The sequence below is a fragment of the Balaenoptera ricei genome, chromosome 2 (assembly GCF_028023285.1).
Source record: "Balaenoptera ricei isolate mBalRic1 chromosome 2, mBalRic1.hap2, whole genome shotgun sequence".
Classification (NCBI taxonomy): Eukaryota; Metazoa; Chordata; class Mammalia; order Artiodactyla; family Balaenopteridae; genus Balaenoptera; species Balaenoptera ricei.
In genome coordinates, this window is record NC_082640.1 from 38458980 (window position 1) to 38565236 (window position 106257).

Consider the following 106257-nt stretch of genomic DNA (forward strand, 5'->3'; position numbering starts at 1 on the left):
ACTCCGCGGCGCCGCGCAGCCCGCGCCTCCGCCCCCGAGCACCCAGGTGGGCGGAGTTGCGGATGAGGGGCGGGATGTTTTGGTGGGCGGGGGTCCCGGTGACGGCATCCGCGCGCGCCGCGCTGGGGCTCAGAGCCTGACTGCGCCGCGGGGGGCACTACGCTCACAGCCGAGCAGGTGGGTGTGGGCCGGGGAGGGGTGGAGGTCGAGGACCGGGGTGGGAGGGAGGAGGCGCGCGCTCGCCCCCTCCCTGAGCAGGCCTGGACCGGGCGGCATGGTGTCGGCACGCTTGGGGAGCAATGACCGAGCCCGGGGACCTCCCCCATCCTTGCTTTCCAGCCTCCTGGAGGTCCGTGTCTGGGCGGGTGGGAGTCTCCCCTTTCCTAAGTCGGGGGCCTGAGGCCGGCCTTCCGGGCCTGGCCAGGAGGAGCGAGCGCCCACGCTGCGAGAGTTGGGTTCGCATTTGTAATCACTTCTCCGAACTTTCCGTGAGCTCCTATCCCGTGCCTGGCGCCTCCGACTCCGGTTCCCCTACCCCCGGCGCCCGACCGCCCCGGTGTTGTCCGGGCGCCTTTGGTGCGCGGAGCACTGTGCCCCGAGCCGGGGTGCGGAGAAGCCGGGACCGCACGGGGCTGGAAAGGCTTTGGGTGAGGGGTGCGCGAAGGCGCCCACAGTATCGCATGGCAGTTACTGCTGTGGCCCCAGGGCCGGGCACCCAGCAGGGGCTGATGATTGAATGAACAAACGAACCGTTACAGCTGCTGAGAGACGTTAAGTAGTGAAAAATAAAGTGCTGTGACCTGGGGGTCGGGGTAGGGAGTGGTGAGGACTGCGATAAGAGAAGGGAGGAAGGAGATGGGAAGGTTCCTTGGATGAAGATTATTCATCACTATTGGGCAGCTACTAAGCGTCGTACCTTGTGCTGGGTGCTGGAGATGCAGCACGAAGGGGACAGGAGGGTGCCTGCCTCCCAGCTCCCAGATTGGGACGTGGGGGGGAACGACGGGTAATCTGACTTTTGCAAGGGAAGGGAGTGGTTAGTGGCTGATGGGAGAACCACAGGGCATTGTGTGTGTGTGTGTGTGTGTAGTGGTGGGGGCACAGAGCAGAGGCCCATCCCTGGCTCCCTGAGGGTGGGACCAGCCTAAGCCTGGAGGGATGAGGAGTCTTGGGCAACACTGAGTGTGCTGCAGGCGGAGAAAGGTGAGGAAAGGTGGGGTATAGGGGGTAAGTAGTCAAGGTAGGCAGGGCCCAATAAAAGTTATTTTTCCTGTTAAGGTTTTGAATCTCAAGAGCATTGGGGAGTCTCTTTTGGGGGGAGTTTAAGCAGGAGAGTGATGTGAGCACATTTGCATTTCTGAAAAATGCCCCGGTTGCTGCATAGGGAGGTGCAGGGAGGCCGAGGCCAGTGAGGAGGCTGGTAAATGTCATTCCGTCGAGATGTCGGTGGGCAGGATCAGGGTTTTGGTAATAGGATGGAAAGAAGCAGGTGTACTTGATATTTAGAAGATGGGATTGGCAGTATTTGATGGTGCGGGCTTGGTCTCAAAGGATCTGCTTTTTTTTTTTTTTAACATCTTTTTTGGAGTATAATTGCTTTACAATGGTGTGTTAGTTTCTGCTGTATAGCAAAGTGAATCAGCTATATGTGTACATATATCCCCACATCTCCTCCCTCTTGCGTCTCCCTCCTACCCTCCCTATCCCACCCCTCTAGGTGGTCACAAAGCACTGAGCTGATCTCCCTGTGCTATGCGGCTGCTTCCCACTAGCTATTTTACATTTGGTAGTGTATATATGTCCATGCCACTCTCTCACTTCGTCCCAGCTTCCCCTTCCCCCTCCCTGTGTCCTCAAGTCCATTCTCTACGTCTGCATCCTTATTCCTGTCCTGTGCTGACTCTTTTTAAGAAGGTGGAGCAGGGAATGTGAGGTTACAAAGGCAGAGACTATGGAAAACCCAGTGGGTGTTAGGGAAAAGAGATCCCTGGTGTGGTGCTGCTTGTGTGTGTGTCTGTGTGTCTTCCTTCTAGGAGATAGGGTCCCAGGGGAAGAATGCAGCTGGAACACAGAAACCCTTGGATGTCAGGTGGAGGAGTTAGGGCCTTATTTTGCCAGTGATGGGAGCCATGAAATGTTACTGTGTAGGATTTTATCGTGGCCCTTGCAGCATCTGGGCATTAGGTTGGGGCACGGAGGATGTTCTGAGTTTTGACCACCCTCCCTTTTAATCCCTGCAAGGTCAGGAGCTGCAGGATCTGGCTCCAGGTCACCTGCAAGGTGAGTCCAGGTGCTGATGGCAGGGGCCTCTTCCTCTCTTCGCAGGGCAGGGAACAGCCTTCCCTCAACATGGGGCTGGAGGCCCAGAGGCTGCCAGGGGCTGAGGAGGCCCCAGTGAGGGTGGCCCTTCGAGTCCGCCCATTGCTGCCCAAGGAGCTGCTGCACGGGCACCAGAGCTGCCTGAGGGTGGAGCCGGGGCACGGCCGAGTCACTTTGGGCCGGGACCGCCACTTTGGCTTCCACGTAGTGCTGGACGAGGACGCCGGGCAGGAGGCTGTGTACCAGGCCTGCGTGCAACCCCTCCTCGAGGCTTTTTTTGAGGGCTTCAATGCCACTGTCTTTGCCTATGGTCAGACAGGCTCCGGGAAGACGTACACCATGGGGGAGGCCAGTGTGGGTGAGTGACCCTGCTTGAGGCCCCCTGCCCTTGTTGAGGGTCCTCAGTGTCTCCTGAATTTCTGCCCCTGCCCTCTTGCTGCCATTCCCTGTTGAAGATGAGGATGCTGGTGGAGGGGGGAGGGGCAGGTTTCCTAAACAGATCTGCAGCCCAGAGTGGGACCAGCTGTGTCAGTGGGCTGGGTCGGGCAGGCAGGAAGAGTCCTCGGAGGTGAGTGACCTTCTCAATTCCACAGAGATGGGACCATGCTGTCTGGCTCTGGGGACCTCACGGGGAGGAAGGGCACGGGAGGTTGGCTTGTCTCTGGAGGTTGTTAGGATGGCTGCTGGGGGTCAGGAATCCATGTTCTAGTCAGAGTGGTTGGAAGGGGAACTGTCCTGGAAGAGATATGCTTTGGCTGCTGCGTAGCAGGGAAGCAGGCTGGTTCCATGAGGCTCTGGAGCAGAGTTTTGGGAGAGATGCTTTGGGCCAGCTGAAGGAACTGCCCCCTTTTAAGGAGCATGAACTGCTTTATCCTAGGTTTTAAAAGTGTACATGTTTGTTGTGGAAAATTAGGAAAATACAGAAAACACATACACAAAATAAAACTTACTTGATAATTGCCTTTCAGAAATCACACACCCTGTTAGCATTTCAGTCTTTCTGGGTGAAAATTAGTATACGTTAAAAAATGGTATTATAGTGTACCCATTCTTTTGTATCCTGTTTTATTTTCTTAACAATATATCATGAACATTTCTTTGTATCATTAAATATTCTTCAATCAAAAATTTTCATGGCTGCCTGGCATGCCATTGTGAGTATAAGGTAACTTATTTAACCAGCTCCCCTGTTTGGATGTTAGGATGGACACTTAGGATGTTTACATTTTTATTGAGTTATGAGGAAGAATGTGTTCTGAATATCCTCTTATTACTTCCTTGGGATAAATTTAGGAAGTCCTTTAGATAACTGAGCATAGACTATGGTAATGAGTCTCCAGGAGTAATCAAGCAAAGGGTATCTGACCGCCTGGCAGGGCTGTAGTGGAGGGGATGCTTACATCATGAAAGGGATTGGTTGAACCTTGAGAGGTTGCTGCCAACTCTGAAATTCTGCCTGACCACCCTGGGGCATGGCCTGGCTCAGGCTGCCCAGCCCATCCTGGCCTCTGCTGCTGCCTTCTCCACACTGGAGCCCCATCCTCCAGCTGCTGCTAGGGGCCTCTGGGCCTTCTGGGCGCCATGTCCAGCTGAAAGCATGGTGGCAGGAGGCCCTGCGGTGTCTCCTCAGCCTCGCTTCACGAGGACGAGCAGGGCATCATCCCACGGGCCATGGCTGAGGCCTTTAAGCTGATTGATGAGAATGACCTGCTTGACTGTCTGGTGCACGTGTCCTACCTGGAAGTGTACAAGGAGGAGTTCCGAGACCTGCTGGAGGTGGGCACCGCCAGCCGTGACATCCAGCTTCGGGAAGATGATCGTGGGAATGTTGGTGAGGAACTCCTGGGTCCTCCACTGGCTGGGAGCGGGATACCTGGCTTGGGGAGGCTTTACCTGCTTAGTGTGGCTTACCTGTCTGGTGGGGGTACCTCCTAACTGGGAAACCAAGCTCTGGAAAGTTTTGCTTTCGCTTCCCGTCTCTACTGAGTTCAGTATACTTTGGTGTGCCCAGAGGGAGAGGCATTGAGGTGAGCGTGGGGAAGCTGGAGCCCCCTCAAGCCCCAGCCAGTATGGGCAGGACCCCCTGGGCGTGGGGAAGGGACCCCTGAGTCAGGAAGAGCTGTAGAGGACCAGCCGTGCTCCGCCTGCTCTCCTGGCTGTCAGTCTCAGGCTGCCCCTGCCCTGGGCTCATGGCCTTCTGTGCCCGCAGTGCTGTGTGGAGTGAAGGAGGTGGACGTGGAGGGCCTGGATGAGGTGCTGAGCCTCCTGGAGATGGGCAATGCGGCGCGGCACACGGGGGCCACACACCTCAACCGCCTTTCCAGCCGCTCACACACTGTGTTCACCGTGACCCTGGAGCAGCGGGGGCGTGCCCCCAGCCGCCTCCCCCGACCTGCCGCGGGCCAGCTGCTCATCTCCAAGTTCCACTTCGTGGACTTGGCCGGCTCAGAGAGGGTGCTCAAGACAGGCAGCACAGGCGAGCGGCTCAAGGAGAGCATCCAGATCAACAGCAGCCTCTTGGCGCTGGGCAACGTCATCAGCGCCCTGGGTGACCCCCAGCGCCGCGGCAGCCACATCCCCTACCGGGACTCCAAGATCACCCGGTGAGCCGCCGATGGCCGCAGGCCCACGGAGAAGGGTTCACAAGAACCGGGCTAGTCTGTTCTAGCTCCTGTCTGGCCTCTGGGGTTGGGGGGAGGCGACTAGGAGATGGGTCCCCCTCAGGCTTCGGGGGCGTGCCGTCCACGCGGTTCGAGGTATCCGGCCCATGGGGAACCACGCCGAGGATCGGACCCGGTTTGGGGTCTGGACCTCTGGCCCTGGCACGTTGGGGCCCCTAACGCGTCTCGCCTGGCGCCCTCAGGATCCTCAAAGACTCCCTGGGCGGGAATGCCAAGACAGTGATGATCGCCTGCGTCAGCCCTTCCTCCTCGGACTTCGACGAGACTCTCAACACCCTCAACTACGCCAGCCGCGCCCAGAACATCTGCAACCGCGCCACTGTCAACTGGCGGCCCGAGGCCGAGCGGGCGCCCGAGGAGGCAGCCGCTGGCCCGCGGGGGCCGCCTAGACACCGCTCGGAGACGCGCATCATCCACCGGGGCCGGCGCGCCCCGGGCCCCACCGCCGCGGCCGCCGCCCGCCTGGGCGCCGAGTGCGCTCGCTACCGGGCCCGCACCGACGCCGCTTACAGCCTCCTGCGCGAGCTACAGGCCGAGCCCGGGCTGCCCGGCGCCGCCGCCCGCAAGGTGCGCGACTGGCTGTGCGCCGTCGAGGGCGAGCGCAGCGCCCTGAGCTCCGCCTCCGGGCCCGACAGCGGCATCGAGAGTGCCTCCGCCGAGGAGCAGGCCATGCAGGGACCCGGTGGAGGAAAGGTGGCCAAGGGTCAGGTGTGGCCTGGGGGTGGGGAGGGGATGGGGAAGGAAGAAAGTCTTCATACAGCTAGCTGTGTCCCTGCCCCTTGCTCATTAGCAGAGCACATTTGGGATTCAGAGGCGCTTCTGCTGGTGATCTTGATGACTTTCCAATCCTCAGGGTCTCTATCTGTAAAATAGGGATAGCATTAGTATCTACCTCCTGGTGATGTAAGGACTGAAGGTGTCACAAGTGCAGGAGAAGGCTAGTTGTTCCTAATAATAGTGATGTTATTGTTAATGAAAATATGATTAATAATTACAAGAGCTGGCCCAATGGCTTGTGGAGGGGACTGCAGGCCAGGTGGGGTCTCGAGCCCCTGTTGCAGGCAGGGCTTGGAGCAGAGTAGCAAGCCCGGCTAGGGGAACCTCTGGCAGGGCAGGGAGAGGGCTGAGGTGTCTCAGGGACAGGCAGGCTTGTCTTGACAGCTCCTGCCCCTGAAGCTTCTCTCCCGGCCCCATAGGAAGATGAGGGGGCACTGCAGCTGCTGGCCCTGCAGAGCCAGGTGGCCCGGCTGGAGGAGGAGAACCGAGACTTTCTGGCTGCTCTGGAGGACGCCATGGAGCAGTACAAACTGCAGGTGGGGCACCCCCTTCCGCAGTGGTGGGGGTGGGGCACTTCTGCTGGGAGGTGAAACTGAGCTGAGCCTGTCAGGATGAGAGGAAGTTAGCCAGGGGAGGGTTCTGGCAGGATGGGTAGAGATACGGGGTGCGCAGTATGAGCAAAAGTGTGGAGGTGAGGAACACATTGGCGCGGGTGGGTGTGCAGGATGGTCATGAGGACGGATAGGAAGTGGGACTGGAGGGGTAGCAGGATGAGACTCCAGAGCTGGGCTTTTCCTTTTGTCCCAGGGTAACTGGGTCAGCATTGCTCCTGGCGCCCTCTGGTGGCAGTGAATGGCATGGATATGGAGGGAGTGATAGGATGTGGCTGGGTGGGTGAGTTTGAACCCGAACTAATGCAGTGTGTGTGCGCGGGAGGGACACCAAGAGGGGGTCAGAGGTATTTGGCCCTCCTCCATTTTAGCACGGAGAGGGCAGGGTGGCCTCAGACGTGCTCTTCAGTTTCCTGCACTTCTGCCTCTCAGCATCCCTGCACCCCACCTTTCGCACATCCGCGTTGCCCCATCAGCACCTGGACCGTGTCTTGCAGAGCGACCGTCTTCGTGAGCAGCAGGAGGAGATGGCAGAGCTGCGGCTGCGGCTGGAGCTGGTGCGGCCTGGCTGGGGGGCCCCAGGGCTCTTGCAGGGCTTGCCTCCTGAGTCCTTTATGCCCCGGCCTCACACGGCCCCCCTGGGGGGTGCCCACACCCGTGTGCTGGGCATGGTGCCCCCTGCCTGCCTTCCTGGAGATGAAGTTGGCCCTGAGAATTGGGGAGAGGTGAGGAGGTGGCGAGGCTGGGTGTCTGCTGGGCCTGTTGACCTGGGCAGGCTCTGGCAGGGGAAGGTGATGCTGGGGAATGTGTCCCTCACCCCATGCTTTCATGGGACCAGCTATGAGATGCCCCTTTCTGGTGTTGCTAGAGGAATGGCCAAAATTTGGGTAGGGCTTCTCAGAAGGATCTGGTGCTGTTGAGCATCCCTGGAGTACCTGGAGATTGCTCAGAGTGAGGAGGTTATAGAGGGGGTTCTGGCTTCTAGTATGGAATGGAAAGCTCACATACCTCCAGGGATGGGGAGCTCATCACCTCCGAGGCCACACCCTCTCCGTCTTTGGATGCGTTTCTTTGCAAGTTCACTTTTCCGTGAGCTCTAATCTGCTCCTCAAGCCTGGTCTCTTGTTTCTAGTTCTGTCACTTGGGGCCTTTTGGACAAAGGCTGCTCCTGCATCTGCCTGAGAGCTCTGGGTCATCTCAGCTCTAAAGGCCTGAGGGACTGAGGAGAGGGAGGACATGGGTTTGGCAGAAGCCTGTTATGCAGCCCCCCTACTCTAGCAGGGTGTTGTTGGTGAGATAAAACTTGGTGCAGTTGACCTGTATGCAAGATAGAAAGGGCCAGTTGTCCCCCGAGGAGTGCCAGGTTTGCTATGGGAGCTGGAGCAGGGGTGGAGAGGGGGAAGAGAAGAGGGGGAGAAGAGGGGGAGAAGAAGAAGGAGCGAGGGAAGCGGGAGGAAGCTCCTGCTCCGACTTGAGACTGGAAAGGCTTCCCAGAGGTGTCATTTGAGCTAGATCCTGAAGGTAAGGTAGGGCTGGAAGAGGTAGAGATGTGAGGAGCATGCAAGGTGGGGTGTAGGTAGGAGCAAAGACTTGGTGGTGGGAGATGGCTGATGGAGAATGCCCTAGAAGCTTCCTATCCTGAAACCTGGCATTACCCTAGCAGGTGACAAATGGCGGGGAGGCTGGAGCCAAGTTGCTGGCAGAGGGAGAGAGGCTGGGAAGTGGCTCTTCAGCTGCATCAGAGGAAGAGGAGGAGGGGGGAGAGGAGGAGCCACCCCGACGGATCCTGCACCCACGCAGGTGAGTGGGACCCACGGCCCACCTGACAAGGACCGGCTCAGGGCCCCAGCTGGGCAGGAGGAGGATCCCACTGGGGTCTCAGGGTGCCCTCACCTGCGTCGCCCTGGCCGGCCCTTGGGGGAGAGCAGGCAGGGACTGTGGGCTCTGAATCAAGAGTTCTCGCTGGGGTGAGTGTGCTGAGGGGATGGGCCCAGACCTCCTGGTTCTCAGCCTCCAAGGTGGCCCTCGGTTCCCCCACCTGCCCTGCACCCTCTAAGCTCAGCTGCTGGCCTCAGAATTCTGCCAGACTGACATCCTGGGGTCACAGTGACCCTGGTGGCCTCTCTTCCCCTCCTGGGCCCAGGAGGTAGCTGGGCTGGGGCTGGGGAGGGGTACAGGCTCCCACTTCTGCCCTCCAGGAATAGGATCAGTAAGGGGAGCCAGAGGATGGGGGCCCACCCAGGGAGTCCACTCAACAGGAAGGGCCCAGAGCTTCGCCTGGAGGAGCTGGGTGCAACCATCCCGGGGCCCAGAGGTGAGCTGGGTAGGGCACAGAGAGGGTCCTGACCCCTTTTCCCCTTCATGGTCCTGGACTGGCCACCCCAGACAGTCCACACACAACCCCTGGCTGCCCCTGGCCAGGGCATGCCCCTCCCCTCCCCTCCCCTCCCCTCCCCCACTGTTAGCTGGGACAGCGGCCCTGACAGTCAGCCTATTACAGTGGTTGGTGGGAGCCAGGCCCTGGTTCGGCCCTGCCAGGCCCCCACTGCCATGGCCTCTGAATGGCGGCTGGCCCAAGCCCAGCAGAAGATCCGTGAGCTGGCCATCAACATCCGCATGAAGGAGGAGCTCATAGGCGAGCTGGTCCGCACAGGTGAGGGGTGGGGCTTTTGGGCTGGCCTCCCACCTGAGGGTGGTTAGGAGCGGGGTCCAGGTGGCATAGGTTTGGTAAACCAGCTCAGTTTCTTCCAGATATGTGACCTTGAGCAAGTAGGATAACGCCTCTGTGCTTCAGTTTTCTCCTCTCTGAAATGGAGATAGTAACTGAACCTGCTTTATAGGTTGTTGAAATGAGCTAATTCAAGTGAAGTGCTTAGGCTGGCTTTCAGGAAGCATTAGTTCTTATTATTGGGTTGGCCAAAAAGTTCGTTCGGGTTTTCAAACGAACTTTTTGGCCAAGCCAATATTATTAATCAATTGCTGTGTGTCAGGCACCGCACTGGGCACAGAATCTCCCGGTCCTGGGGAGCAAACAGCATCCCCACATCATCTACGTCTACTACTGGTGATACCGGTGAACGAGCAGGGGATGATTTTCGGTAGTGACTAGTTGAGCTTTTTAATTTTAATAGTTATAAATTTATTTATTCCAAAATGCACTGGGAACAATTTCAAACAGACATATGAGAGTCCCTATCACCAGATTTAGCATGTCCAAGCTTTGCTCGCATTTGTTTCATCTCTCCCTTTTTTCTTTGCTGAAATGTTTTGAAGCAAATCCAGGACAGCATGTCATTTCATCCCTACACCTTTCAGTATGCCTCTTTTTCAGCATTTCAACCAAAATGCCATGAGCACATCTAACAGAACTAATGCCCTCTCAGTGCCCAGAGCAGGAGCAGCTGCTCAGCAGTGTCTGTGTGCAGCTCCGGGCTTGTCCACACATTATATTTGCACGTTAGTTCTCTGAAATCTCCCTTCTCTCACCTTTTTACAGTCATCCTACAGAATGTTCCAAACCCCAAATGTTCTGGGTTTGTCTATTAACTTCCTGTGGTGTCATTTAGCTTGTCCCTCTGTCCTCCATATTTCCTACAAATGGAAGTTAGTTCTAGAGGCTTAGTTGAATGCAGGCTCAAGTTACATATTTACTTTAGCATGTGTTAGTTAAAAGTAAAACAAGTAAACCCATATTTTCCCTGGGTCACTGCTATGGATAAGGCTATTATTAAAAATGTGTCAATTTAAAGAAAAATATTAAGTAAATCACGGTTCTAGGGGTACAGAGTCGTGGCAAAATCCATGTAGGTGTCCAGGGCTGACAGAGGTCTGGAAAAGCTCCCAGGGGAACGAACTACGATGCTCTTCAGGCAGAGGGGCTGTGCTGACACGACCCTCGCCTTTTCTTCCAGGGAAGGCGGCCCAGGCCCTGAACCGCCAGCACAGCCAGCGCATCCGGGAGCTGGAGCAGGAGGCAGAGCGGGTGCGGGCTGAGCTGAGTGAAGGCCAGAGGCAGCTGCGGGAGCTTGAGGGCAAGGAGTCCCAGGACGCCAGCGAGCGTTCGCAGCTCCAGGAGTTCCGCAAGAGGGTTGCTGCCGCTCAGAGCCAAGTGCAGGTACTGACCTGTCCGGACCCTGGGGGTGGTGGTTGCAGCCTCCCAGGCTGGGGTCCTGGGATCAAGACATGTGAGCCCTGGAGCCCAAGCTCACTGCGGAACCTGTGGGTGGTCAGGCCCTCGTGCCCCAGCCCCGGCTGGTGGCACTAATGCCCTCCTGGTCTCTCAGGGTGAGGCTGGCATTAGATAGAAGCTGGCAGTGCTGGGAGTCGGCTCAGCTTTAAACACAGCAGAGGCAGGGAGGTGGGGCCTACCCGAAGACCATCTAAGAGACCAGTGAGGGTGAGGGGTGGGCATCGGGAGAAACCAACCCTCCCTCCTGCAGCTCCCCCCACCTCCCTCCATCTGTCTACTCTTCCAGTTCTCCATTCACCCATCTCTCCTAACCATCATCCCTCTGTCCGTCCACCCATCAGTCCATGTGTCTATCTAACCCATCCATCCGATTGTCCTTTTATCAGTTGGTATGACTAACTGTCCATTTATGTGTCTATTCATTTGTCTTTCTATTCCCCTTGATCGACCCTTGCATTATCTGTCCATCCTGTTTTTTACCTTTATATGATCCGATCATCTGTCTGTCCACCCACCCTGCCATCCATTCTTCTTTGCAGCTGTCCATCCATTATTCATTCCATCGCTTCTCGGCCTTTTGGCTAAGATCAAGTGTATTCATTCCTTCTTTTCTCAGTTCACCTGTCCAAGAGACCGTACAGTAGAGTGATTAAGAGCACAGGTTCTGGAGCCTTGACTGCTTGGGTTTGAATCCCAGCTCTGCCATTTACTAGCTGTGTGTCTTTGGTCAAGTTTCCTAACCTCTCTGTGCCTCAGTTTCCTAATCTGTTAAGTAGGAAACATTTAAAACCTTTTCATCAGATTGTTAGGATCATTTAGTATACTGAGAGCACTTGATGTAGCGCTTGGTACATAATAAGCGTCGTAGTATTTTGACATTCTTATAATTTTGATATTTTTATAGTCCGTCATCCATCTGCCTGTTTTTCCTTCTGTCTGTCCCTCTATGCGTCGTTCTTCTGTCCTGCCTGCCCTTGTTGAGTGCCCGGCACCATGCCAGGCTCTTGGCAGCCCCCACGCGTGGCCCAGCAGAGGCTGTGTTGGTCCCAGGTGCTGAAGGAGAAGAAGCAGGCGACAGAGCGGCTGGTGTCGCTGTCGGCCCAGAGCGAGAAGCGGCTGCAGGAGCTGGAGAGGAATGTGCAGCTCATGCGGCAGCAGCAGGGGCAGCTGCAAAGGCGGCTTCGTGAGGAGACAGAGCAGAAGCGGCGCCTGGAGACAGAGATGAACAAGCGGCAGCACCGTGTCAAGGTCGGGCGCTTGGGCGGTGGGGTGCCTGTGTCCCAGCCAGGAGGCCAGGCGGGGCACACAGCCAGGGGAGCACTTACAGCCACATGACCTTATAAAGCAGCTCACTTGGCTTCCCTGAGTTTTTATTTTTACTTGAAAATGAGGAGAGTTATAGGAAACTCAGGGCTAGGGTGAGAATTCAGTGGGATGAATTATATAAGGGGACTGGTGTCTTGCAAGTGTTTGCTCCTGTTTGCGGGTCCCCAGCGAGACTTGGGGGTGGCGAGGCTGGGGGTTGCTGCGCAGGGCTGTCTTGGGAGCAGGGTAGGCGCTCCTTTGGGCTTGGGAGATCACAGGCTCTGGGAGGATGTGGGTACCACTCACGGCCCTGCCCACTGAGCTTCTCACCCTGCACATCCCCAGGAGCTGGAGCTGAAGCACGAGCAGCAGCAAAAGATCCTGAAGATCAAGACAGAAGAGATTGCGGCATTTCAGAGGAAGCGGCGCAGCGGCAGCAACGGCTCTGTTGTCAGCCTGGAGCAGCAGCAGGTGGGGCCTGGGCTGAACCTGCACCCCCAGGGGCACCCACAGCCTGGCTGGGCAGCCTGGCCAGTTGCTAGAGTCCCTGGGGGGGTCAGCTGGTGGGTACACCATTCTCCCCACCTGACCCGGGTGGCCGCCCGCACCACCCATGCAGCCAGAGGTGAGAGCTGAGTTCCCTCCCCGCCTCCTCCACTGTCCCTCAGAAGATTGAGGAGCAGAAGAAGTGGCTGGACCAGGAGATGGAGAAGGTCCTACAGCAGCGGCGGGCGCTGGAGGAGCTGGGCGAGGAGCTCCACAAGCGGGAGGCCATCCTGGCCAAGAAGGAGGCTCTGATGCAGGAGAAGACGGGGCTGGAGAGCAAGCGCCTGCGGTCCAGCCAGGTGAGGTCCTGCCAGGTGAGGCCCTACCCGATGAGGCCCTGCCAGGTGAGGTCCAGCAAGGAGAGAGCCTGCCAGCTGAGTTTCTGCCGGGTGAGGTCCTGCCAGGTGAGATTCCATCAGGTGAGGTCCTTCCAAGTGAGATCTCTCCAGTTGATAACACTGCCAGGTGAGTTCTAGACAGGTGCGGTTCTTCTAGGTGATGTCCTTGCCAGGTAAGTTCCAGCCAGGTCAGGCTGTATCCTATGGATCTCTCAAGAATCCTAGGGCTTTAGGGTGTCTGTGATGCAGGTGCTGCTGTGTGGGTAGAAGAACCTCTCCAAGTATCTATCCCACAATTCATTTTACCTCATTAACCATCTGCTCTGGGACTGTGCAGGCAGAACAGGGAACCACAGGTATGGAGAGGTGGTATGGCCAGAGAGGAAGAGCCTTCACTGGCATTGGAGGCAGACGAACCTGGCCCCACCCAGCTCTGCCAGGCTTCATTGCCTCCTCTTGAGCAGGAAGCTTCTGAGCCATACCTTCCTCCTCTGTCAAATGTAATCACAGTGTGGCCATGAGGATCAGAGAAGGGGTATGTCACACGCAAAGCCCAGAGCCTGTTCCAGGAGCGGGTGCTCAGGCTAGATTCCCACAGGGTTCCAGACCCACTTCTGCCCTCATGGAGTCCAAGAGAGTTCAGCTGGATTATCTGGAACTTCCCTCGGCCACTAGAGCCCTTACTTCCTCCCACATCAGGTTCCCAGAAGGGCCTTTGGGATTTGGCCACTGATTCCCCATAATTCCCGTGGCAAGCTGGAGTCACGTCATCGCAGTGACAGGCCACCACCATCCCGCTCTGTTTCTGCCCGGGTCGTCCCCTCCTTGTCAGGACTGCCCTTTCCTCAGCTTGTCTGTATCCTCCTTCCAGGCCATCTCTGGGGGCCCCTCTTCAGAGGCTCGGGTCCCGTAGGCCCCCACTCCCCGGCTTATGCAGAGCTGAGAGTCAGGCCTCCCGCTGAGCAGCACTCCTCCTCAGCATCCCATGGTGGGGCTGGGCCATCCCTGTCGCCCTGGGGAGGATGGGGCCTGCTTCTTCCCTAATCGCTAGCTGTGCCGCCCCCAGGCCCTCAACGAGGACATTGTGCGTGTGTCCAGCCGGCTGGAGCACCTGGAGAAGGAGCTCTCCGAGAAGAGCGGGCAGCTGCGGCAGGGCAGCGCCCAGAGCCAGCAGCAGATCCGCGGGGAGATCGACGCCCTGCGCCAGGAGAAGGACGCGCTACTGAAGCAGCGGCTGGAGATTGACGGCAAGCTGAGGCAGGGCAGCCTGCTATCGCCTGAGGTGCGCCCCGCGGGCTGGCCCTGGCCGCCTGCTCCACGCTGGGTGTGGGCCTTGCTGCTTTTGGACACGCACACGTTCCTCCCGGGTGTTAGCCCACCAAGAGCGCACAGAACTGGCCCTCCTCCCCCCCACTCCAGCCCCCGTGTCTGAGACACATGGCTGGGCCTGGCTGCCCTCGGTCCTGCCCAGCTGGACTCTGGACTCGTTCCGTGCCCTGCGGCACATTGACCTCGTGTATGTATCATGTGCTCACACCTCTCAGCTCCCTAACGTGGGATGAGAGTTGGGACCATGTCAGCACACCTCATAGCCACACAGGTTTGCCCTCCGGACAGCAGAGAAAGCCCATGTTAAAGAGCAGCGGACCCCAGCAGATCCTGGGTGCCTCTGTGGTCCCAGAACGCCTTCCCTTCAGTGCAGGGTCTCCCGAGTGCAGGTCACGCCAGAGGCCACGTGCTCCAGAGGGCAGCCTCTTGGCGAGCCCCAGCCTCCCGCACCCACCCCAGGCTGAGGCTGAGATGGAAGCGTCCCTGTTCCTGCCGTAGGAACAGGGGCCCCTCTCTCCATGTGCTGACTCTACGCTAGGATGAGGGGACACGTAGGGGCTGAGTCATGGCTGCGTGTGACTGTTGCAAGCCTGCCCAGGACCTGTTCAGGGAGCGGGCGTTCCATGGAGCAGGAAGCCAGTACTCCACCTCCACACATCCCGTGTCCCCGCAGGAGGAGCGGACACTGTTCCAGCTGGACGAGGCCATCGAGGCCCTGGACGCTGCCATCGAGTACAAGAACGAGGCCATCACGTGTCGCCAGCGGGTGCTGCGGGCCTCAGCCTCCTTGCTGTCCCAGTGCGAGATGAACCTCATGGCTAAGCTCAGCTACCTCTCGTCCTCGGAGACCAGAGCCCTACTCTGCAAGTACTTTGACAAGGTGGGTCACCGGCCCACGAACCCCTGACTCCTCCTTCCGGAACTCGGTGGGAGAAGGTTGATGGCTTTGGTGGCTAGTTGGCCAAATACCTGCTGCCCCTGGTTGAGGATTCCCTGGGTGAAGGGAGCCGGCACTGGGGCTGAGCCTGGCTGGGCCTTGGGACAGGTGGTGACGCTCCGAGAGGAGCAGCACCAGCAGCAGATTGCCTTCTCGGAGCTGGAGATGCAGCTGGAGGAGCAGCAGAGGCTGGTCTATTGGCTGGAGGTGGCTCTAGAGCGGCAGCGCCTGGAGATGGACCGCCAGCTGACCCTGCAGCAGAAGGAGCACGAGCAGAGCATCCAGCTCCTCCTCCAGCAGAGTCGAGGTGAGGCCCAGGCCTGCCCCAAAGGCCCTGGTGACTGCTGCCTGCCCATGGCCCCTTGCCACCTCTTTCTGCCTTTTCCCTCCAGACCACCTTGGTGAAGGGTTAGCGGACAGCAAGAGGCAGTATGAGACCAGAATTCAAGCTCTGGAGAAGGAGCTGGGCCGCCACATGTGGATCAACCAGGAACTGAAACAGAAGCTCAGTAGTTTGAATGCTGCCAGCCAGAGCAGGGGTAATTGTTATGTGCTGTCACCAGGCTGGCCAATGCTTTGCCCTGACGTCAGGTTTTCTTTGTTTTGGGGAAAGCTTAGAAACCACTCTAACTTCAGCTCTTGGGTCATTTCACATGTTGCTTATTGCACTGGGGCATTGGAAAGCTAGGACTTCAGGAAGGTGCTTCTACTCCATTTCTGACAAGGGTGTTGTTATTCCCAGTGACAGGTGGGGAGAAGAGGACCCTGTGCCCGGAGAACAGACAAGCCCCTGGAAGTGAAGACGAGCCCCACCCAGCACCTGAGCCTCTGTGGCAGCCCCCCGTCACTGAGGGTGTGCCCCGTGCCCGTGAGGAGATGCGGGACTTGGTCCATGCCCCATTACCGTTGACATGGAAACGCTCGAGCCTGTGCAGCGAGGAGCAGGGCTCCCCTGAGGAGCTACGGCAGCGGGAGGCCGCTGAACCCTTGGTGGGGCGGATGCTACCTGTGGGTGAGATGGGTCTGCCCTGGAACCTTGGGCCCTTGCCCAAGCCCCGGCGGGAACTGCGAAGGACCAGCCCAGGGATGATTGATGTCAGAAAAAACCCCCTGTAGGCTCTTGGGGCAGAGCCGGTCTTGGAGGGAGATTTGGAGCCCGCTGAAAGTTGTGATGTCGACGCTCCCTTCTGTGAAGGAGTCCTTACCTCAAACTCTGAATCAGGTCCTGATCTTTTTAATTGGAGTCAACACATTTGGGCCACAGCCCAGAACTGTTTAAATAAGATGCAGATTCCTACCATTCATTTCCTTTAAGCTGCGATACCCAATTGCCACCTTTTGGCTTTTAAAAAAATTTTTATTTCATATTAGAGTATAGGTGATTTACAGTGTTGTGTTAGTTTCAGGTGTCCAGCAAAGTGATTCAGTTATATGTATACATATATCCATTCTTTTTCAGATTCTTTCCCCATATAGGTTATTACAGATTATTGAGTAGAGTTCCCTGTGCTATATAGTAGGTCCTTGTTGATTATCTATGTTATATATAGTAGTGTGTATATGTTAATCCCAAACTCCTAATTTATCCCTCCCCTTACCTTTTCCCTTTGGTAACTGTAAATTTGTTTTCAAAGTCTGTGAGTCTATTTCTGTTTTGTAAATAAGTTCATTTGTATCATTTTTTTAGATTCCACATATAAGTGATATCATATGATATTTGTCTGTCTGACTTACTTCACTTAGTATGATAATCTCTAGGCCCATCCATGTTGCTGCAAGTGGCATTATTTCATTCTTTTTTATGGCTGAGTAATATTCCATTGTATATATGTACCATGTCTTTATCCATTCCTCTATCGATGGACATTTAGGTTGCTTCCATGTCTTGGCTATTGTAAATAGTGCTGCAGTGAACATTGTGGTGCATGTATCTTTTCAAATTATGGTTTTCTCCAGATATATGCCTAGGAGTGGGATTGCTGGATCATATGGTAGCTCTATTTTTATTTTTTTAAGGAACCTCCATTCTGTTCTCCATAATGGTTGTATCAATTTATATTCCCACCAGCAGTGTAGGAGGGTTCCCTTTTCTCCACACCCTCTCCAGCATTTATTTTTTGTAGACTTTTTGATGATGGCCATTCTGACTGGTGTGAGGTGATACCTCATTGTATGTTTGATTTTTATTTCTCTGAACATCTTTTCATGTGCGTTTTGGCCATCTGTATATCTTCTTTGAAGAAATGTCTATTTAGCTGTTCTGCCCATTTTTTGATTGGGTTGTTTGTTTTTTTATATAGAGCTGCATGAACTGTTTGTATATTTTGGAGATTAATCCCTTGGTGGTCACTTTGCAGATATTTTATCCCATTCTGTGGGCTGTCTTTTCATTTTGTTTATGGTTTCCTTTGCCGTGCAAAAGCTTTTAAGTTTAATTAGGTCCCATTTGTTTATTTTTGTTTTTATTTTCATTACTCTGGGAGGTGGATCCAAAAAGATATTGCTGTGATTTATGTCAAAGAGTGTTCTGCCTATGTTTTCCTCTAAGAGTTTTATAGTATCCAGTATTACATTTAGGTCTTTAATCCATTTTGAGTTTATTTTTGTGTATGGTGTTAGAGAATGTTCTAGTTTCATTCTTTTATTAATGCGTGTATCTGTCCAGTTTTCCCAGCACCAGTTATTGAAGAGACTGTCTTTTCTCCATTGTATGTCCTTTCCTCCTTTGTTGTAGATTAATTGACCATAGGTGCGTGGGTTTATTTTGGGGCTTTCTATCCTGTTCCATTGATCTATGTGTCTGTTTTTGTGCCCAGACCATACTGGTTTTTTTTTTTTTAATATTTATTTATTTATTTATGGCTGTGTTGGGTGTTCATTTCTGTGCGAGGGCTTTCTCTAGTTGTGGCAAGTGGGGACCACTCTTCATCGCAGTGCGCGGGCCTCTCACTATCGCGGCCTCTCTTGTTGCGGAGCACAGGCTCCAGACGCGCAGGCTCAGTAATTGTTGCTCACGGGCCCAGCTGCTCCGCGGCATGTGGGATCTTCCCAGACCAGGGCTCGAACCTGTGTCCCCTGCATTGGCAAGCAGATTCTCAACCACTGCGCCACCAGGGAAGCCCCCCGGACCATACTGTTTTGATTACTGTAGCTTTGTAGTATAGTCTGAAGTCAAAGTGCCTGATTCCTCCAGCTGTTTTTCTTTCTCAGGATTGCTGTGGCTATTTGGGGTCTTTTGTGTTTCCATACAAATTAAAACAATTTTTTGTTCTAGTTCTGTGAAAAATGCCATAGGTAATTTGATAGGGATTGCATGAATCTGTAGATTGCCTTGGGTAGTATAGTCATTTTGACAGTGCTGATTCTTCCAATCCAAGAACATGGTATATCTTTCCAACTGTTTGTGTCATCTTCAGTTTCTTTCATCAGCATCTTGTAGTTTTCAGAGTACAGATCTTTTGCCTCCTTAGGTAGGTTTATTCCTAGGTATTTTATTCTTTTTGTTGCAATGGTGAATGGGATTGTTTCCTTAATTTCTCTTTCTGATCTTTCATTGTTAGTATATAGGAATGCAAGAGATTTCTGTGCATTAATTTTGTATCCTGCAACCTTACTGAATTCATTGATGAGCTCTAGTAGTTTTCTGGCAGTATCTTTAGGATTTTCTACGTATAGTATCATGTCATCTGCAAACAGTGACAGTTTTACTTCTTTTCCAATTTCGGTTCCTTTTATTTCTTTTTCTTCTCTAATTGCTTTGGCTAGGACTTCCAAAACTATGTTGAATAAAAGTGGCAAGAGTGGACATCCTTGTCTTGTTCCTGATCTTAAAGGAAATGCTTTCAGCTTTTCACCGTTGAGAATGATGTTAGCTGTGTGTCTGTCATATGTCATATTTTAATTCTTTATTATGTTGGGATAAGTTCCCTCTAGGCCCACTTTTTGGAGAGTTCTTATCATAAATGGGTGTTGAATTTTGTCAAAAGCTTTTTCTGCATCTACTGAGATGACCATATGGGTTTTATTCTTTAGTTTGTTCATGTGGTGTATCACACTGAGTGATTTACAGATATGGAAAAGTCCTTGCATCCCTGGGATAAATCCTACTTGATTATGGTGTATGATCCTTTTAATGTATTGTTGGATTCTTTTGGTAGTATTTTGTTGAGGATTTTTGCATCTATGTTCTTCAGTGATATTGGCCTGTAATTTTCTTTTTTTGTGGTATCTTTGTCTGGTTTTGGTATCAGGGTGATGGTGGCCACATAGAATGAGTTTGGGAGTGTTCCTTCCTCTGCAATTTTTTGGAATAGTTTCAGAAGGATAGGTGTTAACTCTTCTCTAAATGTTTGATAGAATTTACCTGTGAAGCCATCTGGTCCTGGACTTTTGTTTGTTGGAAGTTTTAAAATCACAGTTTCAATTTCAGTACTTGTGACTGGTCTGTTTATATTTTCTGTTTATTCCTGGTTCAGTCTTAGAAGGTTGTACCTTTCTAAGAAGTTGACCATTTCTTCTAGAGTGTCCATTTAATTGGCATATAGTTGCTTGTAGTAGTCTCTTATGATCCTTTGTATTTCAGTGGTGTCAGTTGTAACTTCTTTTTTGTTTTTAATTTTATTGATTTGAACCCTCTCCCTTTTTTTTTCTTGATGAGTCTGGCTAAAGTTTTATCAATTTTGCCTATCTTTTCAAAGAATGAGCTTTTAGTTTTATTGATCTTTTCTATTGTTTTCTTTGTTTCTATTTCATTTATTTCTGCTCTGATTGTTATGATTTCTTTCCTTTTACTAACTTTGGGTTTTACTTGTTCTTCTTTCTCTAGTTGCTTTAGGTGTAAGGTTGGTGTTTGAGAATTTTTTGTTTCCTGAGGTAAGATAGCATTGCTATAAACTTCCCTCTTAGAACTGCTTTTGCTGTGTTCCATAGGTTTTGGATCATCGTGTTTTTGTTGTCATTTGTCTCTAAGTATTTTTTGATTTCCTCTTTGATTTCTTCAGTGATCCATTGGTCGTTTAGTAACATATTGTTTAGCTCTATATGTTTGTGCTTTTTTACAGTTTTTTTTCCCCTGTAATTGATTTCTAATCTCATAGTGTTGTGGTTGGAGAAGATGCTTGATACAATTTCAATTTTCTTAAATTTATGGAGGCTTGCTTTGTGGCCCAGCATATGATCTGTCCTGGAGAATGTTCCATGCGTACTTGAGAAGAATGTGTATTCTGCTGCTTTCAGATGGAATGTTCTGTAAATATCAATTAAGCCCATCTGGTCTAATGTGTCATTTAAGGCCTGTTTCCTTATTAATTTTCTGTCTGGGTGATATGTCCATTGATGTAAATGGCGTGTTAAAGTCCCCCACTATTATTGTGTTACTGTCAATTCCTCCTTTTATGGCTGTTAGCATTTGCCTTATATGTTGAGGTGCTCCTATTTTGTAGGCATATATATTTATAATTGTTATATCTTCTTGGATTGATCCCTTGATCATTATGTAGTGTCCTTCTTTGTCTCTTGTAACAGTCTTTATTTTAAAGTCTATTTTGTCTGATATGAGTATTGCTACTCCAGCTTTCTTTTCATCTCCATTTGTATGGAATACCTTTTTCCATCCCCTCATTTTCAGTCTTTATCTGTCCCTAGATCTGAAGTGGGTCTCCGGTAGACAGCATATATATGGGTCTTGTTTTTGTATCCATTCAGCCAGTCTATGCCTTTTGGTTGGCTCATTTAATCCATTTACATTTAAGGAAATTATCAATATGTATGTTCTTATTGCCATCATGTTGTTTTGGATTTGTTTTTGTAGGTCTTTTTTCTTCCCTTCCTCTTTTGTTCTCTTCTCTTGTGATTTGATGACTATCTCTAGTGTTGTGTTTGGATTGCTTTTTCTTTTTGTCTGTGTATCTATTGTAGATTTTTGGTTTGTGGTTACTGTGAGGTTTTGATATAGCGGTCTATATATATACAAGATTGTTTTTAGTTGCTGGTCTCTTAATTTCAAATGCTTTTCCAATATCCTGCGTTTATATTCTCCTCACAATGATGGTTTTGATATCATATTTGTGTGTGGATGATTTTCTACCTTTTCAGTATGTTTGTCTTTACCGGTGAGCTTTCCCATTTGTAATTTTCTTGTTTCTAGTCGTGGCCTTCTTTTCTGCCTCAATAAGTTCTTTTAGCATTTGTTGTAAAGCTGGTTTGGTGGTGCTGAATTCTGTTAGCTTTTGCTTGTCTGTAAAGCTTTTGATTTCTCCATCAAATCTGAACGAGAGCCTTGCTGGGTAGAGTTAGAGTATTCTTGGTTGTAGGTTTTTCCCTTTCATCACTTTAAATAAATTATGCCACTCCCTTGTGGCCTGCAGAGTTTCTGCTGAAAAATCAGCTGAAACTCCCTTGCATGTTATTTGTTGCTTTTCTCTTGTTGCTTTTAATATGTTCCTGCTTGGGTTTATCCTGTATGGGACTCTCTGTGCTTCCTGGACTTGAGTGTTCCCTTTCCCATGTTAGGGAAGTTTTTGGCTATTATCTCTGCAAATATTTTCTCAGACCCCTTTTCTCTTCTCCTTCTGGGACCACTATAATGCAAATGTTGGTGCATTTAATGTTGTCCCAGGTCTCTGAGACTGTCCTCATTTCATTCTTCTTTATTTTCTTTCACAGCAATGATTTCCACTAATCTGTCTTCCAGCTCACTTATTCATTCTTCTGTCTTTTATTCTGTTATTGATTCCTTCTAGTGTATTTTTCGTTTCAGTTATTGTTCATCTGTTTTTTAAAGTTTCTAGCTCTTTACTAAACATTTCTTGTATCCTTTCAGTATTGTGCCTCCATTCTTTTTCTGAGATCTTGTTATCTTTACTATCATTACTCGGAATTCTTTTTCAGGGTGATTGCCTATCTCCACTTCACTTAGCTGTTCTTCTGGGGTTTCATCTTGTTCCTTTGGAACATATTTCTGTGCCATCTCATTTTGTCTAACTTTCTGTCTGTGGTCTCCGTTTCTCAGGCTGCAGGATTTTAATACTTGGTTCTGTTACCTACCTGCTGGTGGGTGAGGTTGGTCTAAGAGGCTTGTGCAGGCTTCCTGGTGGGAGGGACTGGTGCCTGCCCACTGGTGAGTGGAGCTGGGTCTTGTCCCTCAGGTGGGCAGAGCCATGTTGAAGGGTGTTTATAGGCTATTGGCTCTGGATGACTATAGGCAGCCTGTTTGCTGATGAGTGGGGCTGTGTTCCCACCCTATTGGTTGTTTGGCCTGAGGCATCCCAGCACTGGAGCCTGCAGGCTGTTGGGCAGGGCCAGGTCTTGGTAGCCAAATGGCAACCTCTGGGAGAGCTCACGCCAATGAGTGTTGCCTGGGGCATCCACCACCAGTGTCGTTGTCCCCACAATGGGCCACAGCTGACCCCCACCTCCCCAGGAGATCCTCTGAGACCCACAGGTAGGTCTGGTCCAAGCTGTAATGGAGTTACTGCTTTGTCCTGGGCCCCAGTGCTTGTGAAACTTTTTGTGTGCTAAGAATGGAGTCCCTGTTTCCCCCAGTCCTGTGGAGCTCCTGTACTCAAGCCTAGCTGGCCATCAAAGCCAAATGCTCTGGGGGCGCCTCCTCCCAATGCCAGACCCCCAGGCTGGGGAGCCTGACGTGGGGCTCAGAACTCTCACTCGTGGGAGAACCTCCACAGGTATGGGATTTGATTATATCACTAATGTGCCCCTCCTACTGTCTTGTTGTGGCTTCTTCTTGGTCTTTGGGTGTAGAATATCTTGTTTGGTAGGTTCAAGTCTTTTTGTTGATGGCTGTTCAGCAGTCAGTTGTGATTTTGGTGTTTTCGTGAGAGGAGGTGAGCTCAAGTCCTTCTACTCTGCCATCTTGTCTCTCTCCTTCTGCCACCTTTTGGCTTGAGTTTCAGAAGGATGATTCTGGTCTCATGCTGATGTGTGTGTGCTGTTGGTTCTGAAGTTCAGCCAAGGCTTGTCACAGAGCATTCAATGGCAACAGAGTTGTGGTTTAAATGGTCTTATGTATATGGTTGGGGGGGGTACTGAAAAGCTTAGTAGTATCAGGATTTTCGAAAACCATTTAAAAATAAATGACAATAATCTCTGGAGGGAGAAATGGGAGTTTTCACTTAAGAGTTTGATTTACAAGATCATAGTAAGACTCAGGTTTGGGAACACAACAACAGGCTTGAAAGTTTTTCAGAGACCATGAGACCGTTTTGAATCAGCTCTGTTAGCCAAGCTCCTGGCCAAGACTTGACAGCAGACTGGTCCACGGGGTGCTCTGGACAGATCCACGACTCAGGTGAGTCTCCCTGTGAATGGTGGGAACCGTGCCAGGGACTAGCCGACTCTCGGGGCAGACCTTGAGATGTGGCTGCTCCAGAAACCACTAGAGCTGGACCATGGTCACATTTAACCTCAGGCTGGAATGAATGAATGTTATACAGAAATGCACTGAACGCCAAGTAGCTAGAGATGATTTTATTGTTACACAGGGAATGCAAAACATTTATTCTGCCCCCATGCCACAGTCGTCTTCTGTTTGGTGTATGCTGCTTCCATCTCCAGGCACTGCCTCTGTCTTGGGGTCCTGGCCTATAGCAGCTCTGTGAGGGACCAATGTAGGGGTCCTTCTCCCATTTCGTAAGTGAAGCAGAGTGGTCTGAACTTGCCATGGTCACGGTTGGGGTGGCGTGGAATGGGAATCCTGATCTTAACAGTTCCTTGTCTGGTTGCTGACTCCCAGGCTGCCTCTGAGTTACACCACCAGCTATACCACCTTACTAAGGCAGGGCAGGCATCGTGGGTTAGGGCTGGGCTTGGAGGTGGACAGACTCCACACAGGGGATCTGAAAAGTTGAAGGCATTCACGTGGGAATCTGAAAGCTGATCATGGTAACGGAGGCTTGGGACCAGGCCCCACTTTCTTTATGCCCATGGGGACCTGGCTGACCTCACCTTCATGTTTTAAATTACTTCCTCAGTTCCATTAAGCCTTGGTTATTCCTGTTTCTGTGCAGCAAACTGAGGGTTACACATGATGAACAGACCAGTAGGGCCCTGGCTCAAATGAACCGAGTTTCTGGGTACATTACTAAGAATTCTTTTATGGTACATGTCTGGAATTCCTTGTACGTCCAGAGAAAACTGCTGTCAGATCACTTCTGTTAAGAAGTGTGGTAGCTCTGGGCAAGCTCAGTAGTGTTTGTAGTTATAAGTCCCCCAACCAGTTCCATTCTAACTAGCTAATCAGCTTCTTCCGTGTGTAAGTTCTGCTGATGGGACGTCTCCTGGAGAATGCTCGGCTGAAAGGAGAGTCTTCTGCCTTGGGGGAAAATACCTCCATATCCTCATCTAGAAAAAGGCAGAAAGACTTAGCATACAGGAAGTAACTGAGAAAAAAACAAAAGAAAATGGGCTTCAACTGCAGAGGGTTACATGTTAAGATGGACTTAAAACCAGCATTGCTTGTAGGTTCTCCCATCCCAGACACACTACCTGTACTTTTTCAAGGCCCTCCGCCCTTACTGTCAGCACAGAGCTGACAACAACAAGTAATTGTGAAAATGCAGAATACCTGTGGCGCTTCAGTTAGATACTTTGCAGTTCTTTTTGTCTCAGATCTGTGGCAGTTTTGCTGTTTTGCATGATTTCTATCATGGTCTTGAGGGAAGAGAGCCACTGAAGAGCCCCACCTCCTGCACCCCGCTTCAGTTCTAGCAGAAGGAGGAAACCTCTCTAACCAGTGCAGCTAACAGGGTGAATCCCGTTCTTTCCAGGTGGGGTCGAGGGGAATCCTAGGGTCTGAAGGCTGATTATAATAGCCAGTCCGTTCTCAGACTGAATGTATGGAAACACAGGGGTATAACCCCCGAGGGGAAATGGCTGGCTCTGCACACACCACCTACCACTCATGCTGCTTTCCCCTCAGATCCCAGCGACCACAGACGAGCAGGAAGTGATTGTGTGCCGGCTTCTGTCACTGTCTTCAAGAAGCTGAAGTAATTTGGTAGGATTTTGAGGGTTTTTTTGGTTCAAATACACATAAGTTCTAAAGTGGTATTTCTCTGGGAAGGGCACATGACACTGCGGGGATAAAACCATCCCAAACTGTGGCAGTCCCTACGACTCCTCCAAGACGCAAGTGCCTGAAAACCCCGAGCTAGCTTGGGATAGAGCTAACCAAAGGATAGAAGTTTGATCCTGGTAACATCTCTAGGACCTTCAACAAATTACCTCTGGTGTCTTTACACTGAGAGGAGGGCGCCTTCCCGTGGAACAGCAGCGGAGAGTGGGTCAGCGCCTGCAGACCGCTGGCAGAGAGGCAGCTCCGCACGGCACAGCCGGGAGGCGGGGTGGCACCTGCAGCAACGGCACGGTCAGCACAGCCCGCAGCCCTCACAAGGAAGCCCCAGCCTTCCCGAGGGGCGTCTCTGCAGTGCCTCCTGGCCAACATGCCCGACAGAGCTGCGCGGCGGCCAACTCACCAGAAACAAACACCTCGTCGCCTGCCGTGGAGGGGAGCTGTCGCACACCCAGGCCTGGAGACCTGTCGTCACTCTTACCGACTTGGGAGTCTCCTCTCTGCTTGTCACAGACTCTTTTGGTTTGACACTCAGCCTCCTCCTTGGCAGAAAGGAGTCTCTTCCGAGATCCCAACCCAAACTGTCCCCAGGAGAAGGCTCCCTCAGCCTTAGGCTCACTGTCCCTGGGGGGTGACTGGTCTGGCAGCTGACACACCCCCTCGAGCTCAAAATCCCCCAAGACGGGGGTCTTGGTGATGCTGAGTTCAAGGCCTTGCTCCTTCCCCTCCGGCTCCAGCAGCGACACTCCCCCAGGAAGGTCTGTACCGACCTCGCTCCTCCCAGCAGAGGCGCTGAGGCTGCAGTCCACTGCCCTCTTCCGGCGGGGCCAGTCTTTAATTGTGTCAGGAGTTGTCTTCCCACTGTGCTTGGGGGATGGTGTCCAAGGAACCCCGACTTCTGTCTGAAATGGAGAGGGGGTACTAGAGGGGCAGCGGGTGGGGGTACAGGACTGGCAGATATAGGTCTGTCCCCCGCTCTTGCCAGGGGTGCCGTGCGAGGGGCGAAGGCAGGGGGGCGACAGGTAGGTGGCTTCGGGTTTGCCTGAGGACTTGTTGGCCCTGGGCACGCTGAGACCAGGGAGGCAGCTCTCCTCTCCCAGAGAGCTCTCCTCCCTTCGCAGGGGCTCAGCTTCTGACAGACAGCTGGGGTCTATCTTTTTAATTCGAAGCTTGGGAAGGCCAGAAGCTTGCATCTCCAGCTCAACCTCATAGGTCTGTGGGCTGGCAGAGGCTCTGGAGGGCCAGGCTGACGCCTGCAGATTCTCTAGTTGTGCGGCAGCCTGGCACTGCTTCCTGTCTGCAGTGCAGTGCAGGTCGTAGCAGGGTGTCAGGGGAGAGCTGGGCCCAGAGGAAGGAGAAGAGGGAGGGATCCCGGGGTTACACAGAGACGGCTTCTCATAAGTACCCATCCTTGACCCCTCACCTTCTTCCACCGGTGAAACGTTGCTTTTTAAGTTATCGCTGCTATGGTGCTCGGCAGCTCCATCCAGGAGAGTGAGATACTCCAAGTCTCTTGCAATAAGCAAAGGAGAGGATGTATGCCAGTGACTCCCAAAGCTAGTCCCAGGGTAACTATGTGTTTCAGGAGGAGACGGAGGAGAGAGGGTCGCTTCCTTCTGGTTCTTTCTAGCATCTGTGATGGCAGCTGGGTTGTCAGTTATGGCAACCCTCAGAACAGCAGAGCTGTTAGGCTGGCCCTCCGGGAAGTTTCTTTCTGTTTTAGAGGTCTTTTTATGCCTTTTCCCAATTTTAGAAGGCGGTGGAGGGGGTAGGAGGTCAGATCTAGCTATCTGTGAGGCTTTGTGGGGAGTCGAGGGAGCAGGACAGGAGGGAGATGTGGCTACACTGGGTGATTTCTGGGCCTCTTGCCAATCCAGTTCTCCAGAGGGAAGAGATTCTATAGAAAAACTCCCAAGCGGAGTCTCCTCGGAAATACCACGTGAAGGAGAGGTAACAGGTTTCTTTGGAGAAGTCAGAGCTGTGTTCCCTGGTTTCTCTGGGGTTCCGACAGCATCATTCCACGGCTGTGCCAGCTTCTCTGCCTGAGACGCTCCGGAGCCACGGGGGAGCTGGCGTTTCTGACTTGGAGGTGTGCCCACAAAGGCAGCTCGTCTTCGGACCCCCGAGGCTGCTGCCCTCAGAGGCATTCGAGGAGAGTATCTGATGGGAGTCAGACACTCACTCCTGGTCTGGGCAGTTGACGAAACCAGGGCTGCCGGACAGGAGGTGCTTTCTGGACTGGAATTCACCAAATGTGGCCAAGTAGAATTCTGCAAAAATCTAGGTGGCTGACCACCTTGTCTCTGGGGAGTTCTCGGTACTTCTTCAAGAGGAGAGTGACCTTCTGCCAGGGAGTGTCCTTTCTGAGGAGTGGCTTTTGGTCGAGATGGTGAATGCCAGCCATGTGAGGAGTCTTTTAAGAACTCCTTAAAAATGACCGGTTTGGCAGGGGTCATTTCTGCAGGGGATTTTTGCAGCCTTTCAGGAGTGCGCAACGGAGTTCGTGGTGTATGAGGGAACTTTCTTGGTGTAGCTTTAGAAGAGATTGGAGATTTCCAGTAACTCTTCTCAGGAGTCTGTAAAGAAAAATGCTTATTTCAGTGCTTGAACATCATATTCTCTGAAGAGTGTTTTAATAATGTCTAAGATGATTAAAAAGTCAAATTTGGAAGATTTATAGTCAGCCAAAGGAATGATCTTAAGTTGGATTTCGTATAGTGACACGTTTCCACTTCCAAAACATGACCCAGATTTCACGTGTCCACTTTTTCTAGCACCAAGCACTGTATCCAATCTTAGTTTCTTCTCCTAAGACAAATAGTTTTAATAATTTGCATACTACAGCTAAAACATGCTTTGCCTCTATCTATGTCACTCCACTACTCACAGCTATCTTCTTCTTCAATGAGACAACTATTTCTGATCTTTGCCTAAAGTAACCTTTCAGAGCCACATCACCTGCTGTTGACCTGCATTCAACATGTGCTTTTAAGTACCTGCTATGTGCCAGGCAATGTGTGTGCGGGAGGAGGCCAGGGGGATGAGGTGGAACATGGAATATATGGATATATAACATCAAAGATAACATCTCAGAAAGGAAACTCTCCAGCAAAAGACTTCCCTTCCTTCTTGCAAAAATGCAGTTAAATACTCCAACAGGTAAGGAGGTCTGACACCTATTGTTTAATCTTACCTGATCATCTCAAGGGAGTCCTGGTCTAGTTGGCATTTCATGTGGGATACAGACAGATATATAGTATGGCCAATGCAATGACAGGGGCACGCATGGGACAATATGGGAGCACCAGGAGGGTTGGCTATCTAATCCAGCAAAGGGGAGAAAGAGGGAATAGGAATAGCGAGTCAGGTCTTAAAAGAATGGGTGTCAGCAGGTGAAGACAAAAGGTGGGAAAGTGGGGGAGAGGGAACTTCAGGCATAGAAAACAGTATAAGCAAAGGCACAAAAGCGAAAAACAGCAGTTGTGTGCATCCTGAGGCTGCTGGGAAGGTGGAGTGTGAAGCAGAGATGGCTGAGCAAGGGATCAGATCATGGAGGTCCTCGCCTGTCCAGGGAGGAGAATGAACATGGTCCTATAGATCTGTGGTTTTCAAACCCTTCCCCACAGTTCCCTCCGTATCCTCCTCCATTCTCTAAGCAGTTTTTGGGTTTCCAAACAAAGATTATTATCTTTGAACACAGGGTTCCATTTTAGGAAAACTTAGAAAACCCTGCTTTAACAGATGAAGAGTCTGTAGAGCTTCAAGCAAAGTGATGTGGTCAGAGGAGCGTCCAATGGGGTCACAAAGGTCCCTTTGACCTCTGGGGACAGGATGAATTTGAGAGAGAAGAGGCTACTGAAGTGTTCCAGGCAGAACTGAACTAGGGCAGGAACTGCAGGGATGGAGAAGAGGGAATGGGTAAGAGATAGTTTGTCAATAAAATGGGCAGGACTAATTGAGTAGCCAGGCCTGAGGAGAGGGGGAAGTCCAGGATGACTCCCAGGTTTCTAACATGGGTGACTGCATCGAGTGGGCAATCTAACAGAAACAGATGAATGCTACTGCACATTTCAGAAGGATATATACGTAGTGTCCAATATAAATGGAAGATGAAGCCAAGAGAGTAGGGCGAGATCTTTCTATCTCCTCCCTGCCACCTTGGCCTCAGTCCAACTGCTAACCTAAGTCCCCATACACCCAATAATCGTTCACTCAAGTCAACCCCAACCACCTCAAATCTCTGTTATTATCTTCTCTTCCCTACTGGACTCAGTGGCTTTCCTTGTCCATGACTACATGCTCCCCAAACTATACTATCTGAAACATCATCGTAATTTTATACCTGATAAGCTATAGGTATTTCAGAACCCAGTGTGTTTCCTGAAGGCCTTTTAATTCGAGCTGAACCCTTCTCGGAGGGACTGATCATCTCAGACACTGCCCCGAAAAGAAGCCTCTTGGGAGACCGAATACTTTGGACTGGAGAATTTTCTCTTTGGTCTGCAAGTCAAAAACAGTGACAATATTTCATTCTTTCTCAACTCCTGCGCCCCCCACCCGCCTCCCGCACCAAATACTCATAAAACAGCCAGTCCATACGAGAAAGATGATAATTCTTTTAGAGCAAATAGGGGCAGATCCCACCTAATTATGACAGCAGTGCCAATAATTGCTGCCTTCTTGAATTTTAAGACTGCATATCAAGCCCAGTCCCTGTGTTAGATGTAGGCAACTGAAATAATTTAATTTGTGAAGACAAATGTAAAAAGACATATCTGATAATCCAAGCTAATAATGATAAAAGAATGAAGGACAAACAGCACCTTCCACCTGGAGATGCCTTTCTGTAGGATCTGAACATATGGTAGAAATTACAGGTAATTTCCTCTTGAATGAATGAATTACCCACAAGGATAATGTGGACAGCCAGCCGCAGGAATCCAAAGGGATGACTCTGATAATGGTGGCTATGGATTGTTCATCTGGTCATCACTCTGAACCTCAAATATTTATACCGATTCTATTTCTCCAACGTCAAACTTCATTCTTTTCCCAACAACACTTCCCACCAAATTTGCATGACCTCTGAAGACAGGTAGGCAAGCATTGTTACCTGAGTTGACTTGCTGGAATGAGTGAACTCTTTGTATACTTCGAGACTTTGGCTGAGACACAGAGTAGAAGGAACCAGAATTTTTCCTGCTGAATGCCAACTGCTTGATTCGAGGACTTCGTCTCAAACTTACTTCTATAAGAACTGATCACAGTTAGTTCTGACAAGAAGAAATGCAAACTTGACGTTTCCCCACATATTAAAGGGGTAAGATTTATGTAACACCACATACAAGATAGAAATTTGACAAGCTACTAGCTTTGAGATCTCTGAAGTGAGACAAAGCTAAGAGGGATATGATACGTGGCCCCAACAAAGTACCAAAAAAAAACAACAAAAAACCCCACAAAAACCAAAAACCAAAAACACCCCGACCCCCCCCCACTATAATCTGCAAAAGTCTCATAACCTGCCACCTTTAAGAATGATGTAGAGTGAAAAAAGGTTTGTATAGTGTGACTTGTTAAAAAGTTTAAAAATCAGTTTTCATATTTATGTTACACATATTTGTATAGAAACAACACCTGTAAGAGTATTATTAAAGCTAAATGTTAATAGTTATTTCTTTTCTTTCTTTTTTTTTAAACATCTTTATTGGAGTATAATTGCTTTACTATGATGTGTTAGTTTCTGCTGTATAACAAAGTGAATCAGCTATATGTATACATATATCCCCATATCTCCTCCCTCAACAGACTTATTTCTAATTTGTGGGATTACCAAGTGATAAATTTTTGGTTTCTCTGTGTTTTCTAATTTTTCTACAATAAACATAAACTACTTGATTTAAAGAAGTTAGTTTTTGGAAACCCCTCCTTCATCATGTATACTTTAAAAATAAGCCACAGGGGACTTCCCTGGTAGTCCAGTGGGTAAGACTACATGCTCCTAATGCAGGGGGACCCAGGTTCAATCCCTGGTCGGGGAACTAGACCCCGCACGCATGCCGCAACTAAGGGTCCGCATGTCACAACTAAAAGATCCTGCATGCTGCAACTAAGACCCGGTGCAGCCAAAATAAACAAATAAATAAATATATATATATAAAAAAAAGCCACAGCACTTTATATTAACGTAGTAGTTTAGCTTCCACTCTGAATCCCATTTCTCTTGTGTCAAAATATTTCTTCTCCAGAAACTCTCAGTACATTGTATGTAAAAGACCATTCACCAGTAAATATGTACTGATATACATTGTGGGCCCAGAGCTGTCACAATGTCTGTAAAATATCTTAGGCTATGCTGAGCGATAATACCAGTATAGAATAGCTTTCATAGAAAGCAGAGGAAACACAAAAACTGAGAACCCTAAAACAAAACAAAAGTAGGTAATACCATCTTCTTTTTCCGGGGACTCTTCAACAACGTCAATTTCAGGACCAGGATCAGAGGACCTTCAGGAACAGCAAGTACAAGGATTATTCAACACCACTCATAAATGATGCATGTCAAAGAGCTACAGGTTCACACCTCACAAGGTAACAAAGACCACAAGTGGTCTTTGGCAAGCACTCTCACACATTACTGTCAAGAGTGAAATGGTAAGAATATTTTTTTTTGGAAAGCAGTTTGACAACATAAAGTTAAAAATATGTATACCTTCTGACCCTTAAATTTCACTTCTTACAATTTACCCTGAAGATAAACAAGCACAAGTGTGTAAAATCCACACACAAATAATGTCCAGAGGGAGCCTTGACAAGAAGGAGTAGATGCACTTCTCCCCATTCTTCCTGTTATGTACAGCTAAGAACCCTGGATATTACATATAAAGGAAGCGTAAGACTCTCAAAGGTGGAGAGAAGAGGCTTGGGACTTTAGGACCTGAGGAGAGACAGGGCAGCGAGCTCCCGGAGCTCCTGGATTGGGCGCTCGACAAGCTGACAACCCCGATACACCAACAGGTGCAGATGAAAACTGCCCTAAGGAAAGCTAGCTCTCCTTCGCCAAAGAACCAGGAAAGAGGCAGCCAAGCAAGACAGAAACTTTCAGACCAGAACTGCCCTACTCCAACCAAGTGCCATAGAAAGCTGTGGTCCCACCACATGCCAAGTTGGGATCCCAGACTTCCAGCCTTGCCTGGCAGTGAGACTCCCTCCTTCCCCAGGTCAACACATGAATAGATTTTTAAATCAGGCAGTATGCATTCAATGGAACACTACTCAGCAATAAAATGGAATGAACTATTGATATATGCAACAACATGGATAAATCTCAAAATAATTATGCCAAGTGAAAGAGGCCAGACACAAAGAGTGCATTCTGTATGGATCTCCAGCCCCCATAAAATCTACAGAATGCTCTTTGGTTATAAGCAACACAGTTGAGACTAGAGTCACAAAGGTCATGAGAAGGTAAACATGGCCCATAAGATTAGGAGGGCTGTGTAGGTGTATGAAGAAGCTAGACAAGGATGTCATTTACCTGCCCTTGATCTGTCTATGAAGCAGCCTTCTGGAGATTTGCTTATGTACTGGAGTCTCGGCCACACTCTTGGTTAGCAGCTTGCGATAACCTAAAATGTAAAAAGGATAAATTTCACATAATCTTATCAAGAAAGAACAGCAAGGCAAAGGGAACAGTTTGAACTTAAATATGGTTTACTGCTTAGCCGGAGTGGCTCTTAATGGGCTTTTGGACCAAGGTCTAACCATAAGACTCAACTTAAAATGATATAACAATTTATCAGCACTATTAGAGTTTAATAATAAATAAGCCAATGTAAAATATTATAAAATTTTAAGATAATATTCCTGAAAAAGTGAAAAGTTCTCATTTATTTGGGCTAACACATCTGTGCACCTACTTGGTGGTTCCTGTATTTATGATTAAATGAAATAAAGCATGTGAAAATGCTGATGTGTCATGCAATAAGACATTGAATATAATGATAAATCTAACTTATGCTCTGGCATAAGTTTTCTCAATAGAGTAGGTATGCAAGCTACTCATGGGAGGACTGGTTTTAAGGGAGATAAAAATGACTAGAAAGGGGAGTGATGTCAGCAGGAATGTGGAGTAAGGACCTCTTAAAAAAACTCTCCTCCATAAAAGGAATGAGAACACTGGCAAAAATTCAAAATCAATTTTTCCAGAACTCTGGCAATTAACCAGTTTGGAACAATCCAGGGAGTATTTATTCAACAAAAGCAGCTGAATCTCATTAAGAATAGCAAGCTTTGTGGAACTTTAACTTGCCCCAATCCCAACCTCCTCTCCCTAGGCCTGTGGTAGCCTTGAGAACCAAAAGCCCATAATTACAGTGAAAACCAACAGCCCAGGAGCCTCTGGATGGAACAGAATGGGATCCAAGCTCCTCCAAAGCCCCATTCCCAGATAACTGTCTATTTGGCCTGTCTGGCGGTTCCCTGGAAAATCCCACTCACAAGGCCTGTCTTTATTTGACCTGACTCAGAACTCATCCAATGCAAACAACTTTTTCCCAGGGAGCATTTACTGAAAACAATCAGCAGCAACTGTAAACATCACAGCTGCCTGAGGTGGTGATAACACTTGGGGTAATCCACAAGCTGACCAAAAGTTTAGATGGGAAAACTGGGGAGTGAGATGTCCCTAAGGGACTCTGCTGACTTCTGACACACTCCTGGGACCCTAAAAGTACATGTGTGGTAGGGCTGTGTGCATGCCCAGGATGGACCTAAGAAGGCCCTTAGCTGTCACCTCTGGCTGACCTTGAGGCTCTGGAAAACAGAAAGAGCTGTAAAATGTCTGGCTGAGTATTGAAGACATGGGCCAATGCACACATAGGGCCCCTCAGCAAAGGCTGGGAAACTTACTGGTTCCGGGCATGTAAGAAAATCTCTGTCCAACCCTTAGCTGACCACTAAGCTAACCAAGCAGAGACTTCAGTGGCTACACATGACAGAATACAGACTTAAAAGACTTAGTTCAGGAAAGTAAACAAACAAAAGCAGTAATGGTAACAACAAACCCTGCCCTGGAGCAGTGGCAATCTGATCGTCAGAGTTGACTCATTATATTATTTAAAATGTCCAGTTGTCAACAAAAAATATGAGACAAGAAACAAGAAAGAATGGCCCATACACAGTGGGCAAAAAAATCATTCAACAGAAAGCATCCCTGAGGAAGTCCAGACATTGAATTTATTAGCCCAAGACCTTAAATTAGCTATCGGGAATATGTCCAAAGGAAAAAAAAAAATCATATCTGAAGAACTAAAGGAATGTATGAGTGAGCCTGATGACCTGCCAAACAGAGAATGTCAATAAAGAGAGATATCATTAAAAAACAGAACGAAATAGAAATTCTGAAGTTGAAAAGTACACTATCTAAAATGAAAAACTCATTAAAGGGGCCCAGCAGTTGATATGAGGTGGCAGAAGAAAGAATCAACAAAATTGAAGACAAGTAATTGAGATTATCCAGTCTGAGGGACAAAAAGAAAAAAGAAGAAAAATGAACAGTCTCAGACACCCGTACGACACAATCAAGCATAATAACATAGACACAGTGGGAGTCCTGGAGGAAGAGGAGAGAAAGAGGCAGAAAAAATATTTGAAGAAATACTGGCTGAAAACTTCTGATGTTTGATGACAGACATTACGTAGCCAATAAGCTCAACAAACCTAAGTATGATAAAGTCAAAGAGATCCACACCAGACAAATCATAATCAAACTGTTAGAAGCCAAAGGGGAAGAGAGAATCTTGAAAGAATCAAGAAAGCAGTGATTCATCATGTACAAGGAACCCTCAATAAGATTAACAGCTGATTTCTCATCAGAAACATAGGATAACAAAAAGGCACTGTGATGAAAGGCAAAGTGCTGAAAGAAAAAGACTCAAGGATTCTATATCCTCTAAAACTGTTACTCAAACATGAAGGAGAAATCAGCACATCCTCTCCACCCACAAAGAAACACCCAAAAAACAACACTGAGAGAATCTGACACTAGCAGACCAGCCCTAAAAGTAATGTCAGTACTACAGGGAGTCTTTCAGGCTGAAAGGAAAGGGCACTATAGAGCAACATGAATCCACGTGAAGAATTAAAGAGCACTGGTAAAGGCAACTATACAAGTAAATGCAAAGGACAGAATAAAAGTATTTTTGTTTGTAATTCTTTTCTCCTTTGAGTTAAAAGATAAAGCACTGATTACAAATGTGCTGATGGGCATACAATGTATAAACATGTAATCTGTATGACAATATAGCCCAAAGAAGGGGATAGAAAACAGAGTTATACAGGAGCAAAGTTTTTGTATACTCCTGAAATTAAGTTGGTATTAACCTCAACTAGATAAATTAAGATACTTAATTGTAACCCCCAGGGAAAGTGACATCACAGGAAACAGTGAAGTAGGAAGCTCTAGGGTTTGGTCCCTCCCCCAAAACAACTAGTAAACGAGGAAAAAAAATGATCAGAGTAAACTATTTTGGAACTCTGGAAGCTGACTGGCAGTTATGACAACCAGGGAAGTGCCTGATGAAGGGAGAGGTTGATATTTAGTAAGGAAATGATGTGCACGAACCAGCTACCAGCCTCCTTTCCTCAGTCTTGCTGCAGCTGTGGGGACAGCGGCCCACATTCTAGGAGCAGCTGGCTGGTGGTAGGGCAGACAGTGGGGACCCTGTCTTCCAAATTTGGGGTTATACAGTTCAGTCAGTGTGCTTTGGAGAGTGGAGTCCTGTGGGGCTGGTGCAGACATTCGCCTTGGTTTCTGCTCTCTCAGGCTGCAGCAGCTTTCCCCCACTGCATCTAACAGAAGATTTAGAGGGACAGGAACACCTTTTTGGAGCCAGACACTTAAGGAAATCTTTGTCAGGTCACTGGCTAACCACAGAGATAACAGAACAGAAACTTCAGTAACCACACAAGAAGGAATACACGCTTTGTAAAAAATAGTTTGGAAAAGGCACAAATGGACAGGCCCTCAATAAGCAAAGATCAGCAATTCCTCAGGAGTGGGAGAATTTGATCTCTGGAGTTAACCAACTGTAATATTCAGAATATCTAATTCTCAAAAAAGAATTACAAAGCATACAAAGAAACAGGAAAGTGTGTCCAGGAAAAAAGAATTTGACAGAAACCACCCTTGAGAAATCCCAGACATTGGAATCACTGGTCAAATATGTTAAATCAAATATTCTAAACATGCTCAATGAGCTCAAGGAAAAAAAAGAACAAAGAATTCAAAGAAATAAGGAAAACAATGGATAAATAAAATGAGAATACCAGTAAAGTGACAGAAATTATGTAAAAGAACCAAACAGAAATTTTTGAGCTGAAAAGTACAATAACTGAAATGAAAAGTTCACTAGAGGGGTTCAACCTCAGATTTGAGCAGGCAGAAGAATCAATAAACTTGAAGATAAAACAATCAAAATTATCCAATCTGAGCAGAAAGAAAAAAGGATGAAGAAAAATGAACAAAGCCTGCTTAAGGGACCTGTGGGACACCATCAAGCATAACAATATACAGACACCAGGAGTCCTAGAAGAAGAAAAAGAAGGAGAAGAGAGAAAAGGGCAGAAAAAAGTCGGGAGAAATAATGGTTGTAAATTTGCTAAATATGATGGAAATATATAGGAACAGAGTGTATACTATTGAAACTAAGTCATATTATTCAACAGGTTTAAATTTAAGGTGTTAATTATAATCTCCGAGGTAAACACTAAGAAAATAATTAGAAAATATACAGAAAAAATGATGAAGGGAATTGAAACGGTACACTACAAAAAAAAAAAATCAGCTACAAAAATGGCAGTAACAGAGAAATGAAAGAACAAAAGAGGTATGATATATAAAAAAATAAGTAGAAAATGGCAGAAGTCCTTCCTTATCAGTAACTACATTAAATGTAAATGGATCAAGTGCTTCAATTAAAAGGCAGAAATTGGGCACTTCCCTGGTGATGCAGTGGTTAAGACTCTGTGCTCCCAATGCAGGGGGCCCATGTTCGATCCTTAGTCAGGGAACTAGATCCCACATGCATGCCATAACTAAGGAGCCCACGTGCCACAACTAAGGAGCTGGTGAGCCGCAACTAAGACCCAGCGCAACCAAATAAAAAAAATAAATAAATGTTAAAAAAAAAAGGGCAGAAATTGGCAGAATGGATTTTTAAAAATATGATCCAACTATATTCTGTCTATAAGCTCACTTTAGATACAAAGAGGTTGAAAGTAAAAGGACAGAAAAAGATATTGTATGCAAGAGAGAGCTTGCATGGCTATATTATTGTCAAAATAGATTTTAAGTCAAAAAAGGTTCAAAAGACAGAGTTCATCATATGTTGATTTAAAAAATTCAATCCATTAAGTGATACAATTATAAACATATACACACAACTAACAACAGGGCCCCAAACTCTATGAAGCATGAAACTGACAGAATTGAAGGAAAAAAAAAAATAGATAAGTCAACAATAATACTTGGAAACTTTAATACCCTGATTTCAATGATAGAACATCTATACGGAAGATCAACAAGAAAACAGAAGACTTGAACACCATAAAGCAACTAGGCATAATAGACATCTATAGGCATTCTACCCAAGAGCAGACACACATTCTTCTCAAGTACACACAGAACATTCGCAGAACAGGCCAAATGTTAGGCCATAAAACAAGTCTCAAAAAATTTAAAAAGACCAAAATCGTACAAAGTATGTTCTTCAACTACAATGGTATGAAATTAGAAATTAATAACGGAAAGAAATTTGTGAAATTAACAAATATGTGAAAATTTACACCCTCCTAAATAGCCAAAGGACCAAAGAAAAAAAATCACAAGGGAAATTAGAAAATATTTTGAGATGATGAAATTGAAAACACAACATACCAAAACTTACAGGATGAAGCTAAAGCAGTGCTTAGAGGGGAATTCATACCTGTAAAAAGCTGTATTAAAAAAGAAGTCTGGGGAATTCCCTGGCAGTCCAGTGGTAAGGACTCCACACTTCCATTGCAGGGGGCACAGGTTCGATCCCTAGTCAGGGAACTAAGATCCCACAAGCCATGTGGCGTGGTCAAAAACAAAAACAAACAAAACAACAAAGAAGCATGGAACCCTCCTACACGGTTGTTGGGAATGTAAATTGGTACATTTACATTGGTACATAAACCACTATGGGGAACAGTATGGAGGTTCCTTTAAAAACTAAAAATAGAACTACCATATGATCCAGCAATCCCATTCCTGGGCATATATATCTGGAGAAAGCCATAATTCGAAAAGATACATGCACCCGAATGTTAACTGCAGCACTATTTACAATAGACAAGACATGGAAGCAACCTAAATGTTCATCGGCAGAGGAAAGGATAAAGAAGACATAGTACATGTATACAATGGAATATTAGCCATAAAAAAGAACGAAATAATGCAATTTGCAGCAACATGGATGGACCTAGAGATTATCATACTAAGTGAAGTAAGTTAGAGAAAGACAAATACGATATAGCTTATATGTGGAATCTAAAAAAATGATCAAATGAACTCATTTACAAAACAGACACAGACTCACAGACTTTGAAAACAAACTTATGGTTACCAAAGGGGAAAGGTGGGGGTAATTAGGAATTGGGAATTAACATATACACACTACTATATATAAAACAGATAATCAACAAGCTTCTACTGTAGAGCACAAGGAACTCTCTATTCCATATTCTGTAATAACCTATATGGGAAAAGAGTCTGAAAAAGAATGGATATATGATAATGTGTAACTGAATCACTTTGCTGTACACCTGAAACTAACACAACATTGTAAATCAACTATACTCCAATATAAAATAAAAATTAAAAAAAAAGAACAGTGGTGATAAACTGTTCAATGAGTGATGTAAAAAAAAAAAAAAGCATGTATTTTTAAAAATCAATAACAAAACCTTAATCTTAAAAAACTGAAAAAGATCAAACTAACACCAAAGCAAGTAGAGGGAAGGAAAAAATAAAGATTACACAGGAAGTAAACGAAATCAAGAATAGAAAAACAATAGAAAAATCAATGAAACCAAAAGTTGGTTCTTTGAAAAGATCTTTAAGTTAACAAACCTTAAAATAGATTGACCAAGAAAAAATACAGAACACTCAAACAACTATGAAAGAGAGAATAAAACTACCAACCTTACAGAAATAAAAAAGGACTATTAGGTAATACTACAAACAACTGTATAGCAGCAAATTAGAAAACCTAGATGAAATGGACAAATTTCTAGAAAGACACAAACTACTGAAAACAGACTAAGCAATAGAAAATCTGAATAAACCTATAACAAGTAAAAAAATGAAATTGTTATCAAAAAACTTTCGAAAAATACCCAGGACTAGATGGCTTCACTGCTGAATTCTACCTAACATTTAAAAAGAATTGGGGGGACTTCCCTGGTGGTGCAGTGGTTAAGAATCTGCCTGCCAATGCTGGGGACACGTGTTCGAGCCCTGGTCTGGGAAGATCCCACGTGCCGCGGAGCAACTAAGCCTGTGTGCCACAACTGCTGAGCCTGCGCTCTAGACCCCGCAAGCCACAACTACTGAGCCCACATGCCACAACTACTGAAGCCTGTGTGCCTAGAGCCCATGCTCCAGAACAAGAGAAGCCACCACAATGAGAAGCCCACGCACCGCAATGAAGAGTAGCCCCCGCTCGCCGCAACTAGAGAAAGCCCGCATGCAGCAACAAAGACCCAATGCAGCCATAAATAAATAAGTAAATTTATTATTTTTTTTTTTAAAAATTGGGACTTCCCTGGTGGTCCAGTGGCTAAGACTCCATGCTCCCAATGCAGGGGGCCCGGGTTTGAACCCTGGTCAGGGAACTAGATCCCAGATGCTGCAACTAAGAGTTTGCATGCCGCAACTAAAGATCCCGCGCGCCACAACGAAGACCCAATGCAGCCATAAATAAATAAATAAATAAATTTATTTTAAAAAATGGATATCATCAAAATTAAAAATATTTTTTGTATCAAAGAACACTATCAAGAAAGTGAAAAGAAAACCCAACAGGTTGGGGAAAAAATATTCGCAAATTGTATATCTGATAAGGGACTGGTATCTAGAATATATAAAGAACTCTTACAACTCAATAGTAAAAAGACAAACAACCTAATTTAAAAATGGGCAGGGGGGGCTTCCCTGGTGGCACAGCAGTTGAGAATCTGCCTGCCAATGCAGGGGACACGGGTTCAAGCCCTGGTCTGGGAAGATCCCACATGCCACGGAGCAACTGGGCCCGTGAGCCACAATTACTGAGCCTGCGCGTCTGGAGCCTGTGCTCCACAGCAAAAGAGGTCGCGATAGTGAGAGGCCCGCACACCACGATGAAGAGAGGCCCCCGCTTGCCACAACTAGAGAAAGCCCTCGCACAGAAACGAAGACCCAACACAGCAAAAATAAATAAATAAAATTTAAAAAATTAAAAAAAAATAAAAATAAAAATGGGCAAAGATTTCTCCAAAGAAGATATACAAATGGCCAGCGAGCACATGAAAAGAAGCTCAACAACATTAGTTATCATGGAAATGCAACTCATAACCACAATGACACACCACTTTACACCCACTAGGATGAGCAGAATCAAAGAGGCACAATGGAAGGTGGTGGCAAGGATGTGGAGAAATTAGAACCCTCATACACTGTTAGTGGGAATATAAAATGGTATAGCCACTTTGGAAAACAGTTTGGTAATTGCTTAAAATGTCAAACATAGAGTTACCATATGACCCAGCAATTTCATTTCTAGGCATATGCCTGAGAATTAAAAATGTGTCTACACACAATCTTATATATGAATGTTTACAGCAGCATCACTCACAATAGCCAAAAGTAGAAACAACTTAAATGTCCACCAATTGATGAACAGATAAGTAAAATGTAGTTTATCCATACAATGGTATATTATTGTCAATAAAAAGAAATGAAGTACTGAGACGTACTACACCATGTATAAACCTTGAAAACATTATGCTAAAGTAAAAAAAGCCAGTTACAAAGACCACATAATATGATTCCTCTTAAAAGAAATATCCATAAGAAACCTATAAAAACAGAAACTAGACTGGTGGTTGCCTACAGCTGGGAAGACTGGGAGAAATGGAGAGTGACTACTAATGGGTAGGTACAGGGCTTCTTTCTGGAGTGATGAAAATGTTCTGGAATGTGTCATGATGGTTGCACAACTCTGTGAATATACTGAAAACCACTAAAAGTTGATTTTATGATACATGAATGGTCTCAATTATAAAAAAAAGCAAAAAACAAACCAACACACCAAAAGGCTAGAAAATTGCTAGTCACTATCTTTCGTTTTTGTTTAATTGGTTTTATAAAATAGATGTTTGTCTGTTGTCTGTAGGGGTAACTAGAAAGGGAGGAATGAGAAAGACCAGAATTAATTCTTCATCTAAGCTTGGAGGGAGAGACCCCAAGTGGAAAATTAACTGATGGTAACCAAAGAGGAGAGGAAAACATGAGATTAATGAGCTTTTGCAACAAAGAGTCTGGAGACCGGTTTGGGTCCAAGAATCCCCTTCTCTTGGTTACCCTAAAATGTAGTACCTTTGGTCCTCTTGAAGTTGTCAAGTTTATACTCTAGACCTTCCACAGCTGACACAGAATGGCTTCTAGGCAACCCCCGCTTTACAGATCTCTTTGAAGGAGAAATCATTTTCTGGTTGAAGAGATTTCTTCGAACTTTGGTCACTTCTGAAAGCATTAAGAAAAAAAGAAAGTTAAATATTATCATTAATAAAAGCCACATGTGGGAAAAGAAAGATATCCCAAACAGAGAATCTGCTTGAGGAAACTATTTTACAGGCTGACTGCTATATTCACATTTACTAATAGGATTTCCTTAAATAGTACACTCACATGGTATATCAAAACTATTTACAGGACTTCCCTGGTGGCGCAGTGGTTAAGACTCCACGGTCCCAACGCAGGGGGCCTGGGTTTGATCCCTGGCCAGGGAACTAGATCCCACGTGCATGCCGCAACTAAGGAGCCCGCCTGCCACAACTGTAAAATGGACATAATCCTTAAGTAAGAGGTTGGATAATGTAAATCATAGTCCTTTTAATATATCCCAGTGTTACAATATTTTTCTCACATTGGAACTTTTTGCTGCTTTGTATTCAGTATCAAGCAGAGAAACTGTTCTTTTCAACCCCAGAGATTTCATTTTTCTTCTTTTGAGTATTTTACTAATTTGCTGGGATACAGTAGTCCCTCCCTATCCGCAGTTTCACTTTCCACATTTTCAGTTACCTGCAGTCAACTGCAATCCGAAAATATCAAATGAAAAATCCCAGAAGTACATAAGTCATAAGTTTTAAAGTTGTGTGTCTTTCTGAGTAGTGTGATAAAATCTCATGCCATCCTGCTCTGTCCCACCCAAAACATGAATCATTCCTTTGTCCAGCATATCCCACCCGTTAGGCACTTAGTAGCCAGCTGGGTTATCAGATCGACTGTAGCAGTATAGCAGTGCTATATTCAAGTAACCCTTATTTTACTTAAATACTTCTTGTGCCCCAAAGCACAAAAGTAGTGATGCTGGCAACTTGGATATGCTGAAAAGAAGTCATAAAGTGCTTCCTATAAATAAAAAGTTTCTCAACTTAAGGGAAAAAGAAAATCGTATGCTAAGGTTGCTACGATCTATGGTAACAGTGAATTGTCTATCTGTGAAACTGTGAAGGAAAAATTCATGCTAGTTTTGCTGTCACAACTCAAACTGCAAAGATTATGGCTACAACGCATGAAAGTGCTTAGTTAAGATGGAAAAGGCATTAAATTTGTACAACAAGATATTTTGAGAGAGACCACATTCATGTAACTTTTATTATAGCGTATTGTTATAATTTTGTTCTATTTTATTATGGTATTGTTAATTCTTACCACGCCTAATTTATAAATTAAACTTTATCATAGGTATGTATGTATAGGAAAAAACATAGTATAGGGTTCGGTACTATCTGAAGTTTCAGGTATCTGAGGGTATTGGAACATAACCCCTGTGGATAAGGGGGGAACTACTATATTTTAAATCCTCTTTCTAACTCCAAAGCATGAGAGTTGTAACCATCTAGACTCAAAGTTAGGAAAAATAGCTGAAGAGTCAGGAAATACTTGACAAAGCTAGCAGGCTAGCATTTTAATCTTAAGCAAGATGGCCTGGTGGAGGCTACTCAAAAATTCACTGGAACTTCCCTGGTGGTGCGGTGGTTGGGAATCCGCCTGCCAGTGCAGGGAACGCAGGTTCGAGCCCTGGTCTGGGGGGATCCCGCATGCCGCGGAGCGGCTAGGCCCGTGTGCCACAGCTGCTGAGCCTGTGCTCTGGAGCCCGTGGGCCGCAACTGCTGAGCCTGCGTGTCTGGAGCCCGTGCTCTGCAGCGGGAGGGGCCGCCGCGGTGAGAGGCCTGCGCACCACAACGAAGACCCAACACAGGCAAAAATAAAAATAAACAAATAAGGGCTTCCCTGGTGGCGCAGTGGTTGAGAGTCTGCCTGCCAATGCGGGGGACACGGGTTCGAGCCCTAGTCTGGGAGGATCCCACATGCCGCGGAGCAACTAAGCCCATGAGCCACAACTACTGAGCCTGCGCGTCTGGAGCCTGTGCTCCGCAACGGGAGAGGCCGTTGACAGTGAGAGGCCCGTGCATCGCGATGAAGAGTGGCCCCCGCTCTGTGCAGCTGGAGAAAGCCCTCACGCAGAAACGAAGACCCAACACAGCCAAAAATAAATAAATAAATTAAAAAAAAATAAACAAATAAATAAACAAATAAATTTATATAAAAAAAAAATTCACCAAGAGTAAAAAAATTCTAAGAGCAAGTCACTTAAATAAAAACCAAATAAACCAGGATCCACAAACTGGGAGAAGCCTTTTTTACCCATCAATGACATAAACATTAAGGACACCAATAATGCACACCAAGTTTCAAAAAAATGTTTCTCTATCTCCATTATAAAAGCCTCTGTTACCTGCCTTAGGCTGTCTATGAAACTGATGTACGGCCTGACAGCCAAATTTGATCTTTTATTTTCCATTTTTCCCAAGTTTTGGAGAAGTTTAATATCTATAGAAAATTTCAACGTAGAATCATGGTGACTTCCGCGGTGGCGCAGTGGATAAGACTCCACGCTCCCAATGCAGGGGGCCCGGGTTTGATCCCTCGGTCAGGGAACTAGATCCCACATGCATGTTGCGACTAAGAGTTTGCATGCCACAACTAAGAAGCTAGCGAACCGCAACTAAGACCCAGCGCAACCAAATAAATAAATATTAAAAAAAAACAAAACCAAAAAAACACACATAGAATTTTCACTAAAATTCACCAACTGTCAACATTTGTTTTCTCCCTCCGTCTCTCTCTCTCTACGTTTGTACAACTGCCCACCCCAGAACGCTGGAGAGTGAGTTGCAGACATCACAACTCTTCAGTTTCCTATATTTCAGCATGTATCTCCAAAGAACAAGGGCATATATCTAATCCATCCTCGAATTTCTCTCATCGTCTCAGTAATCCCATTATAGCTTTTTACCCTAAATTTAAGACCCAAGCAGGGATCATGTAGTGCACTTATGTCACACTTAAATTCCTTTTATCTAAACCAGCTCCACTGCCTCTTTTCTTTTTCAGCTTTCATGTTAATGGCATTAAAAAAATATTTTAGGGCTTCCCTGGTGGCACAGCGGTTAAGAATCCACCTGCCAATGCAGGGGACACGGGTTTGAGCCCTGGTCTGGGAAGATCTCACATGCCACGGAGCAACTAAGCCCGTGTGCCACAACTACCGAGCCTGCGTGCCTAGAGCCCATGCTCTGCAACAAGAAAAGCCACCGCCATGAGAAGCCCGCGCACCGCAACGAAGAGTAGCCCCCGCTTGCCACAACTAGAGAAAGCCCACGCACAGCAATGAAGACCCAATGCAGCAAAAAATAAATAAACAAAAAATAAATTAATAAAAAAAAAAATTTTAGACCAGTTATTTTATAAAATGCAGTATTTTGAGACCATGTGAACATCCTACTCCTCTAGCACACAGTATATGGACATATTTCATAAACCAACAATTACACAGAACTATAATTTTTAACTATATGCAACTGCTGAAATATATGTAATCAAAATAAAACTGTCACTGAGTACAACAAGGAAACAAAGTATACCTTGTACCGTGTCTTTCACTGGGAGTGGAGGCTGCTGAAGAGTAGGGTGAGAATTCTCCTGAAAGATGAGAAAATCCAATAAGAAAATTTAAATAGGAATTCATTTAAAAGAATAAAAATTCCACAAGAAACCCTTTGATCCTTGCAATTCCACTTGTAGGAACCTGTAACAGAAATAGTTGTAAAATGCACAAAAATAGGGCCTGGAAATATACACAACAAACTGTCATCAGCGATTACTTCTGAGGAATGGATGGTGAAGAGGCACTAACATTTAACTTTATATAATTTCAATTTTTAAACGATGTTTCTGTATATCTTTTATAACTAAATCATCAGGGAAACCCCATAATATTAGAGGATGGCTATACTCTTAGGAACGTCTCTGTATAAAACTGCTATTTGGGGACTTCCCTGGTGGTCCAGTGGCTAAGACTCCGTGCTTCCACTGCAGGGAGTGCTGGTTCAATCCCTGGTCAGGGAACTAAGATCCCACATGCCCTGTGGTGCGGCAGAAAAAAAAATACCCACCTGCTATTTATTTGCTATTATAGTAGAGGATTCAAGTGCCTAAACTCAAATGGCATCTAAACAAGAGAATTGTTTTTAAAGATTTTGTTGCTGTTTTTTCAATGATGCCACTGTAATCATTAAAGAATAAACAGCCAAATAGCGGAAACTTAAGAAATGATATTCTTTTTTAACCAAAATCAAATCCTGATCTCAGTAAATCTGGTCTTAAAGAAGTTAACTGGGGCTTCCCTGGTGGCGCAGTGGTTGAGAATCTGCCTGCCAGTGCAGGGGACACGGGTTCGAGCCCTGGTCTGGGAAGATCCCACATGCCGTGGAGCAACTGGGCCTGTGAGCCACAACTACTGAGCCTGTGCGTCTGGAGCCTGTGCTCCGCAACAAGAGAGGCCGCGACAGTGAGAGGCCCCGTGCACCGCGATGAAGAGTGGCCCCCGCTTGCCGCAACTAGAGAAAGCCCTCGCACATAAACGAAGACCCAACACACCCAAAAATAAATAAATAAATAAATAATAAATTTAAAAAAAAAAAAAAAAAAAAAAGAAGTTAACTTTCTAGGCCAATCTGAAACAAAAGTTTTCCAAAAGGAGTGCTAGAAAGGACTGCTAATCGTGTAAAATCTAGTGAGAGAGGTGGTCTGATACCTTTTAGACTTCATACTCTCTGAACAAAATTTCCAAGATATCTAAGATATGCATCTTATTCACTCATACGTATTAAGGTATACTAAGAAAGTGAACACCACTAACTCTTCAAAAGAAACCCCACCTCCAGTACTAAAGCACAGCTATAAATCTCTAGAAACAAACCACTATTGTAATGATTAATGCTTCTAAAGCTAGTTCTCCTAGAATTTTAACTCTTCTCATAATTCATGCAGTTCAAAGGTTTCAATGCATTTTTTTGTCTCTCTCCTTCTCTTAGTAAGACATTAATTCTACTTAGTAAATAGACTCCAGCTGGATTTCTTTTTCTGCAACCAACAAGTCCTAACATCTACTGCCACAGAAAAATAATTACCACCTGGCTTCATGAGTTTTTTGTTTGCTTTTGTAACTTGTTATTGACGTAAAACATACTTACTGAAAAGTACTTTCTGGTACACAAAGTCCTATTATGATTGTACATTATTTTTCAGTGGCTTCTTTTGGTTATGTTACTATTTCATGAGTTTTCTTAACTACATTAAAGACTTTGAATTAACTTATTCATTCCTAACTTTTACTATTTTTTTTCCCCTTAATATTATCTCTGTCACACTTCTGGGAAATATGATTAATCTTTAATAAACTTATATTTCTTTATTCCTTAGATTACAGTTGTAGACACATTCATAAAAATACCTAATTTTATTTCTGTATCCTCCAATGTTCATTTCTTAAAAGTAAAGACACTCACTGTGTGTTTCATTCTTATTTATTGTATGAACTCATGCCCAAAGTGATACCACTTTCTATCTCCTGGAAATGACTTACATTTTTCGTAGCTCTCTTGGATACCTTGGGAATTTCAATTTGTCGCAGATTTTGTGAAACCTCTGCAATGCTTTTATGTCTTATTGCATTTTTCCTTTTAAAAATAGAAAGAAACAGTCAATATACACTGAAAACAGGTTACAGCTAGTTAGATGAGAATGGAACTAAAGTTTAAAATAAAACACTTAAATAGAAGTCGGTTATTTTGAGGTTGGCCTGAACTTACAGTAAAACAAGTCAATCCCAGAATTTCTAAAAGTAACAACTATAAATTTAACTAGTTATGAACAATGAAGAGCATCATGGAAAATATACAAAGTAAGCTGAAACCCTAAGCTTATCTCATGGAAGGCTCCTAGTTCTTGGAGACCCCATGTGGAGAGTCAAGAGGGGTCTGTGACTACACAATACAAGACTATATGTTCCCCAGATAATATAAAGAGTGTCAGATGCTCCTTGTTAAGAACTCTAATAATTGGCTTCTGTGATTCAGACATAAGGGCAACTACTAATTCAATAAATTATAGACAAAGACAACTGGACTATGGCTTAAACATACCCTATACCAGAACTATAACAGTGCAAGTAATTCCTTTAATTCCTTGAGCTCCTACCTTCTCTTCTTAGCTGATCTGGTATAGGGTATGGCTTAAACATACCCTATACCAAAACTATAACAGTGCAAGTAATTCCTTTAATTCCTTGAGCTCCTACCTTCTCTTCTTAGCTGATCTGGTACGAAGCTCCTCCAGTTGGTCAGATTCAGTGCCACCCGACACTGACCTATGAGCATTTGACATAAGAGGCACAGAAAGGGGTGATTTGCTCTCTTGCGTCATGGAGTCATCACCGAAAAAATCTGTAGGAAGGACACGAGCCAGCTTCTGAGGAATCAGAAATCCTAGGCTGTCGTAAAGATTTCCAAGTATCTTTGGGATTGAATCAATATACCTGTGGAATAGATTGATTAAATATGGAACAGTCAGTCACCATTCCACCCTCTCTACTCCTTTCCTCACCCAGCATGAGAAATAGTCCTTACAATTCTACAATTCTGAGACAATACCTATATAAGTTCTTGGTAAAATTATTTTAAATTTAAATTAGTAGTCATCAAACTTACAATTCCAAAATTTCTTCCAGAAACTTTGCTAGGTATGCCGAATCTTCAGTTAAATACACCATGCGCAGCATATCTGTCACCTGAAGATTTTAGAAAATTACCACATGGCCTCTGCAGGAAGCTGAATGCATCTACAGCACATCCCCAGTGGCACTAAGCAGTATACTTGCCTCCTCCACTACTTGCTCCATTTCATCTATATGTTCATATACTGAAGGGCACTGCCGACACATCTCCAAATGAAGAAATACCTGGAGCTGGCACCTTGAGAGAAGAAAAAAGCTTGGTTTTATCTGTTTTGAGTGTCACTTAACTGAAATGAAAGTTCCTTCCTTATGCAGAGATCTGTTTACATAAGAAACAACAACCAAAAAGAAGAGCCATTGCTTTCTAAATAGCAATATGGTTATTAGGTAAACAGGTGTTGCAAACTGAACATTGGAACATTATAGAGAATCAGCTACAAAAGCCTCTTCAAGCAATTGGCAATCTATTTTAAACTGATATATACACAGCCATTAAAAAGAAAAATGAAATAATTCAATTTGCAGCAATAGGAATGGACCTAGAGATTATCATACTAAGTGAAGTAAGTCAGAAAGAGAAAAACATACATCACTTATATGTGGAATCTGAAATATGACACAAATGAACTTACCTATGAAACAGAAACAGACTCACAAACATAGAAAACAAACTTATGGTTACCAAAGGGCTAAGGGCGTGGGGGAGGGATAAATTAGGAGTTTGGGACTAGCAGATACAAACTATATTATATATGAAATAGATAAACAATGACATTGTAAAGCAACTATATACTCCAATAAAAATTTTTAAAAAAAGATAAACAAGGTCCTAGTGTGTAGCACAGGGAATTATATTCAATATCCTATAATAAACCATAATGGAAAAGAATTTTTTAAAAATGAAATATTAAATTGATACAAGTAAATCTTGGGAGCTCTGTTTTGGAGTAATGGTTTAAAAAAAAAAGGGGGACTTCCCTGTTGGTCCAGTGGAAAAGAATCCGCCTTACAATGCAAGAGACGCGGGTTCAATCCCTAGTCAGGGAACTAAGATCCCACATGCCGCGGGGCAACTAAGCCCACACGCCACAGCTACTGAGCTCGTGCACCTCAATTAGAGAGCCCACGTGCTCTGGAACCCGCGCACCACAACTAGAAGGAAGCCCACGCACCGCAAGGAAGAGCCCACATGCCGCAACTAAGACCCGATGCAGCCAAAAATTAAAAAAAATTTTAAAATCATAATAAATCTTTAAAAAAAATTAAAAAGGAAGTTAATTACTCTCTGACTTTATCTTCTTTATCCAGTTTTCCTACATTCTGTCGAAGACTTTTGCTAGTTTTCAAGAGGTTGTTTCTTACTTGATGTAGGCAGTTCATCTGAAAATACAAAATTACATAGGAGAATATTAATATTAATGCTTATCATTATTTCTAATTTCTTCACAGCTGACTAATAATGCCCTAAGAAGGGAAGTACATCCTCTTTCTTTCATTTGAATGAAAAATAGTGTAATATTCTTTTATATTTTTTAAAAGAACATGTAGAAAAGTATTTGAGAGCAAGTGGGCATGGATACAGCAAGCCTGCAGATTTGAACTTTCATAAAAGGAAGATTCCATAAAGTAGTGATTGAGAAGTCTAAGCAAAATGAATCAACATTTTAAAGAAATGTTCCAGGTGACTCTAAAGTGCAGCCAGGGTTAAGAACCACTGGCTTAATTCATGCAGCTAACATGCAACTTAGATGAGGACAGAGCTTTCATTGGAAGGGAAGTACATGTAATTACTCCCACCTGGTCCGTTTCCTTGATTTCTGCCTTCTCAGTGGACCATGTCCATCTTCCAAGACCTAGAACTGTGCTCACCCCCTCACTCATCATTTTTGAAATGTGCACTGCATAACAGATATTTTCCAAGACATATGAGCCAGACCCACCAACAAGCAACTAACATTGTTATGACAAACAACAATATCCGGATTCCCTTACTTCTAATTCCTTGGTGCCTTTGGACTTTAGGAATGCTTTAATGTTTGAGATCATGTTCCGAGCACATGAATACAACACGATTTCTCCTGTGGCCACAGTCTTTCGGTAATTTTCATGTATGTAAGATAGTAGCTCCTCCTCAGTTTTAAAATCTGTGGGAAAAAAAGTCAAATTGATCATCAGATCCAGCTGAAGTCATTGTATTGTTTAAGCCAGTGGCTACCAACTGGGAGTTTTGCTGCCCAGGGGACATCTGGCTATGTCTGGGTGGCAGTGACTGGTGGGGAGAGGGAGGGTACTACTGGCATCTAGTGGGGTGGAGGCCAGGGAGGCTGCTAAACATCTTATAGTTCACAGAGGATTATCTGGTCCAAAATGTCAAAAATGCTGAGGTTGAAAAGTTCAGAGATAGTGATTAATTTTAAGGGTTTGCAAATCACGTGTACATGTTATAAATTTAAGGATAACCAGTAATGGAGAAGAAATAAACTATACAACCTCCAAACTTAGCAGAAAGGAAAAAGATGCATAAAGAAAAATTGATTAATCCCATAGCCTGGTAGAAAGGAAAAAAACAATTGAAAGCACAAAATAAGACACTAAAATACACCCTAGCTTATCAGTAATCATAATAATTATAAATATTTATCTTATGAATACACTGGTTAAATAAAAGGTAGAAACTGTCAGACTGGGTTAAAAAAAAAAATTATGCTGTTTACAAAAGACATACCCAAAACACATGACAAAGAAACATTGGAAATAAAGGAATAGAGGTATAATCACAAGGAAAACATAAATGATTTTGTATGGACCTAAAAAGAAAGCCTCAAAATATATGATGCAAAAATTGGCAGAACTGCAAGGAAATTTAGACAGATCTACATGGTGGAAGACTATAATACAATCATCTCAGTTATAGATTCTTTTAAGTAGAAAAAAATTAATAAGAATTTTGAATATTCAAATATTAAGATGAATATGTATGGAACCAAGTACCCCAAAATTAGAGAATACACATTATTTTCAAGTACACATGGAATATTAACAAAACAATCACATATTAGGCCATAGAGTTTCAACAAATATTAAAGATTCAATATCTTACAGAACACATTGTGCACAGTCCAAAAAAATTAAAAGCTAATTACAAAAATAAAACACTCCCTTCTATTACTGATGTCAGAAAATATTTAGATGTATTGATGAAAACAGAATACAGCAAACTTATATAATGCAGCTAAATTTATACCTAAAGGAAAATTTATAGACAAATTATCTTTTTAAAGAAAAATTCAAAACCAAATTAGCTAAGGGTCCAACGTAAGAAATAACACAAAAGAGTAAATCCAAATAATAAAGAAGGCAATAATAAAGATAAAAACAGAAATGAATTAAGTAGGAAAAAAAGAAATGAGAGAGCAACAAAAACAAAGGTGATTCGAGAAAATAAAGCAGAAATTCAAAATACTATTAAGAGATAAGGTTTAAGTTCAATTTTTCCATAAACATATCGTTATTCCTGCACCATCTTTTGAAGATTATCCTTGTCCTGTTGAATTGTTGGGGGCACTACTGTCAAATATCAATTTACCACTGCTGTGCAGGTCTATTTCTGGAAAGGATCTAGTCCAGAAATTATGCTAATGCCACATTGTCTTGCATTACTGTTAATTCTGCTCTCCCATCTGCATTCTGGTATACCATACTAGCTCATCGAAGATGTGCTATCTCACTCAAACTGATTATCATCTATGATCCAGTATTCCACAGGAAAAAAAAAAATGTTTAAAGAAGCAGAAAACTTTCATTCCAGAATTTTCAAAAGAACTCAAAGGTGACATCAGGTAATTATTGCCCAAAGTTCATAAGCTATTGTCACAATCACCCCACAGTACTGGCACTGTCAGTGTAAGCTAAGAATGTATCCTGAGAATGAGAAACATACTGTAATTCAATCCATTTTTAAAGAAGAAAAAAGAACAAATGGGAAAATAAAAGCTACTGGACTGAATTCTTCTGCCTGACTTTGAAAGACCTCAATCATCTAACCCTAGATTATTCACGAACCTTTTCCCTTCTCTTTATTCACAAATGTATAAAACTTCTTTAACCACTTAACTTCTTTAACCACTTAAAGGGCCAAGACACAGCCCTTCTTTGTGATTTTGCTTATGCTAATCCTCCATCTAGCACACACTTCTTTTACCTTTCTGCCTTCTAAACTCTGCTCATTCTTCAAAGTCTAACCTGGGCTCCACTGGCTCCGTAAAAGCCTTCTCAGCCTGTTCTGCTCAAGACTGGACTTTCCCTTTCTTGACTCCTAGTATGTCTTTACTTCCAAAATGAACAAGTATTTTCTGTTACAGTCTCTTGGCTCTCTTATGTATTCATTTTACCAATTCGTTGTGTATATGTATGTGTATATATATATATATATATGTTCATTATTACTCTTTGTAGCTGGATCATAAATCTAAGGAGAGGAAATTATCTTATTATGTACTGTACTCCCCATAACACACTTGTGGACATACAGTAGATAGCCAATAAATGTTCATTAAGCGAGGGATATGATTAAAACTTAAAAATATGAGAGTACAGAAGAGTAAACATGAATTTAGATACCAAAATGCAATGGAACTGAGGAATACCTTTAGGTTTAGAACTTCTCAGTGTCCTTCCTTTGTTTTCCAATTTATCTGCTGTTCTTCCATTGGCTATCTTTTGGATCCCTTTCTCCCCAGCTGTGTCTGGACTGCCATCTGGATGTAACTTCTGAGCCTTTACATTCAGTCTTGCAACATTCAGCATCTTCAAGGAACGGCACATGGTATTCATCTTCTGCCTCACTGGAGTACGAGGGAAACCTCCTACCAAAACGACATCGTGGGAAGAAAAGTAAAATAACTTTTACTTCTGTGGAATCAAGAACTACTTTAATTCAGATGAAATATTCTGTGAAGGAATATTGAAATGAAGTATATCCATTCAGAATGATCTGAATTAGGTAGTTCTTTCATCTCTTTCTACCTACAACACAGGGTAGAAAGAGAGCTCTTTTTTTAACTGAAGTTTAAGAACTAAATATCTCAAGGTGGTTAGATGATTTTTACATCTAATGCCAAACAGACAACAGACAAATGCCGAACAGACTCATTTTGGTGTTACCCAGTAGTCACAGAGTTGTGATGAAACTCTTTTGAAAGGCAGTTAAGCAGTCTGCATCCAGAGCTCCCTTTTCCATGAATAACTTGTTCATGGAAACTTATACTAAGGAAATCACTCAAAGGTAAATCATATGCATGATGTACACTATAGTATTATTTATAATGGTAAAAACTGAAAACAATCTACATGTTCAACAACATAAGAAATTTGCAAATTTTGTTAAGCAATGAGGTAACTAAAAAAGCAAAGTAGCAGATGAACAAGTATTTATAAGCAGCACACAAAGTTGTATTTAAATTTCTATTATAACTAAAAACAAAAATGGTTTAATTCATTAAGAAGGTAGGATTGTGGGAGATTTTTAAAATCACTACTGTACTAATGTAATTATTTTCAAATATGAAATATAAGAACTTGTGCTTTATTCAGTTACCATTTCAACTTCATTTTAAGGAATATCAATCTTTTAAAACATACAGTGTCAAAAAAGACTGTAAGAAACAGCCTTTCTATGTGCTTACGCTTCTTTTTGCTGTCTTCCTGATTGGACACAGTGTATTCTTCACGAGACTTTCTCTGGTAGAGCTCAGAGAGGCAACGTGTCAATTCACTTTCAGTTTTGGAAGGCTCTTCCTTATTAGATGAGGCAGCCTGTAGTAACCTGTGAATAAGTCAAGATGTCTCGTACAAAGTTGAAATTCTGATTTTCCAAAATGCTTTAAAAACAAAGCAACAGCAATATCCATTATCCTTTTAAAAGCTAGTCAAAAGATGTCTCCACAAGATGCCTTCAAAGTATTTTTTCTCAGGAGGGAAAATGTCCCTCTTCTCATTTATGATTTGTATAAATTCAGGGGCAGAAGCTACCTGTTCACAAAACCATTAATGTATTAACACATACAGTATTGACTTTTATTAATAAGATTCTTCATGTCCTAGGGTACATATCTAATTATGACAACTATTTCACTCACTTCTGGGCTTCCATAATTTTTACCCAGTTTCCATACATTAAAGTACAAGATGATGTAATACAGTGTAGTGAGTATCAGAATAACTTTTAAATAATTATTTCACACTCTAGTAAACTAATTTGGGATTGATGAGCAGGGAAAGAAACAGGGCAGGGGAGATGATTAGTTATTAACTGCTTTCCCGCCTAGAGCTAAATATCAGTCACTAAGGAAATAATGAAAATAGCACAACTTACAAAATGTATTATTTCCATTTCATTATCTTCCATTATCTGATATCATCTGACTTAAAAGTAGGAGAAAGTTATGGTGCCATTAGTTGAATTAGTTCATACAAGCAGCAGGTCTGAAGCAGCCTAATTCTCTTAAGTGTGCTGGTATTTCCTTGAGCAGTGAGGAGGGTTGCTTTTTCCCCCCATTAATTTACTGTATCTGCTTCAGATTTTTTTTTAAATGAAATTAAGCATCATGGACGCAGAGAAAGCCTCACCCAATTTCTTCCCATCCCTTCCTCCCAGAGGTATTCCTAGATTTGTGTGTACCTTATTTACAGAGACATACATATGTAACAAAATGAATAAAATGCTGTTTCATATGTTGTAAATCTTATGAAAATGGTATCATACAACACCATCCTTTGGCAATTTTGTTTGCACTCAACATATTTTTCACGTGTTGCTCTGGTTTATACCGTTTTACTAATCTATGTATAATATTCTATTGTATAACGATACTGTAATTTATTTATCCATTTTCCTGCTGAGAGTCTGCTAGTCCTTTCCACTGGAAATGAACATTCTAGCACAGCTCTCCTTGTGTTTGTGCAAAAATTTCTTCAGTGCAGACACCTAGAAGTAGAATTGCTGAGTGTCAGAGTATGTGAAGTTTCTGCTTTACTAGGAACATTGTTCTCTAAAATGGTAACCATTTTACACTTCTACCATCTAAAATGTGCTCATTTCCCCACATGCTAATTTTTGACAATCTAATAGGTATAAAATAGAACCTGGTGGGTTTTTCCATGTTGTGGTTTAAATTTCCACTTGCCTACGCTGAGTATCTTTCCAAATTACTGCTCTGTTAGATTTCCTCATCTGAATTGCTTGTTCACAATTTTTTAAAAAATTTATTTATTCATTTTTGGCTGCGTTGGGTCTTTGTTGCTGCGCGTGGGCTTCCTCTAGTTGCAGCGAGCGGGGGCTACTCTTCGTTGCGGTGCGCAGGCTTCTCATTGCGGTGGCTTCTCTTGTTGCAGAGCATGGGCTCTAGGCGCGCAGGCTTCATTAGTTGTGGCTCGTGGGCTCTAGAGCACAGGCTCAGCAGTTATGGAACATGGGCTTAGGTGCTCCGCGGCATGTGGAATCTTCCTGGACTAGGGATCAAACCCGCGTCCCCTGCATTGGCAGGTGGATTCTTAACCACTGCGCCACCAGGGAAACCCCGCTTGTTCACATACTTTGCCCGATTTTCTATTGGATTTCTTATTTTTAGGAGATCTGTACTAATTTGGACACTAATCCTTTGCTGGTTATATGGATTACAGCTACCCGAGTCTATGACTAGTCATCATATAAACATTTTAAAATTCATTATAGTCATATATGTTCCTTCATGGTTTGAATTTTTTAGGTCTTATTTGAGAAATCCACCCTTAGCCTAATCTTCTCTCGTGTTTCTCCTTCTTACAATTTTAAAGTTTTTACTTTTCACGTTTGGTTTTTCAGTTTATTTGGAATTTATCATTATGTATGCTGTGAAGTAGAAATCTAATTTTTTATCTTTTTTCTTCTGGATAGCCAATCATCAACACCACCATTTACTGAATAGTCTATTCTTTCCCTGCTGCTTCTACTCCACTGGTCTATCTGTTGATCCTTGCACCGATACCACACTATGTTATTTACTAGAGCTTTATGGTAAATTTTGCTATCTCATATGGGAAGGTGCACCTGTTATGCTCTTAGCCTTTTTGAGCTGTACCATGTCCATGAATCAGAAGACTCATTATTATAAGATGTCAGTTCTTCCCAAGTGGACCTATAAGCTCAATACACACTCAATCAAAAATCCTAGCAGGCTTTTTTTGGGTGTGTGGAAACAGGCTGATTCTAAAATTTACATGGAAATGCAAAAGGTCTAAAATAGCCAAAGCAATTCTGAGAAAAAAAAAAGAACAAAGTTGAGAGGACACAGACTACCTGATTTCACTACTCAAGATAATGTGGTATTAACATAATTTCTGGACTAGACTCTTTCCAGAAATAGACCTGCACATTGGTGGTCAACTGATTTTGACAAAGGTGCCACAGTGATTGAGAAAAAGATTGTCTTAACAAATGGAGTTGGAACAACTGGGTATCTTTATGGAAAAAATAAACCTCAACTTTACTTCTTAATATTTTGAATTTCTGCCATATCTTTTACATTTCCAATATTATTTATGAGTACTCATACAAGTAGCTCAATCTTGCTATAGATTATTTTATTTGGCTTCTCGAAGAATCATCTTTTGTTTCTCTTGATTTCTATTTGATTTATTATTTTTATTATTGCCTTCTTTTTTTAATTTTTGGGTTTACTCTCTTGTATTATTTCGTGTGTTGGTCTTAGCTAATTGGTTTTAAATTTTTCTCTTCAAAAGATACTAAAAATTTTCCTTTAAGTATTAATTTAGCTGCATTATTCAAGTTTGCTATTTTCCTTTTTTATTGAAATTTAATACTAAATATTTTCTGACATCTATGAGTGTATTTTGTTTTTGTAATTAACTTTTTCTAAATTTTTAGTTCTGATAAAATACACAACATAAATTTATCATCTTAATCGCTCTTAAGTACATAGTTCAGTGGTATTAAGTATATTCATAATACCATCATCTCCATCCATCTCCAGAATTCACCTTGTAAAACTGAAACTCTATACCCATTAAACAATATTCTCCATTTGTAATTAGTTTTTAATATTATTGGACTATACTCAGAAAAGGTGGTCTGTTAAAAACAACAACAATGGGCTTCCCTGGTGGCGCAGTGGTTGAGAATCTGCCTGCCAATGCAGGGGACACGGGTTTGAGCCCTAGTCTGGGAAGATCCCACATGCCGTGGAGCAACTAGGCCCGTGAGCCACAATTACTGAGCCTGCGCGTCTGGAGCCTGTGCTACCGCAACAAGAGAGACCGTGATAGTGAGAGGCCCGCGCACCGCGATGAAGAGTGGCCCCCACTTGCCACAACTAGAGAAAGCCCTCGCACAGAAACGAAGACCCAACATAGCCATAAATAAATAAATTAATTAATAAAACAACAACAACAACAACAACAACAAACTCACATGCAGATAACTGAGAGCTGACTTCAATAATCAATACCCAGAGAAAAAAATAAGTTTTACCAAAATGACTCCATCAAATTTGAACTGGCACCACTAAAGTTAGAGCAGGGAAACCACTTCTCCACAACAGCGGAATTCCAGGGAGCTGTGCGGCCAAGCTCCTGCTGGGCCCATTCTGGAGTAGGCGGAGCTACAGAAACAAAGGAGCAGAGATGGGAGAGGAAAAGAGGCATTAGAAGCAAAGCAGAGAATTCCAAGCACTTGCTCCTCCCTTGGACTGACTGCATTCTTCCAAAGGACATACAAAGCAGCATCGTTAACAATGTTCCTTCAGCTGCACCCCCAATCCCAACAGGCCTATGTTGTCTATGAAAAATTTGCAAACACGGGCTTCCTCACTGTTCCTCCAACACACCAGACACACAAACCTTGGCACTTACTGTTGCTTCTACAATGTTGTCTCCCTATCACTTCCTTCAAAGCCTTTGCTCAGATATCACTTTTTTAAAAAGGCCTGTTTAAAATTACAACCCTCCTATCCTTTAACACTCCCCATTCCTTTTTCTCTGCTTTATAACTATAGCACTTAACTCTTTCAAACATACTATATAATTTCCTTATTTAATTTATTGTCTTGTCTCCCCTGACTAGATAAGCTTCTTAAGAACAGAGACCTTTGTCTATTTCGTTCTCTGATGTACTCCCAGCCCCTGGAACAGAGCCTGACATACAGCAGGCACTCAATAAATCTACTGAGTAAATATGAATGGAAGAAATATCAAATTGATTATATTTATATCTATCTAGCATAAATAAGGTTTGTATCATATCAGTAACAGTGCAAGAAAGTGGAAGGAAGACAGAATCATAACAGTTTTACATGCAGTCTTTATTAAACATATTAAAAACCAGGTTTCCTCTTATACCTTCGATTTCAAACTGGTTTCACAGAGCCTTTGGCCTCCTCAGAAGTGCTTCAGGATTTCTATAAATAATGATTTAAACTGCCAGAAATATTGTAGCCTACTTTTATCTGTTTTATAACAGATATTGGGCTCTACTAAGAGCACACTGAAAAAAAGTTATGTTGCTAGAAAAGATGGTAAACCACTAACCTAGAGTATGGTAGTTATTGGTTCAGAAGCTTACCTGAGGTAGCAGGATCTTCAAGTGAATTGTGAATCTGATTCAATACACCATCCACAACCTCAGAAAAAAGGGAAGCTAAATCCTGGGGGCTCTCTGCCACAACTGTTTGGAGAAAATGTCTTTGAAATTCAGTCTCCTTGGTGTGGAACACAGTGAGAATTGTAGCACTGGCAGAGAAGGGGGAAATAACTCCAGTGATGGGGGGCCAGCCTTCACCAGGGTCCACACTGGTAACCTACATAAGAAGATCTAATTAGTTGGGAATATTGTTGACATATGTCTAAAAAGGCATGTAGTTTAGTAAGAGACAGAATGATAGTTTCATCCAATGATTAATATAAAAGAGAAAACTGGAAAAGACAGACTTCACGGATATTAGTGCTAGAATTGAACTTACTGATCATCTAATCCTAATCCCTCAATTTACAGATAAGAAAAACCTAAGGTTATTAGGAATATTTACTAAGCACTTATTATGTACTTATTATAACTCACTGGATTCTCATAACCACTCTGAAGTAAAAATGATTATTATTGGAACTTCCCTGGCGGTCCAGTGGTTAAGACTCTGTGCTTCCACTGCAGGGGGCATGGGTTCGATCCCTGGTTGGGGAACTAAGATCCTGCATGCCATGAGGCACAGCAAAAAAAAAAAAAAAAAAGATTATTATCCCCATTTTATAGAGGAGGAATTGAGGTTGAGGAATAAGCAACCTGTTTGTCACCCAGTTAATAAGAGGCAGAAGCCAAGAGTGTATGAATTTTAAACCCATGCTCTTAACCAGGAATCAATTCTACCACTTAAGGGGATTTATTCAGATCACATGGTGGGCAGCAGAGCTGAGATCTAATCCAGGTCACCTGACTCCCTGACTCCAGTGCTCTGTCAGAGCACACAACTCTTAGAACAACATCTGTCCAAATGACTACCCAGTTTTCTCTGGAATGTTTTACAGTGGAATCCAAAAGATAGAAGCTTTCTGAGGTTACAAAAGCAAAAGACAAGTAAGGTAAGGAATTACTGGTAGTTAAAAAATTAGCATCACCTTTATATCAAATCTGGATATGTATGTATTCCTTTTCAGAAGACATTACTAAATTTGTATAACTACTGGACACTAGTATATCTAATTTTACAATGTAGGGTTTTTTAAAAAAATGAAATATATTTATTATGTAAAAGTAATAAATACATAATGCAACATTTAAAAAAAAATGAGAAACCACCCATCACTTCACTGCCCTAATATAATCATTCCATTTGGCCCACTGCCTCTTCCCTATGTGAATATAATTTGGTTTAATTGGATTCAACGTACATGCAATTTTTATAAGCTGTTTCTTCACTAATGAGCATTGTCACGATGCTATAATACTTGCAAAAATATCATCTGTTTCACTGAGACTGTATTATGTAGGGCACTCCTTGGCATTTCATAAGTGCACTTATTTCACTTTACCAGTGTGTTATTAGACTAGAATAACTTGCCACGTGGAAGATACCTACCAGATGTAACTCTTCAGCAGTCAGCCTGTTTACCAACTGCTGAAATAACATCCTTTGAGTTGATTTGTTACCCTCTGGACTTTGTAGCATCCAGCTATCAGTGCCCAAAGTGCAGCTTGCTGGGAGGGACCACTGGGTCACTGTGCCTTTTAGAAAAATTCTGACTGGTTTCTGAAAATGTCTCTGATGCATGGCCAAGGGCTCTAGAGTAACTGTCCATGTTTCTTGAATCTCTTTGCCTGTTCGAAATAAAGAATATTGAAATTCTAATATAAGAAATAGCTTCTAATAAGAGATTTAATAGTAAGAAAAAAAAGTTAGATTGCCAGCCGAGGTACTAGTATTGTCACTTAGTTCACACTTCAACGCTCATTCTACTGCTATCATAGTAAGTTCATTCAGTTCTATAGGAAAAGCTGTATATGACTGGAATTACAATGGTGTGACTTTATTCAGAACTTCTCAGTAATTATGACTTAGAAATAAGTATTCAAGCAATAAACACACACACACAAAACCCACTGCTTCTTAAATCCATAAAATACAGTACATCCTATCTTACGAGTTTAAATTCTAAAGACCATGTAAGACAAAACTGCTTTCCATGAAGAGAGGTGAGGTTCCCTTAACATCTTTCTTTCACTACCAAGCAGTGTTTCCCCAGCTTTAGTAAAATCCTGGCTGAAAGTTTCAAAACTACTCTTGAAATTTCCTTAAATTGTCCATAGTGTATAATATAGTTTTATGTACGTATCTCTATATGGTATTATTTATGTGACTACATAATGATTCAGAAATTAGATTCACTATATAGCAAATCATATGATAAAGCAAATTTATGAAGATTCCAACGTGCTGGCTCTTCCTGGTACCAGGCACCATTTTCTGCTTCAATTGACTAATTTGTTATTTCTTCTCTTAGTCAATCACTGATTTTCTATGATCTTCAATTTATCAATATCTTTTATGAAGCAGTGAAACCTTACTACCCATTTGCTTGGGCACCTGAGCAATATTATCCTTCTTTGCAAAAAGTTGGGAAACTCTTTAAAAACATTCACTTGTCCTTTTTACATGGGCTTACAGTTGTACCAAACTTCAGTCGTTTCCTGTGGTATCTCTGATTTTGCTTAGATATCTTTCAATGACAAGCGTTAATGGAGTGCCTAGGCCGCTGGAAATTCTAAATTCTAAAGAATTCATGGGCCTGCCTTGCAGAAATGAATGAAACCCAGATCAACCACCCCATCACCACTCCTCCCCCGCCCCCAAGTATTATTTGCTTACCTTCAACAGGGAAAAATAATGTTCCTTCCACCCGTGGAAATGAGGCTTCATACTCAGGAGAATTATAGAGCAAACAGTTTAAAGTAGAATCAGTTGGCAGAGTTGAAATCCATGAAGAGAGGTGAGGTTCCCTTGACAGCTTTCTTTCACTACCAAGCAGTGTTTCCCCAGCTTTAGTAAAATCCTGGCTGAAAGTTTCAAATGGCAAGACAGTGCCTCCTACATGGTGGAGCAGTTCACATACTGTCCAGTACCCAAGGTGGTCCGGAGATTCCCACAACTAAAATAAAAATTACAAAGAATCTTGGGTTATTGTAAGTTAGGCATTCATAAAGCTAAGGGAAATCAGGAGAAAGTAAAGTTGATATGTACATGAAAGGATCAAATTACACAATTAATGTATTTGTTGAACCAAACACAAATAATGGTCAGCATCCCATTACTTGAATAACTGCTATATAATATGCCTTCAAGAAAGCACCTATTTAGTGAAAATAGCACTTCAATTCTATCTTCTGTCAAGGAACAGAAGTGATGCAACTCACGAGGGATAAATCATAAAACGTTAGAAGGAATGCAAAGTCATTACACATTAATAAAAAAAATCATGTCCTCTACAACACAACAGCGGCCAAGTGTCACAGGAGAGAGGCAGGAGCACCTCCCTTAGAGGGTGATCACCACTGACTCACCCACCCTGCCGGCACCCACGGGTCTGTGTGGAGACCAAACAGGTCTTCTCAGTTCTATCTTCAGTGTTTTCACTAAAGTCTGGACTCTTAACTGCAGCTTACAGAGTCTGTGCTCTGCCTCCAATCTTTCCTCCTTTGTTTTAAGAAGTATTCTTCGAAACTACATATCCGATCATGCTACTTCTGTAAAAACTCTGAAGGGCTTCCCGCTGCCCTACAGTATAGCCATAAAGCCCTTTACAGCCCAGCTTTAAACAATATTTCCAAACACATTATCCTTCCCTCACCCATCCCTACCTTCCAGGCACACTGAACCATTTGCTGTGTCCTGAACATGCCACATTTTACAATGCTTCCATGTTTTTGCCGGTTCTGTTTGCTGTGTATTCCCCTTCCATCTTCACCAACTGGATGCTTATTATACTTCATTATCTAGCTCAAACCCTGCTGTCTCTGTAAAAGCCATTCCTCACTCCTTCACACATAGCTGACTCTTCGTCCAACCTTCTTTCAGCAAACTTTTATTGAGCAACCTTTATGTGCCATTGAGATAGGTTGGGACATGGGACCCTTTATTGGAGTGCTTGCACCTGGACAAACGAATACAAAGAAACTATAAGGGACTAAAAATAACTGCATGCAGTCAGGACAATTATGAATAGGATACAAAAAGGCCACAAATCAACTGCCATTTCTGAGGTGCTGAGAGCAAAAGCAGGGTACTGAGTATGATCCCTGCACACAGCACCAAGGGGGTGCACAGACCACCTAAGCTACGCCTCCTGCCCAGCCCACCAATCTGGTGGGCTACACCCCCATTTAAGGAACCAGGCCCCTGCCCCTCTCTGGGGAGTAGGAAGGGCCCCTGTTTCTTGTTCTTGCTCCCTTGTGCAGCACGAGTCCCAATAAAGCCTTGCCTGCATTTCTCATCTGGCCTCTTATCAATTTCTATTGCTTAAAGAGTCCAAGGACCCAGGTTGATAATACCATGAACTAGAAAGATATAGTCCCTGTCTTCTATGTTCTTAAAGTCAAGGGTGGGGTGAGTAAAAAAGCAATAACATGAAATATTTAACTCACAATCACAATATGCCATGACAATATTCAGGTACTATGGCAACATGAAGGAGAACCTACCCTAGAATACATTGATCATGCTGCTTTGCCTATTCCACAGGTGAGTTGACAACTGTGAACCATAAATTGCTATGTGAATGTGAAAAATCAGAACTGGAAGGGTCTTCTAGGTCCTCTCCAAACTTTCCATTATATTGAAGTTCAGAGGGTGCCCCAGTTCACAGCAAGGCAATGACAGTCCAGTCTAAGAACCCACGACTCTCTTGGATAGTGCTTTTAAAATTAGGATCGTGATCCTGATGAACTTGGATGGACCCTATGATGAATCAACTGAATGGTTTAAGATCAGTGTTAAAGAAAAAAAACCCGGAAAGAAAATATCAGAGCACAACAGAAACTATCACATGTAGTGAAGATAAGCAATGTACTGCCAAACTTTTGTTTTGGTTATGCCTATCAGTTTGGAAAATGCTGTGGTAGATTAATCAATTAGTATTTGATGTTACCACCCATATATCCACACCTGTGCTCACTGCCAAGGGGGAGAATGGTAAGCCTGTTCAGGTATCACAGATCCTGATTAGGATTTTCTGCCAAAGGGAAACAAAAAATTTGTTGAAATTATTTCAGTCAGAGGACCGACCAGGAAAAAAAAATTGCTTGGCAAATGAAAAGTAAAACTTTAAAAGGAGCTGAAAAGGACATCAGCTTTGATTAAAAATATATGAACATGATAAAAAAAAAACCCACAACCAGTATATAGAGTATGGCTACATTTTTCATTTTTATGTACATTATGGGCTAAGTAACAGACAAGTCCTAGTGGTAGTTTCAAATTTAGGGATTTATAAATGTCCACAAGACTATAAGCTCCAAGACAGCAGGGACCACATCTGTCTGGCTCACTAATGGTGCACCCAGTACTCAGCATACCTCGCAGTTTGTTCAACAACAGGTATGTGTTGAGTAAATCAGGGGCATAAAGTGGAAAATGTGAGAGAGGTCTCTTATGCTCCCTTCTATCCTATATCTTTGCAAGAGTTCCGTGTGCTTGGATTCCCTCCTCCCTGAGTCTGTTTCTCCCAGTTTTACTTCCCAGACTGTAAGCTCCACATGCCAGGCCCTGGAATTTCTCTTCTCTTCTCTCTACCCTCGTAGTGAGAGCTCCCCAAGGACAGAACCTAAGTCTCCCTTTTGCATCCACAGTGTGGCTAGGCAGAGGCTTTTGAACAGGAAAAGACAGATCTACACCAGAAAAAAAATTCCAGAAAAGCTTAAGATTATCTGATGGGTTTTTTCTTATGGGAAACAACATAACAGATGTAAGAAGCCTCAGAGAAGACCCATCCCCACAGATGATGGGATGTGCGAACTGGAAGAAATCTTTAAAAAGATCCTGTCAACCTACTTATTTTAATGCCATTCAGAAAAAAGAAAAAGAATCTTCAAGCCCAATCTGCTAAGACTTATTTCTAGCCAGTATTTGATAAAATACAATTCCAGCATAAAGTCTTTGATGTGATTTAATATCAACTATCCCAAATCGAGCCCTTATGTGTTGTGTATTGTGTCCAACACTTGATTTGCTGCCTTAAACAAACTAAGTTATAGGATTCCATTTTCTCCGTCAATGTTTACCATTCCCTTAAACACTTTTGCCTTTTCCTTTTCTTTTGACCAGCCACTGCTGCCTTACGTTGCATTTGCTAAGTCTTCCTTAGGCTTTGCATGTGAAAGCAATTTGGAAATTTTAACCCACTATATCATTATTTGTGTTAAGTATATGCTCATTTCCCATTTGCAACCTTGCAATTTAACCCACCCCTGCTTTAGTGACATATGTTTCCAACAGATGCAATCACATCTTTCACCTGGTTAAGCCACTTTCCCAACAATTAGAACAAAATCTGAATTTATTACCTTGGCCCTACAGATATGCCTCTGCTACCTTCTAACTTCCTCTCTTACTGTGCTTGCCCTTGCCTACTAGGTTTCAGCATTCCTTGCCTTTTTGTTTCTGAAACAAACTAGGCTGATTTCCAGCTCAAATCTTTACACTGGCTCTTCTCTTAGCCTGGAATGTTCTTGCCCAACCTTCACCATCCTCCTCCTTCACCATTCAGTTCTCTGTTCAAAAAGGCCTTCCCTGACTACGACCCTATTTACAACTGTCTCCTGCTTCTACTTCCTCTGTCCCACGGTCAGCCCCTTACTCAGCTTTATTTTCTTGAGAGCATTATTTGAAATCCTATCACTTGTTTATCTGTTTAATCTGTTAACCATACCTGTCTAATATATCTTCCCCCGGAAGGTAAACTCCACTTTGCTGACCACCGCATCCCCAGCAGCTAAAACAATGTAGTCGGTACTCAATGTAGTGGCTCCTCAAATGAAGTTATTTATTGACAAAATGAAGTGACAGGAAGAAAATGATGGAGGTAGAAATTTATACTTAAGCACTGGAGCAGGGGCTCCACTGCCTCAACGAAAATCCAAATTAGCCACTTAGGACTGTAAGTACATAAGAATTTGTTCATTTGGTCAACAAATATTTACTGAACACCTATAACAAGCAACGACACATCTGCAGGAGATACAGAGATGTGTGTGCCTGCCTCTGAGGTTATTTCTAGGCTAGATGGAAGGTGAGGGAGTGCACGACTGGAACATATAATGGAGAAAGGGTAAGTGCCACAAAAGTGTTTGGAAATTCAGAAGTTGAGATTGAGTAGTTGCCATGTGGGCAAAGGCCCTAAAGAATGAGTGTGATTTAAACTGGCACAGAAGAGAGAGCAGTGGCGTTTCACTGCTAAGACAAAACAAGCCGTCAAGGCCTGTTGGCCAATTAAACTGTTTCAACAGTCTGGAATAAGGGTCGTGTGTAGGAAAGATTAAGTCTGGGAAGACAGATAGGGCCCAAATTGTGAAGGACCTCAAACGCGTTGACTCAGTAGGTACCGAGGACCTACCTATCCCGTTGTGATGAATGTCCCTCTTTGTGACCCCAGAACTTTCCTTCTGAAAGGACACCTGTTGGTCATGTTAGTCTCATTCTGGGTTCACGGGCTGCTCTGCAGACGCTGTCAAGTTCTGGTTCATCAGCACCAGCACCACGCACTAAAATCTGAGTTTGCTGTGTAATCTTACCTTAGGCCACTCGGTAGTATCCACCCAGTACAAGGTGATTTTTCGGGTTATCATGACTTCCTGGACTCTCTTAGGCAGCAACTTGTCCATCACCTGCTTAGGAGTAGGCGGCAGGCGCTGGGCCTGGGCCTCGCAACCGGACACGAACTGCAGCAGCTCCCTCTGCGAATGCGGACAGGGGGCTAGGAGGAAGACGGCGTTCACAAAGCCGCCGAGCGCAGACTCGGCCTCCTTGGCCTCGCCCTCCACGACCAGCAGTCTCCTCCCGCTGCTACGCAGAATCGGCTTCGTGGGCGATGTGATCTCGGGCCGGTCCCACTGATAGTCTAGCAGCGTCTCCATAAGGGCACTGTGCGTGTGGGTGGCCCTGGGCGCCGGGCCCGGCAGGTGGGCGCCGTGGGCGCCATCCCCGAGCCTGGCCTCCAGCTCCTCCTCAAAGTCCTCCCAGGAGCGGACCCCCAGCTCGCGGAAGTCAGACACGCGGGAAGGCCGGCTCCGCGCACCCTGAGAGTCAAAGAACCTGAAGGCCCAGCGGACCCTGGCCAGGCCGAACCGGCAACTCAGGTAGGTGAGGAGGCGCAGGGCGACCCGGCGGACCGGGCTCTCACCAGCGGCGCCTCCCGCGGTATCCAGCAGCAGCATTACGTTGTGACAGCAGGCCATGTCGGCCGCGCAGCCGCCTCAGGGTTAGAGCCAGGGCCGGCGCCGCTCTCTCCTAGGCCCTCGCTTCAGAGAACCAGCGCCATTCTCTGCTTCTCTCAGGGACCCAGATCGAAAGCCTCCCGCGCTCTCCAAGGGCTGCTGGCATTGGCGGAGCTAACCCCCAAGGTCAGCTCCCATTGGTCGCTTGCCTTACATAAGTTACGTGAGCCACTTTCATCCTTGGCGCTGATTGGAAGGGTGATGGAGAAGAACCCTGCTTGATTGGTGGACTGCGGGACGGCGGGCGGGACGCTGTGTTCCGGGAGAAACTTAACGTTCATTGGCCTGGGCCTTCGTTTTAAAATTTAAAGAGGTGGTGCTGGGGGCCTGCGGCTTTAAGTTTCTCTTTTCTGAAGGAGGATTGGCTCCGTGCGATTGTACTGGGAGAGGTTTACTAAGACCTTGAAAATAGTAGGGGAAGAGAATTTGGGATGGTTTGAATCCAACTGGTTTAAAGCAACCCTAGACTTTCTATGGAGCGGGATCTGATGGCGAAGACTTAAATTTTCTGTAATTTAAGAAAAAAATATTAAAAATTAAAAGTTCACTTCCTTTGCCCTAGTAATTTCTAAGCGTTTCTCTTGAAGAAGGTGATCGAAGATCAGGATAAAAGTTTAATTTGAGAAAAAAAGGAAACAGCTTGGGAATGATTAAATAAGGTATGGTGCACCCCCAAGGGGAACATCGTGCAGCTTTTTAAAGTAATGTTTTTATATGTAATGTTAGATGGAAAAAACTGCAAAACCGCACATGCAGTGAGATCCCCAAATTTTCTATCTACCTATGTGTATATTTTTAAACTGTTAAGGTAATACTGTGTACTGAAAGTTGTTTTTAATTGTATCTGGGTAACGAGATGGTGATTTTTAAAAGTTTTTTTTTCTTTTAATTCTGAAGTTCTATATTTTTATTTTACTTTTACATTCGAGGAGGGGGGAATATTCTTAATGAAAAGGATCCTTTTGTTGCAAATAGAAGAATCCTCATTTGTAGAGAAGGTTGTGACTCTAGATGGGAGAAATCCCTATTATTGGTTCTAACAGCAGAGGAGAATTTAAACTCTCTCTAGCTAGGACTGGCCTACCTTTAAATATCCTTCCAATCCTGGGATTCTCTGAACCAGTTGTTTCAAGAAAGACCACCAATGATACTTCGTAGATTGTCAGTTTATTTTATTCATGGACTTTTCCTGATCCACCGACTGTCATTTTAGAGTCACAAACATTTTTTAGTCTTAATGTGTCAGGTGCTTACTAAACTGTACACACCCGTTGTGTTGTTCATCATTCAACAAATAGTCATTACAGGGAACAAAAGAGCTAGCTATATACTTCCCCTGGGAAGCTTACATTCCAATAGGGGAAGCCAAACAAATAAGTAAAAGATACAATATGTTAGGTGGTGATAAAAATCTTTGGAGAAGAATTAAGTGGAAAAAAGAATATGAAGTAGGTAGGAGTATGCAGGATAAGGAGAGAGGCACCGTGGACATCTGGGAGAAGAGGGTTTCAGGAAGAGGGAACAGCAAATGCAAAGGCCCTGGGACAGGATTTTGCTCCCTATTCACCAAGCTAACTTCTAAAGAGTTATTATTAAACTCATGCTTTTATAAACAGAGGAAACTGAACCTCAGAGCAATTGAAGAATCTCCGCCATGATTTTATACACAGCAGAACCACAAGTGGAATCAAATTCAGATTCCAAAAAGCAGGTTCCCGGGCGCAATGCTTGCAACCTAGATTGAAAAACCAGCTTCATAAGGAGGGACTTAGTATACTTTTAAGAGTAAAGTTGATTGGTTAGGTCTTCACTGAAAACAGTGACAGGATCTGGCTATTTAATCTGCATTTCTTCTCCCCTCTCCATTCAACAATCTCCCTTAAAGGTTGTTTGTTTATTTAATATTTGTTTCTCTTTCTCTCCCTGTCTTCTACACTTTTATTTAGTTAACGAAAAGTTATTGCCTATCTGCCTACTGTTAGTGGAAGTGAGGGATGGATGTAAAGGAAGAATAAGTTTAATATTTTTCCCTAGGGGGAATTAAAAACAAAAATACACAGAATGCTTAAGAGACAGTTCAGTGCTAAACTGAATGTTTAGTATTGCCAAAAGAAGAAACCATCCAAAAAGAAACCATCACAGTGAGCTGGGGTTTCCAGATATGCCACCCTCACACCAGGCTGGGAAGGGTGAGAGTGTGAGAGAAGCATTTTATCATTGCTGGAAAATTTGGATGCCTTTAGGCACCAGATAGGTAAAGGAAATGAGACATGGTGGGCATTAGTGATAAATGGGAAATAGAGGGGGGTGAGCTTGTGGCCCAAACACATTCAAAGTCTCTTTATTTAAAATAAAAGACATTTTATTTAAAATAAAAGTAAAAAACCTCCTTGCCATACTGCTTAACTAATTTAAGTGAAAACTCAGCAGCTGAGCACCTTTCTTGTAGTGACAAAAGTAAAATGATTCCTATTTTAAAGAGGTCACATAGCAATCAAAACAGCAACTTGCTAAATGCTTATTTCTATACTGTGAAATAAACAGCAGAGGAAATGTTCCACATCACTGTGGACAGTGGTGGAATATTTGGTTTAAAGTGCTCCAAAATTGGAGCCGAATACAAAATCATGATGAAAAATAGAAATATACATGTTCTTAATTTTTTTTAAAATCTTACCAGAGAAAAGGTTAAGGCACTGGTCTGTCCAGTTAGATACTAGAAAACTGCGCTCCCACCCCCACTGGAAGATATCGTCATAGTGAGAGCTAGTTTATTGAGTGTTCACTGTGTACTAGACAGTATTTTGCAGAGGTTTCATAGAGCAGGTAAACATTTATCTGAGTTTTTATCATTTATCAACTGTAGGATAATATAGGTAGTGAGATTTTATTATTTTATGTCACACTAAAAGAAAAATTCAGCCAATTATAATAACCCAATGTTTTCTAATCACTTCAAATTTGGGGGGTTTATATATGAAAGAACTCCTTTAGATTTATGTAGACATAATTTAAAAAAAATCATTTATCACTCTTGTACATGTGAAAGAAAGAAAAAAAGAATATAAGCAAAATTAATTGGTTAAAGTATTCCTAAAACTTCTTCAGAATCCCAGTCAATCACTTTTCAATTCATTCTCCAGGGTCCATCTGTTTTCATAAACTATCATCCATCCTGTCTGCCATCAGGAGTGTTGGCAATGCAGTATTTCTCAAAAGAATGCTCCACTACTGCCTCTGGTAGTTACTTTCAAACCATTCTCACCCATTCTGCAAGTTCTGTCACACACCCACTGACCATGACACCTACCTCACTACTCTCACCGGCCAACAGATTTTTCATAAAGGAGAGCAGAGAAATGAGGTGGTAGCCAGGGAAAGGTTTTGTGTGTGTGTGTGTGTGTGTGTGTGTGTGTGTGTGTGTGTGTGTATTTTTAAGGTAGGAGACATTACAGTGTATGTGGTTGGGAATGATCAAGAAGTGAGTGAAAGGGAATTCCCTGGCGGTCCAGTGGCTAGGACTTGGCGCTTTCACTGCTGAGGGCGTGGGTTCAATCCCTGGTCAGGGAACATTCTGCAAGCAGCGCAGCATGGCCAAAAAAAAAAGGACTGAAAATCTGACAATACAGAAAAGGGTTGGGGAGGGAGAGGATTGCAGTAGTGCAGTAGCCTGATGTCTGGGTGGGTGAGAAGGGTGGGCTCCTCCCTTTTTCTGGGTGACCATGGGCTCTGTGACAACTTTGCGGTTCTATTACTAAAGGGAAAAGGGGAGAATGGATACTGGGGAATAACTTGCAGCCTTAGACACCCCAGGATTTGGTGATGCTGGACAAGAACAATAGGTGAAAGAGGAAGGTGAGGGATTTGAGGATGTGCCTCAGGGAGAGGTTTACTGATTAGAAATTATTTCAGCTGCAAGGGCAGAAAATTTGACCACAGTGGCTTAAAAAACAGCTTTTTTTCCCTTTACATAACAAGAAGATTGGAGGTAAGTGGCTTCTGGTGTAAGTTCCTTGGTTGAATGATGTCAGGACCAACAAGTGTGCCATCCTCCTGCCTTTTCCACATGCTCATAATCACAAGAAGGCTGCATACACCCCATTCATACTCAAGTTAGGAAGAAGAGAGCAGATCCCACAGCAGGAAAGCAAAACTTTCACAGAAACCACCCCACCGTCAGATTTTGACTTAAGTCTCAATGGGTCACATAGCACTACCTCTAGCTGCAAGGGAGGCTGGGGAATTCGGGGAGATTGTTATGATTGACTGAGAGGTCTAGTGTTGGATGGATCATTTTCACAGATGCTGAAGTTACCAAGAATGATGACAGGAGCAGTGGTGGAGAGAGACAGTGAGCCAGTGGCCAAAATGTTCAGTGAAGAGGAAGAGATCTACAGATGACTATGACAAGGAGGCAGGGTATAGTCTAATGTCAAAGAGGCTGGGGTTTTATGGAGAAGGGGAAAGGAGGACAGCTACTCCCACCTGCAGGCCAGGTGGAATAAGGGGTGTGAAAGGGAAAACAGCCCTTACTTGGGGAAACTACATTGGAAGTAATATCCGCAGGCATTAGCCAGGTTTTCAGTAGAGCAGGAAGGTGAAGGGCTGAGGACATAGGGGAGTTTGTTCCTGGTACATTACCATTCCAGAAGACACTGTAGGGAGGTCAAGGAAGGGTGGGAGATGGGGTCAGCTTAGGGGATATACAAAGCTCTAAGTGGTTAAAATCAAGATGATGAAGATTGCCTGGAAAAAAAGGGCTGAGGGTTCAGTGCAGGACTCAGAAACCATTCCAGGTATTTAAAGCAGGAAGAATTTATTTTATTTTATTTCTTTAACATTTATTTATTTACTTTTGGCTGTGTCGGGTCTTAGTTGTGGCACGTGGGAATCTTCCGTTGCAGCGCCCGGTCTTCTCTCTAGCTGCGGCGCACGGGCTCTAGAGCGTGCGGGCTCAGTAGTTGCAGCGCACAGGCATAGTTGCCCCTCAGCATGGGGGATCTTAGTTCCCCGACCAGGGATCGAACCGCATCCCCTACATTGGAAGGAGGATTCTTAACCACTGGACCACCAGGGAAGTCCCTAAAGCATGAAAAATTTAATGCAGGCATTGAGTATCGGCCTAAAGTAGGAGGAGACAACCTCTGTCTATAGTAAGATAATGTGGCAGCTCTCCTAGTGTTTTAGCTCTCCTAGTTCCTTTTGCCTTTCCATATAAATTTTAGAAAAAGCCTACCTATATCTAGAAATAATCTTGCTGGAATTGCTTTAAACTTATAGATCAATTTGGGGAAAATTGACATCTTTACTATGAGTCTTCCAATACATATGTGAACATGGTAATGTCTCTTCATTTATTTAGATCTTTGATTTTTTGGTTAAAAAGAAAACTTGTTTTGTAGTTTTCAACATACAAGTCCTGTACGTGTTTTGCTAGGTTTATACCTAAAGTCTTTTTTTTTTTTTTTTTGAGCAATTGCACATGGTATTGTATTTTTTTTAAAGATTGATTGATTGATTGATTGCTGTGTTGGGTCTTCGTTTCTGTGCTAGGGCTTTCTCTAGTTGCGGCAAGCAGGGGCCACTCTTCATCGCTGTGCGCGGGCCTCTCACTATCGTGGCCTCTCTTGTTGCGGAGCACAGGCTCCAGACACGCAGGCTCAGTAGTTGTGGTGCTTAGCTGCTCCACGGCACATGGGATCTTCCCAGACCAGGGCTCAAACCCATATCCCCTGCATCGGCAGGCGGATTCTTAACCACTGCGCCACCAGGGAAGCCCTCTTTCCTCGTCTTTTGACTAGAGAGAGCAGGCTTTGTTGTTTTGTTGTTTTTTGCCTGCCTCCATTGGCGTATTAGGTTGCCAGCTTCTCCAGTATCCAGTTAGATATAAAAGGCAAAAAGGAAACCCAGGGTACTCACCGCCATATCATTTCTTGGGTCTCAAGAGAGCCCTAGCCAGTCTGCCTATTCTCTCAACCTCTCAGAGTCTTCTTATGTTTGTTTATGTGGAATGTCCAGGGGATATTTAGCTTTTACTAGTGGGAAGACTAGGAATAAATATGTCTACTCCATTTTGTCTGGAACCAGAAGTCGGGAGTCATTGTTTTTATTAAAACATCACACTGCACTATAATTCAAGCTATCTCTTTAGGAGTTTGTTTCACATTCTAAACTATGAGGGTAAGAACTGTGTTTTCTTCGTCTTTGCATCCCTAGTGTCTAGCAGAGTAGCAATAAATTATTTTTTTAATTGAATTGTAGTGTGTTATCAAGCATTTTTGTATTTCCCAGAAGGATGTTAGGAATTTGGGCAGATACAGATATATTACCACCAGAGGGCAGTAGCAGCAAAACTTCACTAAGGGCTCTGGAGCATACACACCCTGTTCCAGAATGAAACCTTTCCCCAGAACTACTTCCTCTTAGTCTGTGTGAGAAAAGCTGAAGTCTGGGAACTTAACGATGGGCCTCCCAGGGGGGGAAAAAAAGGACTTGACAAGGCTGTACTGGGAGCGCATGGGTCCCCCTCTTCCCAATAAAGGGATGGGAAGTCACATATTTCCAGCATCTAGAGGGACAGTCATGCTTCTGGGCACTCCTCACAATAATTCACAGGCATTATTTCCTCCATTTTACAGATGAAGAAACTGAGGCTCAGGGAGCCTCTCACAGAGAGTAAGAGGGAGCTCTGAAGCTCTTACACTGCTTCCTCCAAGAGACGCAAGGGCAGCCTTCTCCCTGTGATGGAATGAACAGGAGAAGGAACCTCCTTGGGCAATGAACCCAGGTCAGCCCCACACCCAGCAAGCCTCTGAGCCCTGAGTGTGTTCCTCATCTTTCTTTAGAGGGGTGATAATCCATTCTGCTTTCAAGAGCTGTATGATCTTGGGCCAGGGCCAGTGCAAAGTGAAAAAATGTGGGACCCCCTTGTTAAAAAAAATTAAAAATTTCAAAACAGCAACAGCAGAGCATTAAACCAAGCATAGGGCCCTTCTAAGCATGAGGGCTTGTGTGACTGTGCAAGTCGCCTGTCCCTGAAGCCAGCCCTGTCTAGAGCAATAAGAGAAATAATGAAATAATAATAGCTTCCCTCTTTGGGGCACCTACTTTGCACTAAATTCTCCCTGCCACTTTAAATATTTTATTTCTTTTAACCTTTCTGAGGTTGTTTTTTATTTCCCCCTGTGTGTTTTTATCTCTACAATGGGGAGGTTGGACTAGACCAGTAGTTCTTAACCCTGGTTACACATTAGAAGCACCTGGGGACTTTTAAACAATACCCAAAGCTGGCCCCACCTCCACAGATTCTAACTGAACTGGATTGAGTCTCAAGATGGGAATTTTTACTGGCAGTGACATGAAGAATAGGTGTCCTTGGTGGGTCTGGGTAAAGGGTGGGTCTTCGAGGATATCGTTTCTCCTCCGCAGCGGCCATTTACCCAGCCGTCGGTTCCGCCCAGTGTGTCAGTACTCCAGTGTTAGCTGGTGGCCTCTGGAGGAAGCCATCCATTGGTGGCAGTATTTCTGGGCACAAAGAGAAGACGGTGGCTTCCCCACCTCTTCTGGGAACTGCCAGCTTGCCTAGCTTCCCTGATAGAACCAAAGCAATGTGCATAAAACTGTTACAGAGAAGAAAGCAGAGAGGAAAATGATGTGTATTGCACACTTTCTGAGTGTCTGGCATTACACAAGGAACATTCATATTTAACCTTCCAAAAACCCTTCTGGGTATTTTCTAGAATCCCCATTTTTACAGCTCAGAAAGCTTAAGGACGTTGCTGGACATCACACAGCTGATTGAGTGGTCCCTGTACTTACTGGAGGGGCAGTGCTGTGGTTCAGAGACATGGTGGAGGGTGGAGTGGGGTGCAGAAGTGTACGTATAAGGCTGGGTGGTGCTTGCCTCACCTCTGCCCCATCATCTCCCTTGACCCCTGCTAGCCTGAGGCCTGGGACCCCTACCGTCTTGCTCCAACCCTACCTCCACTCCCACCCACCAGTAGTCCCTGGGCAAACCATGTCTGAGGGCCAGTACAATCTCAGAGCCCTGTGGGACTGGCCCTCCCTTTTCTGGCAAAGAGAGCCAAGCCGTGGATGAAGCCAGTGAGGCATGTCCCAGGCCTGCCTTATCAGGACTGCACAGAGCCCAGAAACAGCTCACGTTGAGTCCTATGGAAATGGTCTGGAACACTGGGTCCATTCACTTTTGTGAGAACCCAAGGACAAAAGGAAGGTCCCCTGGGGAGGCAGCCCAGGCTCCTCACAGAAGCCTGTCAAGAGATGGGACTAAAGCAGAAGGGGGGCTCTGGAGCCGCTGAGCAAGGCTGAAACTCCTTCTAAGATTAAACTCCTTCTTTGAAGCCAGTTACGCTGCAAAGATCCTGAGTCTGCACACAGACTGGGGCAGTTCTCACCCTGATGACCGACCGTCAGCCTCAAGCTCTGCCCAAGGCGGGATAGCCTCACTTTTGAGGAAGGAGCTCAAATTCCCCTCCCTACTCTTGGAGGGCCTTGGATGGCATCTTGCCCATCCTTCCCTGGCTCAGGGAAGCCATGGGGTCTGGGGTGGAACGTTGGGAAGTAATGCAGACCCCAGACAATTTAGGGGGTGGGCAGGACTGCAGCCTCTCTAATGGAGCCATGGCCAGAGCAGAGGGGAGGGCTGGAGCTAATCTGGAGGGCCCCTCCCAATAGGAATCCACCCACCCTTCCACTTAGGCAAGTAGACCTGCAGTTTCACAGCCCCAAGCTGGGCTAAGCCAGTAAGGCCTGGACCAGCTAATAGAAGCCACAAGGAAAGAAAGATTTCTATCACACCATTCATCTTGGGGCTGCCAAGTGGTTTGGGTGTGGAGGGCTGGGGAACCTGCTTTATTAAAAAATTTATTTATTTATGGCTGTGCTGGGTCTTTGTTTCTGTGCTAGAGCTTTCTCTAGTTGCGGCAAGTGGGGGCCACTCTTCATCGCAGTGCGCGGGCCTCTCATTATCGCGGCCTCTCTTATTGCGGAGCACAGGCTCCAGATGTGCAGGCTCAGTAATTGTGGCTCACAGGCCTAGTTGCTCCACGGCATGTGGGATCTTCCCAGACTAGGGCTCGAACCTGTGTCCCCTGCATTGGCAGGCAGATTCTCAACCACTTCGCCACCAGGGAAGCCCCAGGAACCTGCTTTTAATTCATTCTTTTTCTTTTTTTTTTGTTTGCCCACGCGGCATGTGGCATCTTACTTCCCCGACCAGGGATGGAACCCACGCCCCCTGCATTGGAAGCACGAAGTCTTAACCACTGGATCACCAGGAAATTCCCTAATTCATTCTTTTTTTTAAAAAAATAAATTTATTTATTTACTTATTTATTTTTGGCTGCTTTGGGTCTTCGTTGCTGCTCGCGGGGTTTCTCTAGTTGCGGTGAGCAGGGGCTACTCTTCGTTGCGGTGCACAGGTTTCTCATTGTGGTGGCTTCTCTTGCTGCGGAGCACGGGCTCTAGGCGCGCAGGCTTCAGTAGTTGTGGCACGAGGGCTCTAGAGTGCAGGCTCAGTAGTTGTGGTGCATGGGCTTAGTTGCTTTGCGGCATGTGGGATCTTCCCGGACCAGGGATTGAACCTGTGTCCCCTGCGTTGGCAGGCAGATTCTTAACCACTGGACCACCAGGGAAGTCCTAAAATGGTAAATTTTATGTTATGTGTATTTTACTACAGTTTAAAAAAAGAAAAAGGAGATTTAACGGCGGTTAGCTTAGAAAGCACACCAGACCAGAAAGCACATCATCAGACAGTCTCATCTGAGGCTGAAAAGAGGTTTCCAGAAGTGCCTGCAGGCTTCTGGGGAAGGCATCATCTTCCCCTCAAGGCTCAAAATGATCCGCCCATGGGGTTAGAAATGAATTCTTAAAAGCCTGTCAGATGTGCCTCTCTTCTCACCCTTTCTGGCTATCCTTAGGTCCATGAGATGGGATTGTCTCTCTCCTCTCCAGTAATATTTCGGGGTGCATGTGAGGACCGAGCCAGTAAGTCAGCCCCTGGCATTTTTGCACCCTGCTTTAGGACTGCTGAACCATTTTACAGAATCTTAGCTGGTGTGAGTGTGTGAAGTTTGCAATGGAGAACGCAGACTGCATCCAGGCTGAAAGAGCCAGCTAACGATGCAGCAGAAGGTATACTCTCCGGGCAGAGGTCCCATACGCCCCCGGTAGGGGTCTGTGGCAGTGTCTAGGAGCACAGGAGGCCTCGGGAGAGAAGGGACTTACCTGCCTGGAGTGTATTTTTACTTAAAAATTCACAAGAGTGGATCTTATTATGTTTTTACTTAAAACACATATAACATCACTTTGGCAGCCCATATAATAAAACTGGAATGACACAAAAGATTAAACTGGTCCTTGTACAAGGATGACATGCAAATTTGTGAAGCATTTCATATTTCTTTGGCAGTTGATAATTGAAAAGTGAAATTGGAAAAGCAAGCCAATTTACAGCAAAACAACAACGAAAACAGAAAATACTTAAGGATAAATTTAACAAAAGATGTGCAAGACTTACATGCTGAAAACCACAGGTCACTGGGGCACCATCCTGCCCCCTGGCCTGCTGGCTTTGACTACCATGTTGGGTGACTGCTCAGTTGACCTGAGAGCAAGGGCACCAGCCTGTGTTGTTCTTGCCAGAACTGGCAGGGGTGGAGTGGGGTACGGCTGGCTAGGAAGGGCCAGATAATCAAAAGGCTCTCAAAGACAAAGACAAAGATGACTTGACTCTTTCAGCTAAGGGCCTGTGGCATCCTGCCCTGGTCACCCCATCCTGCCCCTCCCCACCCTGTGATTAGTGTGGTAACTGTGAGTGGTGAGGATGACAGTGAATACTGTGAGAGTCAGAGTTGATGAGTAGATGTGTAACATCCCTGCAGGTACCTACAAGCCTGGTGTTCTCTTGTCTAAGCATCTCCGACCTTAAAGGCATGGTCCTGGGTCAGCCCAGTTCTTGTTTGCTTACCTAGTATGGCTACTCTTTGAGTATCCTTGTGTGTTTATCCTGATTTCATTTCTTAAATATTATTTCTTATTAAAAAGTGATACTCAGGGGCTTCCCTGGTGCCGCAGTGGTTAAGAATCTGCCTGCCAATGCAGGGGACGCAGGTTCGAGCCCTGGTCTGGGAAGGTCCCACATGCCGCGGAGCAACTAAGCCCGTGTTCCACAACTACTGAGCCTCCACTCTAGAGCCTGCGAGCCACAACTACTGATCCCGTGTGCCACAACTACTGAAGCCCACATGCCTAGAGCCCGTGCTCCGCAACAAGAGAAGCCACTGCAATGAGAAGCCTGCGCACCACAATGAAGAGTAGCCCCTGCTCGCCTCAACTAGAGGAAGCCCACACGCAGCAACGAAGACCCAACACAGCCAAAAGTAATAATAATAATAAATAAAAATAAATAAATTTTTTAAATATTAAAATAAATAAATAAATGAGGCACAGAGAGGTTAAGTGACTTTCCCAAAGTCATATCATCTCCTTCACATACTCTCTACTATTTACTCATAAGGGTAAGAAGCAGGGTGGGAATTGCGTTTGTAGAATTGTACCCTAATTTCTGGGAGGGCTTTTTACTCTGAGATTGTCTGGAGGATGAGGCCATTTCTCTAGGCTTTCTGTGAACATGAGGGGTCTCTTCTCATGATCCTCAAGGGTTTTCAGTGGCTCTCTGTGTATTCAGTTCCCTGGACAAGCACACATGAGGAGCCAGAGGAGCCTGACATCTTGGTAAGACTGCTTAGCTCTCCTCTGACCACATGTGCGCCTCACTTAACCTCTTTGAGTCTTAGTGTCCTTATTTGCAAATTAGGAATAATACTACTACTCAGCTCATGGAGTTGCTATGAGGGTTAAATGAGATAATGCATGCAGAGTGCTTATACAGATTAAATGAATGTTCATTGTAATTATTAGATATGTTGTCTTCCCTATTGTCCATATCCACACACCAGAGTTACATTGCACGCAATGAATACAGGACAGATGGAAAGCGTCTGAGCTGCCTAACTCTTTCCTAATCCCACAAGAGACTGGGAAACCACTAAAGACCAAGGGAAGGCAGAGGTCACCAGACAGAACTGACCGTGAACAAACACTTGCAGGATGTTGGCCTGCTGTTGGGAATCATAAAAGACAAATGAAAAATGGGAGAGGGAGACAAAACAAACTAGTGAGGGGGATGTGCAATGGCCCCACCTAAACTACAGGTAAGGAACTGTAGGGTCAGAGAGTAGAGAAGACACTGTCCCCATCTATGGAGAACCAAAGGGGACAGGACAGCAAACTAGGCTGCATTTAAATTGTCCTCCAGTTGCAGAACTTGACGCTGAAGCAGGGCGCCCAGCATGGCTCACCCCCAGTCCTTTGCAGAGTTCCATTTTTAATCTGCCTTTACAACTACCTTTTCCTTCTTTCTTGAAAAAAGTTATGATTGTAATTATAATGACAAAATATTTTATACATACAAAATATTATTAAAATTGAACTATTTTAAAGAAAAATAATAGAATGAATATCTATATACTCATCACCCAGCTAAAAAATAACATATGACCAATGCCTTAGAAGCCACTGTGTGTCCCGCCTTGATTCCACACCTCCTCCTCCTCATTATCCTGATTCTGGTTTATCCATTACCCTGATGTTCTGTATATTTGAACCACTTATACATGTTTCCTAAACAGTACAGTATTTAGTTGTGCCTGCCTCTGAACTTTACCTCCTTTCTTTGTTTTCTTTTGATTTTTAAAGATTTTTTCATTCCATTGTTCCCACCTTCCTACTTGTTTGCAACTTACGTGCTTTATGTCTGTTCTTTTGGTGATTACCCTAGCTTCTTCTTTCTTCTTTTCACTGTGGTGAAATATACATAACGTTAAATTTACATTTAACATTTTAACCATTTTTAAGTGTACAATTCAGTGGTGTTAAGTGCACTCATGCTGCTGTGCAACCATCACCACCATCTATCTTCAGAGCTTCATTTTCCCAAAGTGAAACTCTGTACCCATTACATAATAATGGATACATTATTATCTCCATTTTCCTCTCTCCCAGCCCCTGGAAACCACTATTCTATTTTCTGTTTGTAGCATTTTCTTTTCTTTTTTTAATATTTATTTATTTATTTTGTTGCACGATGTCTTAGTTGCAGCAGGTAGTCTCCTTTGTTGTGGCTCCAGGACTCCTTAGTTGCGGCTTGCTGGCTATTTAGTTGCGGCACGTGGGCTCCTTAGGTGCAGCACACGGGCTCCTTAGTTGTGGCATGCAAACTCTTAGTTGTGGCATGCATGTGGGATGTAGTTCCCTGACCAGGGATCGCACCCAGGCCCTCTGCATTGGGAGCACAGAGTCTTATCCACTGCGACACCAGGGAAGTCCCTGTAGCGTCTTCTTTAACATGCATACCTAACATAGTGAAGTCTAAAGTTCAATCAGTATCTGTGCATTCTTTCCAAATACATAAGGATCTTAGAATTCTTTCATTCCAATCACACTCTTAATTTATTTGGTATTCTCATCCAGCACTGTAGCCTGTTTCCCTTGTCACACACACACAAATTTCACAGTATTTAATATTTTTATACAGACAATATGTGCTTAGTTTTATACACATATTTGTTAACATCTTTGCTCACCATTTCTTTTTTAATTTTATTTCAGTTCTTCTATCCAGGATATCTGAAGTACATTCTTTAAGTTTTCTTTAGTGAATTTTTTTTGGCAGCACACTCTGTTTTTATTTGTTTGAATGGCTTTATTTCACCTTTCTTCTTGAAAGAGAGTTTCACTAGGTATAGAATTACTGTAGGTCAACAGTTATTTTCTGTTAGCAAATTAAAGCTATTATTCCACCCGCTTTTGGTTCCCTTTGTTGCCATTGAGAAATTGGCCATAGTCTAATTCCTATTTCTTTGGGGGTGATCTGTGCTTTCTCTCCAGCTGCTTTTTAGACTCTCTTGCTCTCACTCTCGCTCTGTGTGTGTGTGCATGCACACACACACATGCACGTGTAACAGTCTTGCAGTGATGTACCTGAATTTGGGTTTCTTTTTATTCATTTGCCTAGGATTCATTGAGCTTCCTTGATCTGAGAATTAGTATGTTTCAACAATTCTAGAAAAATTTCAGCCACCATTTCTGCATATTTTTCTCTTCCCTACTCCCTCAATTATCTCCTTCTGGAACTCTAAGTTTACATATTTGAGACTTCTCAAATTGTCTTTCTGACCTGATTTTTGGTATTTCCTTCAGCTCTATCTTCTAGTTCACTAATCCTCTCTTCTACTATATCTAATCTCCTATTTGAAACAGAGGTTGGCAAACTATAGCCTGTATGCCAAATCTGGCACATGGCCCATCTTTGTATGGCCCTCAAGTTAAGAATGTTTTTTTAAAATGTTTTAATGTGTTGTAGAGAAAACCAAAAATATGTGACAGAGACCTATGTGGCCCACAAAGCCTAAAATACTTATTATCTTGCACTTTGAAGAAAAAGTTTGCTAACACCTGATTTAAACCATTTACTGTTGAAAAAATTTGTTTTGAATTATGGAAAATTTCAAACATTAAATATAGAGGAAAGAATTGTATAATAACCACCTATATTCTTGTGACCTAAATTCCATCATTTTAACATCTTGTCATACTTGTTTCATTTATATGTGTTTGTTGAACTATCTTAAAATAAATAACAGACATCATGATACTTCAATATTAAATACTTCAGCATGTATCTCTTTTTTAAAAGGCATTCTCCTAAATAACTCAATATCATTATCACACCCACGAAAAATAACAATAATCCCTTAATCCTGGCTAATACCCAGTGCATTAAAATTTCTCCAATTGACTCTAAAATACTTTTTATAGCTACATTTTCAAACTAGGATCCAGTCAAGGAACACACAATGCATTTGGTTATTTTATCTCTTATCTTTAATCTAGGATTGTTCCTCCCCTCCCTCACCTCACTTTTTTTACATTGATTTTTGATGAAACCAAAGAATGATCTTGTACTATGTTCCACATTCTGGATTTGTCTATTTCTTCATGGTCATCCATTGAATATTTTATTTCAATTATTATAAATTGATTTGGTTCTTTTTCAAATCTGCTTCATCAGTGTTTATAGTGGTCTCAACGGTGGTGGAAATCCTATATAATAGTATTGTGATGTTCAGTGATGTCACACTGGTAGCTTGAAATCAGCCATGGTGGGAGTATTTACACCTGAAAATAAGCAGATGCTACAAATGAAGGCTTGGTTTAATGCTTTATTGTCTAGCCTTAAGAAACTGATGGAAAATGTTAATAATTTAAACTTAAAAGTTTGTTGTTTCTGTAGCCATTACATTGAGAATAGCACAGAAAAACTGAGGAAATATTCTTCCACTATTCAAAATTATTATTTGATTTAGCAAAGAAGTAGCTTATATTACTGACTAAAGAAGGAAGTGCCAATGTATGTCTTTGTTGTTTCATTTTATCTTCCTCCTTAACATAAATAAAAGTGTTAGCCAACATTCACGTTAGAACTGCAGTGAATTGCAACCATAGGTTGGCTATGGATACAAGAGTTTGGCAAAAATCATCAAGTGTTTTGTGTGAATCAATTTTCTATGTAGAATTTACAATAAGGAGTATTGTATATTTTATTATTATTTGTAAATTGGTGCCATACATCCTTTATGTCAGTAAAATTTATGTACATATATCTGCATGCATTTTTCCCATATCACTGGGTGGAACCTGAGATTTGTCTTTGATCTCTCACCTGGGGAGCCATCAAAGTACAAGCTCACAGTCTCCAGTGTCCAGCAGAAAGCCGCAGAGTACCAGCTGGCCTTGGGGCTCCTTTACCCCCAGTTTTGAGATCTGTGCATTACTCATTTTTGTGTCAGTTCAGTGATACATTTTAAAAGATATTTTGGGGACTTCCCTGGCTGTCCACTGGTTAAGATTCCACGCTTCTACTGCAGGGGGCATGGGTTTGATCCCTGGTTGGGGAACTAAGATCCTGCATGCTGCGTGGCACAGCCAAACAATTAAAAAATAATAAATAAAAGATATTTTGTTTAATATTTTATTCAGTATTCAGTTTTTTCATTTTCTCATTGGGAGAATCATTCAGGTATCTAACCTACCACACTCACGGTTTCCAGTGACTTGCAGGCACAGGGGGCTTGGCTAAACTGTAAGAGCCAGGGCTTTGTTTATTCATTTCACCTGTCCACTCTACAAGGCTGCAGACTCAGCCATCTCAGTATGTGCAGCAAATTAGTGCGTAATACCTGATTGCTGTGCCGTTTCCTGTCTTCTCAAGGAAAATGTTTGGATTTAGGTTGTGATGTTTGGGGTGGTTCTATTGTTCTGAGCTTGTTTTTATGTGTTTTCATTTGTGAATGTTACAGGTGGCTTTGGCTTGGGTGTGAGTTATCATCATTGTCATCATCATCATAATTATCATCATCATTTTGGTTCTGCCCCAGTCCTGCTCTTTTTGGGCAGAGCAACATTCCATAGAAGAGGAGCTGTTCATTTTAATTGGCATCCTTGGCTGATCTGCAGCAGCTGGGCCCCTGTCTTAGTCTGCTTGGGCCATAACAAAATACCACAGACTGGGTGGCTTAAACAGCAGAAATTTATTTCTCACAGTTCTGGAGCCTGGGAAGACCAAGATCAAGGTGCCAGCCAATTCAGTTCCTGGTGCAGGCTCTCTTCCTGATTTGCAGATGGCCACCTCCTCACTGTGCCCTCACATGGCAGAGAAAGAGAACAAGCTCTCTGATGTTTCCTCTTATGAGGACACTAATCCTATTGGATCAGGGTGCCACCCTTATGACCTCATTTAACCTTAATTACTTCCTTACTCTAAATATAGCCACCTGGGAGTTAGGGCTTAAACATATGAATTTGGAGGGGGTACACAGTTCAGTCCATAGCAGTCTTGCTGACCAGGAGGCCCAGTATGAGCTATAAAGTCAGACAGACTCAAGTTCAAAGCCCAGTTCTGCTACTTACTAACTTTGTAAAATATTTCATCTTTCTGGGAATTCCCTGGTGGTCCAGTGGTTAGGACTCAGCGCTCTCACTGCTGTGGCCTGGGTTCAGTCCCTGGTTGGGGAATTAAAGATCCTGCAAGCCAGGTGGCATGGCCAAAAAAAAAAAAAAAAAAATCATCTTTCTGACCCTCAGTTCGCTATTCTGGAAAGTAAAAACAGTAAGTTCCATTTCAGAGGAGTAAGTTCCACTTCCAATGTTGTAATTATTACATTAGAAAATGTATAGAAAGTAGCTAGCACAGTGGTGCCTGACATGGGGCTCAGTGTGAAGTTTCCTAGATGATGCCACTCAAAGTGTGGTCCTTGGACCAGCAGCACCTGAGATCATGACAGACATGCAGAATGTCAGGCCCCATCCCAGACCTGCCAGATCAGGGTCTGCATCTTAACACCATCCCCAGTGATTTGAATGCACATTGAAGTTTGAGAAGTACTGAAGTAAATGGTATGACTTGGCCCAGCTTGGCCATGAGGCATATTGGGAATGCAGTGTCATAATTCAGCGGGGGAGAGAGCCAGAGCCAGGCAGCCCTGAGAATTGAAGGGAAGGGAGGGGAACCTGAAGAATTGGGACTGCTGAGAGCTGACACCAGGCCAAGCTCCCGCCATCCACTTGCACTGCCTAGAGGGGCAATACCAGGCAAGGTCCCCACTGTGCTGCTCTCCAAGGGGTCTTTTTTTTTTGGCCTCACCATGCAGCATGCAGGATCTTGCTGCCCAGGGATCGAACCCATGCCCCCAGCATTGGGAGCATGGAGTCTTAACCACTAGACCACCAGGGAAGTCCCTCCAAGGGGTCTTACTGGTCGGTTGTGTCAGTGGTTACTGGTGACTATAGAAGGCTCATCCTCAGTCAGTTCTTCTCTTGTCTGAACGCTTAGCTGTTGACAGAATCTGCCATTTTACTCTCATCTCTGGGACTTTGTACCTTTCTTCCCCATCCTTTTTCCCCTGACTCATTCCTGCTCCTTCCTGAAAACTCAGCTTGAAGGCCACCTTTTCCAGGAAGCTGTCTCTGCCCCTCCTTAACTAACTGCTCCCTTCCCAGCCTGTCTTCCCCACACTCATGTATCACATGCTTTAGGGATGCTGTGCACCTGCCTGCCTTTCCCTCTAGTTCCTTGGAAAAGTCTAGAGAGTTGTGAGGTTAGGAGGGCATGCTCAGGATTGAACGCTGGCTGTGCCACTTCCCAGCTCTGTGAATTTGAACAAGTCTCTGAATTTCTAGGAGCTTCACTTTCCTCATTGGTAAAATGGAGGCACAGATCTTTTGAGAATTAAATAAGGTAAGAGGTGAATGGCATGTGAGACTTTGCGCTACAACACAGGTGTGCAAGAAACACCACACTTCCTTATTTTCTTTAAATCAGCTTAAGTCTGACTCCAATAGGCTGGAGGGGAATTCAATTTCAGTTCTTACTGGGGCTTTCCTCCTCTCTCTCTTTCTCTGTTCACACATGAAAACTTTCATGATGTATGGAGAATGGGAGAAGGGCCCTAGATCTTGAGTCCCACCCTGGACATCAGAGATTTGCATACTTGTGTATGTAGGATAGTGGTCGTGGTTAAAGGAGAGTTCAAGAGTCGGTCCAGCCTCCACCCCACAACAGCTGTGTTGCTATGATAAATTCACTTGACCTCTCTGACCCTCAGTTGCTTCATTCTTAAAGTGAGTGTTGTTCTAAGGACTCAAGCCAGTCCATAGAAAGCACTTAGCATAGAGTAAATATAAAGCATGTGGCACCCGGAAATAGTTAATTCAATAAAAGTTAACCATTATTATTATAATGTACAATGTATTTATTATTGATCTTGTAGTCAGCCATCTTGCTAAATTCTCTTATTATTTCTAACAACTTGTTTGTAGATTCATCTTTTGGCTTTCCATGCAGACAGTCGCATAATTTGCAAGGATAGTTTTATTTCCTCCTCTCCAATCCTTATCCTTCCATTCGTTTTATGACCTGACTGTGACCTCTGGAATAATGCTAAATAGAAAGGATGATAGAGGGCCTTGTCCTCATCTGAATTTTAAAAAGGATGCTTCCTATTTTCCCCACTAAGAATGATGTTTCCTATAGCTTTTCAGTAAATTAAGGTAATCGGTGTATTTACGTTCTTTGTTGTCTATTTGCTGACCTTCTCTCTCCAGTGGCCTTTCGACCCTTGATGACAGGGACTGTATGTGCCATGAATCAAGACAATTCCCACAGGGTTTAGTTTACTGGTGGCCTGTCATTAGCCACGGCTCTGGGCTTCCTGCCCCATTTGAGGCTGCACTGGAGTCCAGCCTTCAGCCTGCACCACTAGCCCTCTTTCCCATTGCTGGTTGATTACAAGCGTTTCGTGGGAAACCTTTTAAATAGAGAAAACCTCCATCCACCTCCTGTGTTTCTCCTTTCCTCTCACACTACTACCACACTCACAATACTTCTGACACAAGTGGTGTGGGTTTTTTCCCCCAACAAGCAATTCTCTGTGACACCAGCTGGGTGTCCTACAATTTAACTCAATTCTGACACTATCTACCTGGAGAGAGTGTCAGATCCCATAGGTTAAGGGCTCAGTCCCATGAGACTGCCCCCCACTTCAGATGCCAATGGCACATAGTAGGTCCCCAAGTTATGCACAACTTCTGTCCAACTTGGCTACAAATCAAAAGTTCCCATAACCTCCTCCCCCTTGGATCTGATTATTTGCTAGAGCAGCTCACAGAACTCAGGGAAACACTTACGTTTCCCAGTTTATTAAAGGCTATGATAAAGGATGCAGATAAACAGCCAGATGAAGAGATACACAGGGTGAGGCCTGGAAGGGTCCCGAGCACTTTCTTTGGGTTTTTTGTGTTGTTGTTGTTGTTTTAATTTTTATTGGAGTATAGTTGCTTTACAATGTTGTGTTAATTTCTGCTGTATAGCAAAGTGAATCAGTTATATGTATACATATATCCACTCTTTTTTGGATTTCCTTCCCATTTATGTCACTACAGAGCATTAAGTAGAGTTCCCTGGAGCACAGGATTTTCCCTCCCTGTGGAGCTGGAGCATGTCAGCCTCCCAGGACATGGATGTGTTTACCAACCTGCAAGCTCCCTAAACCCCACACTACTGGGATTCTATGGAGGCTTCCTCACATGGGCATGATCAATTATTGACTCCCTTTCCAGCCCCTCTCCCCTCTCTAGAGAATGGGGAGCATAGCTGAAAATTCCAAGCTTCTAATCATGGCTTGATCTTTCTGGTGACCAGCCCCCATCAAGAGCCCACCCAGAGTCAACTCACTAGAACAAAAGACACTCCTATCACCCAGAAAATTCCAAGGGATTTAGGAGCCATGTGTCAGGGACAGGTCAAAGACCAAATATTAGAACAAAAGATGCTCCTAATGCTCTTATCACTTTTTTACAAGGGTGTTTTTTGTTTGTTTGTTTGTTTTACACTCAGGTTGCCCTGTGTCAGGAGCTGGAACAGAGACCAATGTACCCTGCTTTTTCGCATCCAGGATAACCAAAGGGGATCAGGTGCTGGCTAACCTCTTCCTTGGACCCTGGCTCCTAATCTCAAGGCAAACAAGGCCCCAAATCAAATCCATCCCAGAGGAATGACCCAGAGGACCATTGGCATCTTTCCCAGATTCTTATTTAAGATCTTTTCCTTTTCCTGGGAGCTCCAACAAGCGGGGTTCCGGGTGGGGCCTGGTGACCCTCTGTGGAGTCCAGCTTACACTGCAGATAATAAACAACCCCCTTCTCTCCTTCTTTCGACCCTGAGGCCCTTCCCCACTCTGCATTCCTCCCCTCTCTGACTCCCTGTCCATCAAGGCCTGGCCTTGAAGTCTCACAGTTTGTTCTTTACCCTGCATGCCTATCAGCATCTCTCTATAATTGTCAGGGGTCAGGCAGACGCTTCCTCTCCCTAGAAGTGAAGGAGGCTGTCCTCTCAGGCCATTTGGCTGAGCCAGCACCTTGTCACACACAGATGGATCCACTTTAGACCTGCTTGTAGGGGGGACCACCAGGCCTGCTCAGACCTCCAATCCTACACGTGATTCCTACTTTTCTGCAACTCTCCTGCTTTCTCACAACTCCATGTATCTGACCTCCCTAATTAGTACATAGGGAGAAATATACTTATCTGTACTTCATAGACAGATATATGCTTAATAAAGAAACTGAACCCCTGCTGGGTTCCGCGGGGTCCACAGTGAGCACCTGATTCCCAGGTAAGAGGTCTGGGGCCTGGAGGACCATTGGTAGAGGCAGGGCCTTGGGGACTTGCACTTTTGCGAGCCCTGCCTTACATTATGTAGAGCATATTAAAATGCCTCCACATTTCACATTAAATATAAATTTGCCCTAAAATCATTTGAAATGACGTGGGGACATTTCTTTCTCTTCTTTCTGCTACAAAAATATATTGTAAAATTTTATTACATTTTTCATAAATAAAATAAAGAATAATATAATAAAAACCTGTGGTACTCACCACCAGCTTAAGCAATAAAATGTTCCCAGGATAGTTGAAATATCCTGTGTACCTCTCTCTGATACCCTCCCCTCCCTACAGAGGAAACTACCATCCTGAATTTTGAGTGTATTGTTCCCATTGATTTCCTTAAACTTTATATATATTTCTGAAACAGATTGAAAATGTTTGCATTTTCAGCTCTATCACAGTGATTTACGAAAATAATTTTTACAATTTTGCATTTGAAGTTATCTGGTTACGAGTTACTTACATTCCGATTGGTTCTGATTCTTAGTCGTCATCACTTAGATTCTTGTAGAATGAGAAAATCTAACATATAAATGGATTTCAAATGTTATTAAATGTTTGCAAAGACAGTTAAGGAAGTTAAAATAATAGTGTTTTGTAGACACTTCACAAGGCATTCACTAGTTTTGGTTTTGCACTTTTCCTTTCATATTTTGAGGCCAAACATTTTTTTCCCAGGTGATATAAATGTTTCTATTGATAGGAAAACCTCCTAGGCCTAGCACTTGTCCAGAGCCTCTGAGGGGTACAACAGGATGGCTGTGCCCACCACAGACTAAGAGCAGCGGCAAAATTAAGCTGACACTTTGGAGCACCCACTGAGCCAGGCCCCCCTGTCCTAAGCCTTTCACATCTGCCTATGAATTCACTTACTCCTATCGGGTAGATGCTACAGCCACCCCACGTCCTATTAGAGGAAATAGGCACCAGGCAGTCCTGTGCCAGGTGGAAAGGGGCGGAGCTGGGATTTGAACCCAGGAAGCTGCCACCCTTCCTCCTGCTGCCTTCCATTTTCTGAGCCCCACCTGTACCGTACATGAACGTGTATTTTCTCAGAATCCTCTCAAGGACCAGGCATTGTTATCCCCATTTTATGAGGGAACCTGGCTCAGAGACTTGCTCCAGCTCACGCGGTTGAAAGAGGTGGCAGATTTGGCATTTGAATCTGCGCCTGCGTGTGTGATTTTCGGGACACCGCACCGCTGCCCCCTCCCAACCTTGCCGCTTGGTAGCCAGGCCGAGTTCCCTCCTGCCCACACCTCCTCCCTCAACTCACCCCTTTAGGGGAGGGAAGGATCTGCAGGTGTTAGGGGTGGGTGAAGAGGGGCACCGACCTAACTCACCCTCACCCGGATTCCAGGCCTCTGTCAGCCCAGGGCCTCTGCAGTAGGGAGGGGGCTATTTATCTGCAAGTCCTGGCATCGTGCCTCTTCCTCCCCTCCCCACCAGCTCCCCCTCCCCACCCCCCCTTCTCTCCCCACCCGCCTCCTACCCAGGGTGGTGAGTAGGTGGTTAGAAGCAGGCCTCACTGCTTTCTGCTTTCCACGTGATAGTCTCAGCTGGCTGGCTCCCCTCCCCCTGCAGATCTCGTTTATCTTGAGCCATCAGAATCTCTCTGGAGAGCACCCTCCCCTCCCCCAAGGTCACCTCCCAGGGGTTTGGCTCTTGCTCACTGAACAGGCCCCCTTCTGCCTGGAAATGGGGGATGGTTTTAAAGAGCCAGATCCTTCCCTGGCGTCTTCTACTTTCCACCCCAGGGAATAGAGTCAGAGTGAAGGTGGGGCAGGGGAGGGAAGGACCATGGCTTGGAACCAGAAGACTAGGGTTTTGTCTCTGGGTCTGTGCCTCATTTGTTGTATGACCTTGGACTAGTCGCATCCTCTTTCTGGGCCTCAGTTTCCTCAACTAGAGAGTGTGGCTGGACCAGATGCTCTCCAAGAGCCTTTTCTTCTAGAACTGTATGACTAAATGTATACCCTGCCCTGCAACATTGGATATGTGACAGGTATATATACATATAATTTTTTTTTCTTTAATTAGCCATACAAGCAAACCTGTCTCCTGCTATTTCAGGAAGAAGTCTCACTGACTGTTCAGCGCAGAGAGGAAAGAGAAAACCAAGGTGAAACTAATACCTAGGGGAGAGAGGAGGAACTCTCAGGCTGAAGCAGGAAGGGAGAGGGAATTCCAGGGTACAATTTTGGAAGTACACTAGAATCAGAGATGGAGTTTTTTGTTTGTTTGTTTGTTTTTTAATATTTATTTATTTATTTGGCTGTGTTGGGTCTTAGTTGCGGCACGTGGGATCTTTGTCGTGGCACGCAGGCATCTCTCTAGTTGTGGCACATGGGCTTAGTTGCCCCAGCCTGTGGGATCTTAGTTTCCCAACCAGGGATCAAACCCGTGTCCCCTGCAGTGGAAGGCAGATTCTTTTTTTTTTTTTTTTTTAGGTTCACTAAATTATTTTAAAAATCATAAAACGTTTCTTACAAAAAAGCATTACATTCTGCACACTGCTCTGAATAGATGCCAGGGACATATGGACTATTGTTACTTTTCCTCCCTGTCCCACACCCCCAGATGTTACAGTGACCACAAAGCAAAGTGTTCACAGTAATTACAGGGGGGGACTTTTTTTAAACCACCAACAATGAACAAAAATTAAAATTCATTCTGCTGCTGTTTCAAAATTTCAATGTTAGTTTTTGCACACCCTCCCCCAACCCTCAACCCTGTTTGTAAGGAACTAAAACATTTCATCTGGTGAACAGCAAAGATTTCACTACACCTCAAATGCAGAACACCTACGAGGTAGAGGAATGTTGGCTTTTTAAACAGAAGCAGATTAAAAAAAAAAAAAAATGCAGGACTCCTTCAGTTCTTCACTAGTCTTAGAAAAATTTTCCAGAATACTGCTTCACAGTGTTCTGCAGCAAATACTGTGCATTCTGTATCTGGTCCTGTGTTCCTGTAATGGTAATGATCTGATCTTCGGACCCCTCTAAAGGCTCATCAATTTTGATTGAAGCTCCTGACTCATGACGGAGTTTAATCCGCTGACCACCTTTGCCAATAATCGATCCAGCCAAATCTTTGGGAATAGTTACTTGTGTAGTAATAATAGGTCCGCCAAGATCACCATATGAGCCACGACCCCCAGCATAGGAATAATCACATCCAGAGCCACCCTGTGGTTCATAAGCCATCTGCCACTCTGATGGGCTCCATGCATCTATTCCAGAGTCCCAGGTTTCATCAGCACTGAAACCAACCATGCCATCATAACGGTCTCCAGGTCTCCCTCTTCTGTCAGAGGCCATTAGATCTCCTCCTCTAGGTGGTGGTGGAGGAAGAGGAAGATTCCGAGGTCTGCTACCACCCCAGCCACCTCGTCCAGGAGGAGGTGGAGGAGGTCCTCGACGAGGGCTCATATCATCATAATCTCTTCCAGATGGAGGCATGGGACGCCCACCCCAACCAGGAGGCATTCTGTCAAAACCACCTCTTCCCCGCATGGGAAATCCCACGGGATATCCATGGCGGTCATCGACCATCATTGTAAAACCACCATAATCATAGGTTTCATCATACAAATTGGGATCATAAGGCTGAGCACGTCCCTTGATGGGAGACTCTAATATAAGATCAAGGATGATCTTTATGCACTCTACACCCCTATCAGGTTTTCCTCCGATAAGAACGAATCTGTCAGTGGATTGAGGACAACATTCCTGGAAAAGCTTGATTGTTGTCTGAGTGCTCTCTTGAAGTTCTTTGATTTTAACACCTTTGATGCCAATAATTCCTCCAGCCAGACTCTGGTGAATCAACAGTCTCAACTCGCAGTCAAAGTCGCTTCCTTTATAGTGTTAGTAATTTAAGCATTCCACAGCATCAGATTCGAGCGGGAGCTGGCTGGTTGCAGTGGGTGATGGCAACTGCAGGCCCTCTTCCAAGGTAGGGATGATTTTCTTCAGAATTTCTCCAATTGTTTCAATATTAGCACTGTTATTCAGTATGCGCTCGGGGCCACTGCTGTCTGGGACTGAAACATTGGCATTGTGGTCTGTAAGGAGAGCCTTAATATTCTTGCCTCCTTTTCCACTCACTGCCCCAGCATTCTAGCTCTGCAGCAGAATGCATAATTCAACCATCTCGTCAGTGTTTCTAGATCTTTTAAAAGCTTGTTCCTCTTCCTATCTTCCTATTTAAGTCACAGGCAGGATAGGGGATTATGAGATCTTTTTCTTCAAATACCAGGGATGCTTCAGATGGGCCCCACATGAAAACAGAGGTCATGTTAGCTGTTACTTCAAAGGCATCACTCTGTACAAGTGGCACCTGGAAGGTTCACCTCCCTACAGACTGCTGCCTTTTGGACTTACCACCTGGAGTGTTCCCGTTCCCTGTCCTGATTCTGACATTCTAACCTCATCCTTCCTGACTCCCTTTTCCTTTCCCTTCTCTTCACTTCCCTTGCTGTCAGGTCCTGTCCAACCGCCAGAAAACACTTCCTTCTAGAGCACTTCGTGGATTCCCCTTTCATGATTTTAGTGCCCATTTCCCTCTACTGTTCAACATGTTCTATGCCAACTGAGGATAGTGCTCATTTAATTAATTTTAGTTTGTTTTTTACTTATTTGTATTAGGTCAGAAAGGTCTTAAATCAGTTTAAGATTATTGGAGAACCCAAGCTCTATGTTGTGTTTGAGTTTGAATCTGCTAGAGCCACTTCTTTTTTTTTTTTAACTTGCACAGCCAGTAAAAGGAGGAGATACACCCAGGGGTCTGAGATTTTTCTAACAGAAGGGCCTGTAGTTAGTTCATTTATAGCCTAAGTTAGCAAATTCCAGTTCCTTCAACAAACATTTTATATATTAAATGAATAATATATTGTTTCCAGGGCTTCCCCAGTGTGGAGACTCTGTAGTTAACACTAAATAACCATCTCAAGAGGAACTCTGTATTAGTTTGCTCAGGAGTAAATGAGACAGAGGTTAAAATGTAAATAGGAGCTTTCTGCCACCTGTCTGGTGTCTTGATTCCTTTTGCTCTAGAGATCCCTGGAATTTAAATATTCTTCCATCCCCTTTCACTTTCCTTTACTAAAATTCAAAGTAATTGACATAACAGTACTCTTCCCTGTAGTGTCTTTTCATCTTAATCAAACCTAAATCAAAGTGATTCTTTTTAGATATATAATTCCTATTTCCACATAGGGATACATGAAATGCAGCAAGATTATATAAATAAAAAGTAAAGTTTTCCCCTTGATGGGGAAAACAAGGATAAGAACATAAAATTAAATGAGGAAAAAGGCTACAATTAAAAACAAACAAGCAAACAAAAAAACCCACTATGGAGTTCTATATTTTTGCTACAAGTGCTTGTGTATTGGGTTTCCTGGCAGGCAAGGGGAAAAGGGACAACTAGTTAGTTACATACTTCATAGTGTCCATGTGGTAAAAAATGAATCCATGGCTTAGGAGAGGCACAGCTAAAAGACCAAAATGACCCTGTGTAAAGTAGGGAGCCACCCCTTCAATACCAGCTTTGCAATAGACTTGGGGCCGAGTTTTGCATAGCATTTTTTTCATGAAGCACAGCAGAGTAAAGGTAACTCTGCAGGAAGTGGTGTGTTAACCCTGGTATTCATCCCCTGTTGGTCTGGTTTAAGCTTGGGTTAATTTTAAAATATCTGGATTGGATCATCTGGTTGACCTTTAAAGAGAGTTGTATTACCAGAAAAAAGGTCTATCAGTTAGGATCCTGAGAGTGGCAAGCAACAGAAACTCCAGCCCTACTGGCTAAAACAAAATGATGTTTCTGGGTTCCTGGGACCAAAAAGATCAGCAGTAGTTTTAACATCAGACAAGGGCTTACCTAAGACTTAAGTGCTCTGAACAGGCCTGGTTTCTTTCTCTACATTTCTCAGGATCACTTCCTGGGTGTTGGCTCCATGCTCAGACAGATCAAACAGCTCTCAGAACTGACAGCACTGAGAGTAACAGTGTGCTGTTACATTGATACAGATAGTGATAATGTTGGAAAATTTCTATGCTCACTGGTAAATAGCCACCATCCCAAGCTATCTGAGTAACCCCTAGTGTGATGGTTAATTTTATGTTCAGCTTAACTGGACCAAGGGGTGCCCAGGTTAAACATTATTTATGGATGTTTCCAGATGAGATTAGCATTTAAATGGTGGACCCAATGTGGGTGGGCATCATCCAATCCATTGAAGGCCTAAATAGAGCAAAAAGATGGCGGAAGGAGGAATTCAACCCTTTTGCTTCCTACTTGCCTGCTTGAGCTAGGACATCAGTTTTCTCCTGCTCTTGGACTGGAATTTATACCACAGTAAGTCCCCTACATATGAACGACTTCCATCCCGAGAGCGTGTTCGTAAGTCCAATTTGTTCATAAATCCAACAAAGTTAGCCTAGGTACCTGACTTTTACAGATAATGTCAGAGACACATGAACTAACTTACGTGATTGGACATGCGAACACACGTTCGCATCTTTGAAAGTTTGCAACTTGAAGGTTCGTACGTAGGGGACTTACTGTATTGGCTCTCTCATTCTCAGTACTTGGGACTCAGACTAGAATTACACCACTGGCTTTCCTGGGTCTCCAGCTTGCAGACGGTAGATCATGGGACTTCTCCACCTCCATAATCATGTAAGCCAATTCCTCATAATAAATCTCTTCCTATATTCATGTATTCTATTGGTTCTTTTCCTCTGGAGAACCCTGAGTAATACACCTAGCCACCCTGGACCTCCCTAAAATGCAACTAAAGTGTTAATGCCCAGCATAGCCAGGAGCCTTTAAATCCTTACTTCCTGCACTGGCTTGTTCTGATTTTGAAAATCATCCCTAACTATATTTTCTCCTTTATATTGACTGGGGTAGAGAAGGTGTTTTGCCCAGCATCCTCAGCAAACATCCTGAGTCTCAGTCTGATTGCATCAATCACTGTGAACTAGAAAGCATTGATTGGCCTAGGCTAGATTACATGTTCTATCCTTGACCCCACTAGTCCCAAGAAAAGCACCTTGTCTGGGAACAAAGTGGTGGAGCAGAAACTCATGGGCTTTAGAATCAGACAGATCCTGGTTAGTTCATTCATTCATGAATCAAAGCAGTGGGAATAAGGTACCAAACAAAACAGACCTAGTCCCAGCCCTAATGGAGGCACTAAATGAGTGTATCAGTTATCTAATGCTGTGTAACAAACCACCCACAAACTCAGTGACTTAAAAACAACAACCCTTTTATTTGCTCACCACTGTGTGTGTTAGCAATGTGGGCTGGGCTCAGCTGAATGATTCTTCTGGACTCACTCCTGTGGCTTCAGTCAGCTTGTGGGGCAGCTGGTTGGTCTAGGGTGGCCTTACTCCAAGGTCTGGCAGTAGTGGTTGGCTGGGCCAGGGTACTCCAGCAGGCTAGCCTGGGCTTCTTCACTTGACAGCAGTGTTTGAAGAAGGCAAGCCCCATGCACATGTGCTTTTCAAGCCTGTGATTGCATCATCATGCTAATGTGCCATTGGCCTAAGCAAATCACATGGCCAGGCCCCAGAATCATTATGATGAGAGGCTTCCCAAGAACGTGAGTATGGAGAGACATGATCAGTTGGGGACAGACTGTAACAATCTCCCACAATCAGTAGCAAACACATAAACAAATGACAAATTTTGATTACTGCTCTGAAGGAAGAGAGCAAGATGCTGTGAGAGGATCATAGGAAGGACCTCATTTAGGTGGTAGTCAGGGCAGGCCTTTCTGAAGAGGGTCATTTGCACTGATATCTAAAGAAGGAGTAGCCACATGAATGCAGGGAAAGAACTGGAAAGGAGGACATCTATGACCTTGCTACTCCAAGTGGTTCCTGGACCAGCAACATTGGCATCACCTGGGATTTGTTAGAGAAACAGCAACTCAGGCTCTGTTCCAGACCTTTTGAATCAGAATCTGCATTTTTTTTTTCTTATGATTACCCTTTTTATTTTTATTTTTTGAATTTTATTTTATTTTTTTAATATAGCAGGTTCTTATTAGTTATCTATTTTATACATATTAGTGTATATATGTCAATTCCAATCTCCCAATTCATCCCACCACCACTCCCCCAGAATCTGCATTTTAACAAGACATTCGTGTGCACAGTAAACTTTGAGAAGCTTGTGACTATCAGAGAGAAGGCAGAGGTGTAAGAAAGAGGGAAGGAAACAGCACAGCTAGCCAGAAACACTCAGGTGCGCTCCTCAGTCCTAAACTTTCTACTGTGACCTGGCTACCAGGCCAGGAGAGACCCTTTCTCCACTGCCCTGGGCCCCACCAGAGGGCCCATGTTCACATCTCCACTGTGAGAAGGGCTTTGGTTCAGTGGGCATCACCCAGAGGGAAGCACCCGAAACCAGAGCTCTGCTGGCCTTGGCAGGCACTTGCCCTCTGATAGGAGGGGACAGTACAAATGGGGCCTCTGTTTATGCATACACAGTTCCAGGTGGGAGGGAGGCCAGTTATGCAGCAGCCAGTTCTGGGGCACCCTGATAATCCCTGGGAAGGCCAAACCCTCAAGGCTGCTTGGTCCTCTGGCCCCTCACTGGGTATGGAAGGTGATGGTGAGTTTTCAGGTCCCTCTAGCCATAAGGCTACAAAGAAGCTTTCCTGGAGGGCAAGTGGGTGGTATTCAGCTGTCATGGTAGGGTGATCATTTGTCCCATTTGCCCATGGCAGTCCTGTTTACACCTGCTGTCCTGGTGTAATGATTAATAATGCCCCCTCTCACTCTGGTTTGGATGATAATTAGGGTCACCTTAGTTATAGCCCAACTTTGATCTCCAGAACCAAGGGAAGGTGATTCTGAAAGAGCACTGGTCCAGGAGTAAGAAATATGGACTCTTGTCCTGCCCTACTGCTGACAAGCTGGGGGACCTTGGGCGAGTCCTCTCTGGCTGCAGCTGCCTCATCTCTGAATTGAAGGGGTTAGATCAGAGAGGGCTCTTCTAGCTGGGGAGTTAATGAATGCGAGACATGGGTCCCTGGGGGTTCTGGCCCAACAGTAGGTTTATGGGGACATTGCCCCTTCTCTAGCATCTTTGACTCCATGACCTCTGGGGACCCCGCATTCTGCTAGCTCTTCCTCCAGGTCCTGCTGTCTGTGCCCACAGCTCTCAGGAGCCCTAGGCTGGTGTCTCTGCCCAGGGCTCTGTGTCAGCAGGGCCTCGCTGCCTGTCAACCACCTTCTCCTCCCCTGCACTCCACCCTAGGGGGACCCTTCTTTAGCCTGCACTTCCTTATTGTGTGATGTTTGGGACAAACAACTAAATCACCTGCAATTGAGTCTCCACCTGTCATGGGGGATAAGATGTCAATATTGTAGGGTTAGGGATAATGTTCATAAAGTGCCCAGCTCATAGTAGGAACTCACCAAGATATTACTAAGCCTCATATTCCCCCATCTTAATGTTAATGCATCATCTCTTTCCATCTTAAAATTAACCATCTCCTGAAGGGTCTTAACAGAGTTGTCTGAGAACCAAAGGCAGTGATGGACAGACAAGTGTGAAGGCACAGAAGGTCACTCCCTGTAACTTTCTGTAACTGGAAGGGTCTGTGAAACCTCTCATTCCTCAGCCCCACCTAATGGACTACATGTTCCGCCTGTCACTGGTTGGTGCATGGGGTGAAGCCTTACGGGCCCTTGAATCCCTGAAAAATGACCACATAGCTTCGGTAATCTTTATTCCCATGACATCATGTTGCTAAATTTAACTTTCTTCTTACTTGCTCCTTTAGTCTTGCTTTCGGGTGCTTTGCTCCAGCAAAAAAGAACGCCAGCTCTGCAGTCTGACACTTAACTAACCCTTCTTATCCCCTCAGAACCCCCATTTCCTCTTTTTGACTGGGGGTAATTGTCCCCAGTTCATAGAATCATGAGGGTTATAGGAGGTGGTTTATGAAAAGGATCTGTCTTATGGCAGGACTCAATAAATGGAGGCCTTTTATCCTGTTATCTTTCTCTTTGCTGAGAATAAAGAATTTTCTCTGGGGCAAGATAAGCAAGCAAGCCAGAGTTTCTAGTCTCTATTGCTGCATAATAAATGATCTCCAAACTTAGCAGCTCAAAACAATTTTTTTTCTCATGATTTTTTGGGTCAGGAATGTGAGAAGGCTCATCTAGGCAGTTCCTGCTGGGGGTCTCCCAGGCAATTGTTGAATGGAGCTGTCATCATCTGAAGGCTCTGCTGGGCTGGATGTCCAAGATGACTCTCTTACTCAGCTGGCAGTTGATGCTGGCTGTTGGCCGGGAGCTCCATCTGGGACTGTCAACCAGACTGCCTACATATGCCTGTCCTGCATCAGGGTAGTTGGACTTCTTACATGGGGACTGACTTCCTTGCCAGAGCAAGCATCTCAAGGGGACCAGGCCAAAACTGCCTGGCTTCTTATGACCTAGTTTTAGAAGTCACATAGCATCTCATCTGCCATACTCCGTTTGTGGAAGCCTGCCCAGATTCAAGAGGAGGGGCCATAGACCCCACCACTCCATGGAAGGATTGGCAAGGTTATATTGTCGATCAGTGTGTGGGATGGGAGAAACTGACTGACGAGGGCATCTTGGGAAAATACAATCTGTCACATTCCCCCCAATTCATATGTAAATCAGGGCTGTTATCATTCATAAACTACAGAAGCTGGCTCTGTTTAGCTTAAGAATAAAAAAAATTTGGACACCTTTAGGGCTCATAGAATTGATGGAGGTTGGAAGGCCAGGATTGGCAAATAGGCCAGAAACAAGGAGGTCTGGAGGCCTGGGCAGCAGGTACGCACATAAAGGAGGAACGTAAGAACTATCCAGTCTAAATAGTGTAGCCCACCACTGCTAGAATAAATACAACCGCTAGGCACTCAGCTTCCTTGCAGCCCTCTGAAGAGCAAAGCCCAGGAAAGGTGAGTTGATGGGTTGAGTCACATGCTTTCCTCTGCTTGGGCCAGTGTAGACAGAGAGAGGACTCACTGGTACCTTTTTGTACTCATTGGTACCTTCCCACCATAGTGGGAAGTTGGACTGTCCTCCACAGAGACTGTACACGGTGGGAGATTCTCCAAAGGAGATGCAGGGTGCTATAGGACAGTGTGGAGTAGGTGCTGCAGATCCCCAAACCACAAGTGTCCACCAGAGAGCCCACCGACTCAGACACCCCTCTGTAGTGATCGGTGCCCCCAGTACTGAGAAGGAGGAACAGAGAGCTGAAGAAGATGCTCAGAGGGACCAGAATACTGTCCTAAGGATTTAAAGGGCTGTCATTTCGAGGAGGATTTGATTTGTTCAACATGGTTGTAGGACATACTTTTGCTCAACATCAGAAAGAACTTTCTCTTAAAAATTTTTTTTATTCTATTTTTAATGTTTTGAATAGGCAATACATTCATTGAAAGAGTATTAAAAGGAACGCAGTGAAAGTCTCCCTCCCACTACTTTTTCCTATCCACCTACTTCTCACTTTATTCCCCACCTCCACTCCAAATACTCATCTTAATAGTGCCTTGTATATGCTCGCATAGGTTTTAAATTTCCTTTTAGATTTTTTAAATTTATTTTTAGTTGTGATTAAAATATACATAACATAAAATTTACCACTTTAACCATTTTTAAGTGTATGACTCAGTGGTATTAAGCCCATTCACATTGTTGTGCAGCCATCACCACCATCCATCTCCAGAATGTATTTCATCTTCCCAAGCTAAAAATCTGTACCCATTAAACAATAACCCCTCATTCCTCCCTTCTCCAAGCCCTTGGCAACCATGATTCTACTTTCCGTTTCTATGAATTTGCCTATTTTATGTACCTCATACAAGTGAAATTATACAGTATTTGTTCTTTTGTGTCTGGCTTATTTCACTTAGCATAATATCTTCAAGATTCACCCATGTTGTATCATATGTCAGAATTTCCTTCCTTTGTAAGCTTAAATAATATTCCATTGCTTCATATATTTTTATGGTCTGTTATTAGATGCATATATGTGTGTAATTATTATATCTTCTTGCTATATTAAAGCTTTTACTGATAGATAATTCCTTCTTTGCCTTTTATAAAATTTTTAATTTAAAGCCTATTTTGTCTGATATTAGTATAACCACCCCTGCTCTTTTTTGGTTACTATTTGCATGGAATGTCTTTTTCCATCCTCTCACTTTCAACTTATTTGTGTTGTTGGATCTAAAGTGAGTCTCTAGTAGACAACATATAATTGGATCATGTTTTTTTTTAATCCATCGTACCAATCTCTGTCCTTTGATGCAAGAGTTTAATCCATTTACATTTAAAGAAAGTACTGCTAAGGAGGGACATACTTTTGTTATTTTGCTATTTGTTTTCTATATGCCTTTTGACTCTTTTGGCCCTCATGTCCTGCATTACTGTCTTCTCTTGTATTTCAGTTATTGATGTTAGAAAACTACATCTTTATACATTATGTGTCTAAAACCATAGACTTACAATTTTTTTTAATGTACTAGTTTCTTAAATCATATAGAAAACAAAAAGTGGAGTTACAAACCAAAATTATAATAATTCTAGCTTTTATAATTGTCCATGTATTTCTCTTTAGGATAGATCTTATTTCTTCATATGATTTCAAGTTAGTGTCTAATGACCTTTCATTTCCATCTGAAGCACTTTTCCTTTAGCATTTCCTGCAGGGCAGATCTAGTGGTAAGAAACTTTTTTTTCCTTTTAAGAATTTATTGTCAGAAACAACTTTAAAAGGAAATTTTAAAAGAAAAAATTCCACCACTCTGACAAGGCTGGTTTTATTTTTCTATAGTTTCCAGTCTTCAGCATAGGAATATATAGTTCTATATTTTGTAAACAAACATTATGCAAGTTTCATTTCACATTGTTTCATAAACATTTCCTTGCTGCCAGAGACCATTTTCATGGTCTTTGTAATATTTCACCTGGAGAACACATCTGGATTTATTTAATCAGTCACTCATTGTTGGACACTTAGTTGCCTCCCAGTTTTCCACTATTAGAAGTAACACTGCAGTGGAGAGCCTTGTTTGGCTTTTTCTTCATTTGAATTGTTCCCTTAGAAGGATTCTTTTCTCATAGGATGCTTTTCCTTTTAGGAAAATGAGATCCATTCAAATTATGTCAAGGAACTGGGGGAAAATAATAGTTATTCTACAGATTTTGTATGCGAGGGGATCCAAGAAAAGGTAAACAACCAGGCTGTGGGGAGGAAGGTTATTTAATAGAGCTAGTCCATGGGGTCTTCTCTCAGGGACTTCTCTCTCTCTCTCTCTCTTTTTTTTTTTTTTTTTTTTTTTGCTACGCTGTGCAGCTTGCAGGAACTTCATCGTTCCCTGACCAGGGATCGAACCCAGGCCACAGCAGTGAAAGCACTGAGCCCGAACCACTTGACTGCCAGAGAATTCCCAGGGACTTCTCTTTTAATAAGTTCCAGCTACTACATCAACCAGTGCCCTTGACTCCAATTGAGTTAGGCAAGAAAGGAATTTATTTACATGTTTGTGGGTAGATCTCAGAATTGGATGGAAGGAAGGAAGGAAAGAAAGAAGGAAGAAATCCTTCCTTAAATTCAGGTGGGATTAGAGAATCAGGCTTAGAGACTTCACGGGATCAATGATCAAAATCACATTATGGGACTAATCCAGGGAGGACCATCACAGGCCCTAGACACCCCCTGGACCACCACCACTGGACATACCACAAGAACTGTGGCCATGACAACCCTAGAGACTGTATATGGTCACTGCTGCAGCTACCACCCATCACCAAAATGAGCTGTGCACTATCCCTGCCACTTTGCTTCCAATTCCAAGTCTGAGGCTGATGCTCCTGATGAATGGTACTAGGTCAGCTCCCAAACTTCCAGGAAAACTGGGAATGTACCTGGAATTTTCCACTTCTATAATGCCTCATCAGAAAGGACTTTCCTCAAACACTGGAAGGAGATTTAAATGCTGGTCAGCCAAAAAGAATGACAAATACCTGCTACAGATCCCAAGCCCATTGGGAATAAAGATCAAAACAGGGACGGCAAATTCAGATGCCTACAGGGAGTGACCAGGCAGGTAATGTACTGTGTGAAGAGCTCTGAGTGGGCACGTATGTAAATTTATTGCCACACAGAATAAGAGGTCAGCAGGGCCACTTCTTCCAATATTTCAAGAGAAGCTAGAAATCTAAAAAAAAAAAAAGAAATGTATGAGAAATCTCCTGTTTTTAAATGTTGGCACTGTGGAAGACAGAGTATATCAATTGTCTGGATTTGCTCCAAGGGCAGCTGGTTTGTGGCTTTTGTATAAACCAGGGCTTTACTAAGGCTGCTCAGTGTCTAGGGGCTGAATATGCACATTTTATAGATTTATCTGTTGCTATATTTTGCTTTAAGAAATAATTTTTTTTACCATCTTAACCATTTTAAGTGTATAGTTCAGTAGTGTTAAGTACATTCACATTGTTGTGCCATCTCCAGAACTTTTTCATCTTGCAAAACTGAAACTATACCCATTAAACAAGAACTCCTCATTTCCTTCTTCCCCAGCCTCTGGCAACCACCATTCTACTTGCTGTCTCTATGAATTTGACTACTCTATGTACTTCGTGTAAGTGGAACCATACAGTATTTGTCTTTTTGTGACTGGTTTATTTCAGTGAGCAAAATGTCCTCAAGGTTCATCCGTGTTGTGGCATGTGTCAGAATTTCCTTTCTTTTTAAGGCTGAATAGTATTCCATCGTATGCATACGCATTTTGTTTATCCATTCATCCATCAACAGATATTTGGGTTGCTTCCACCTTTTGGCTATTGTGAATAATGCTGCTACGTACACAGGTGTACAAATACCTTTTCAAGACCCTGCTGTCATGTCTATGGAGTATATACCCAGAAGTGGAATTACTGGTTAATATGGTAATTCTACTTTTAATATTTTTGAGGAATTGTATTTTGGGTTTTGAGAGTTCTTTCTATATTCAGATACAAGTCCCTTTTCACATAGGTAACTTGCAAATATTTTCTTCAAGTCTGTCATTTATCTATTCATTCTCTTAAGAGCATCTTTCAAAAATCAGTCCTTCATTTTGATGAAGCACAATTTAGCAAAAAAGAAAAAAATTTTTACAGGTAATGCTTTTAGCATCATATTTAAGAAATCTTTGCCTAACGCAAAGTCACAAAGATTTCCTCCTATTTCCTTTGAGAAAGTTTATAGTCTTAGGTTTTACATTTAAGTCTATAATCCATTTTGAGTTAAATACTGTAAGTAACATGAGGTATGGATTGAGGTTTTTTATTTTTATATGGATATCCAATTGTTCTAGTACGAATGTTGAAAAGTTTATCCTTTCCTCATTGAAATGCATTTGCGGCTTTGTCAAAATTCAATTGACCATATATGTCTTGGTCTATTTCTGGACTCTATTTTGTTCCATTGATCTATATTATCTTTTCACCAGTACTACACTGTTTTGATTATTATAGCTTCAGAGTAAGTCATGAAATTAATGTGAATTCTCCAACTTTGTTGTTATTGTTTGAAATTGTTCTGATATTCTAGTCCCATTGCCTTTCCAAATAAACTTTAAAATCTGCTTATCAATTTCTACAAGAAATTCTTATGGAATTTTTATTAGAATTACATTGAATCTACAGATCAGTGTGGGGATAATTTTATTGAGTCTTCCAACCCATGAACATGATGTACCTCTCCATTTTTCAGGTTTTCTTTGATTTCTTCCATCAGTGTTTTGTAATTTTTAGCATACAGATCTTGCACATGTTTTGTTAGATTTCTACCTAAGTATTTCATGTTTTCTGGTGCTACTGTAAATAATGTTTTAAAATGCTTTTTTTTTCAATTTTCAATTGTTTATTGATAATGTATAGAAATAATTTTAATTTTTGTATATTGACCTTGTATCCTGTGACCTTGCTAATAAGCTCACTCATTAGTTAACATTTATTAGTTATTATTAGCTAATAACACATTAATGTTTAAATATTATTTAAAATTGCAATCCAATCCTTGCCATCCTGATCCATTTTAGCACACTCTTCCCCCCACTTTTTTTTTTTTTTTAAACAACAACAGCAGTATTTATTATTTATTTTTTATGTTTATTTTTTTATTTTTGGCTGTGTTGGGTCTTCGTTTCTGTGCGAGGGCTTTCTCTAGTTGTGGCAAGCGGGGGCCACTCTTCATCGCGGTGCGCGGGCCTCTCACTACCGCGGCCTCTCTTGTTGCGGAGCACAGGCTCCAGACGCGCAGGCTCAGTAGCTGTGGCTCATGGGCCCAGTTGCTCCGCGGCATGTGGGATCTTCCCAGACCAGGGCTCGAACCCGTGTCCCCTGCATTAGCAGGCAGATTCTCAACCACTGCGCCACCAGGGAAGCCCCCCCCAACTTTTTTTGCTAGAGCATTTATTACCTTCTAGCTTTCTGTAATTTACCTGTTTTGTTTAATGTCTGTCCTCCCCACTCCCTGCCATTAGAAGGTAAGATTCACAGGAGCAGAGATTTTTGTCTGTTTATTCACTGATTTATTTCTTAGCGCATAGTAAGCACTCAGTACCTAGCACTCAATATGCACCATTTGATTGAATAGATTACTAAACAGCAGTATCTAATGAGTAATTGGGCCACCTTGAGAGGTACAGTGCTTCTTGCCACCTAAGGTGTCCTTCTTGCCACCTAAGGTAGAGATCAGAGAGAAGATTCAATCTTCAGTGGGCCAGGTCAGTTGAACAAGGTGACCTTTAAGCTCTCTACTAGCCTACTGGAAACAAATCTGAAACTTGCCTGATCTCAGTAACAATACCAACACCCTGTGCCTGAAGGTGTATGTACTGTGCAGTGGCACCCGGGGAGGAGCAGGTTATCTGGAGCAGCTGCAAGGAGGAGGCAGGGGACTCCAACATCCTGGTCTGTTTAGGAGAAGCATTTTCTCATTCCCAGGGAGGGGGTAGCAGGGAGTCAGCACCCAGGAACTCCTTGATCCCAGCTGCTGCTCAGGGCCACAGAAGGAGGGGAGAAGGCCGACTCTTAGAGGCCCAGCCTGTCTTCACTGAAGGCCTTGCCACTAAGCCTGACAGGGAGTGAGATGTGGGTGGGTCTTGCTTACTGCTCCATCCCCAGAACCTAGCACAGTGCTTGGAACAGGGAGGGATCCCTGGTGTTTGTTGACAAACTAACACTTACCAGGGGTGCCCTGAAAGGGTACAATTACAAAAAGAGATTGGTAGATGGAATGATTACAGGCAACAGCTT

General features: G+C 44.0%; 2 protein-coding genes, 1 long non-coding RNA gene and 2 pseudogenes across 8 annotated transcripts; 2 read left to right on the forward strand and 3 right to left on the reverse strand.

Moving 5' to 3' along the window:
- Positions 1-136: 136 nt before the first annotated feature.
- On the forward strand, positions 137-17820 carry KIF7 (kinesin family member 7). Of its 6 annotated transcripts, none has more exons than XM_059912486.1 (19): positions 137-177; positions 2326-2677; positions 3950-4150; positions 4529-4922; positions 5183-5708; positions 6197-6313; positions 6886-7113; positions 8049-8188; positions 8587-8702; positions 8889-9041; positions 10300-10502; positions 11628-11825; positions 12228-12353; positions 12551-12727; positions 13833-14048; positions 14769-14975; positions 15141-15339; positions 15425-15571; positions 15775-17820. In XM_059912486.1, the coding sequence occupies exons 2-19, from the start codon at positions 2350-2352 to the stop codon at positions 16146-16148; spliced, it is 4050 nt and encodes a 1349-aa protein (XP_059768469.1). In that variant the 5' UTR covers positions 137-177; positions 2326-2349; the 3' UTR covers positions 16149-17820. The 6 variants fall into 6 exon arrangements, with proteins under 6 accessions (XP_059768469.1, XP_059768471.1, XP_059768470.1 ...); XM_059912488.1 differs by having other exon boundaries at positions 12554-12727; XM_059912487.1 differs by having other exon boundaries at positions 8052-8188.
- Positions 17821-24172: 6352 nt separating this feature from the next.
- On the reverse strand, positions 24173-67536 carry TICRR (TOPBP1 interacting checkpoint and replication regulator). Its single transcript, XM_059915391.1, has 22 exons — positions 66874-67536; positions 61958-62237; positions 60671-60909; positions 59164-59398; positions 58075-58204; positions 54233-54372; positions 53195-53413; positions 50541-50692; positions 49831-49928; positions 48693-48786; positions 48523-48602; positions 48114-48350; positions 47400-47493; positions 45397-45454; positions 41780-41926; positions 32657-32747; positions 31568-31626; positions 30233-30367; positions 29462-29619; positions 25523-27695; positions 25272-25397; positions 24173-24389 (listed from the first exon to the last, which is right to left on the reverse strand). Exons 1-22 carry the CDS (start codon positions 67534-67536, stop codon positions 24277-24279), a joined length of 5721 nt encoding a protein of 1906 aa, XP_059771374.1. The 3' UTR covers positions 24173-24276.
- A 10360-nt stretch (positions 67537-77896) lies between these two features.
- LOC132361414 (U6 spliceosomal RNA) lies at positions 77897-77997 on the forward strand (annotated as a pseudogene).
- Positions 77998-82622: 4625 nt separating this feature from the next.
- Positions 82623-90325, reverse strand: LOC132360330 (uncharacterized). The gene is made up of 3 exons (XR_009501076.1): positions 90283-90325; positions 89403-89461; positions 82623-82833 (listed from the first exon to the last, which is right to left on the reverse strand). It is a non-coding gene; the product is annotated as an uncharacterized LOC132360330 (long non-coding RNA).
- A 1505-nt stretch (positions 90326-91830) lies between these two features.
- Positions 91831-93363, reverse strand: LOC132360063 (heterogeneous nuclear ribonucleoprotein K-like; annotated as a pseudogene).
- Positions 93364-106257: the final 12894 nt, after the last annotated feature.

Coding starts and splice junctions, on each gene's coding strand:
- KIF7 (XM_059912486.1), top strand. CDS start 2,350: ATGGGGCTGGAGGCCCAGAGGCTGCCAGGGGCTGAGGAGGCCCCAGTG. Junction 10,503..11,627: donor CCGCTCAGAGCCAAGTGCAG/GTACTGACCTGT, acceptor TGTTGGTCCCAG/GTGCTGAAGGAGAAGAAGCA. Junction 12,728..13,832: donor AGCGCCTGCGGTCCAGCCAG/GTGAGGTCCTGC, acceptor TGCCGCCCCCAG/GCCCTCAACGAGGACATTGT.
- TICRR (XM_059915391.1), bottom strand. CDS start 67,536: ATGGCCTGCTGTCACAACGTAATGCTGCTGCTGGATACCGCGGGAGGC. Junction 58,205..59,163: donor TGAAGATCCTGCTACCTCAG/GTAAGCTTCTGA, acceptor TTGTTTCTGTAG/CTCCGCCTACTCCAGAATGG. Junction 47,494..48,113: donor AGATCAGCTAAGAAGAGAAG/GTAGGAGCTCAA, acceptor TATTTTTAAAAG/GAAAAATGCAATAAGACATA.